The sequence below is a fragment of the Talpa europaea genome (genome assembly GCF_964194135.1).
Source record: "Talpa europaea genome assembly, chromosome: 2".
Taxonomy (NCBI): Eukaryota; Metazoa; Chordata; class Mammalia; order Eulipotyphla; family Talpidae; genus Talpa; species Talpa europaea.
In genome coordinates, this window is record NC_140068.1 from 7,594,076 (window position 1) to 7,738,254 (window position 144,179).

A 144,179-nucleotide genomic window follows, 5' to 3' on the forward strand; every position below is an offset into this window, starting at 1 on the left:
CCCTGTGTCCCTGCTTAATCCCAGCTTCTTCATTGTCCCCAAGCCTCTCACAAAGAGGATGTGTTTGCATTTGCTGAGTGTTAGATGCCTACCAGAGCCACTTCAGCTCCTTTGAGTCCTAATAGGTGAAAGTTTGTGTGGTATGGACAAGGGTTAGGCTTCACATTCCAGGGCTGATATAAGAATTTGCCCTCAGGTGTGGAGAAAAAGGAACTCCCATGTGCTGTTGGGAATGTGGGCTGGCCTGGCCCCTGTAGAAAAGAGAGTGGAGTTTTCTCAAAATATTAAAAAATCAATCTATTATATGATCCCACAATGCCACTCCCAAAGAATAAGGGGAAAAACCCTAATTCTAAGGGCTGGACGCACTCTTGTGTTTATTGCAGCACTATTTACAGTAGCCAACCTGTGGAACAGCCCAAGTGCCCAAGGGCGGATGAGTGGGTTAGGAAGATCTGGTGGACACACAGGATGGAATATTACTCAACGATAAAAAAGATGAGCTCTGGCCATTTGCAACATGGATGGACCTGGAGGGGTTTATGTTAGGCAAATAAGTCAGAAGAAGAAAGACAAATACCAAATGGTTTCACTTACATGTGAAATATAAAGAAACAAAATCAAAGGTCATTCAGAACCAAACCAATGACAAATCCTAGAAACCTGACTGTAGAATTTAGGCTACCAGAGGAGGGGGTGGGTGGAAAGCAGGGTATGGAAGGGACCCAATGGGCTGTGTTGGAAGAACAATGGGTGTGTTGATGATGGGTGTGGTGTGGTGACGTACTGTGGGGGGGTGTCATCCTATACCCTGAATATATACACTGTTGAAAATCAATGCTATTGGGCGGGTGGTAGGGAAAGGGGTGATTAGCGAGGGAAGAGCAGAGAGAAACAAGGCATTTGCCCTCAGGAGCACTATCTTTCCTGTTGCACATCCCCATTCATTTTCTACCGACTGCACATCCTTAGAAAGCCAGCCGTGCCTACCACCGGGGAGGCCTGCCGAATAGGAGAGATAGCTTCGCTGTGATTGCTGCAAGGCTGGTGGGGTAGCAGGAGGGTTCTTGGAGCTACCTGGCAGTCCGGAAGGCTAGGAAAGGAAGTCTGTGCTTTGGTGACTTTTGCCTCTGGTCTCGCGATATTATCTGCATCCTTGCTATAGTCTAAGGGAGGACTACAGCAAATCCTTTTTCTTTTTTCTATTGTTCAAAGAAAAACGTATTTATTCTCCTCGTTAATTAAAACTATCTTTGCATTGTATAGACTTGACTTTACATTGACTAAAGAAAAGGATAAAATGACTGCCTGGTAGTCAAGGGCTCCTGCTAAGCTCTTGAAACTTCTATTCAACTAAAGTTTGTTATATTGTCTATGCTGCGCTCAGATTTAGTTGCTGCCTTCGTATATACGTACTGTGTATTTTTATCACCTGTGCTCTTTCTTCTTTCTGGAGTACTTTCACGCTTCTTTTTTTATTTTAATAAGTCCTACCCTCAGGAAACAACTGTTGTTGTTTTGGGTTTTTTTTTTTTGTTTGTTTGGTTGGTTGTTTCTTGACATCTTTAAATTTGTTTTCCATGTGTGCACATGTTCCCCTCACCCTCCATCAAACCATCGGAGCCCTACCCTCTCTGCCTCCCTCAACAAATCCTATTTCAGGCCACCTTGGTGGTGCAAGGGGTTAAGTCTCAGCACTATGAAGCCACTGCAGCACAAGTTCCATCCCCTGCCGGCCGGGGAGCTACCCATATGGCGCAGCAGACCTCTCCTCTCTCACCCGCTGCCCCCTTCAGCAGTGTATTTCAGTTAATCCGCCTGTTCTGGTCCCCACTCTGTCTCTAGCAAATCCTCTCATTCCCCCATACCTCAGTTCTATGCATAAATAAATAAATCTTAAAAAACACACATAACAAATCCTATTTCAAGTGCCATTACCTTGTAAGAGTTATATTATCTATGATGTTTCGAATAGCTGGTAGTGGTTACCTGAATTTCTGTGTTGAAGAAGAAGTTGGGGGTTCTTTCTAAACTTTTCAGGAATGCAAGTTCAGTTTCTTCTGCCTGCAGGCATGTGATGAGTGACAACTTAAGAGGAATTTAGCCTTGACAGCCAAAGTTCCAACCAACCTCCGCATTTTTCAAATGAATATACTTTGCTTGGTATTTAACTCCTCAAAGATTAACCCTTGCTTACCTTGTTCTACCTTTTGAGCCCACTATTAATAAGGTTGTAGGAATTTAGAAACAAACATCTTCTTGTCTCTTTCTTCATTTGTTTTTTTTTTTTCTGCTGTAGCTGCTGCACTTCTTACAAACCAGTCTCCCCAAAATCAAGGTTCTTCTATGACCTTAGTTCCTAAATCCTAGCAAAATATTATGTGGTGAAGAAATGCTTCATTTTCTGTATTGTGTTTCATCTCAGATCCTATTATGATCATTTTTAATGATGAATTCTGATTCTGAGATAAAACTCATTACTTGGAATATTAGTTATCTATTATTGCTGTGTATCAAATCCTCTAAAATTTAACAATTTTTAAAATCAATGAAAATTTATTTTTGCACCTAGTTGCTGTTCAAAATGTGGCGATGGTCAGTTAGGTGACTAAGGATTTTATATGAGGCTAATATCAAGATATCACGTGACTGGAGCTGACATCTGAAGACTTGGCAGGGAGAGGATCCACTTTCAAATTAGTTCACTCACATGAGTGGCAAGTCAGAGCTGGGAGAAGCAAGAACCCCAATTTCTTGGCCCACGACCCCCTCCACTGGACTGCTTGAGCATCCTCGGATCCCAGTGATGCAAGAGAGAGCCAGGTGGAAGGTACTACATCTTCTATTACCTGCCTCAAAAGTCACATATTGTTTTTTCCACAGTGTCCCTATTAATGTCACCAGACTTCTCTAGCCAATGTGGAAAGAAATTACCCAAAAGAATGACACTTGGTGATGAAGATCATCAGGGAGTATTCCTGTGGGCTGGCTACTTTTTCTGCCTAATACTCTTCCTTCTAATAGATTATAAAGCCAAAGATCCCCAAAGCCTCAAGCTTGATATTTTGTAAACTATTCCAATGTGCTAAGTAAAAAAGCAGAAAACAAACTGTTGTATTTCCTTGGATACTTCACTTTTTTGCAGGAGATCTCATCTCTTTGGAGTTTATTGCCTTACATCCTTTTTGAGATTCCAGAAGTGAATTTCATCTCATCTATTCCTGTCCAAATATATTGTGCAGATCTTGAGAATGTTCAAGTGATTATATAGGCTGATAACCTATAATAATAAACTTGCAATAATACAGAGCTGGATGTAGAGTGATAAAATGAAGGAAGGGAATGACATCTCATGACTGAAGAGTGAGGAACAGGAAGATGATGGAAACACTGGGGTCAGGGCAAAAAGTTGTTATCCAAAGTTTCCTAAATCTTCTCTTGAAAGTTGTTTGCTTTAGTTATTTCCCATAGAATAACAAGCACACGTCACTGAAAAATGTTGCTGCCCTTCTGCTTCTGACAGTAACTGTCTTCATAGAATAATGCAGACCGTATTTTGTTTTGTTTAGCTTGGCTTTCTGGAATGCCTGATAGGATAACCCCACAGAGTGTCTGGAATTCCCTTTCGATCTTCTAAGGAGGTAGAAAGCCGTAGCCTAATTATAAAACAATATTAGCCTGGTCACTGCTAGGTTCACAGCAAAGCAGTAGGTTGATTTATATAAAACCTTGTTGAGTTGCCAAACCTTTGAAGAACTGGTGGGTTTTCCCACAAGGTGGGAACACCATCAAGTCATATTTTCTAAGCCCCCTCCTCTTCCTGAATAATCAAATTCATGAGGCATTTATGAAAGAATCTGGCACCAGAATGTGCCAGGCCTTTGCCCAGACTTTCCAGATACCAAGAAAGCTGAGATTCTGTCTTCCTAGAGCGAGCAGATCTCTGCTCAGTGTGGGAAATTCTTGGCCCAGTGTAGGTTTTCAGGGTGTTTGTGCTCTTTTAATAAGATGGAGAATCCTGTGACACAGGATCCTGCCAGGAGGCCGCCCTTACTCTGCCCTCTACCTCCCCCTCCTGCTTTCCTGTGAACAGCACACCTGGGGAACCTGGGCGTCTGGTTCCTGGAATGGGGTCCCTCCAAATCAGGAGATGCCTTGCACCCTTGTCTCAGGCTTCCCCAAACCTACTCACCACGTGTGTGAGTCTTCTCCTTTCAGATTTAGCCCCTGGGTCCTACCTACTGCCTTTTACAGCATAACAGCCAACAGCAGTGAATCTGAGGCCTACACCCAGGGCTCAGCCACAGCTGGAGAGCTGGGAGTGGCTCTCCTAGGGGTAGCCAGAGAATGACCTCCAGAAAGAGGAGAAGCAACTGTTTTCTTGAATGGACTCTGGGTTTCATGCATCCTAAACTTTCTTCTTTTTCTGAGGAAAAAAAAGTAATCCTACCCCATCCAAACTAAAGACTCACTCAATCACTTTTCCCCTCTTTATATGCACCAGCTGCCCTTCTGCTCCTCTCATCTGCCCCTCAAACCACACAGAAGGCTTTGAAAAGAACGCGGCATGATGCATAGATTCATGAAGGAGAACACTTAGTCTGCTCCTTCTTGAAATACCTAAATTTCTTAAGGACATTTTCTGTGTTTCAGATTAGCCCTCCTAAAAACTTGCCATTTAGAAGCAATTTTAAAGCACTTGTGGATTGCACAGATTCATGTAAAATGATTAGCACTCCGCCTCCGTTGGGCCTCTTCCCAACCTGGAACTTACTTCCACACTGTCCTTCTCCCTGTCTGTCCCTAGGACCAAAACTGACAATTTGAAAAATTTCATTTTTCTTTCTGAACATCCCGAGAAGTCTCAAGGCAAGTTTCTCCTGCGAACCTTCTTTGCTTGATACAGGAATTACCACGACCTAAAAATTTAAAAACAACCCGAAAAAGGCCTCTGAACAAATATGGTAATCGTGAAAACAAACAGACTTCATTCTGTCTGGAAGAGAACTATGAGCAATGTGCTGCCCATTGCTGTGACGGCCCGAGTGCTCAGGTAATGTCCATTTGTCTCTTAAGATCTGCTGTTCGTGAAACTCCTCCTGACCCCGGCCTCAGCTTCAGCCTCAGGAAGCTTCCTTCACAGGCCTCTCCCTCAATGGGACTCCATGGCTTCTGGCTCGGTCCTGCCAATTGGAGGTCGGAGTACTGACGAGAAAGGACAGAACAATCTCCTCCATTTCTTTAGCTTCTCTCTCTCTCTCTCTCTCTCTGTCTCTCTCTCTCTGCATTGACTGTGATCTTTGAAAGGCCATGAATCCCATGGGCCTCAATTTCCCTCACTACTCAGGCATCCTCTCTGGACTCCAGAGACTTCTCCCTTCCCTGGCCGCCATGTCTCTTGCTGGTCCTGGAAGCTTCCCCCTTCCTTGTGGAATCTGAATCTGCCTCTTTTGTAAATAACCTGTTCTTGAGACTTTCCCCCATGGCCCCATTGAAGGTGCCAAGTTTCACTGCAGGGGTCGGGGGGGGGGGGCACATACTACACACAACTGACATTTTTGGCCTTTACATAAATACATTGAGCATTTTACTCTTTTCCAAATGAGAAGAAAATTATAAAAGAAAAGAATCACTAACCATAGGGTGCACAACTTTACATAGCTAACGCAATAATTTAGGCATTGCCACAAAGAAAATTAAAGAAAGATGTTTTATTGTGTACATTATTTAATTGAGACCATCGGAAAGGAATGTTAAGAAAAGCAGGCCTGTTTGTCAAGTTCAGGGTCCAAGATAACCACAGATTGCTGCACTGTTTAGACATGTGACCATTTCACAATGGATGTTGTGCACACGAGTATGTAATAATTTTACTGTTAACGAAACATGAGAAACTGCCAAGCCTTGAAAATTGGAAACACACGTATTCGATTTTTTATTAGGCTTTATTTAAAAAATAATAATTTCTATAGTCAAGTCTAGCCTACATTGTTTTTTTCTATAATCAAATCTATTGTACATTATTTTTTAACATTTGAAATAATGGTTCAGGAATAAAATTAGCCTGAAACATAATATTTGAATTTTTACAGGCGCTCTTGATCATTTTTCTCCCCCCTCAAATAGGTTTTAATTAGATTTTCAAAATAACCAGCTAATTTCCTGGGTATAAGGAAGAGTAAGTGTTCTCAGATTTGAAACGCAGCTGCCATTCTCATTTTACAGAAGAATAAACTCAGGAACACAGAGTTGAATAAACTCTAATCTTTGAATCCTTATACATCATTATCAAGGGCCCACACATCCTTCTACTTTATTTCATTTTAAAAATAACAAAATATTCTGATTAAAAAATAACAGAGATGTAACACTAATACAATGAATACCCAGGTACCCACTACCCTAACCAAGAGCTAGAATATTGATGGTTGGTCACAAATCTCCTGTGCCCCTCCCATCCCCTCAGGACCACCCAGCTCTCAGCCCCTCACCCCTTGCTCCACCTCAGCGCCTGTTCAGGCCTGACCCACTCGCCCAGCTACTCAGTTCCCCACCCAGAGCTGACTGGGGCTAGGTGTCCCCTTGGATGTCAGCTGTGCAACCAGGCCATGCCTCTGCCCAGAATTTCCAACTTCTTTTTTTTTTTTTAGATTTATTTAGACAAGAGCTGGGGTATAGGGCAGAGGTGTGGGAGAGTGAGAGGATTCACCAGAAACAGAGTGGGGAACAGAATAGGCAGACTGACTGAAAGTACTGCTGAGGGGAGCAGCAGGCGAGACAGAAGAGGTCTGCCTCACCATGTGGGTATCTCCCTGGCCCTCCGGGAATTGAACCAGCACAGCAGAGGCTGTCGACAGCCTCACAGTGCTGTTCTCAACCTGCTGCGCCTGTGGGGAGACCCAGATTTCCAACTTCTCCAGCAATTTAGAAAGTCCACCCACGGGTGTGGGCTCCAGCATTCTGGGCAACCTCCAAAGAGGTCTGGGTGACCCAGCATGCAAGCATGTCCACTGAGCAAACTCTGCCTAATGGGAGGCAGGAGCTGGAAGGCACCAGAAGCTAAACTCCCTCTTCATCCTCACTGCCTCCTTCCAGCTTTCCCGAGAAGCCCTACCCAGTGGGACACGACCCCTGGTGAGCCATGTGCATGGCAGCTCATCTCCCTGTGTCACCTGGAGATGCTGACCACCACTTGGCCTGCTGGTCTTTTTGCGCTGCCATGAAAAAGTACCCCAGAGTGGGTGACTTGCTCACTAGAAATTATTTGCCCGCAGCTCTCGAGACCAGAAATCCGAGATCAGCAGGGGGGTTTCTCCTGAGGCCTCTCTCCAGGGCTTGGTGACCCTGTCTTCTCATGGCCCTTTCTCCAAGCACACACATTTGTGTCCCACCTTCCTCTTACAAGGACACCACTTATACTGAATTAGGATTGAATTACTCCACTAAAGATCTTATCTCCAAACATGGTGACATTCTGATACTGGGGATCAAGACTCCAATATATAAATCAGGGTGGAGTGGGGGGCACGGGGAGAAGGCACAATCCAGTCAGTGACTCTATCGCTTCACATCTTTGGCCTCTCTCACATCCTCTCTCACTCTGGTTGCCCTGAGATTTTCCACCAAATAAAGAATCAGCACGTGTATTCCCGACTCCAGCTCTGTTTTTAGAGGATTGGGTTAATGCAACTACCCACTAACTACATCTACCTGTGGGTTCTTTCTTTTCTCATGTTCTTGCTGCCCCACCAGAGGTCACCAACACCTGAGCTTGGTGATATCATTCCCTTTCTTTTCACCTGTTTCAGAATGTCGTGAAGCACGTTATATGTTGAACGCTGGCACTTCACCTTTTCCACTCAACATTTTGTTAACAAAATCCATCTCTTTGATCTGAACAGTTTTAATTCATTCATTTTCACTTACAGTTGAATATTCTGCTGTACAAGTAAAACACGTGAACAGGTTTTTGTGGATGGGCTTTGGGTGGTTTGAGCAAACAAAGGCAGATGGCCAAGCAGCACACTTGCCAGAACTCCTGGAAGTCCCTTGTGGGGAACACTCAGGAAAAGAAGCAGTAGAAGGAGTGCAGATGCCCTGTGGTCAGCCTCTCCAGGACGGTAGACAGAGGCCTCACTGAGTCCAACCTCAGTCTCTAGGAAAGGGTTCCTAAGGGTTCCTAAATTCTTTAAGGCTTGTAAGCCACGTGATTAAGGACAACACATTCCTTCCCCTACCATCATCATGGCTCTGTTTGCATCTGAGTGGAATCTCCAACTCGCAGCAGGATTTGTTTTACTAACTCCATGGTGGAGGATGACCCACCTTTCCCTCAACTGCTAGCACCAGGAAAATGGGGTCTAAGCTTTGCAGTCAATCAGATTCCATTGTCCTAAATAATAGGTGAAGACCCTCTTCCATGGAGTAGTGCAGGAGCCCGACTACTTTTCTGAGACCAGCTTATAAGGGATCAGACTTTGCTACATTAACATTTGCCTCTCAGTGGTTACCATTTTCTCCTCCAGACTGTACGCCAGGAGGACTGCCCCATCACAGGGACTCTGGCATCAGTGCTAATCCACCTGACACTAGCACTGCACAAGCAGCCCCACTCACGCGCCTCGTGCATCCTCCTATTTGAAGTTACTTCGCTTTCGTCATTCAGCTCCATACAGAAGCCTGTGTCCCTGTGGTCTTGTTCTCTTTGATGACTAATAGGGATCTTTGCCTGAGTATGCGGGCCATTTGCTTCCCCTTTTATAAAAGGCTTTTTTGTTCATTTTTGTGATTTGTCTTTTTAACCAACTTGTAAGAAATTTTACATTCTTGATGCTAATCCCTAGGATTTGTTATCTTCTCTCAATTTGTACCATTATTTTTATTTTCTTTTGATGAAAAACAAGTCCTTAATTTTAATGTAGTTGAATTTATCAATTTTTTTTCTTTTAGACCTTTTTATTGTCCTGTAGAATTGTCCTTTATTGTCCTTTCTGATGGCAAGTTCATAAGAATATATAAACCTCGGGCCTCCCCGGTGGCGCAGCAGTTGAGCGCTGGGTTGCAAAGCTGCCTGCAGCCTCTGCAGCGCCGGTTTGATCCCTGGCTATTCCCAGCGGAGGGTCCCACATGGCGCGCAGACCTCTCCTGCCGCCTGCTGCTCCCCTCAGCAGTGTACTTCGGTCCTTCTGCCTGTTCTGCTCCCCGCTCTGGCTCTGGTGAATCCTCTCACCCTCCCGCACTTTTGACTGTACCCAGTGCTTGTATAAATAAATAGATCTTTAAAAAAAAAAAGAATATATAAACCTCAAAATGATGCATGGACCAAAGAATTGAGTGAATTGAGTTGGTTGGAATTGAGTGATAAAGAAAAAACTACATGCCAACACTATGAAGTATGGCAAAACTTGTGTTTCAAGAGACATTAATGGTCTTAAGTGTTAATATTAGAAAAGCTATATATTAATGAGCTAAGCATTCAACTTAAAAAACGTGGCTGAGGCCATGAGTCCCCGCCAATCTCCCTTTCCCAACCTCCCCAGCAGTGAAAGTCATGTCTAGGCCAAGTTGGCCAATGCTGCCATTTCATTTCTCACATCTCACCGCCCCCGTCCCCCACCACCTTTCAGATGGAAAATGCCATGGTAAGCTTGAAGCCCAAGTTGGAGAAACCATAAGACAGGACGGCCTGAGCCCCCGAGCTCTGAGTTGGAGGCGGACCCTCGTGGAGGTCACCCCGTCTGAACACGCACCATGGAGTCTGCCTGAGGGGAACCCGGTCTCTTTGTGTGTTGTCACTGGGCTATTGGGGCTGTGTTTTATTGAATCAGCTTCATACAAGAGTTGTGCTTGTTGTTTTGTTTTGTTTTGTTTTTTTAACCCTAAGGGAAAAGAAGGAAGGAGAAAATAAAAAAGCAGAAATCAATGTAATGGGAAACAAAGAAAGCAGAAAGCTCAACAAAGGGGCAGCTGTTCCTCCCTGAACCTAAGCAAAGTTGCCAGATTCCCGCCCAGCCCTGCCTTTGGTGTCCTAGCCAACTGGGTTTTCAAAGAACACAGAGACCCTACATATATGAAGCTGTGTGGGCTGGATTTACTTGTCGCTTATTCCTCCAACTGCCAAGTAAATTAGCTATATTTTCTCCCATCGCTGGGAGAAAAGTAAAGGATGGGAAATGGACAGCATAGAGAGCAGCCCCTGGGCGTGGCCTGAGCTGCAGCAGGAAAACATGAAGGGAAGGAGCAGAGCAAGAGGAGGGTCAGAAAGAGCAGAGTCTGAGAGTAAATGTGAAAATGGGCTAGAGAAGAAAGGAAAGCAGAGTGGGGGAGCAGGGTTTCCTGGGGGCTCAGGAGAACGCTCCTCCATGCAAGGAGAGGACAAAAGCACCGAGTATTGGGTGCACCAAGTATTTTCCATGACCAGGAACAGAATTCAATCCCATTTCACATGCAATAAGTGTAGTCTACATTTTTAGTTAATTCTATGTGACAAAAGTGCCCAGAGGTAAGGATGCCAGGACTTGCGATCGGCAAGTTGACTTAGTCTATGCAGTCATCAGATGTTCCTTCCTTTCAATTTTCTTCTTTGTTGAGCTGCATGTGCTCAGTTGAACATCTCCTATGACTTGCCATTCTTTTTGGAGTGTAGGGTGTGTGGGGGAGCAGTTTCTGCTTCTTTTCATGTATCAACAAAGCAGAAAACCACACACTCAGGAGCCCAAAGTAGCAGTGAGCAGAAGACAAAATCATTCTAAAATGACTTTCTTGTTTCCTGACAATGTCAGCAGCATTGTTGGTTGTCTCTGAAACTCAGCAACACTGTTCTCAGTGGTTCCATCCTTCTGCCCCTCCAGATGAAGTTTCTTAGTAATATTTCACTCTCTGCTCAACAGTTTTAGTATTTAGACACTGGGTTTTCTCCGGTCCAAAATATTCTCCTTTAACCAAAAGTCATACAACTGGAACGTTCTTCCATCTTGCCTAAATTTATAGGAACATTCTTTCACCCCTACTCCCCACTATTAATTTTTCTATGGCTAATTTGAGACTGCCCGTGTGAGTCGTAAATGGGTCCGCTGTCGTCTTCTGAAAGTGCTTACATTCTCAGCAGTAACTGTAATCCTGTAACCAAAGAAGCTGTTGTTGATGGTCCAGGTTTATTCTTCCTATAAATATGATGGAGTTCTGACACCTGGCACAATGTTTTTCTTTAGACTAAGAGCCAATATAATGAAATTCTATATGCAGTAGTCTGCAAAAAAGAAACTTAATATAAAGTCATTTTTCACCAAAATAAACTTTAATAATTTTTTCTAAGTTTTCCCTTACTTCACAGTCATTAATTTTACCATCTAGTTACTTCAATAATATTTGCTCTACCTACCATGTAAGTTATACAGGCCCTGATTTAGGAAGGCTCATAATCCAAGCTGAAGAACCAGACATCTACTTCACAGGATGAGTCAATGCTTTAGAAAAATAGGAGGCACTGATTGACTCTGCCCATAGTGGGGTTTAGGAGGGCCTCATAGGGATGACCATGGGAGTCACCTTGGTGACTGGACCTAGTAGGATTTAAGAATCCATTACCAAGTGTAAATAAGAGGTTGAAGAACATTAGCTCAAATGAACTGGCTGTTAGATAAAACCAATACACAAGCCAAGTTTACACTGTTGTCCAAAGAGCATAATTCAAGAAACATCTTTGAACACCCTCTCAGGGGTATTAGTGGCATTCCTTCATTGAGGAGAAATCTAAAAAGGCAGTAGCACTTCTTATAAAATATGGTCCTCTAAAGATTAATTTATAATCCATTAAAGATTAACTTTAATGTTCTTCCATTTATTTGTTTTTATTTATTTAATTGCCCTAAGAGCAAAAGGGAAAGAGAATCTTGAAAGATAATTCTTCTCCAAAATCAGGTTTTAGTTTTGTTCATGTCATTGATTGGCTAGTTTTCTTATCCTTTGCTCATCTGGCCTAAATGCTTACCCAACACCTGTCAGTCCTTGGCATTCCAGGAGCACAATTGATATCAAATGTCAATTTAGTCAATCCATCATGATTGTCTTAACTTCCCTCTCCAGGAATTAAAAAGGTTTTCTGATGAGTAAGACCAAATTTGAGGTGTATCACCTGGTTAGAGTAGTGCTGGTGGGAGATTTAGGGAGGGAGACAATTAGTACAAAAATGCAATGGTGTCTCAGGGCACCAAACAGGAATTGGCTCCTGCTGTATCTACTAGTGTGCATCGTATAGGCTGTCGATTGTGTAGGTTTTTATTTTAATGTGGCTAAGTATTTACAAATTCATAAGGCTCCATCTAACAGAGGAGAAAGACAAACACCTTAGCACAAACAGGAAGGGTCTGGGAAATTCACAATATAAGATGTAACCACAGTCCCACCCTGGGCTCATGGCACAGAACAAATCTCAACTCCTGGGCAATCAGAGGTGGACCATGTCAAATACAGCTCTTCCAGAAACAAGTCACAACTGCTGTGTCTGTATTAATATTCACTAAGCATTCACGGGTCTGTTTTTCTCACGGTCTGGCTGGCAACACATCCATGCTGGATCCAGGCACACCTCTCTAAGGAAATGAAAGCCGAGCCTCAGCCCCGTGTTGTAGTGCCCCCTGCCTGTCCATAGGTCCTCTCTCCCTATTTCTCCCTGGATTTCCCAAATCCTTAGTTGGGGAGACACCCAAGGCCAGTTCCGTGCAGCTTCCACAAAGGCAACACAATCTATTAGTTCTATATTTTCATCAATGTTCCTTTCCATGAGAATTTCCAAAACAGTTACCATTTTATATGATTCCCTTTCTTTAAGCCATATGTGAAACACAGGAATAAGCCAGGGTGGGAGGTAAATGCCATTCTAGCCAGCCAGGAAATGGGGAAACACGTTCAGTTTCCTTTGTTTTCATGCATCATTTTATTGAAGAAAGTTGGGGGGCGGTTAAAGAGGGACACTGCACTAATGATAAATCAAGTCAGTGTCGAAATAATGCTCGATTATTGAGTTTATCCAACCAGAGACAGACTTCTCATTGCTTGCATTCTGATGCAGACAAAACTTCTGGTAACAGATCTGCACCAGTAAAAACCTTATTTCCATGCCACGGATCACAAAGCAGCCTCCCGACAGCGTGACAACTGCATTATTTGCTGGTATAGATAAAAGAATGAGCGCTTCCATGTTGACCAGCTCCGCCTTATGTACTAGAGATTAAAATGTCATAAACCTTATCATCAGAGTCCTAAAACATGTAGTGTTGGAACTGAATATTACCTCAATGAACATAATTCTAAAACCCCACTGGCAGTGGAGCATTCCAACAAGAGTCAACACATAGGAAGCGCTGTGTGCTGTGTGTGCTGGGTAATACTAACAAACATTATCTCCATTATTCCCCACTAAGCCTATAGAGTCTATTATTAGCCCCATTTCATAGATAACTGGGGAGCAGAGATAAGTGGCTTGTTTCAAATCACAGAGGCTTTAAGTGATAATGCGGAGAGAACGATTATCTGACTTCAAAAGCAGAGGCTCCAATTGCTTCCAATTTCCAAAAGTCAGATTTCTAAATTAGTACTAATTCCTGAAATCCCCCCCTCTTCTTATCCTAGGACAGCCTCAGTAGAAAGACTGAAAAGATCTATGTGTAAGAGACAGAAACCGACACGTAGAACATTCAAAGGACGGTATCTTACTTACTGCACAAAGTAATTTTATGTTAAACTTCACTTTGGAGGCTCTTTCGCGTTTCTTCACAATCATCAAAATGTTCAGACTAAGATATTTCAAAATGATGAAGGAACCTCTCGTAGGGCAAGGTAAAAAGTATCAGGCTTTTCTGCCCTCCCACCATTGGGCTTGATGGTGGATCCCTGCGGTCCTGAGTGCATGCCTGATGGCGGGCACCTGGAGTAGGGTGTGGGCCTATGTGGCTGGGATTCACCTGGGCTGAGACTGGGCTTTTAAGGGCAGCGTCAAGGGTAGCCAGCGGAATGAAGAGAAGAGAAGAAGCAGAGAAGCAGGAGAGCAGAAAAGCAGAGAGAACACGAGAGAAGGCGGCAGAGTCCAGAGAGAGTGAAGACTTGCTGGGGGCTGGGAGTCCTGCCCGCCTCCTGGCCCCCCAGCACCCCTGCCTGCCGTGTGCCTGGTAAATCCCAATAAAAGCCTGCAAAACCCACCGAGGGCTCCAGGACTCCTTTACCCGGTCTGCTGGATTAGAAAAGCTGCACTGTGTCTTCCTGCCCCTACACTCTCAAGACCAAATCCAGTCTTCACCCCCAACAATATTGTTCAATGGTAACTGCCTTTCCGTGGGTCAGCTCAGAGGAGGAACAAAGAGGGGAAATGTCATCTTTTCCAATGTTTAATCATTTCTGCACCAATGTGAGGACTTAGATGCTCCAGGAGAGAGAAAATGAGACTATCCCTAGCCTACCGTGGTCCTCGGGCTACACACGTGATCACTCCCATCTTCTTTGAAACACCTTGGAGGTTTCTTTCTCAGTGGCCTCCTCAGTTTGCGGTTCACGACTTTTCAGAGAAACAAGCAGTTTGGTGAGGAGAGCTTGGGAGACCCAGCTGTTGAAGGTGAGTGAATGTTTGGGCTGGGAAGGTCTTCCCCAGGGCAGGCTTCCAGGGTTGGGGGGTCCAGGAGAGAATGTAGGACGAAGCCACCTTCTTGGGCTGTGGCGCAGGAATTTCACTCCCAAGTCTGCTACAAAGGGGCAGCCCCTGATCAGACTCAACCCCTGATCAGACTCAACCCCTGATCAGACATCAACCCCTGATCAGACATCAACCCCTGATCAGACATCAACCCCTGATCAGACATCAACCCCTGATCAGACATCAACCCCTGATCAGACATCAACCCCTGATCAGACTCAACCCCTGATCAGACTCAACCCCTGATCAGACTCAACCCTTGATCAGACTCAACCCCTGATCAGACATCAACCCCGAAGACGAGCATCGTAAACTTTGCATAAAGTTGTAGAATCTGCCTCAGGATGATGCGGTGACACCCAGAATTAGTCCCAGGGCACACCATGTGCATTTGTTTCTACGTAGGAGAGGCAGCCTGGCGGCCTCCTGGCCTCAGCGATGGTCTCTTGTGGATTATGAAGAGTATCTCCTCTTTTTTAAGCAGTGGTCATAGGTCTCCATTGCAGGGGACTTTTGCTGTAGCAAAATGTCTACACACATACACACACACAGGACTTTTGCTGTAGCAAAATGCCTACACATACACACACACACACACACACACACACGGTTTGGGACACTCCTCACATGCCTAAAACTAGAAAAAAACACCACCTGCCAGCAAATCTAAAGTTGATGGAATCACTTCACTTGTGCTAAGCCTCACTTTTGTCAAACCTAGTCACACCAACACACAAAAACAAAACCCTAAAGCTTAATTTAGCAGTTGAGAAATTTCCAGAACATTACAACAAAATTAGTATTTTTCTCTACTCCCATGTCCCACCATCCCTCTGGGAGTCCCACCAGTACAGCATGGGAAGCCGTTCATATGGTTGAAGAAACATCAGCAAGGTCAGCTTTTGAGCAATTTTTAGGTCAGGTTTTAATTGATAGATTTTTAAAATACTCACCCTTCAGGTGATCGGCAGGAACATATAAAAAAAAAAAGAGTAACTCCAAAAGTGAATAAAATCAAGCATCATTGGCCAATCAAAAATGGGCATGCAGGGCCTCCCTGATGGTGCAGGGTTGAGCTCAGTGCTGCAAAGATGTCCGCAGCCCCTGCAGCGTGGGTTCGATCCCCTGCCAGCCAGGGAGATACCCACATGGCACAGCAGACCTCTCCTGTCTCGCCCGCTGCTCCCCTCAGCAATGTATTTCAGTCAATCTGGCTGTTCTGTTCCCCACTCTGTCTCTGGTGAATCCTCTCACCCTCTCGTGCCTCTGGCCTGTACCGTAGTTCTTGTATAATCTTAAAAAAAAAAAGGCATGCAGCAGCATGTGCCCACCGGGCGCCCATCTCTATACCGTCCCCCAGGAAGGAGTGCACAGAGGTCTCCTCCTGCAGGGGGTGATGCGCTGTTTGTGTTCCCAAGGGCAGGAGCAAAATATGCACCACTGGCCTATAAAGACAAATCACAGGTCGGAGATGTGGAAACATCCAAACCCCATGGCACCGTCGCGTTTTCGCCTGTGGCAGCCAACAATATTCTAATGTCAAATAGATTTACTTACTCGAGCTCTGGGAATGAAAAGATATGTGTCAAGTAACCCTTAGGGTTTCCTGAGGACCAACACACTGAAACTTGGGGATTTCAGGCAGAAAACAGGCGGCAACAACATCCCTCACAAAACAGAGTCTGAAACTTCAGGTTTGCTGGAGAAAGAACTAAGGCAAGAGAAGCAGCGACAGAAAATGGACAGACACAGAACATGAAGACTGAAATACCCCGTCTGCAGTACCGGATTTCTTTTAAATCACCTGTTCTCCGATGAATGGTATCGCCCCGTAGAGGCAGGTTTGGAAAAGTGCGGGCTCCTGTGATGCCCACGATGGGAAGGCCGGTGACTTGCATTGAACAGGTGGATCTTGATGCTACAATAGCCCTGTGGATAAGGCCCCTCCCGACAAAGACCTGCCCCCATCAGCACAACTTCCAGTCGCCCTGCTACACTTAATTATGCAGACGGAAACCCAGTTTAGAATCATCTGAGGCTATAATCTAATTTCATTTTATGTATAAACACACAGGGAATTTTTAGCCCAGTCTTAACATGGGTTGGATTTTTCAGGAATGCAAGTATTCTTTAAACTGAACATTAAAGTGATTATGAGCAAGAATGTCAGAATCAGACTGCTTTGATTTTAATCCAGCTCTGCTGCGATTGGCTACTTATTCTTGTTTAACTCCCTCGTGAATATGGGAATGGCATCGCCCACCTATTAAAGTAGTTTTGTACCTAGAAAAATGCTAGGCACTCTATGCATGTAGCTATTACAGATTTCTGCTTCGTGTAGAACTTCATCAAGAAATGGCCGCATTTTACAAAATCACATTGCTGACAGCAATCCCGTTGCTGGTGTTGAGTTGCTAACACGGCAAGCCTCTATTGGTCTGCATTAGTAGATGCCACAGCCTGGTGATTTTAAGAGGGACACAGTCTGTGCTTTGTTTCATTATTTCATTATGTCTCATAAAATAGTCATGCTGGAGCACTTACATATTAAAATAATTATGTCATTATAAAATACATTCGTGTTTTCTTATATTTCAATAAGCACATTAAATGGATACCTGTGTAGAAAACTGACATCACTATTATCTTCACTTTGGAATAGTAAACAGGGGTGATGCCTTCATGTGTGAAGACAGCTGTCATCATTCATGGTTTTCAGTTTATTGTCATGTTATAAAATATTTATTGTAAAATGGGTGGGTATTGGGTTGGGTCTGGAATCACCACTTCAAAGTATCCGCTCAAAGTGCGTCATCATTCTGCACTTTCTTTTGATAATACATGCCAAACATTAAACCTGGGTTACTACTGAGGCAAGCAGTTTCCATTTCTAAGAAATTAGCATTAAAATACTGTTTATAGACCTCAACAGTAGAGATACACAAAATTTTTTTTAGCTGCAATCTATTTCTCCAACACAGTACAGGAGGAAATGCCAAAGAAAAATTAAAAGGCAGTTGTTGGGGGCGGCAGGGTGCGGTGGGCAGTCACTGAAGGTGAAGGACCCAGAAGTTTCTCTGGTCTTTCTTGGGGGCTTCAGAGAACAGTCTGAAAAACACCATTCGGTAGGATCAAGGAGGTCAAATCAGCCCATAGTTAATACTGACTTCTGGAAATTCACTTTGATCACAAGTGGCATTTTCTCCACTGAGAAGGGGGTAGCCTCCGGCTGAGGCCTCCAAAGCTATTTAACTCATTACTCAGCTGAGCGACACCACTGATCCCTCGCCTAAATCCAGGAAGGGAGAAGAGATGTTGCCACCCGATTTTCCAGGCCTAAAGCCAGCTCAAGCGAACAGTACATTGGGCAATGGCTGCCCCCGCCTTCCCCAGAGCTCCCTCCAGGTCCAGGGGGCCCTATTACCAGGCCTGCCCAGTCCCACCTTCAGCCTTATGCTGTGTTGTTCAGAACCCAGTGAGTCCCACAGTCCTGCCTCTTGTACCCCAGGTTTGCCAACATCCTTTCTATTTGCTGTGAAACACCATGTCTCGCTGCGTTCCTGTAGAGGCTAAAAACAGCCAGCCATGAGTGATTGCTGGTTCTCTGAACCCCAGCAGGGGCGTTTTAAAGGGACGTATGTTGACTAATTCCAGGGAATCTCCAATTTATTGAATTTCAGGAGGTTTTAGCAAAGTAAACAACTTCAGGGGTGTGGGAGGAAGATATTTTTTGAGTAGGCACAGTTCTGCCTGGGAATTCGCCTCAGGTAATTCCCTGGATGTAATTTTACTTTACACATGGTTCCTCAGTGCCCCATTTCCAATGCCAAAAAAATCCCAAAATGCTCACGAGGATTTATTCTGTTTCTTAACAACAGAGGCCATGTGGTCACCCCGAGAACTTGACAACACCTGGGACACTCTGGTCAGCTTCACGTATGACGCAAAACAGAAACATTTCCATTCCACGTGACTAGGAGTAAGAAAAATATACAACTATATTTAAAACACTTAAATTAACAAGATAGTGCTTTTCCATTCTAACAAAATATCATACATTCAGTTTAAACAAGAGTTAATATCAGACACACTTTCTCAAAATACCTGATGCTAGTTGAAAATGAGTGACCGTGAGCCTCGCCAGAGGTTTCTAACTAGCAACATGTGGACAATTTTGAAGAACTGTCTGTTCTTTTCTAGAAGATAGACATTGAACAGCTCAACATGCAAACTGATGACTCTCCCCTCAGCCTAAGTACTGTGGCTTCACTTCTGGATGAGACTTTGGCTGTCAGCAAACCTTATAGCTTCTTTTTTCCTTAAGGACAACAATACAAAATGCTATGACGCCCCTCAAAATCACCATCAGCTTCCTCGCCTGGAATAAGCACCCCCAAACATGTTCACGGGTTTCCATTTTCAACTGACCTACACAGAGATGGTTATAAAGGGGATAAGAGGTGTAACAGGCCTGGACTTCGACTTCTGCTTTGCAAGTGCATCAGATGACTTGCCTCATGTCTTTGATATTTCAAAGTCAAAGCCGCTACAGTTACAAGTAAGTATAGAACTTGGAAAAAAAAAAATCAGAACAAATACGTTTTCTCCACTGGCTTTTCGGGTGAAGAAGTTGGACCACAAACCAACACAACTTCCGTGTGGCCATGGCCATGGCCACTGATTTCTGTCCCAAGACCTCTGCCGACCCGTTTCACCGGGTGTCTCTGAGTTCCAACTCAGTGTCCAACACTCTCCCTCTCTCTCCGTCCACCTGCACAAGCCAGCACTTAAGATCCTCGGCAGTGGTTCCCATCCCGTATACAACTTCCAAAAACAATGCGCTGCGGTGCACAAGGCGGCTGCATCACACTGTGGCCGAGTCCTGGGGGCGCTCGCGGGGGACACAAGGCACTTGGTGGCGGGGGGCGGGCGGGGCGCAGGGCTCAGTGAGTCAACAGTTTGAGGCGCGTGAGCCAGCTGGCCAGCAGGGAAGGTTCTGTGGAGGAGGACTTGGCCCCTGAGGAGACACATTTCTTTTTGGAGCCTTCCTCCTGGAAGGGGATGGTGGCGCTGCCGTGCAGATCCGCTGTCACGCAGCAGCGGCTCCCACGGATGTAGTCTGCGCCCCGCACCAGGTGCCGCTCTGGCCTGGAGAACCGGCACGGGGGAGAAGTGCTCTCCTCCACGATGGGGGGGATCCTCTCATTGCTGAAGTACCGGCAGAGCGCGTCCTCACCTGGCAGGAGACAAAGCCCACCGGGCATTAGAAGGAGGAGGCACAGGGTCCCGGCCACCTTTGATGTCCCCGGGTGCCTGACCCCGCCAGGCCCTGCCTTCCCGCCCAGTGATGGGCACCAGGCCAGGCCAGCCCTGCGGGTGTTTACATGGCAGACATGGGGGAGATCCATCACCCCTGAGAAGTAGCACAAGAACAGAGCAGAATCAGGGCAACCCCATTTATTTTCACCAGTGCAGTTTTTTCATAAATTCATGTGCAATCAAAAAGCAGAGAAAAAGTCATGGAATTCTAGAGCTCAAGAGCTGCAGCATGGGGCACCCTTAAGGAGTGTTATAAAGTGGGGTGCCTTTGGTTATGACCCTGAATGGAGGGCTGGCTCTATTCACCTTTAATCGAGGGGATTCAATGATTTTCATGCTCTGCAATGCTTGAGACATTTCTGAACAAGGAGAATGACCCCACCCTAAAAACAAGAAAACCCCCTGGCTTGAAGGGAAAGGGTGTTTAAGAAACTGAAAAAAATCTACACAGCAGGGCACGCTGGCAACATGTAGCGGTCTCTGGATCCAGAAATTTCACTCCAAAAAATTGTGTCAGGATCTATGTACAAGGATGCTTACTGAAGCATTCTTTATAACTCGGGAGGAAAACAGAAATAACCTAAATGTCTAACAGGAGCAAAATGAATCAGGAGGACCTACAACCACAAAGTGGATTGCTAATACAGTTATTGCTAATACAGTTACTAAAACACAGGTGGCTTAGTATTACTTAGCATCTACTTCCGCGTGTCACCTTTTTACTGGGTGTATAATATGTCACTCTGGGAGTGATAAGGAGAAACAAAACATTCAGAGTGATTACTTCTAGGCCGGGGAAACAGATTACAGCTGAGTTCTATTTTCTTGTTCCTTCTAGCTGATTTTCATTATAATTGTTTTTGTACATCAAAGGGGAAAATTTACTTTTAAAATATGCCCATTTTCAAAAACCCACATATTCTATGAGTCTGTGTGAGATGTACAGAATGGGCAAATCCATCCAAGAAGTGGATGAGTGGGTGTCAGGGTTGAAGGAAGGGGGATAAAGAATGATTGTTAATGGATCTGGAGTTTGTTTTTAAGTGATAGAATGTTCTAGAATTAGATAACAGTGTTACACACACAACTACATGACTACACCAAAAATCACTGAATTATACATTTTAAAGGGTGAGCTTTATGTTGAGTTATCACTCAATAAAACTGTTACTTTTTTAAGTGCAGAAACCTTTCATTCTAAAATGAACACACATGAAAAATGTGGACTGGACCAAGTGTTTCTTCCATTTACCCATTTCACACACTCTTCCCAGCCCACCCCAACACACACAATGACAATATGTAAAGGAAATAAAAGGCTAAATCAAGGTTTAAATGGCTAAAAGTGGCTATGAAGATGGTGACAGTTCTGAATCTAAACAAAGGACAGCCCTGCCACCTGCTGACTGTTCCACACATTTTCACTTGTCAGCTAAGGGTGTCCTGGAAGGACCTCAGACAAGCGACAAGAGTAAGTAGGTGACAACCTCGACCAAGTCCCAGGAGATGTCAGGGGTTGATCACTGTGGAAGTTGGGCCTCCAGAATTTTGTTCTTCCTTTTACTATGTCAAGCACTGACTGGACTTGAACTTCCCCCCTGCCCTTTGTATCAGCACTACAAAAGCAAAGTTACAATGCCCTGCCAGTGTCGATAATCAAAAGTAATCTCACCCCAAAGTGAGAATATTTAGAAACATCCTCCATAAGCCTACTGCAGAAACCAGTCAGTTTAATCACAGGGTGAATGAAATACAAATTTCTATCCCAAAAGTAATCACTTTGCAACACGAGAAGAATTTGGGAGGGAAAAAAAAATCCATGTATGTTCATCAAAAACCAAGTAGAATAATAATAGTAATCATAAAATTTAGGATGAGATTGTTTAACAAATAATTATTTCTATCGGGCCTCCCCGGTGGCGCAGCAGTTGAGCGCCGGGTTGCAAAGCTGCCCACAGCCTCTGCTGCGCGGGTTCGATCCCCGGCTGCTCCCCGGCCACAGGAGGAGGGTCCCATATGGCGCGCAGACCTCTCCTGCCGCCCGCTGCTCCCCTCAGCAGTGTCCTTCGGTCCTTCTGCCTGCTCTGCTTCCCTCTCTGGCTCTGGTGAATTCTCTCACCCTCCCGCACTTCTGACTGTACCCAGTGCTTGTATAAATAAATAAATAAAAATAAATTTAAAAAATAAATAATAAAATAAAATAAAAATAAATAAAAAATAAAAAATAACAATTATTTCTATCTGTTTAAAAATTAGAACATTAATGTCTATGGCTATTCAAAAGCACATAAGGCTAAATAGGAGATGTACAAACACTAACAGGGTCAGGTAATTCTGCCATTTTCCAAATAAAGAGGATGAGGACATCAGCAGCCCGCCTGATGATGAGCTGGGAATCGGAGGCACTAAATCGTCCCTCTAGTTACCACAGCACACTGAGGGAAAACACTGAAATGAGGGCCTGGATCTCCTGACGCCCCGCTTGGTGCTTGGGGCCCGTGTGAATGAGCTTACCTTTCCTCCCGTGGCCTCGAGGTCTGGCAAAAGGGTCCACAATCCCCATCCAGCTCCCATCAGCAGGCATTGACAAGGGCCGGGGTTTGCCTTCCGAGGGAGGGAAGGAAGATGACAGGTTGATGAGTTTAGGGATTTAGAGAACCCCTTTTTTATTTACAATGTAATCCCTCCCCCATCTTAGCCCTCGCTTAAGCTGAAGCACTAACGTATTTGAAAATAAGGAAAGCGTTTTTAAGCATCGTATTTCCAGAGCCAGCAATTAAGACAGAGGCCGGCTGAACTTGAGTCCGTGGGTCTACACAGCAAAAACATTCCAAGTTAAACCCAGGCCCTGAAAGTTAAAACGGTAACATGATCTCAGCCCCTGGGCTCCGATGCCAAGCCGAGTAATGACTCAACAAGGCTTCACTTGAGAGAGATGAATAAAGGTCTCATACTTAGAATTTCATTGAGGTTTATGTTTTCCTTGGATTACCCTTGATGTCTGCCAAATTCATCCAACAAGTCCATATAAGGAAGGGGGTGGGGGGAGAGAAGAAAAGGAAAAGGCAAGCTGGCCGAACAAAACAAACACTCGGAAACTTACCATAAGATGGTGTTTTTTCTCTCATTTTTGGTGGCAGAATATTGGTTTCCACGGAATACCCAGGCAACTGATCGGAATCAGCGATGGTAAATCTCCGCCTGCGGCTCTCCTGGTCCAAGAAGGAATTTGGAGACTCAGAACCCTTCCGGCCAAGCAATGCTTGTTTACACCGACTGGATCCTCCGTAAGCAGAACTGCCCTTCTCAACGCTGGAAAATAATGGGCCAGAATTAAGTTGCTCACAAAGATTCCCCTGCATTCCATGAGACGCAGACCTCCAACACATAAGAAAATTGAAATCCCCCTTTGCCACAGGAGCAAAAGGCAATACTTTTTCATTGCAGTTCTCGCCCAAATACATACAGATCCTATCACAGAAGAGTAGACATCATGATCCCACTAAAGAAGAATCCATGAAATTTCTTCCTCCTATAGGTCTACATGGTACAAACGTTCCTTTGAAAAACTAACTTTGGTTTCCCTGTTCTGTCCTGAAATGGAATCTTCTATTTACCGCAGGAATCACAAGTTAAGGTACGATCTGCCGAGCCGTTTTTCTCATGCCCAGAGCAGTGTCTCTGCCAAGATCCAGCAAAGAAGACACTTGAGGTGCAACGGAGTTGCTAGATTTGAAAATTATGTCAAAAAGCACAAAGGAGCCTTTATAGTCACCAACAGAGAATGTCTATTTTCTGGACTAAGCACAGAAACTGGCAAAAGTTGGATCAGAGATTCCAACTTAATTTTATCCAAATGTCAGCTTCTAATAAAACATAAAGGCAATTTCAGCTGAGTCCAAGTTACCAGCTGGTTAAAGTTTTACACTTAGTAAATTCCATTAGGTGACCACTGCTAGACAAAATACAGAACCAGCTGAGTCCAAAAATACTCTCAAGATTAGCCTTGCCTGTGAGGTGTCCCAGGTCAGCCCCCGGCCTGCGGGCACTTCCCCGGGAATCCAGCTCCTTCTCCACTTTTAAACTGGTATGTGTAGCTTCCCCGTTCACGGAGTTTTCATGACTCAATACTCATTCTCTGAAACCATTTGCATTTTTCATTCCCTAGTGAATATCCTTCATTAATGGCGTGCATGCGTGTGTGTGTGTGTGTCTGTCTCCCCTAAGTAGATTCGGTACTGGTTCTCTCACTACCTACAGGAGTACCCTTTCCCTTGCTGTTGCTCCTGTGACCCCTCACTGAGGCCAAAAGGAAAATATTCTGGGCTGGAGGGAGAAAGTGTTTTTTTTTTTTTAAAAAAAGATTTATTTATATATGCATACAAGAACTGGGGTACTGGCCAGAGGTGTGGGGGGGTGAGAGGATTCACCAGAGACAGAGTGGGAAGCAGAACAGGCAGACTGACTGAAATACACTGCTGAGGGGAGCAGCGGGCGAGACAGGAGAGGTCTGCTGCACCATGTGGGTAGCTCCCTGGCCAGCCAGGGATTGAACTTGTGCTGCAGAGATTGCAGATAGCTTTACTGTGCTGTGCTTAACCCCTTGCGCCACCAGGGAGGCCCCAGAAGTGGGGTTCTTCCCTACATTTTTACAGAATGATGCACACAGCAGTCAGCAGCGAAACTTGTGTTCTTTATGCACAGAGGCAACAACCATCTGTAGCTTAAAACACATTTTAGATCCCAGGGTCACACACTCCGGCCTGTGGCTGCGGGGAAGAGCCCTGACTACCAACCAGAGAGCCCACGGCCCCAGAGCTGACTGCTCTACATGTACAATAATGTTTTGGGCAAACTGAGACTCAGAAGAAGAGAATGACATTGAGTCTTCTTTGTACCCAGGGAAGAAACTTAAGAAAAGCACAATGCTCAGCTTAAGGCAAAAACTCCAAAATAAAGTAAAACACCAATGTAAGTTCAGCCCGAACTTTGTCCTATGAAATATTATAGCTTAGGCACGTACTTCTCAATTTATCCTTAAACAGTTGACTTAAGACATGCGCAGTTCTCTGGCGTCAAGAACGACATCTGGTTTGGGTCAGATGGAACCCAGGCCTGAGGCTCAGTAAACGCATGTTGAACAAATGAGCCAGGTGCTCTAGTCCTACTAGCACCAGTTGATTGGAGTTATGTACATTTCATACCTAAATGATCCTCTACAGGCCATCTATCAGCATTGTAACATCTAACTTTTAAGACAGTCATTATAAAACAATGATCTTTTGGGCCTCCCTGGTGGTCAAGGGGTTAAGCACCGCACTATGAAGCAATCTGTGGCCTCTGCAGCACGAGTTCGATCCCCGACCAGCCAGGGAGCAACCCACATGGCACAGCAGACCTCTCCTGGCTCACCCGCTGCTCCCCTTAGCAGTGTGCTTCGGTCAATCTGCCTGTTCTGCTCCCCACTCTGTCTCTGGTGAATCCTCTCACCCCCCGCATCTCTGGCCTCTATCCCAGTTCTTATATGCATAAATAAATAAATCTTTAAAAAAATAAATAAAACAATGATCTTTAAAATTTTAAATAAACACCCCCCCACACACAAATCCACATAGCACAAAGATGGAGGGCCCACACCTCCATGCACAGGGCTTCTTTTAAAGTCCTAGGAAGAACACATCACCCCCAGCAAAATAAAGCTGTAATTTTAATCTCACCGAAATATTTATTATCTTCCTCCCTGGACCATATGTTTCCAGAGAGCGCCCCAACCATCCCGAAACTACACAATGTCAAGACCGTGTAACCTGGACCTGACTCTGCACTTTCCCTGGAGTTTTACTGAGACGTAACTGGCACGTGACATGGTGTTCCTAGAAGGTGTATCACAAAATGCCGTGGCCCGTGGAGATCCTGCAAGCCCCACTGTGAGTCAGCAGTCAACACCCACCCCCTCTCGCAGTCACATCTCTCGTGTGATGAGAACCTCTAAGACCCACTCTCTCAGCAAGTTTCAGAGCCACAACACACCAATTGCTAACTACAGTCACCACCTGTACACACATTCCCCGAAAGTATTTATCAAAGGTCCAAAAGTTTGTATCTTTTGACCCCCTTTATTTATTTCCATACCCCCATGTCTAGGATGCCACATTTTTTAAAAAATTATTAAATTTATTTTCTTACATTGCTGTTCATTTTTGGACAGTATTTGATTCTCCCCTCAGGTGCAGTCCCCGTGGGTTCTCCCACCACCACAGCAACCATGACCATCACCACTGTCCCTTGTGCTCGTCCCTCCCATTTTGACCCTTCTTCCGACCCTCCCCTGCACTGTGCCTCGGCTGTGCCTATGGTCAGCTTGCAAGTTTTGTCTTTTTCCTGACCCTTTGTTCGGTTTCTCTATATTCCACATGTAAGTAAGACCACCCGGTATTTATCTTTTTCTTCTGACTTATTTTACTTAGCATCATCCCTTCCAGCTCCATCCACGTTGCTGCAATGGCATGAGTTTATCTTTTTTGATTGCTGAGTAGCATTCCATTCTGTATATAGGCCACATCTTCTGGATCCATTCACAGGATGCCACATTTTAAACCCAGTTCAAGACTCAGCCCTGTCACACTGGAGTTCAGCTGCTTCCCCTCTTGAGATCTGCAGGGTCTTCCCACCACCACTTAGAATCCCCGCCCATGCATGCACACCATGAAAGTGACAGGACTCACCGAGGGGAGTAGGGGACGGCTGGAGGAGGAGGGATATACAGATCTAAGATGGCTGGCTTCTCCTTCTTCAGCGAGGTATCCATAGTGCTCTCAGGGGACTGGGTTGTCGTGGGTGGAGGTGAGGTCTGAGGTGGGAGCAAGTGCAAAGTGGGGAGGTTAATGTGGAGGTTATTCTTATTGCCTAGCTTCTCTCTGTCCCCCCAAAACCAACACCAGCCCCTATGTAAGATGGGCCGAGGTCAGTCATGAGACTCTCCAACTTGCATTCTGTTTTGACACTCTCAGAATTAACTGGGGCTGGGAAAGACCAGCTGCAAAATGAGAAGTAGAGGCTCAGGAGCCAGGTGCCTCTGAGCAAATCCCTTAAACATCCCTGCCTCAGTTTCCCTCCACTTGCTCGGGAAGAGGTGCTTCGCCTACCCTGTCCACTCTCGTCTCTGCCTCCTTCCAGACCCAGCACTTATCTCTGCACCAAGCAGCTGGCAGAGCTGAGGCACAGTGGGCACTCAGGTATCAATGATGAATTCATAAAGCCTCTATGTGATTAAGTAACACATCCTGGGAATGTCAACAAAAATTGAAGCTGCTACACCTTCTCCTGAGCCATGCAAATTGAAGCAGCAGGAGTGTGGCTGATAGGTTCAATCGTTTAAGAAGTGATTTTAATTACGGGCCCCTCCTTGCTCCAGCCTCCAAGTCCTGTCATTTATTTTCAGCATCCCCGTGAGTGCACATGTGGGCACCTTTCCAGAGCCCCGGGCATCTCGAAGTGTCCATCGATGGCTTGAGACTCGCTTTGTTCTTCCCTTTGCATATGTCTGATAGATTCACAGTTACAAATAAATTACAACCTCTGTCTTCGAAAAGGGCATTAAAATGTCATTGCTTTTCATTCCTGTTTTAGGCAATGATGCTTAGGATGGAGGGTACAATTAGGGATTGGCCAGTGAACTCGGTCCACCCAAGTGTAGACAATAAAGGAAGTTTGGTAGAGAATTTACTTAAATACTATTAAATAATAAAATTCACCAAAAGTTGGTCTTCCCATGTCTGGCAATTCTACACAATGTGCACCATATGCAATGACACAGCTTCCCGCGGGGGGCTGGTCCCCAACACCCCCTTGGTAAACAGCTGCTAAGGACTCAACTGCATGTGGTCCCTCTAGGGTCAGTGCTCAAAGTGTGGGAATTTCTAGAAGTGTGCATCTGCAATGAGAGGAGAAGGACTTGAATGGCCCTTCTGCAGTGAGGACTGACCATTGAGGTCACAGCCTCTGCACTGGGGTAAGGCTGAGGAAGCGAGCTTTGAATCCCTTTACTTCCCACAAATCCAGAATGTAGGATTATGGGGTGATTTTTATTATGCATATATAAGCCCCTTATACCAGCCACCTCCAAATGTTCATCCTTGCTATTGAGGACAAAGCAGACCTTGGACACCACCCACAGGCAGCTACAACTGAAGGCTGGCAACAGGTAACACACCTGCACGAGGGGTGGCTTCCACCGGAGGTTCTTCAGGGGGGCAGGAGTGAAGTTGAAAGACCCCGAGGGGCGCTTCTTAAGCAGTAACACAACTCCAGTAGGATTCTCTCTCAATTTTTTCACCAGGTTTTTTAGCTGCCATCCCACCTTCAAGGAAGAAAATGAGGAGAGATTCACTCACAAGGAATGAAAATCAAACCTAGGAATGTACAACAAGGAGTGGGTTGCAAGCAGAGAGAGACGAATATATTCATCTCAGCACTACTTAAAGTGATGAGAAATTGGATAACAATGGCAAATTTTAAAAATGCCAGTAAAATGACCTTGGACGTAGTTAAAAGTTCTTGAGGGGAATGTTCAAGTCTCACAGGGTCTCAACGAACAAACTCACCACAGTTTGCCGATTAACTTGAATGACTTCATCACCAGCGTGGATCTTCTGAGATCTGTCTGCAGGAGACTAGAAACAAAGACATGATCTTAATTCTCTAAACTTTCCACTTCTTTCTACTTCTTCTTTCTTCCTACTTTGGACAATGAGCAATAAAAATAAAAATTTCTCAAGACCATGTACTTGAGCTTCCTGAGGCCAGTCTGCAGAACCTGGCACGTGAACACCCATGTCACCTATCTGAGGATGACAGGTTATAATGGGTCATCTCTCACTCTCACAGCTCCTTCATCTCACCTACCAGAGAGAACAGGACACACAGCTGACTGAGGAGCTGTCGAGAGAGCCCCTGGTTCACTAAAAGATACCTTACTTTTATCCCCATCCAAATCAGTTTGTAACGGTGACCAACTGCTTAACTTGAAAAGCTCATCCATTTCCTTTCAAGTGATCATTAAAAGTAAATCTTATTTTGATTCAACCTTGTTTTATCACAATGCTATGAAAAATGGAAAAGACAGGACAATATACAATCTATTTCTTTAGGGAAAAATGAATTTCACTTTTTTCTTTTTCAGGTAAAATTCAAATGAGTGCAGTTTCATTACCAAAACACAGGTTTGACTTCACTTCCCCAAAATGACACTTGTCCATAAACTTGCAAATGTATGCACATAGACCTATACCGCCACAGGTGTGTGTATAGATAGGTTGGTACAATCTCCTTGTCAGTCATTTTGCCTATAGTATTGTTGTTTTAATCAAACCAGTACTGTTTATGATTAAGATTATCTCTTATGACCAAAGACAAGGAAAGGTTCAAATTATAATCAAGTGTTATCTAGACAGAATATTTTATTTGGTAACTTATGTAACTGGCTGAATCGTCAAGAAAACTTACAACTATCCTTTAAAAATAGCACCTTTAAACACAGGGAGGGCGAGAGCGACCAAACTCAAGACACACATGCTGAATTTCTCACCCAGCTGCTATGCTAGGCTCCTCGAGAAATGAGCCAAGCGCATCCCACTCTAGAAATCCTCCCTTTGACTTGTGCAGGTCCAATTCAGGGCACAGAACTGTGGCCATTAATTTTAAAAACACTCAAAACTGCAGTCATAAGCACTAGGAGTGCCTCTCCTGAGAGATTGGCAAGGTGGGCACCACAGGACGCTGGTCTTCTGAAATCCCTTTCTCTCAAGGCGCTTGACCAAAGAAAGTAGCAATGTCTGTGAGCTCTTTTCTGCCCTGTGTGTCAGACACTCAACCTGTCCTCTCCTGCAAGTGAGCTGCACTTCATGAAAGATGGCCCCGAGGCCAGAAAGACCCTGGTGATGGATGTGCAATCTTATAAAACAAGCCCCAATGTCCTGAGTTGACTCCCGTGCTGAGGCTCCCCGTGCATTCATTTCATTCATTCATTCCTCAGATGTCCCACCAAGGATTACGGCTGTGCTTGGCAGCACACCGGTAAAGGGAGAGCTTGATACCAAGAGTCTCCTGGGTGCGGAAGCTCTTGCCCATCTTCCCCATGAGCCAGACTGTTGAAAAATGATGTTGTTTGGTTTGCTGCAGGTGACCTGGGGAAGAAAGCAGCCATTCTTCAGCAGTGAATCTAATCGTACTTCATCTCTGGGGTGGGGAGTAGGAAAATGGATGGACTCCCATCAAGACTCCTGTCAGGTCTTGAACAACATCAAAAGAGAAATCAGATAGAGAATCGCCAGCTACTATTCGGCTGACCTTGGCAATGTCCTGGCTTCTCACCTAACCTCCAAACAAATGGATTGGAGGCCCGAGGTGGCCTACTGGCACTGCTTCAGTCAAGGGACGGCTCAACAGGAAGACAATTTGCCCGGGACTGCAAAGGCTGGTTTCTATGCACCACCCAGCACAGGGCTTCCATTAAAAGGTTCTGACTCTGATGTCATAGTGACCCTGAGTGGTGGCTGGAAAGCTGCTCTGAGCTGGCATTCTGCATTCTCTGCCCTTAAAGTGTAAAACAGCCAGCATTAAGTACAAAATATCCAGAGTAAGCCCTTGAGAAGTGCACTCTTCACTAACTTCTCACTTCATCTTTAAGACTTAGCAGGAGCTCAGCATGTTCTGGGTATGCAGTGAGCACAAGTTGAATGAATGAAAGGGTAAGTGACATTTTCAAATGGATGAACAGATGGAATCAGATAAGTGTTCCCTTTTTTGATCTTTAACAACATGGAAACCACCTCTCTCTGGGATGTCTTATGAACATCCCTGAGTGGGGACACTAGGATCAAATCTTTTATTCAGTCTATGGGTCTGGTAGGAATTCTGGGAAGTATAGCATTGCATTCGACATTTCACTCAATTCAAAAGCAGCCTTGTTTTAGCCTTTCATTCAATTCATATCCTTAAAACACAAAGCTGGGGGTATGGGGGGGGCATTGCTGAAGAGAGAAATCTGGGTGCCTTCTGGTAGTAATACCATAGTGAGCTACACATTTACCCCAGATGAAACTGCTTCAAGAAGACCAGAGAGACGTCTGATTGCTAAACAATGCAATCACCAAATTGCTAAATGCATAATCTCAACCTTTCCAAAACTAAAACCATCCTTCTGAATCCATCCAATTCCAAAACAAGGGGCTGAGTGGTACACGAGTATGTTCTTAGGACGATTCAGCTAAACTACGCAAAGTCTCTGAGAAGGGCTGTACATTGTGCGGCCTTTTCTTTTGCACCATCCCTGGTCCTAAAAACAAGATGGTCTATGATATCACTCTCTATCGGGTGACATGGTAAACGTTCTTAGTTGTTCTCAACAAAGAAGGCTTAAAAACACTACCATCTTCTACGCATCCATCTGGCAGAAACACACAACATATATATAATTCATTGACGTCTTTAACAATGTCATTGTTTTCTTACAATGTCACTGTTTTTCTTACTACAAAAAGGAAGCTATGTCAAAAACACTCACTAAAGATCAGGCCATTTTAGTTTATCAAAAGACCTATCAACACCCATTTTCCACCAAACAGATTACAAAAGGAGTTACTCAACTTCTTATTTTTTTTTTAATTATTTCTCCCTGTCTCCATTGATTAAATAGTGGGTTTATTCCAAAGACACAGGCTGCTTTTACACAGATCTGGAAAAGCTATTGAAACATTTTGAACTTTACATCGTTGCCATTCAAAACTTGGCCATATAGTAAGTTATAAGAAAAAAATCATTCAATTGCTCTATGTTTTACAAATTCAAAATATCAGAAAAACCTTTCATGTAGCAGAACTTTTGAAAGAAGGGAGAAAACAGTAGAAGGAGCCTTGCTTTTTCCATACAAAGCACTGGGGGAAAAACAAAATTTCAGTACCATGCCAAATATTACAAAACACAACTCTATAAACAGAATCTGTGTCATGCAAATATCCCAAAACTTCTGCTTTGGTGACACATATAAATTCCTTTAAACAAACAAAAAAACATATTTCACACATATGGCCACAGATTCCAGTTCTTCTCAGAGCGATTCTCAGCAAAATTAGGTCATTTTGTTGCATTTATGGGTTGCAACATCCAGGAAGCACAAGGAATGATTAATACAAGCGTGAGGGGTCAAAATTGGGTGAGGTGTGTGAACAAGAGCAATCCAAGACAATTTAAATAATAAATTGACAACAGCTGGTATTCACTAGCAACAGAAGTAAACAAAACAGACAAGCAGGTCGCTCTCACTGCAGATAATAAAACAGCCTGCATACATTTAAATGCAAAGTACAGAACCTCCGCATCAAATCTGTTTAAACACATCACAGTGTTTGCACTGATGGCTACACACTCACGTTTTCCGTGGTCCCGGTGATCACGTGCAATCCATCGTAGGTTGATTTGATGTACATGCCCTAGAGTGAGCCACAGACACAGTAACTCATTACTCCAATATTTAGGAATACAGCCGCGAGTGAGACTTGAACTTACAAAACATTAAAGGCAGACCCTTCAGAACAATACTCATATTTAAACCACCTGAGACCCACAGAAACAAGATCCGAAAGTGGTGAAGGGGACTAGACAACCCGCAATACCAGCCAAAGAAATGAGCGGTGAGATCTCCCTGGTAGTGTAATTCCTGGCGCAGGGGCACCAATGACCCACAACTCTGGGGACTTTGCACCCCTTTCAGACTCGCAGTATGAATGAGGCATTGTGAACAAGGCTGGGTCTCCCCTGCCTACCTCTGTGCCCAATGGCGTCACCAACTATTCAGTTCAACTTGTCGTCAGCAATCATGTCTGAGTGACTTATACGAGCCACGAACAACCCAGACCAGGATTTACGAGTGAGGTGCGTGAGTGTCGGAGTGGGAGGTGTGTCAGAAAGAGGAGCCCCTCCATGTAAGGGAAGCATAAAAATAATTCCATTCCTCTCTAAAAGGCCTGACAGGTGGATGCCAGATCACGAGAAGACACTTGTGAAATTTAACACATCGCATCTAAAAGCAAGCTTAAAAAGCTTAGCAAAAAAAAGCTTTTTAGCTAAGCTTTTTAAGATGGGGAAAGAGTACAAAGCAGACGGGACAAACTAGAGGTGTGCCCCCTGGATTGTATATAGTGATCCCGCAGCTCCTCCTCAGAAACAATTCTGAGCCTGATGTTGCCCTGCTCTGTCACGAGAATCTCCTCAAAGACTAACGCCTTCAAGGCTTTCCCCATTTCTCTCCTTTCTGGTTACTTTCTGGGGCAGAGTCGTCAGCTTCTTCCCACACCCAGCACTCCTCTCCCCGGGGCATCTGCTGGTCTAGCCAGCCTTCTGAAATGCCACCTTCATTTCTGCCCAGTCGGCGTCTTCTTCGCTTCCATGCTTGACAGTAATTCAACGACATCTCCCCGACCTCATCTACTGGAGTCCTTCGCTTACTCTGCACACTGCGGTGTCAGGAAGCACGTGTCTGCTAAGAATGTGGGCTCAGAGACACTCAGTTGATCCGTTTTTCTGTGTGAGCGAGAGGCTGCAGCGAGAGGCTGTCTGCAGCCCACAGTCACTACCCACGAGCTCCTCCTGCTCCCCCCCGGCCCTCCTTTCCTTCCTGCTCATCAACAGCAACAACAACACTTGCAGCCACCAACAATCGCACATGTTCTGTGCGTCCAGCAAGCAGTGCTCGGTATTCATCCTCTAACCTAACAGCTTTCAACCACCCTAGGAGACCGTTATTGTCCACGCCTAACAGCTTGGGAAACGGACAGGTAATGAGGTCCGGTCTCTCGAGAACTGGGATTCAAACCCAGCCTTCTCTGACTCAAAGCCTCCAGGTTCATCAATGGTCTGATGGTTTCTTCACTTCAATTTCAGCAACATAATCCCAGCAGAGGCCTGCTAGGGCCTGGAGAGCTGGGCATCCGGGTACTGACCAGGCAGCCAGGTAGCGACCTGCGTGTATTCTCGGGATCTGCTGTTACACAGCTCTTGCATTAGTGATGAAACTTGTTTTTTTTTCATTTTTTTAATGTATTTTTTACATCATTGTTCATTTTTGCACAATGTATGCATTTTTATCTTGGTTATAGTCCCCATACAATTCCCACCCCCCACCCCCCGTAGTGTGTCTCTGGTTTATAGTTGCTTTTTTACTTTATTTTATTTTTACTTTATTATAATTAGTCTTTTTCCTGGTCCCTTATTTAGGTTTTCTAAATTCCTGCTATAAGTGAGACCATCCGGTATTTTTCTTATTCTTTCTGGCTTATTTCTCTGAGCATGATCCCTTCCAGCTCCATCCATGTTGTTGCAAATGGCATGAGTTTCTCTTTTTTGATTGCTGAGTAATATTCCATTGTGTATATCCTTTTCTTCCCACCAGCTTCTTCTCACATTCCTGCTAAGTGCCAAGAGAGACGTCTAGGACGATGTTGTTTTGAACCCACAGAGCATCTTTCCTTTGTGTAAATGTTGCCTTTCACCCTGCATTCCTCAGCCTCGTTTTATTTTTAAAATGATTAAGGCAATTCCTTCAAGATATGAGTATAGAGTTTTATAACTGTATTTATACTTATATTTTGAAGACAAAACATTATCAAGTGAGTTCAAGATGGCAAATCCCTAAATACATAGTGGAAGACAATTTCACTTAATGCTACCACTAGGACTTGGAGTATTGAAAGCAACCGAAATTTTATTTTGCAGTCTTTCATAAATGCTGATGGGTTATTATTTATAACTAAAACAAGTGTTGCCCACATGCTCACCAGGCCTTCCCCGGGCTTCACGTCTGGCAAGTGTACCTCCTCCAGACACGCACACTGGCTCATCATAGGATCCGCCGCGGATCGGATTGTTTTGTCGCAGATGCCATTCAAAACCTTGACCTGGAGTTGGGGAGACGAACAGTGAGGAAACTTTCAATCATTAACCGAGTTTATTTCAAGCTGAATTTTAAAGAAGTGCACTTCACCTATAATCTTCAGCTCTGGCTGGCAATCGTTTTGATAACTCTGGTCAATGCATGCATGGCATTCGGACTCCAGATATGAAACAGCACCAGGATTTCAGCATTGTTTAAAAAGTGCACCTCATATTCAGTTACGACCACTGAAGAGCACAAGCAGGCAGAAGCCCCTTTCAGCAGTTACAGAGAATCACCTGTTCCCAGTCATCTGTATGGCTGTTCAGTCTTTGCTTTCACATTCTCTGCATACCAAATATTGACAAGGTAAAAAAAAAAAAATTTTGCCTGCACCTGTTTTTTTCCCTTTTGAATTGCTTTAATTTCTTTTTAAAGCAATCTTAGGTTTACAAAAAATTGGAACTGAACGTGCAGAATTCTTGTGATTCCCCTCTCATCTCAACACAGGTAATAACACCACAATATAATTAATATTTTGCATTAGTGACACACTTATTACAACTGATGAGAGATCATTGAGACTGATGGAAAATATCAAGACATTTTTATTAACTTAAGTTTGTAGTTTACATTAGGGTTCACTTTTGTGGCATACAGTTGTATGGGTTTTAACAAATACACAATATCGTAAGATTGCAATACAGTCGTGTCACTACCCTGAAAGTCCTCTGTGCTTTACCTATTCATCTTTCTCCCTCAACTCTAGCAATTACTGATCGCTATGGTTTGCCTTTTCCAGAACATCAAATAGTTAGAATTATACAATATGCAGTCTTTTCAGATTGGTTTCTTTCATTTCATAGTAAGCATTTAAAATTCCTCTATGTCTTTTCTCGGCTTGAGAGCTCACTTCTTTTCAATGCTAACTAATATTCCATTGTCTGGCCATACCAGTTTGTTTACACGGACACCTACTGAAGAACATGTTGGTTGCCCCCAGGCTTTTCACAATTATGAACATAGCTGCCACAATCAAATATTCTGAGCAGGTTTTTGTGGCTGTAAGTTTTCTATTCATGTAGGTAAATTGCCAGAAGCACAAGTGCTGGATCGTAGGGTAAATGCACGTTTAGTCTGATAGCGGCCCCACCAGCTGCTCCTGATGAAAGCTCCTATTCCTCCACATTCTTGCAGCATTTGGAGTTGCCATGCCCTGAATAGCTGTGTGGTGCTATCTCGTTTTAGTTCTTAATTCCCTAACAAAACACAGTGTTGACTCTCTTCTCCTATACTTATTTGCTAGCCGTAGATCCTTTTTGGTGCAGTGTCTGTTCATATTTTGCCCATTTTTTAATAGGGTTGTTTATTTTCTTATTATTGAGTTTAAATGTTTTGTATATTTTGGATACAAGTGCTTAATCTGATACATGTTTTGCAAATAGTTTTCACCAGTCTGTGGCTTGTCTTTTCATTCTCTTCACAGTGCATTTCATGAGTGGAATCTCTGAATTTTAATGATGCCTACCTTAACAATTTTTCTTTTATGGATCATGCTTTTGATGCTGTATCTAAAAACTCACCGCCAAATCCAAGGTCATCTAGATTTTGTCCTGTTATTGAGGACTGTTATAGCTTAGCATTTTAAATTTGGGTCTATGATCTTTTTTACAACTGCCCACATTCTCTAAACACCAAACATAATCAAAGGAAGATTTCGGAGACTATATGACGATTTCTATTAAGTGGTCTCCATGTAGAACTCACAGGGGTTACATGTGGGTACTTCCTCCATCAGCACCATCTGACTTTTCCAAATTAAACACCCAAATAAATCAGGAAGTTCCAAAGGGTGATTTTTTTCCCCTAAGAGGGAGAATCTAAGAAGTGATACTTTTTACATTCCTTCAATTTGTTTAACCTCCCTATTTATGGAAAATATATTTTTAGCAGTTACATCGCTAAATTCCTCAACATCAAGAGGAGGAAGGTCTTATCAAAAGAGCACAGGCTGGCTTATGTCAAAAGGAGGAAGTGATGATGAATCGTTAGAAAATGCTCTAGAAACAGCCACAGTACACATACCCCCCTCCATCAGAAGGTTTGTGCCAATTGTTTTTGATACAAATGGTCCTGATATAAAATCTGCAGATCAGTTTGTCCCTGATTAACAAGCTAACTAGCAATTTAAATATAATTATACTCTGATGAAATGTTTGGAGGGAAAAAAAGCAAAACAGAGGACCCCCCCCCCAATTTAACTAATTTAAGCACAAGAATTTTCTCAGCAGTTGGTCCTGTTGTTGCCTAACTTTCATTCTTCTCTTCTCACCTTAATTAAGATTCCTATCCCAAGCACCAATATTTTAAAGTCTATCTTGAGTAATTAGTCAAAGTTCAATTATATCAATTCATGAGGCCCCTACTGCTGTTGGAAAAGGAATTTGGTGATAACTTTGCAAAGGTACACCTACCACAGCTAAAACTTTATCCTCCATTTCTGCTATCAGGCAATCCTAAAGAAGGGAAGATGAAAAACAAAAATAATGGAAGAGTTAATAACTTTCAAAAACAGTTGGCTTAGCTCGCTAGACATTTCCTGGCATCCAAGAAGCTCCAGGACTCCCCTCACCCCACCACCACCCGAAGTCTGAAGTTCTGGAGGGACAAAGAGGGCAGGGAGGGAACAGAGGGGGCATCACACTCCTCCAGGGCCCTGTTTGCCCCAGACCCAAGAAGTTTATCACCCCCAGGAACCCATTATCCAAAAACCTACAAAAATCATTGAACTGAAATCTACCTACTGTCCAGTCTACGCAGAGAGAAGTAAACCAGAGTCAAGTTCAAGCAAACTAACAAAGACTCCAACGCAACCAGCTCAGCCAGCCTCAAGCCAACAAGCCAGGAGGCTTTAGCTCTGCGCTTGCCTATAAGAATAGCTTTCAAATAAGAGCTTGAGTATACTTAGCCACAAAAGTTTATTTTAAGCACCACTGAGATTAAATCAGATATTTCAGTCCTTGATAGATAAAAAAGTTCAACAAAACATTCATTAACACACTGCCAAGAAAGTGGTCTTGGGGTATGCTATTGATGACATTAAATAAAGGGCTGGAATGCAAAGCATTATTTACTCAGCTCAAGAACAAAAAGGTAGGAACCCCATGCACCCGGGTGACTGATTATAGGACTAGCCATTGTCCTGACTAAAAGCAGCTGCGGTGAAACCACCAACATGAAAATCTCACTGTCGACCTTCTAGAACTGTCCATAGGAGGTTTCGATCTGCACGCAGAGTCCATGCAAGAAAAGGGACACTGGACAGTCCGTAGGTTATTCGGCGCCATTAAACATAATCCCAAATTGGGGCACCCTAAGGAAAACACCAGTTGTTTCGTGACCATGAAAACTCTTGCTCAACTCTGCGGGAAGTGTCAGAGTTTCACTCCAATCAAAAGCCATTTTAGGTCATTTTGATACTACTATTGAGGGTGGGAGTGGAAATGGCTACCAACTTCCACCTCATGAGATTTTAGCACCAGACTTTCAGTGGCTTCTTAAATGTCCTCACAAACGCTCTCCGCTAGGTGAGAATGTCAGAAACAATAATGGTAACTCCACCACGGCCAACATGTATGTGCCTCGCAGCTGAGAGAGAAAACACCCCTAATACAGATTTCAAAAGGCATCTTTATGGACAGGCCTCCGAGAGGAATCCAAGCTCCAGGGACAACAACTGCAACTCTCACTCAGTACACATCAACTGAAGAAAAACGCATTTCATGGGGTCTTATACCAGACATACGACAGACAGTGGGGGGCCTCCCTGGTGGCCTGGGGGTTGAGTCTCAGCACTATCATCACTACGGCCTGAGTTCAATCCCCAGCCAGGGAGCTGACCCACAGTGCGTAGCAGACCTCTCCTGTCTCCCCGCTGCTCCCCTCAGCAGTAGATTTCAGTCAGTCTGCCTGTTCTGCTCCCCACTCTGTCTCTGGTGGGTCCTCTCACCCCCCACACCTCTGGTTTACACCTCAGTTCTTCTACAAAATAAATATTTTTAAAAAAAAAAAGACTGACCATGGGAGCTTGCTGGACGGAGCCCACCGGTGAGCGGAGCTCCTGTCGCGCCACAGGGCTCATGTCAGCGGTGAAAAGGTTCCCGCTCACCTTCCGCACCGAGAGGTGGGCTCCCACACCCTTGCGGCTGGGAGGAAGCAGCTGCAGGCTGACTTTGCCTCCTTTGGCATCGAGGGAATGGAATGGGGAGCCGTGTGGAAACGGCCCGCGGGAGCCAGGCGAGGGGCTGGGCTGTCACGGCCCGCGGTCACCTGGATCAGCAGCCAGGCGGTCACCTGTCCCCTTCGCAGTGGCCAGGGCGGCGCTCAGCGCCTGTGCCCTCTGCCGCTCTTCCTATGTCCCATCACTAGCACAGAGCTTTGCCCCGCGCTCTGCAACCTCTCTGTGCCTCTCGGGACAGCAGGGATGATTTCTAAAGGGACCAGAGGGGTGAGAAGCGAACGTGAGGACACAGGTGCAGCCCGTGGGGACAGGTGCAGGCCTCCCTGGGTACAGGCAGCTCTGGGCGCACATCGGTGGAGGCTCCTCCTCTCTGCGCGCGGGGCGGGCTCTCTTTGCAATCAGTTTCTCGGGCTGACTATTGCTCACGTCCCCCGGGTCTTTCCACACTCAGCAAAGGGCCCCTGCTATGGTCATTTCATCTCTCGTGACTCCAGGAGACATCGAGGTCACAGCCGCCTCTGCTGCCTTCATGGGAAACTAGCAGACACCAGACAGGGTGGCTCCGTGCACTTGGGATGCAACCGTGGCTGCAGCAGGCTGGGAAGGCGCGGAGGCCTCTCCCGGGGAGGAAAGCAGAATCTGGATCCTTCCGGGGGGAGGTGCCCAGGTTATCATTCAAAGGAAGGAAGAAGCAAAGCAGCCAAGGAAAGAAGGCACAGAGTGGGGGGGAGCGAGGCGGGGAGCGAGGCGAGAAGGGACGCGCAGAGGCAGCAGCAGGGAGAATAAGGACTCAGGGAGAACCTGCTCCTGTCACTGGGAAGAAACACACGACCTTGTTCCTTCAACTCCCAGGCAAGAGAGAGGAAAGAGAGGGCCGGTGCCTGCCCAGAGAGTCAGTGGCCACAGCGAGAGCTCCCGGCCCACCCTCAGGGAGGACGGAGCCGGGCAGCAGGGGACGCCAGGAATTGCAAGAGTGTGGAGAGAATCAGGACTGGGGAGAAGCCCCCAGGAGAGGGGCCGCTGCAGGAGAGACCCAGGGGAGAGACCCAGGAGGAGACTGGTGGGGCGCAGAAAGGTGTGCAGGAGAAGCTGCGCTTGCCTCTCGGCCTTCCACTGTGCCAGGGACTCGGGGGACACGGAAGGAGACACTTGAAAGAAACAGAGACGTGGGTGACGGACCCGTGAGGAGGCTGACTGTGGCGGTCCCCGTCTTGATTTTGATTTTGCTCTTTTCCTTCCAGACTTGCCCGGCCCCTTCTGCCGCTTTCCTGTGCCCCCCCCCCCTCCCCAGAAGGTGCCTTAGGCTGTGGCAGCCTTTCCGGCCTCTGCGGCCCTGCTTTGGGCTGACCCTGTCTGGCTGGGCATTTGCCCACAAGGGGAGGGATAATTATGGGTGCTTGATTTGAAAACTATTTTCTTTCTCTTCTCTGTATTGCACACCAATTGTCTCGACTGCACCCCTGTTGTATGAAAGTTCCTTTCTATTGCAGGTCTTACACACTAGAGTATGTTTTATCCTGATGTGGCGGATGGCAGAACCCATTTAGAACTGGCAGGTTTGGGGGTCCTAAGTATCCCTCATTCTGCCTGTTAACAAGTAGATCTTCTACCAAGAAGCTGAGATAAAAACTGCACTTGTCTCCAGTGTGGAGGGGCGTGTGTCCCGCCTGCTCCCCCGTCCTCCCGCTGATCACACCACACGTGGAACACAACTTGTAACTCATCCATCACGCTTGTTATTTCTCTCTGTGTGCACCAGCGTGACCGTGTGCCGAAGCACCTGCGTCCTCCAATCACTCCAGAAAACACGTGTTCATCAGGAGCTCAACATGATTTTTCAATCTAAGTTCATAAAATGATATTCTCGATCCCTAAAAACTGATCAAATTTAAATAAACCAAAATTGACCAGAACATGTGTGTTTGTTTCCTCCTCTTACACATCAAGTTTAGTTTCAGAAGCCAATAAATGGAAAGATTTTTATATTTGCTACTTTAGGGTATTATTTCTATAGTGGGGACTCTGCATACATTATATCACTCTTTGGAGGTAAGATATTTTTTAATAGCTTCTATTAATCTCTATTTCTAATCTTACACAAATGCATAAATGTGGTCCTACACATGCTTTCTACAAATAAAAAATACTTTTTTGACTTGGTTCCAATGTTTTTTCCAAATCGCCCTTTGCATTTATATATTCCTTTGCATAGAGGCTTTGGGGTGTACATGTACTGTAAATATATACATGCGCTTCACATTGTTACCATTTGTCTTTTTCCTTATTTTTATTGCTTAACAATAACCGATAGAAACCCCACCAAATAAGGCAAATAGTAACATTTCCATTTTCCAGATGAGAGAATTGAGATTCCTGTTTAAGTGACTTGCCCGTAGTGCCGGGGTTCTTTCATGGAAGAGATGGGCTTTGGACCTATGGCTGCCTGTCTCTACAGCACATCCTCAGTGAGCACCAAAGGGCAAACAAAAACTGAAAAAAAATTTTTAATTGGTAATTTTGCATGCTTTTTCCTTGTTTTCACTTTTTTTAAAAAAAGATTTATTTATTTATGTATTTATTTATTTATACAAGCACTGGGTACAGTCAGAAGCACGGGAGGGTGAGAGAATTCACCAGAGCCAGAGCGGGGAGCAGAGCAGGCAGAAGGACCGAAGTACACTGCTGAGGGGAGCAGCGGGCGGCAGGAGAGGTCTGTGCGCCATGTGGGACCCTCCTCCCGTGACCGGGGAGCATCCGGGGATCGAACCGGCGCCACAGAGGCCATGGGCAGCTTCGCAACCCAGCGCTCAACCGCTGCGCCACTGGGAGGCCCCCCAAAACTGAAAATTTTAAATACACAAAAACAATTCCCCCAGCTTGGAATACATTTCTCAGGATCAGAGACAAATTCTCATCAGCTTATGTGTCAAAAGCTTTCTCTCATTCGTTTACACATCCACTTAGAAACCCCTGCTAATCACAGAGCAGGCACCGTGGAGGCCCAACAGTAGAAGCAAGTGTGGTGAGGATGCTCAGGGGCATCCTCCTGATGGGGCCAGACAGGAGGGTGCCCCCCGGGGCCTGTTTACCTCCAGCTCGCCACAACAGACTCTGCTGGGACTACAAGGAAACCACCACCTGAGGTGATGCAACAGCCGCTTCCAGCCAGACAAGCACAGTCACACTGGTCAGAGTCCTCAGGTGCCAACTGCCACTGAGGGGCAAGCCAGCCCCGTGTCTGAACTGGAGCCCACTCTCAAAGCCTCCTGTTCTCACCCTCCCTCCCGCTCCTCTCACAGCTTGATATATCAGTATATTTTGCTTCTTTATCTGTTTGTGTTCTTTCCCCAAGAGGCTGTAAGTTCCATGAGGTCAGCGTTTTTTTAATTTTTCTTCATTTGGTAGCCCTGCTACCTACCAGAGCAGCAGACACACAGTAAGTGCTAAATAAATGTTTGCTGAAGGAGGAGATCAAATGTCCAGCAAAACCGCCAACGTCCTGCTAGAGTGCAGCGTAACCATCTTGTCAAAACAACTCTCCTTCTCCACCTTGCATTTCATCACTTTCTCCTCCTCGCCCTGTACCACTGCCGGGACAGAGCCAATGGCTCACACAGCCCAAGACCCTTTACATGAAGCCCAGAGAAGCAAAACATTCCCACTTGCTCATTACATCGTGTAAGTCTTAACACTGTTCATTAAGTGGATTGCAAGAAATTCCTGTTAAAAAATCAAAATAGGCGGCAGAATACTGTGGGGAGAGGGAAGCAGAGAAAAAAAGGAAAATTCACAGTTATTAGAGATATAAATGCCGTCCCCACCAAGGCCAGGACTCGGTGGCTGCAGGCAGTGGATCACGGGCGGCATCAGTATCTTTTTATCAAAATTCCTTTAAGATCCTAAACCAGAGCAGAGACACGGATCCACCTCAGCGGTGCTGGCGTCTTTCTGAGAACACAGTAAGCACATGATGGGGTCACATGCACCTTAAGTTCCAGCTGCATCTCAGCATCAGTAAACTGTTTGACTCCTGGGTTCCAGGAACAAACAGAAAGCACCAGCTTTCCAGAACTGCATTGATTTTATGGCACGGTCAGGGCCAAGGAAAGGATGTTCCTTACGTTTTGCCAAACAGCAGCGGAAACAAAGGTGGAAGAGCAGAATTGGAGAAGCACGTGGAACATGAAGAGAACAAGCACTTCCTTTCATTTTATGGCCATGATTCAGCCCAAAACTATTTCACACATGACTGGGACACACCCGGCAATGTGACCGGAAGTGACCTTAAGAGCTGACAGTGTAAGAAAATGTTTTCAAAAGTTCAGGGCACAGAAGCTGGTTAAGTTACAGATTGAGGGCCTCCCCGGTGGCGCAGCGGTTGAGCGCTGGGTTGCGAAGCTGCCCGTAGCCTCTGCAGCGCCGGTTCGATCCCCGGCTGCTCCCCGGCCACCAGAGGAGGGTCCCGCATGGCGCGCAGACCTCTCCTGCCGCCCGCTGCTCCCCTCAGCAGTGTGCTTCGGTCCTTCTGCCTGCTCTGCTCCCCGCTCTGGCTCTGGTGAATTCTCTCACCCTCCCGCGCTTCTGACTGTACCCAGTGCTTGAATAAACAAAACAAACCAACAAATAAATAAATAAAACATGCCTCTATTAAAAAAAAAAAAAGTTACAGATTGACTGATCTTCATCTTCCTGATCCATGAAAATACTCAGGTCTGGCTAGTGAGCTGGGGAGGAAACTAGCCTGCATCACTCCCAAACCAGAACATTTGTCAGTGTAAGAAGCAACAAGGTCCTTATTTTCTTTGCCTCGTGACAAGTAACATGAGGCACTGGCTGTTCTGTCAGCCAACATCCTGAAGTGTGGAGATTTGGGGCAGCGTCCCCTCCTGAGCCATTGAGAGGTGGATAATGAAGCGATGAACTGCTAGAATTATTTGTCACTGCGTCGTAACCTAGCTCATCCTAACTGCTAACGACAACCACCAGAGGTCAAATGAAAAGAAAATGAAGTAAGCAAGTACTTACTCAGAGTAAGTAAGAATGATCTGGACAGAGATGATAGCAAAATTGAGTTACTCTAGAAATTCTATTTTTAAAAAAATTATGTGTGGTAACCTTTTAAAGAAAGTGCAGAATTATGAACTCAATTATTTTAAGACAAAACAAAGCACAAGCTTTCTTTGATGCAAAGACCAATGGTCATCTTTCACAGAAACTATAAATGCAGTGAATCTTCCTTAAATCTTTTCATCTCTCTCCAATTTTGAGGGGTGGGGGAAGTGGGGGGAGAGACAGAGAGAGACACTGGCACTTCATACGTGGGTGTCAACCCTTTGAAGACCAGGAAGAGAGAAAGAGGAGAAAAAAATCAAGCAGGCAACAGTGATGTACTGACCTTCTGGACTGTCGTGGTCAGGTCCAAGCAAAGCTGAATGATTTTGTTCTTCGTTATTGAGAAGTCAGTGATCCCTGTAAATGGAGCCCTAGCAAACAACAAAATTCTCTTGAAAAAAAAAGCAAGAGGCGGGGGACCCCCTGGATCCCACACTGTATGCTGAGAAGCACAGCTACACAACAGCCTAGTTAAATGAGTGGCTCCATAGCTTTTCCTCTCACATAACACAAAATTGGAATCTAAATAGAGAAAAAAGAATGAGATAAAAAACAGCAAACTTGAGACTCTCCCTTTGGAAGTCAGCTAATAGCCTTCATTCTGCCCAAACACCCCATCATTAATGTTTAACCTCAGAAAACACGTTAGCACAGCTTCACGCTTCGCTCAGCTAAGGTTAATGTGTTCCTGCTCTTCCCCATCGAAGTGCTTTCCAAAAGGAACCACATCTCCCACTACCTAGAGCTCCTGGAGAGTTCCAGTGGGAAGAACCAGAAAGGGCCAAGGGTTCATTTCCCTAAGACAAAGGACAGGATTCTCTGCATCTCAGGTCCATCAGCAGAAGTTAGTAATCACGCCCCCAGCCCCTCCTCATGGGGCAGCACAGGTGCCCCTGACTTACCTGTCCAGCCACGCTAGCAAGGCCTTGGCGGCGCCTATGAGCTCCACCACAGAAGTTAGGAACTCATTGGAGGGCTTGTGGGAGGTGTTCCCGTCATAAGTGGGGCTTTTCCGTCGGCTGCTGATATAATTCTGTAAATTATGGGAAGAGGCTCGCAGTTTCAGTACCAAGTTCTTCATATTATCGGTTTCCAGGCCATAATTCTGTAGAAAACAAAATCAAAAGGAAAAATGTAAAACCATCGACAACATCCAAACTCTTACCATATCTCAAAAGCTTTCTGAGTGGCATGAATAACTCCTACAATAGCCACAAAACCCTGCGCAATTCACCCACAGCTGTGATCTCACCCACTCTGGCTGCGTGGGCTTCTCTCTGCTCTTCCTACAGCCTGCCCCTGCCCCAGGACTTTGTCCATGCTAATTCCTCTACCCAAAATGTGTCTCCTAAAAATCTTGCCACAGGCAAAGGCAGTTCTTTCTTAACACTATTATCCCAAATGTCCCCTCCTCTTCCAGGCTTCCCTCCTTAGTTCCTTGTAGGGTAGGTAAAAGGTAGCAGGCTTTTCTGCCCTCCCGCCATAAGGATAGATGACGCAACCCTGAGGTCCCGAATGCATGCCTGATGGCGACACCTGGAGTAGGGTGTGGGCATGCGTAGATGGGATTCACCTGGGCTGAGAGTGGGCTTTTAAGGGCGGCGTCACGGGGATGCCAGCAGAAGCCAAGAAAGAAGCAGAAAAGAGGAGAAGCAGAAGCAGCAGAGCAGAGACCCAGCGAGAATGCAAGAGAAGGCTGGAGAGCCCAGATAGAGTGAAGACTTGCTGGGGGCTGGGAGGCCTGCCAGCCCCCTGGCCCCCCAGTACCCCTGCCTGCTGTGTACCTGGTAAACCCCAATAAAAGCCTGCAAAAAACCACTGAGGACTCTGACTCCTCCTTCACCTGGTCTGCTGGATCTCAGAAAACCTGCACCATGTCCATTCCTGACCCTACATTCCTCAAGCTAACATTTAAAAGTCCATCATCTGTTTTGACTGGGGGAAGATTCCTATACATTGCAAGATGTTCAGCAGTCTCTTCCCAGTGATATCAGCAACACCCCTTCCATGCTGGGCCAGAACGTGTCTCCAGACATTGCCAAATGCCCTCCAGGTGACGCTCGGTACCTGCCTACCACTCTCGGAACCACCTTGCTCGCTGTTGCTCCCTCCCGTGGACACTGGTCTGAGAGAGCCCGGCTGTCAGAGTGTGACTCGTGACTATGCCCCAGCCCAGTAGACAAAAAACGGTCACTGGAAGGATGGACCCCATCGGGGTCTCCTTACACAGAACCGAGCCCTGTCAGCCCACCTGAAGTTAATTTCACCTGAAATGAGTGAGTCCCACCTGTGCTCTTTCTGGATAATGTTCCACTTGCCTCGGTGCTTTTAAAAATTCAGTTTTGGGCCTCCCTGGTGGCATAGGAGTTAAAGTCTCAGCACTATCAAGCTGTAGGGTAAGGTAAAATGTCAGGCTTTTCTGCCCTCCCGCCATCAGGATAGATGATGGATCCTTGCAGTCCTGAATGCATGCCTGATGGCGGGCACCTGGAATAGGGTGTGGGCCTACGTAGATGGGATTCACCTGGGCTAAGACTGGGCTTTTAAGGGCAGCGTCACGGGGACGACAGCAGAAGCCAAAGAGAAGCCAAGAAGAGCAGAAGAAGCCAAGGGAGAAGCAGAGAACGCTGGAGAGCCCAGATAAGAGTGAAGACTTGCTGGGGGCTGGGAGGCCTGCCAGCCTCCCGGCCCCCCAGCACCCCTGCCTGCCATGTACCTGGTAATCCCAATAGAAGACCTGAAGAAAACCACTGAGGACTCTGATTCCTCCTTTACCCGGTCTGCTGGATCAGAAAACCTGCACTGTGTCCAGTCCTGCCCTTACAATTGGCGTAAGTCGGCAAGATGATCCATGCAGATGGGTATGGAGCCCTCCAAAGACCTGGAGGGACTAAGGAGTAACAGACTGTTTCCCTGTGACGACGCTGGAGGCGTCATGGAGGCACAGGAGATGGACGAGGTCCAAGAGCTGCAGGATGAGACCTCGTGTGGAGGAGACACCCGAGAGGACCAGTCAATGACCCCTGAGGCAGCAAGAATCATCGGCGAAGAGAGGACCACGATTCCGAGCTCGCGGGTGCTGATTCAGGGAGAGGCCAACGAACTTGGCCTAATGGACTTGGACTGATGGACTCGGACTGATGAACTTTGACTGACAATCCCGCCAGAAGGCGGAGGACCTTGGCAGGTTATGCTTTTTTTGAGAATCTGGGAGCGGCCACTGGACCTTGATGGCCAAAAGCAGCCTGTGTATGCCCAGCAGCCAGGCAGAGGAGAAAAGCCAACTGAGAAGGCAAAAGCTGGTACTGATGCTAAGTTTGGGAAGCCTTGAGCGGCTGTCAAGCAGCCTGAGTATGCTGAAGCCCTGTGAGTCTCGTAACATCACCTGTGGGTGATGCCCTGCTCGTTGTCAAGTGAGGGTGAGGAGCTGAGGAACCCGTCCTTGGTGGATGGTGGGGAACGTGGCTTGGGGTGGAGCCCAAGCTGAATGTACAGTTTGGATCCCCGACCCATGTGCTTGTGCAGTGGGTTGGCCTGAGTGCAGGGGTCTGCGAGTCGCATGGGTGGCCATGAAGGCCGAGTGTTGGAGTGACTGCAGACAGAAACCCTGAGGGTTGGCGATTACCCCCAACAGAATAGAATCGCCAATCCCAGAGCTAGTGCATCCTGGGGGTGGATGCTGTGTGCCTTGTAGCCGAGACTACAGCCAGAGAAGGCCAGGAAGCCTGACGGCTCCTGGTGTGTTACAGTAGATGCCGTGAGTGGTTCCCCTCCCTCGAATGAGCAGTGCCTTTGGCAGCAGATTTGGTGGCTCATCTGCTGGTACCAATAATTGCCTTTTGCCACTAGGTTGGGGCCCTGCCTGAACTTATTTATGTTCTGTTGTATTTTGTTGTTATATTGTAATGTATTTGCTTTTGTGGGCCATGGCTGCATTGTTTGTTTGCTTGCTAAGAAAATTGTACATATGAAGACTATTTGGCAGAAAAACCCTGAGGGGGTGGGCTGTAGGGTAAGGTAAAATGTCAGGCTTTTCTGCCTTCCCGCCATCAGGATAGATGATAGATCCTTGCGGTCCTGAATGCATGCCTGATGGCGGACACCTGGAGTAGGGTGTAGGCATAGGTAGATGGGATTCACCTGGTCTAAGACTGGGCTTTTAAGGGTGGCGTCACGGGGACGACAGCAGAAGCCAAAGTGAAGCCGAGAAGAGCAGAAGCAGCTGAGAGAAGCAGAGAACGCCAGAGAGCCCAGATTGAGTGAAGACTTGCTGGGGGCTGGGAGGCCTGCCAGCCTCCCGGCCCCCCAGCACCCCTGCCTGCCATGTACCTGGTAATCCCAATAAAAGACCTGCAAAAAACCACTGAGGACTCTGCCTCCTCCTTTACCTGGTCTGCATGGGATCAGAAAACCTGCTCAGTGTCCATTCCTGTCCTTACACAAGCTATTGCCAGCCACTGTGGCACGAGTTCGATCCCCAGCTGGGGAGCTGACCCACATGGCGCAGCAGACCTCTCCAGTCTCCCCCACTGCTCCCCTCAGCAGTGTATTTCAGTCAGTCTGCCTGTTCTATTCCCCACTCTGTCTCTGGTGAATCCTCTCACCTCTGGCCTACACTCCAGTTCTTATATGCATAAATGAAATAAATTTAAAAAAAAATTTAAATATAAACTCAGTTTTGTGTCGCCATAGTGCACTAGACTTCCTTTCAGATACAGAACAAACCCCAGGAAGCTACATGTAAAACTGGGATGACCTTGGCAGGCAGGGAGGTGATTTCTGTCACCTGTACACAGCCTGAGTGGTGACTGTCATCTTAACAAAAAAATGGAGATATTTCTGGGTTATATTACACTGTGTCCATAGCAACCCAATGGAAGAATATTCTATCACTTAAAAATCGGGAATATTGAGGCCTCCCTGGTGGCGCAGGAGTTAAAGACAGCGCTATCAAGCTATTGGTAGCCACTGTCGCACGAATTCAATTCCCGACCAGCCAGGGAGCTACCCACATGGCGCGGCAGACCTCTCCTGTCTCACCCGGTGCTCCCCTCAGCAGTGCATTTCACTAAATCTGCCTGTTCTGCTCCCCACTCTCTATGGTGAATCCTCTCACCCCCAAACTTCTGACCTGTACCCTAGTTCTTGTGTGCATAAATAAAATCAATCTTTAAAAAAATTAAAATAAAAATCGGGAATACTACAGTGTCTGACATGGCTGAACAGTTACTCTACGCTAAGTGCTTGACAAGCATTATCTCTGTAAACAGTCTGTGAAGGTGGAAATACCAGCCTCTGATTCAGAGGTGAGGACACCTTAACTAAGCTCCAGAATGGCACCGCTAAGCAGTGGTGGGGGGATTTGTGTCTAGACATCTGCATGGGGAGCACCAGCTTGAGATCCTCCCTGCCCCACAGTACCCACCCCAGAAAGGGCAAAGTGCTGGCACAGAAAACGGGTGGGCACGGCGCAAGGGAAGGGACAGTAGCCCTGATCCTGGATCCAGCACAAGCTAACAAGCCGCTTAGCTCCCCAACTTCAACCCCAAGGGCCCTACCCCCCTCGCAGAGGGGACCCTACCTCACAGAGCTGAGACCAGCATCCTCCATGGCCCCTCCTTCCCTCCGGCCTACATCTGGGGTGCCCGGGGGAGGGGCAAGGCAGGCCTCCAAATCAAGAGCTATATAAAGCAGGAGCATACTCGGGGCGGGGGGGGGGGGCGCTTATGAGAACAACTTTTTTTTTTTGGCAGGATGAACAATAGGTAAGTAATGACAAAACAACAAAAGACTTGAACCTGAATGAAAACAATGCTAATACCCACAATAGCCAAGTCATGGAAACAACTTAAAAGACCATCAACAGACAACTGGATGAAGAAAGTGCGGGATACACACTTGGGGACACTACTTAGGCATTTACAAAGATGAGATAATATGGATGAGCCTGGAAGGAATATGTCAGGCAATAAAAGATGATTTCACAAACTGGCAAAAATAACTCAGACTCTGAAAATATGGTGTTCACAGAGGGGGCTGATGGAGGGGCTGGGAGAGTAACTGAGCTGCAGTTTTGGGGGAGGGCGAGGGAAGCGTGTGCACATCTTGAGGTGAAGTTATGCGCCCCAAATTATACAGTTTTGTAAATGAACGCAAATCAAAAAATTTGAGAAGACAATGCTAACTTTACCCAGATTTTCTTTGAAGTTTACATTCCTGTTTTTTCCTCATAAAATAACAAATACTTTTTCAGAGACTAGATGGAGTTAAGTATAAATATAAGGGGGAAAACCTTCCCAGGTCCACTCACTAAGAACTGTCTTTGGTAAGCTTGAAAAAAACCTGTAAATTTCATAATAAAAATGAATTTCTATATTAACAGTCCTGTCCTACATAAACTTTGTATTCATTCTTTTTTCCTCACTATGCTTTTTTCTAGAGACTAAAATATGCCATTGTCCTTCAATAAAGAAGACAAAAATAAAAAGATGGATTTTCATCATGGCTTTTTAAATTCAGAATCAAAGACTCCCAAGTGCATGGAGAAAGGCCACAAGACACAGCTTGTTTGGAAGGACTTGGGACTCTGATTAAAGGGGAAATGTCCCCTCAGTTAACCAATTACTCGGCCTGCCAACTCACATCCAGAGTTTTGATCTAAAAAGCAGGAAAGTCAGCTTTCTACAGCCAATGTCACCATAAATTACGGGAAACTTTTATTACTATACAGAACATTTACCCCTTAAACTCAAAGAAGATTAAATATATTTTAGTGTTGCAATAAGTTTAAAGCCTGAATCTTTTATAAGAAGTCTACCACTTTTTTTACTGATTAAAATAAACAGGGAGTTTAGCTGCTTAACCATTTTTCATACAGACCCAATTAGATTTATTTTACCCCAAAATAGATCACATGACTGGGAGGGTGAATAGATGCTGCTATAATAGAATATGATTTTGGAAAGAAGGCACAGAGTTGGGAAGGAAAATTCCTTTTCCTTCCACCTCATTCCGCAATGAGAAGAGAACAAGAAACTGATTATATTAGCTCAAAAGAAGCTCTACTACAGCAACATAATCAGGAAAGGATTATTGACTGAAGTGCCCACAATGAAAGACAGAAAATGAGTGAGTTCTCAGACAGAACTGAAGAAAAGGAAAGTAGCAGAGGCCTCCACTTGTGGTGCTTTAGATTATATACATTTTACCAGAGTACAAAATGTACACAACTCTCTACCTTCCTCTCCCATTTTACTACTGGCCCATGATCCAACAGACCTGATCAAGGTGTGTCAGAGGGACACAATCAAAGTCACCCCCTGCCTGACTTGGGTCAAATAAGTCACAGCCTAAGAAATATACTTCACACTTTTCCCTCATCAGCAGATCAAGTCAAACACAAATTGCCAGCAGAGTCCTCTTCCTGCATGTTTCCCCCCATAAAAAAAGAGCTATATTTTGAATGATTTTCCATGGATCAGTAATGTCAGGGGTACAGAGTATGCATGAACAGGGGTACAGACACTGAAATTATGTCGCTTAATGCACCTTCAGGGGCCCATTCCGACTGTCTACTTTCTGAGCCTACTTCCACCTTTAATACACAGGGGACTTGAGCCTGGTTGACTTGGCACAGTATCTGGTTACAATTACACTTTGTTGCTCTCATCACGCCCTGGAGACCAATGCTATTCACACAACTTTCTGTTCTCTATCTGCTGGTCCTATGGCCCCAAGCCACAGCGGCTATGGAGCAATTGAAACACAGCTAGCAGAGCTAAGGAAGTGTATTTTATTTCATTTTAATTTTCAATAGTCACATGTGGCTAATAGCTATTCTACTGGACAGAGCAGCTCTGGAGTCTGTCCCAGAGCTGCACCAGAGAAAGCAAAATGGGGCTCACACTCCGAATGCAATCCTGGGGAGATATGCACATCACAGGAGCCCACTCCAGCCCGCCAAGATCAGTGTTCACAAAAGACTCTCCATCCACCACCAGGCACTGGTGGCGCCTACCTGCTCACCAGTTTTGAAATCACAGTCAGTAGCTGTTCTTGTCTTTAGGAAACCTCCTAGTGTTTTTGTCTTGGCCTCCCTCTTCCTTACTTGTGATTCTTTTCATTTCCTGTCCATCATAAAATCAACATCCACTAAACTTAAGTTTACATAAAAACCCGCTTCATAACACCAGAGCCAACCGCAAATACAAATTCACTCCTCAGGGGATGGATTGTTCAAGGCAAAGAATTACTACCCATTTGTAAATACAAAGATCTATTTGGTGTAAATGCACTAAATTCATATAGGCATTACAGGAAGAATATTTTAACAGGAGATTAGATCAAGACGAAAGATACTCTAGTAGAACTCTCTTACACCCTCCTCAACCCAGTACAGTCATGTTCAGTTGTGAACCCTCCTGGGACCCTGTCAAATGCATTCCCCGGCACCTCACTGCACACCGCACATCCAGAATGAGTCTGAGGTCAAAACTTTGGCTACAAAGGAAATTAGAAGGAAATCGTAGGAGATAAAACACAGCCTCGGGTTCTGGCATTTGTCCAGCTTTGTTCTCTTTAGGCTAAGATGTGAAGAGAAGGGGGAAGGGCTGGGAAAGCCAAAAGGCAGCTGCTAAGTGTGGTTTCCCACCTGATGTGCACAAGGTGTTCTAGTCTGCTCTCTGCCCCGGCTCCTTTTGTGACTCTCAAAGTAAATCAAAGACCTAAGGATCGCCACAAAGTGAAAGAGAGAATCCAAATGAGCAGAAGTAACCAAGAAGTGACTTTTCCAGAAAGGCTAATGAAAATAAACTTAAACATAATTTACTGGATGAGACACATACGATGTTAACAACGAACAGCAGGAGTCTCAGGCAGAGCCCAACACTTGCACGTTAACACAGGGCCACCCCCGAGGGGCGCATCACCGTGCAGATGGGGAAAACAGACACGCCACCTCCCTGGGGGTGAGCGCTCGCCGCAAAGCCAGGAGCCGAAAGCAAGAAGCCTGCCTCCCGGGCCAGCGCTCATCCCACTTGGCCACCGAGTCTCCCCGATGGCAGCTCATTTATCAACCACAAATAATTTCCCCATTACTTTCCTAAACAAGAGCAGCACATCCCAGAGCAGAAGACAAGGCTGTGTCCATTTTAAGAAGAAGAACACACACCGCCCGGCAAGTGTTATATAATCAACGGAACGCAGACCAGTAATGGCAAAATAATAGTGAGCACATTCTTTCCCACCACTCTCGGTGATGTAATTGTATATACCCCCGGCTCAGGTTCCCGGCATGACTAAGCCAGGCTGAAACCGCCGAGTCTGTCTGCATCCTGACAGTTAAGGAAACTGCATCCTCAGGATGGCACCGTGTCGCGGAGACGTGGGCCCCAGCCTATGCCAAGCAGTTGGTAATCCCAGCACCCTTGCAGGCGTTCAGCCCTAAAGAGCTCCCCACCCAGCCACAGGTGTCCCCGAGCCTCAGAAGCTGGCAGGATTTAACTCCCATTCAAGCCAAAGCTCAGGCATCTGCAAAATGTACATTCACATTTTTCCCAACTAGCGAACATTCCACGGGTTGATTGTCTCAAGCACGGTTATTGAAGCATCACCTAGAACTGTAAAACTCAAAATGCTTTTTATAGTAATGAAAACAAACTGAAAATAAAAGCATTTCCCTTCGATTTAGAAAATGACATTTTTACTCGTTCCCATATTTTTATTTTTTAGAGGAGATAAGAAAACAGAACTAACACACACTTTTCTATAAGAGACAAACTTTTTTTCTAAAGGGTAAAGTAAATATTTTAGGATGTGGAAGAACACAGGGTCCCTGCCACAACTACTCAGCTCTACCCGCGGTGGTGAGGATAACCACAGACCATATGCAAATGAACGGGCAGGACTGTGTTCCAATAAAACTTTATGTACACAAATAGACACTGGGTGAGCTGTAGCTCCCAGGCCAGAGTCTGCCCACTCATTCTAGAAAATGCCTTGTTCCAGTTCATGCTTCACTTTAATGGGTCATTAAGAAAATGGCAACACGCTAAACAGCAATGAGGACTGAGGAGAGCAGGGTTCCCAGCACAGACGGCCTTTTCCTGAACTAACCAGTGCACAGAGAAGGTCCACAGCCTCCAACACGAGCTCCTGGTGCCCGATCCGGGTGACACCCAGCTCCTCGAGATCCTGGTGGGAAATCTGCAGCAGCTGCTCTCCGTTTATCTTCTCCCGCTCGAACTTGTGGACATACTGCTGCAGGCAATCATCCAGCCCTACCAAAAAAGCAAAAAAAGGCCATTATTGTCATTTCGTTTCCCTGACCCAAAGAACTGCCCAGTGTCAGTCAATCTCAGGAATCACCAAATATGCTCCCGCCTCGGATTAACGTTGTGAACACATTATATCAACATGTCATGAACGCCTTGCGGTTTGTCCTCAATTTCTCTCTTTTTTATCAAATTTATCTGTGATCAAGCTTTTATTTTTTTTATTTTATTTATTTTTTACATCATTTTTCATTTTTGCACAATGTATGCATTTTCATCAATTTCTCATCTCAAACAGATTTTAAATGCACAGCTTAAAATTTTCAGATGTGGGCCTCCCTGGTGGCACAAGGGGTTAAGCACAGCACTGTGAAGCTCTCCTCGGCCTCTGCAGCTCGAGTTCTATCCCCAACCAGCCAGGGAGCTACCCACATGGCGCAGCAGACCTCTCCTGTCTCACCCGCTGCTCCCCTCAGCAGTGTATTTCAGTGGATCTGCCTGTTCTGTTCCCCACTCTGTCTCTAGTGAATCCTCTCACCCCCCGCACCTCTGGCCTGTACCCCAGTTCTCGCATGCATAAATAAATAAATCTTTAAAAAAAAATTCAGATGGATCCAGAACAATTTTAGGATGGCTACCTTCCTGTTCTCTTTCAATTGAAAGAACAAACACTGAATCCCCACTGACTTGACACCCTAGTGATCACACTCAACACGGGTTTGTCCGCTTGTGAAGTGACTCTTCCTTTGGGACACCAGCCCTCTCCCAGTGGGGATGGGGAAAGAAGAGGTTGTGGGGGAAAAAAGGATGTCTCCATAATATCCTATGTGCTCCTAAATCTAACCCCACCTAAAAATACTTTACTTCCACCCCTAGATTTTTTCACTGAAATTGAAAGAAAGTCTTTTCTGAGCTTAAGCTTTCTTATGTTGCATTTCTGCCCCTTGCAAAAAATAAAAGTTCTGATGAATATAGAAACCAACAAAGAAGGTACCAACAGCAGAACCAGAGAAAGGCCATTTAAAATGGGTTAGCTTATGGGAATTTTTCCAGGTCAAACCTTACTGCCAACAGAGTTGTATTCTAAGACTCTTATATAATGATTAAATTAGGTGAGCCAAATAGAACTCTGGACTCTTTATTCCGGCACAGAGATGCTCCGGTCAACTTGTTTTCATGGTTTTACTGTAATAAAATTTTACCCTGAATGAACTGATCTATTCAAGCCTTATAATAAAAGCCACCTTCCTGTTTTAAAGGTTTTTATAAATTCAATCCTAACACAAAGGATGAAAACTCAATTAAATTAGAACAAAGTATATGGCAGGCAGCAGTACACACACACACACACACACACACACACACACACGCTTCGTCTGCCCCTTTACAAAAGCTCTGTTGTGTGGATGGTCTGAGCAGGAAAGTGGCCACAAGGACAGCATTGCTTTTGGCAATAAGTCAAGTCCGGGATCTTAAAATCTGACCTCCTGGACTAAAGGACAGTTCTGTCCCACAAACGTTCACCATTTGCCTCCTGCTAAGATCCAGAAAGGAAGAATTTGCTGATAACCACTGAGGCTACCAACTGACAGGCAGAGGCAGTGTGGAGAACGTGGACTTACAGTAACCAACTGGACCCAGCCCAGACCCAGTCTGAAGACACTCGTGTCTAGCAGAGGGGGGCTCCGTCCCAGAGCAGGCAGGACCCCACGTCAGCCAGCTCTACCCTGAGAGCCCCAAGCCACTCCAACCTCTGCATGTGGGACTTGGCAGGAGGGGAGGCCGGCCGTTCAGCAGGTGCTGAGACCCATGTCCCACCTGGGCCGAAGGGACAGCTCAGCCAGATCACCCAGGTGGTCTGCAGTGGGGCAGCACCCGCCTACAGAGGACAGCAGTGACCGGGCCCAGGGCCAGGAGCCGCTAACCACCCCTTACACTTTGTAGATGGAACCATGGACAGGCTCGGGGTGGGCAAGTGACCTGCCACAGTCCAGAGCTGGCATGATGCCAAGAAGGATTTTTGTAGGCATTATCTTCAAGTTGACACTGAAGGAAGAGTTGGAATGCAAAGCAAGGTCTGTTTGACACAAGCTCTGTTGTACAACACAGCTGCTGAAACAGAACCACAGAAACACAGAGGTTCTTAGAAGGCACCCCAGGCCTCCTGGAGCTCAGAACACTGCAGGGGATGGACAAAGGACTAATTGTGGATTGTACCCGCAGACTTCACCAGGTCTAAGCCAGTTCACAACCAACAGCCTACATTCCTCTTCAGCAGCCCTGTTCCCTTGCCCACCTTGCATCAAAATGGATTTTTGTCTTAATGTGTCATCAAAGTTTAGGTCAACTAAATTGTACATTTCAACCTTGTGATGACTGGATTGCTCTCCCCGAGATTCCTAAGTTGAAGTCATAACCCCAGAAGCTCAGGGCATGACTGTATTTGGAGAGATATCTGTCTTTCAAGAGGTGACTGAGTTCAAATGAGGCCATGGGATGAGTCCTAACCCAGCAGAACTAGCTCCTTTTAAGAGAAGATACACAGAAAGGCCAGGAGAAGATGCAGGGAGAAAGTGGTTATCTACCCATGGGGAGAAACCAACTCCACGCTAAACAAGGACCAGGAGAATTCACATTCACACTGATGTGTCCCACACATCCATCACTCAACGTACAGGCTCAAGGTGGGCGAGTCGTCACAGTTTCCACGTGCAGGATAAATCAGTCCATTCAACTTTCAGGACATCTTGCACAAAGTATTAAACGTCATCCCTGAATAAGAGGTAAAGATGGAGCCAAATTTCCCTTTCATTAACTGTGAAAAGATTCACTGGAGAGACAGGATTTCAGAAGTAACTTCAGAGAAGTAAGGAAATGTTTGGGGCACAGAAAAGGATGAGAGGGAAGGTCCAGTAAGGGTTAGAAAGGATGAAGGTTATAAATAATCCAAGGTTGAGAACCTGAAGAAAACATCTTCCTGGGCCTCCCCGGTGGCTCAGCAGGTTGAGCGCAGCGCTGTGAAGCTGTCTGCAGCCTTTGTAGCGCCGGTTCGATTCCCGGCCAGCCAGGGAGACTCCCACATGATGCGGCAAACCTCTCCTGTCTTGCCCGCTGCTCCCCTCAGCAGTGTATTTCGTCAGTCTGCCTGTTCTGCTCCCTGCTCTGTCTCTGGTGAATCTTCTCACCCTCCCGCACCTCTGGCTTGTACCCCAGCTCTTGTATAAATCAATAAATAATTTTTAAAAAAAGAATGAGTCCAGAATCATCCTAGGCTCCTGATGGAGTATGACTGACTAACCATGAATCATCACAAGAGCCTTGAGAGGTAGGAGAATTATGAATTAAATGATCCCGCTGTTATCGACCTAAAGTGCAGAAACTATAGCACCTTCAAGACCTTCCCCTCAAGGGACACACACTCGAAGACTACATTAGGCTTGAAAGAGTAATGCCCCTTTATTATTCCAAAACATCATGGCCTATTGTTCAGGTAATCTATTGTATAGAATACAATTGAACATTTATAAACAGCTAAATTAAACTATCGTGTGAACCTGCCACCCCCAAAGGAGGGGAAAATCCCTTTTTAAATTCACTGGTTAGATTTTGCAGCAAACCACACACTTTTACCCATTTGTCAAATATATTTATTCGCCAGTTCTTTGCCTCAAGGAACTTAGAAAAAGACTAGCAGCTCTGAGCAAAACAACCCAATACAAGGAGATCAGACACAAATCATTTACACAAATTAGACATATAATTCAACGTGAAAGAATCATGAGGGTAAAAGCAGGAACATGCCCCCAGAACGGAAGCCACAGTTTGAGATAACCCAGACGTTCTCCATTGTCAGGAAAGCTGGCTGTCCACTCTCCTAACCTTCCACAGACATCCCAAGTGCAAAAGAGAAGCAAGAACTCTCGCCCCAGATGGGGAAAGGCATGGGAAGGGCTTAAGGGCCTGAGCTCCAACCCCAGCCCCATGTATGGTTAACACAGTGCCCAGTGCCAGGTGCTCAGTTCCCTCATTTGCAAAACAGGAGTATAATAATAATACCAACTACATAAATCTGTAATGAAAACCCAATGTTAAATAAAGAGCTTAAAATGCCATGAAACACATAGTAAATATTCCAGGTATTTTGTTAAATAAAAAGTTACGATTTATTCAGGTTCTCAAAGCTCCAATTATACAAAGTAAAAACTGTCAGACACACACAAGGACTCTCAAAAGCTTAGGGAGCCCCCTTTATAACAAAGTGAATTGGACATAAAACATACTCTCAATAGCCAACATTATTATCTCCCCCAGAAAATATCCCCAAATTTGGGAGCCAGCATAGTCATCAATTCCACCTAAAACTAGTTGAGAACTGACGTGAGAACAGAAGCACCATGAAAGCAGAGGCTTCCTTTTGTTTACTGTTGATGCCCAGCACCCAGAGCATTGCTGCGACTCAACAGTATTTGTGAAGTAAAGAAATGAATTCCTGAAGACAGACAAGAAACTTCACATAAAGATTAATGTAACACCAATGCACATGTCACCCGATTTTGTTCCAAGCAAGTGAGTGACTCATGATAATGAAGGAACTGATTGTGGTATCGGTTACAAGTATTTGCTGCTACACGTTTCAGTGTTTCAAGATTAAAGGAGGTCATGTGTACATCACAAGAGAGATAGCACAGACAAAACAAAGCTCCAGTCTTTCTACAAGACATTTGCCCTGTGCTAAGAATTCATTTTTAGTAATTAATCTCTGCAAAAGGTGGAAAGAATTGTATATCCCAAGATTAATAATATGGAGTAAATAATACAAAGATCTAGAAATGTTCCCTTTTCTTGATGGGACTGACTAGCTATGTTAGGGCAGGTGAGACCCACTGGAAAGAACTTCACATCGCTGTGTTTTCGGCCTGTGGGTCCAGGTTGGCAAAATTTCTAATTCTGGGGCCTCACTCGTGGCCTAGGGGTTGAGTCTCAGCACTATCATTACTATGGCCTGAGTTCAATCCTCAGTCAGAAAGCTGACCCACATGGCGCAGCAGACCTCTCCTGTCTGCCTGCTGCTCCCCTCAGCAGGATATTTCAGTAGATCCACCTGTTCTGCTCCCCACTCTGTCTCTGGTGAATCCTCTCACCCCCCACACCTCTAGCCTGCACCCAGGTTCTCCTACACACAAAAAAGAAATCTCTAATTCGGCAAATACAGTGAACCCGGAGCAGATCTCACAGCACCTTACCTGGAACACTTCCGATCATTAAGGCGTGTTTTAAACAAAGACTTTTGGTATTCTTAAAGAAATGTTTTAACTCAGAATCAGTTTAGCCAGAGCTTGTCAGTTCACATTTCATTCAGGACTTTTAAGGGCCCTGAGCAACAAGCGACACAAGCAGGATTTGCGTGTTCTGTGTCCCTTGACTAGGAAAACCAAACACAGATCACACAACTTCAATTTAATCCAAATTTATGAAAGTGTTTTATACAATCCAAATTGATGGAGCAATAACCATATGCAAGGGACAGACCTCTCTGTGAAGAAGATGGCCTGGAAGATGGTCAGCGCTTGGTCACCTAAGCCAGAGAAAGGAGGCCAGGCCACGCGGCACTCCTGCGTTACTTCCAATATTCCCAGAACTTCCTACGCTTTCCAAAACATTAAATGACAAAGACCAAAGATCAAAGACCTTCAGCCTTCCCAACCTGCTAATACTTCAGATCCAAGATATTTTAACATCTCCCAAACTTACCAAAAATAAAAAACGAGGTTTCAAGCCAAAGTTCAATATGTTTTGGCTACTACCTGGACACAGCATGATGAACGGGCAAAGCAGACGGGCAGAGAAATGTCAGGAAGTGCAAGGAAGCCACCAACTACCTCCCTGTGGAATGACTTTCTCCTGTCAGCTAGCTTTATTGACATCTGTAGTCCTTAATTTTATTTTATTTTTTTAAAGATTTATTTATTTATGCACACAAGAACCGGGGTACAGGCCAGAAGTGTGGGGGGGTGAGAGGATTCACCAGAGACAGAGTGGGGAACAGAACAGGCAGACTGACCGAAGTACACTGCTGAGGGGAGCAGCGGGCGAGTTAGGAGACGTCTGCTGTACCCTGTGGGTAGCTCCCTGGCCGGGGACCAAACTTGTGCTGTAGTGGCTAGGGATAGCTTCACAGGTTGCGTCTTAACCCCTTGCTCCACCAGGGAGGCCCTGTAATCCTTAATTTTAAAGCTAGTGATAAAACTGGTTTAAGTCCAGCTGTCTCAATTCAGGCAATGACACAATGATCTCACAGGATATTTACTTTTATGATTTAGCTTTGCAGTTTGGAAGGGTTGAGAATTCTTTTTGCCTGGTTGGAAAGGTCCCTGGATGACCTTTCCTAATGAGTCAAAGCTACAACCAATGCCTCTGGGAAACAGGGGGAGAAGGGAGGCCCAAGGGTCAACTGTCAGAGGCTAAAAGGCCAAGACTAAAGGGCCACATCACTCAATGTGTCGAGGCCCCTTTGGAAGCAAGTTATTCCTCGGGAAATGCGAGGACGCCATTTCTCCACAACCTCATTCTTTTTCCTCCCCACCGGAACATCCTGCATCTTCTCTCATGAGAGAAGCTATAGCCACAAGCTCCTTCGTTGGCTCAGAATCTACCCTTTCCTAGTGCAGATCTTAAGAGGACAAGGAATAGCATGAAACACAACGTGAACTCTACACTGATGACAAAACAAGTACAGGGTAACTATCAAAAATAGTAGAGCTAGGCCTCCCCTGGTGGCACAGCGGTTGAGCGCTGGGCTCCGTAGCTGTCTGCGCCCGGCCACCGGGCGAGGGTCCCACATGGCACAGCAGACTTCTCCTGTCTTCCCTGCTGCTCCCCTCAGCAGTGTATTTCATTAGTCTGCCTGTTCTGGTCCCTGCTCTGGCTCTGGTGAATTCTCTCAGCCTCCCGTGCTTCTGACTATACCCAGTGCTTGTATAAATAAATAAATAAATCTTTAAAAAAAAAAATAGTAGAGCTGATGTGTAAATCAATGAGGTTAACTACATGAAAAAGGCATCACAACCTGTAACCTAATGAAGAATCACATGTAAATATGTATTTGTCTTGTGATTTTTTAAAATACTTTTTAATCTTTATCTTAACCTTTGGAAATATCTATTTCTTATGTAGGTTTTATGATATACATTCTAGCTCAGTAGAATGTGTCTATTACTTATAGATAAATGTCTATCTATTGTCAGCGTGTGTGTCCACAAATCATTTACTTACGGAAAAGCATGATCAAAAATCTAGAGCGTCCAGACGTATGTACGATGACATCCATCAGGTTCTGCTCTGTCACCTAAAACTCAACACTGGCCAAACTGAACTCCTCCTTCTCATCAAGCTTGCCTGAGCCCGGCTCCAAGAGTCGCCCAAGCCAAAAGCTGATTGGTCCCCTCCTCCTCTACATTCTTCATCCCCAAGTCTGTCAGGTCTTCTTCCAGGTCTCTACATTTCCTTTTTTTAAAAAAATAGATTTATGTATTTATGCACACAAGAACTGGGGTACAAAAAAAAAATAAAATAAAGAACTGGGGTACAGGCCAGAGGTGTGGGGCATGAGAGGACTCACCTGAGACAGAGTGGGGAGCAGAACAGGCAGACTGACTGAAATACACTGCTGAGGGGAGCAGCGGGCAAGTCAGGATAGGTCTGCTGTGCCATGTGGGTAGCTCCCTGGCCAGCTGGGGATCGAACTCGTGCTGCAGAGACTGTGGATAGCTTCGCAGTGCTGTACTTAACCCCTTGTGCCACCAGGGAGGCCCCACACTGGCCTATTTAGTCCTGGTTCTCAATCCAGTGTGGATGAATCAAGCTGGGGAGGCTCTGATTTCCCCAGTCACCCTTCTATGCTTCTGGCTAAATCCAATTTGAAGAAAGGATGCCACAGCTAAACCCAATGTCAAAACGGGGATGAGAAGACTCTCCTGGCTTTCTCCAGGTCTAAAGTCCGCTTCTACATAATCTGGCTACCACAGGTTACCTGGACTTACAACGGAAAAGGATGAAGAGGGAAATTAACTGCCCAGAAACTTAAATCCCAAACATCCTCAGAGCTAAAATGATCAGTAAGTGAATAAACAGTCTTGAGAAAGAGACTGTCTGGTTTTCCATCCATGTCTGAGTTGAATGTGAAGTCTGTTGCTGACGGGGCTGCTGCCTTCAAGCAGAGACCACATAAAACGCCCGCACAACCGAAGATACAGCAATGAGGACCTGGATGTATGTCCAGTGAAGAACCAGCAAATCTCATGTGCAAGATTTATGGAATGGAGCAACTGGTTCTGAGAAGGGACCACTGCTGGCTGCTTTTAGGCACCAAGCTGAAAGGTCACTGCAATGCTGAAGACAAAAATCAAAGTTTATGCTTTAAACCTTTGGGGAAAATTGTCCACACATCACTTCGGAAGAGCAACCAAAGCAGCAACGACAGAGCGAGCAGAGGGCGTGGGTATTTTCGTTTCTAAAGCAAAGGGAACTTGTTGGTCATCAAGATCTTCTTGGACTGTCACTCCAATTAACCAAGAGATGTATCCAAGAAACAAACACCCTTTGGGTTTGCCTATGTAAGGAGATGATCTATCACTTAAGCAGAACTGGAAAATAGCAAACAAATCAATGAGTGCCAGGAAATTTAAGAAGCAAAAATAGAAGTACCTCGGTTCAGGATTCAAGTTACCCAGAAAACAATCAGATGAACTGCCCCATTTGTGGTTTCTGAACTGGTACACCATGCATCCCGCCGGCAGTGTGAACCAGACAACTGGCTTCCAAGATGGTGGCTTCACCACCTGGCCCCAGCTCCAGCAGGTTATGCGCAATATGGGATGCAGGAAAGGGAGGCCACACCGTCATGCCCCCAGCACCCCCAGATGCTGAACAAAGCCAGGCCACAAGGGGATTTGTGCCCAGAGTGGAAGCTGGGGAAAGGACATAGTATAATCTGAAGATAGTGATAATCCAGAGATCCTAATGTATATCACTCAAATCACTAAAAAAGAACTGACATGCAAATCACAAGCAGCGGACAAGGGAACTGGAATTCTGAAGCCCCTTTTTCGCTCGGCTGGGGATGATCAGAATCATCAGATTCTCAACCAGATGATCAGAATCTGGAAAAAATAACTGCCCTCAATGGTCAGCTTTGCGTCCACTTCCCTGGATCCCAATCTCACCCCAAAAATGTATGGGAACATGAAGCGGGGGCTGCCGGGAAGAACCTCAACCTTAGCTTCTCTGTCTGAGGTTGTGTACAGATACATGACAGCAGAGGTCAAACAAAAAAATGCTGAACAAGTTTCCAGATTCTTAAAACAAAAATAAATTTGTGGACATGAACACAAAGCATTGTGTCGCTCAGAAAAGTGACACATTCCAAGGTTGGTCATTGTAATTCAGTAACCAAACTATTGTATCCAATTCTGTAAGGTCAGGACCCAAGGGGGGGAGGGGAAGAAAGGAGAAAAGAATGGACTTCATCCAGCAACTCGTACTTGGCAAGCCTGATTTTGCCAAAACTACATAAATTCGATTTGGTCTAGAAGTTAAACATTGGCTACAGCAAGTGTTAAAGGCACACTTCACTGGACAAGGGAGCATTAACCAGTTCCTGCACTCCAGGCAAGTTCAAGTGGACAGCACCGTGGAGAATGAGCTCAGCACTGGACTTCAAGGTGACCAGGGCCGTGAGACAGGGAGCTTCGGTTACATTCGCATACTGCCCAGTGGAAATTTCCACATGCCCATCACCTCCGCTCCCTGGGCCCATCAGGATTTCCGTGGAAAAACTGCCACGTGTCCGACCCTTCACCTGCACCACTGCCCTCCTTCCAAAATGCACAGTGTAAACAGCAGCCCGGTATATTACACTGAGCCCCAAGTTAATGGGGCGCCCACTGCGGTTCACAAAGCAGTTTCGAGGAAAGTGATGCTTCCCTAATCCCCACGGTGGCCCCGGGGGGGATGCCAGCCAGGTGGTGGTTATTCCCATTTGACTGGCGAGGCCGCCCAGGCCCGGGGTGCCTGCCCCAGGACATCATGCCTGCGAGAGGCAAAGCTGAGGCAGGACCCAGACCGCCACTGGGCACCCAAATTCTTGGGGGGGTGGAGGGTCCAATGAGGTGATAAAGAAAGGAACAGACGGAAAAGTGGCTTCTTAGTAAGTACACGGACCCTCAGGTGTGGTTCCAGGACCGTGCTGAGCATCGTGGACACGGGACAGATGCAGCTGAGATGCAGGATCAAAGGGCTGTAACCAAAGCCACAAAGGGCCAATAGGCCCATTTCACAGACCAGGAGACAGCAAGGCGGGGGGCGAGGACCATGGACTGTGCAGGCCCCACCCCATGACTTCCGAGCTGTGGGACTTCGGGGAAGTGACTTAGCCTCTTGTGCCTCCATTTTTTTTCATCTACAACATGCAGAGGATAAAAGCACCGAGGCTGTGAGATTTTCTCAATGACTAAACATGTTCAAATTTGAGAGTTTCTTTTTTCTTACATCAGTATTCATGACAGGACACAGTAGGGGCCATGGATGTGTCGGTAAAAATTAAAATAAATAAATGAACCTGGGGCTCAGGGAGTCTGTTTGCTTTATTTTTGTCAAACAGTAATTTATTCTTTTAATCGTGGTAACACCAGAATCCCCCCACCAGGGATGGCCACTGGAGGGTGCTGCCACCAGATCACCCCTAGACCCCACCCTAGTCCACTGCTCTCCCGTCCCTCCCCATGGCGCCCTCTCCCCAGCCGAGCAAAAGGCGCTTCAGACTCCCAGGTCCCTTGTCCGCTGCTGGTCAGCCGTCAAGTTCTTGTTCAACCTGGTCGCTGCACTCACAGGCTGACATTCACCAGCCAGGAGACCCTCCTGGGGGCCGTGACATCGGGACTTTGCACACTTGCATTAACTCACTATCCGCCATCTGCTTCCCGCACCTCTGAAGCACAGAGCTGGAAGCCACGCCTTGTGCACCACCTGCCACAACGCTGGTCGGATGAAAGAGAGAAGAAAAGGCAGGCCCAGCTGAGGCAGAGACCACAGCGGAGGGGTGTGTGTCTATGAGGCTTGACAGCCCCGAACCTGTCACTTCTCGTGAACCTGTCCACGCCCCTGCTCCCCTTTCACGAGCCCCCTGTGCCCAGAGCTGTGGACATTCTCAATGAGGAACTGGAAAGAGACACCCCCGCCCTAGAAGCTTCCTGTGAGACGGGGCAAGAACTTTTAGGTTCTCAAGACAAAATTCCCACAGGTGTGCCATAAACTGGCTTGATGGACTGTCAGTCTCCCGAGGGCTTAACGCTCTCTCCCTGCCCTCCAGAAAAGCCAGTGTGACTCCACCCTGGGGACCAGCAGAAATGCCCCCAAGTCCTGTGCGTCCTGTGCTCCTTGAGTGACTCTGATCACACAGGCCCTGCCCCGGGAAAGCCGCCTTTGCTCTGTGCAGGCAGCGTATGTGGGCCTGAGGCTCTCATTTCTGCCTGACAGGTGAGCTTGGCAGGCGTGCAGAGGCGGAAAGCTGATCCCTGGCTCCTGCACCGCGATTTTTCCAGGATTCTGACATCCGAGGGCGCCGAGGCACCCCTGGCTGTACAGCACACTGCAGAGAGTGTGTGTTTTACAACTTAAAGGTTTGTGGCACCCCCCTCCCCGGTCCAGCAATTTTCCCAACAGCGTGTGCGCCCTTCCACGGCCACGTGGAATGAAGGTGTGCACATGGTTTCCTAGAACGCTGCTGCACATCCCTGACGGCAGGACGGTGTAAACAGAACGTTCACGGGCCCCATGAACCCTTCGCGTGGAAACGCCCGACCTGTCCTCCCAGACACGGCCCACCCACCTCCCCCCAAAAAACACGCTCGTTTTCACTGCCATCACCCCATCTTTCCACTTTCCTGTTTCCTGTTGGGGAACGCACGTTCATGTGACACTCGTTTTATTGCAGAGGTTTGCAACCAAAGCCATAATATCCCCTGGAGCGCCTGGCCCTCTCCTCACCACTGCCAGCCAACCCCCGCTGACAGGAAGGTCAAGAGCGCCCATGTCACAGCCAGGCCCCATGCACAAGGCAGGTCACGCACTGTCTGGACACAGTGACTGACAGGTAAAAAGGCAGTTGCTTTCAAAGTTGATTAATAAAGACAAGATCAGACAGGACCAATGGAGAGATTTCTTCCGGATGTTATTGACTGAGAAAAACCAGATGAGAAAATGTGTATGATGTGATCTTGTTTTGTTTAAAAAAAAATGGAAGAAAGTCACGGATAATGCATATGTGGATATTATTAAATGAGTGTAATAAAAATGGGGGGGAGATTAATCGGGACCGGTAGAATTTAAAAGCATTATTTTACTCCCCGTTTTTGTCTTGTACTTAACAGAATGAGGGGTAAGAACGGAGGGGGCCCCGCATCCTGAAATACGGAGGCAGGTGCTTTCGGGGGGGACAGGGACAGCAGAGCAGATGGCTACTCTGTTTCCACTGAGAGCCCCAAAGAATCTTGATGGTCATTGCCAAGTTCACGCTGAAAAGAAACTTGGCGTGGAAACTCCCAACCTGTCCTCCCAGACACCGCCCTCCCACCCCCACAGAAAAATGCACTGGCTTTCACTGCCATCACCCCATCTTTCCACTTTCCTGTTTCTTGTTGGGGAAAGCATGGCACCTCCAAAACAAAACAAAAGCTTCCTAAAAGAATGACACCACCTTAGACCTATTTTCTTAGCAGCACCTGGACACAGCTCAACAGCACTCGTGGGGGGCGATGGGGCTTGGAAATGCCTCAGGAGTTCTCAGGAAATACCCACTGTGCAGGTGGGCCTGAAGACTAGCCTCCTCCTCTTGTGTCCAGTCACCTAAGCAAAAACCACAGGTCAGAGTCCCAAGACGGACCCTCCCGAGGCTCTCTCCTTCATGGAAAGTCTCACATCTGGGGGGAGAGCTTTCTGCTGCAGTGAGATTTATTATTATATTTGCTATTTATTTGCATATAGTAACTGTAAGTGGGGGGGTATACATAAACACAGGCATATGCATATTACCAAAAGGTGGAACACGACAGGTGTGTGCACCAGAGAGGACCAGAGCAACTCCTGGTCTCGGAGTCTGACCCTCTACGGAGCAGAGAAAACACAGGGGTACACATGACACGAGGTGCTCATTTTCCAAGAACCGTCTTCTGCCACAGCTCTACCTGGGTTTCTCGGGTCGTCTGGTCTCAGCTCCAACATCACCTCCCACAGGGTCGCTCTCTGACCCTCCAGTCCAAAAAAGTCCATCCACATGTCCAGTCCCTCCCATCACAACATCCCTTCCATCACGAAGCCTTTTTATTTTCTTAACACATCATGATTAGGAATAACCTTGACTGTACCGGTCACCATTTCCTGTCAGTCTCTTGCCTCTGAAACGCTGCACCCTAGGAGTTAGGGTCCTGACATACCATAGCACGTGCCTTTGCAAGTGTACAGTTCAGTAGCCTTTAGCAGAGTCACGAGGTTGTGCAGCCACTATCCAATTTGAGAAAATTCCCACCACCCCCAACAGAAACCCCACTCCCACCAGCAGTCACCTCTCCACCCAAGCCCGTAATCACTCATCTATCTCTTTGGTTTTGCCTTCCTGGGCATTTTCTATGAATGGAATCACACAACACGTCACCTTGTGAGTTTGGCTTATTTCACTTCGCAGTGTTTTTGAGGCCTTTCCATGGGGTAGCCTCTGCCAGTGCTTCACTCCTTTTTATAGCTAGCATTACAGTGTACGGATATGCCGAGTGTTTAAGCCATTCCTCATGAGCTGATGAAATTCAGGCGGTTTCTATTTTCTGGCTCTTGTGAACAATGTGCTATGGGCATTTTGGGGCAGGTTTTTAGATGACATAAGTTTTCATTTCTCCTGGATAAGGCCTAGGAGTAAATGGTCGACTGTTCTGAAGAGCTGCCAACCACTTCCCAAAGGGGCTGCATGGACGAGGCTTCCATTTTCTCTAAAGTGTCACCAACACTTGTTATTATCCATCTTTTTGATTATCACCGCCCTAGAGGGTGTGCAGTACTATCTAATTGCGTTATAAGATTTTAACATAGGTCCTCTGAGATTAAAAAAAAAAAAAATGACAGCAGGAAAAACCCCAGTTAACAGCAAGGATGCATTTGCAAACTTCAGTCATTAAAACTCCCTTTACAATTCTGAGAAATTTGAGTGTCATATCTACCATTGTGTACTGACTATTTTAAAGTCAATTCATTAATGTTTTTAAAGTCTTTAAATCACTGCTGTAAATTCATATCACCTGTCATAAACAGAAAGTGTCAAAAAACAAATATAATGAAGACAAAGCCAGGTGAGTTGGAGAGAATGTCTTCCAGGGCCTGCTTCTTCATGCTGAAGGGAAACTGCCAGTAACGGACCTTGAAGAAAAGCAATCAACACACACAGCTTCCCCTGAGCTGCTGATCTGGTCCAGCAGCCAACATCCTCTCCTGCGGCATCACGGACACCAAAACGAGCTCCACAGCGACAATTACACTGGGCTTCAAGGGACAATCCCTGAACAGCGGCCATGTTCCGAGAGCTCATTGCCCCTGGCTGAGGGATGCCCCCTCTCCATGCTCGCAAACTCCTGCTGCAAATTTCCACGAAGCCGGTCCACACTCCAGCCGCAAGCAACTGGCTCTTCAAGTTTCAACAAAAACAACTTTCAGAGCAAATATACATAATACAAATTAAAATAAAGGCACCTGACCTGGGGCAGACAAGCCCAGACAGCACCACCCACAACATGACAAGGTGCGCCATGGGCTCTGCCCGCAGCTCTGGCCAAGCGCCGCCAGGAGCACAAAGCCTGCCTGTGCTCGGAGCCCAGTCAGCCCCCCTCCCCCAGCCCCACACACAGGCTATTTATACACAAGTCAGATGAAGCAGTCAATGACAGCATATTTGGGTACCTCCAGATTTGAAGACTAATTATCATCTGTCATCAGCCAAGCTTCATAAAATACTAAATAGCACATGACATTAAAAGAAAACGAGTATTAAATGTGAAGATATTCCACTGCCTCGCACTTGGACACTCCCTCCTACTCAGGCTTCAGATCTCAGCTCAATCATCCCTTCCAATGGGAACGCTTCCCGGTGCTCACCACTAATCCCCCTTATTATGCACCGCTGAGCCTTTACTTTCCCTTCCCAGCACAACCCTCTATAATTTCATGTGCTTGGCTGCTGCCTCTCCCTCAACACAACAGGAGCCATGAAAATAAGAACCAGGCTGATCTTGTCCATCTCTGGCCACCCGTGCCTCCTCCAGTGACCAGCAGGTGCCCCATAGAAGCGCAGGCGTAGATTCAAGTACTTAACTTCCTAGTTTGGAAGTGACCAGGAAGAAAGGAGGCTTTCAACAGCTAGGGCAGTTGGTGGCACACAGTAGGTCTGCATGAGTGAGTTCCAATGATGTCAAAATTGGGCCTCCCCAGTGGCGCAGCAGGTTGAGTGCAGCAGCACTGTGAGGCTGTCCGCAGCCTCTGCAGCGCAGGTTCGATTACCGGCCGGCCAGGGACATGCCCACATGGCGTGGCAGACCTCTCCTGTCTTGCCCGCTGCTCCCCTCAGCGGTGCTTTCGGTCTGTCTGCCAGTTCTGCTCCCCACTCTGTCTCTGGTGAATCCTCTCACCCTCCCGCACCTCTGGCCTGTACCCCAGCTCTTGTATAAATAAATAAATCTTAAAAAAAAAAAAAAGAAGAAGAAGAAAGGATGTCAAAATTGTGTGATGCCCTGAAAGGCTTGGTCAGAAGCACTTGGAACAGCACTAAGAGTACATTTCAAAAAGGCACGGCAGGGCCTCCCCAGTGGCGCAGCGGTTGAGCACTGGGTTTGCGAAGCTGCCCGCAGCCTCTGCGGTGCCAGTTCGATCCCCGGCTGCTCCCCAGCCACTGGAGGAGGGTCCCACATGGCGCGCAGACCTCTCCTGCCGCCCGCTGCTCCCCTCAGCAGTGTCCTTCGGTCCTTCTGCCTGCTCTGCTCCCCGCTCTGGCTCTGGTGAATTCTCTCATCCTCCTGCGCTTCTGACTGTACCCAGTGCTTGTATAAATAAATAAATAAATCTTAAAAAAAAAAAGAGCTTAATAAATTAAAAAAAAAAAAAAAAAAGCACGGCAGGCGCTGCCCGACGTGCCCAAGTTCCTGCTAATGAACTGCCAGCCGGTCCCTTCCGCACAAAGCCTCCTTTCTTCCTGGTCACTTCCAAACTAGGAAGTTGAGTACTTGAATCTATGCATGAGATTTATGGGGCACCTGCTGGTCACTGGAGGAGGCACGTGTGACCAGAGAGGGCAAGAGGCATGAAAACTTACACTTAGTGAGAGCTTCCAGTGTGTCTCACGTCCCCCACTTCATGGACAAAACCCCCTTTGTTACCACCCTGTTGCCACCGAGACTTGCAAAATTTTGTAACTTGCTCAAAAATCACACAGCTGACCGGGGGTCGTGCAGAAACAAGGATCCTGTTCTCTGGGAGCTGAAGAAGATACGCTGAGGCCATGCAGAGGGAACATGCAAGCTGACACAGGCTTAAAAGAAGAAACATCAGCTGAATGGGGCAGGGGAGGCTTCAGACTACAATGACGAGTGAGAGCTTGTTCCAAGTGACCGTGTTCCGCGTGCTCAAGCGCCAGACACACGCTAAATCGCCTCATCTCCACATCAGCGCCGCAAGCTGGGCGTGGCTGTGTATGCCCATTTTCTAGAGTAATACAGCTTCAAAGAAGCGACCAGCCAAGGTCGGTCGGGTGGCTGGGAAGTGTCTGAGATCTGAACCCCAACCGTGAGAACTCCTACCAGAGCCATGGCCCTTCACCACCTCCTGCCATCATGCAGGGAGAGATGGGTGAAAAGCGAAGCTCGAAGGAGGAAGACGCCATTCGGTGCCGGCATTCTGTATGTTGACTACACTGGTGAGCAGGTGGATGGCAGCCCTGCTGGCTGCAACTTGTCTGGATGGAAGACAATGTGGAAACAGTGGGTCCCCAGGGCGGGGCTGTAGCCAAATCCCCTGGGTGCCAACACTGCTGAGCGCTGCAACCTGGGGCAGCCACTGACCAACCCTGTGTCTCAGCTTCCTCCACGACAAAATGACAATAGTGACAGTTCCCACCTCCCAGGGCTGTTATAAAGAAAAATGGGGCATCCCTGGTGGCACAAGAGTTAAGCCTCAGCACTATGAGTCTATCCACAGCCACTGCAGCACGAGTTCGATCTCCAGCCAGGGAGCTACCCACATGTGCAGCAGACCTCTCCTGTCTCCCCGCTGCTCCCCTCAGCAGTGTATTTCAGTACATCTGCCTGTTCTGCTCCCCACTTCGTGTCTCCGGTGGATCCTCTCACCCACTGCATCTCTGGCCTGCACCCCAGCTCTTGTATGCATAAATAAATAAATCTTTAGAAAAAGAAAAAAGAAAAATGAGCTGGTATAAATGAAGTCCCCACCGTACGTGGCACACAAGAGTAAGTGTTACCTACTAATAAGCTTGGAACTAATGAAAAACAGAACAGGCAGCAGGAGAGCCCACACCAAAGGACACAGAGGGAAGAGCTCGGGGACAGGAGAAGAGTGTGTGACACAGGCGGGGCTCACGCGGCTCTGGCCCCAGGAAAGCCACGGAGCCACCCAGTGTGCAGTGACGGGAGCCCAGCACGTGTGGTGATGACGTCATGAGAAAGTGCACGAGCTGATGACAGACGAGAAACGCCACATGAAAGGTAAAAATTAATCGAAGATGACATCAGGGTGTGAACTAGACTGACTGCAAGAATTCAAGCTCTCACAGACAGAAAATGGGGACGGGTGAGGCTGGACAGATCTGAAAGAAGAGAAGCAGAGGTTGCTGAGCTCGGGCAACTCCTCCTGCACCTGCTGCGTTTGTGGCACCTGCAAGGGAGTCAGCCGGTAGGCACCGCCTGGGGACACTGGGGTGCTTCTGACCAGGGCCCCAGGAATTACTACTGACCACGCATACACTAGGTTTACACCACGCTGGTCAAATGCAAGCTTGATTATTCAGAGGAGCCCACAAGATCAGTCTTGCGATCTCCCTTTCTTTTTATGAGAAAGTGAATGTTACAGGGACTAAGAGGGTTGCTGAAGACGACACAATTAGAAACTGGTAGAACTGGTCTCAAGCAGTTCGAGCTCATTCACCTAGAACCCTCTGTCTGCCACTGGGCGGCCAGGAGAGAAGTGAGAAGCTGAGCAAGCTCTGAGCAGGGCACAGAAGGGAAACAGGCAGCACTGCTCTCCCTCGGCCAGCCCGCCCGCCTCCTCTAGCTCAGCAATCACATTTACTGGTCAAGATCCAGCCATAATGCCCCCCTCGCCATGCAGTTTTCACGCCTCACCCTCCTTCCCCAGCGCAAATGGTAACCTCCCCCCACGCCTGACCTGACTCCCGGCACCCCTGCACCCCACGAGCCTGATGAGTGAACAGATATGCTCGTGGCCACCACGGACACGGACCGCCGTGGACCTCCCAGTGACGGACCAGCTGACTCCATGCCGCGCCCTCCCTCGGGGTCCGCGTGCACTGCCTGGACCTTTGAGCCGAGGGTCCGGCCTCTGGAAGGAGGACTCTTACCCAGCCATGGGAGGACTCAGCCCCCGCCCCAGCCACTGCACCCCTGAGAAGCCCAAGTACTGTTGTTTCACCTCTACTATTCGCCTCTTCCAAACTCAAACTTAAATTCTTAGGAAGAAGGCAAGTCCCCAATGTCCTGTGTCTTCCACATAAATGGTGGATGCCCAATAAATAATGATGCGAGATGAGGAAAAACGACCTTTAGCACAGCAACACCTCCAGGGACCTCCCCTCGCACACCTGGCGACCCAGAGGTCAGCCAAGAGGCTTCTAGGGAAACAGACTTGGATATACCTGGGCACTTCTTTTTAAACTCTGCAAATCCAGCAGTATTGCCAGTAGAAGCGAGATATAATCTTTTTGTTCCAGATATGGGTGGTTTAATGTTAGCAAGATCTAAAAAACAAAAATGAGAACTTCCTCTGGAAACCTGAAGCTATGATGGAGGCTGAGGCACAAAGTGCATTCAGTTGATGGGCACAGGGCAGGGCTTCCAGACAGCCCCCACCCACAGCCCATTCGCGCTCTCCTTAGAAAGCAAAGCAGCTGTTTTGTTTCCCAGCTTCCCAGGAGTCAAGCTGAACAAATTCAAGAAAGCCCCAGCCCCAAGCTGCCAGAAGGATCCACTACCTAAAACCAAGAACAGTATCTTTGAAAACACGCCATTCTGATGTCACCCGAAGAGTCTCAGCGTCACAACACTCTCCAACAATGATGCAAAATTCATTCTTTCCTAAGCGAGCTCTGCTGAATGCACTGGTGATGAGCACAGAAAAGTAAATCTGTCTTAGAAAGATGTCCATCCAAAACAGAGAGACAAACAAAGAAAATATTCAGGTCTTAAAAGGACGAAGTCCATCAGCAGGAAAACTGTGTTTGTGGAACAGTTCATTCCCTCATCAAGCCCAATAAACAGGATGACACATCACATCCTTCTTTCACTTGCGAACAACCCAACTGCAAATCACGAATGGCCGACAGCGATGCTGAAGTTTATTAAAACCTATTCCTCCGTAAGGAACCCTCTCGTAGCAAAGCAGCCAAAGCATTTCAATGAGAGCGATGACTCACGAGGACCTCTCAGATCTTTTCGTCACTGAATTATCAATAAGTGGAGAAAATGATCGTACAATGTTGACACTGCGGCTTCTACTGGGAGGCGGGGGTTGCTCCTGGCAGAGCTGGGGAGGACGCATTCGCAGAGCTTTGCTGCAAGTTTTAGTCGAGTTTCAGAACGTCTCAACTGGACCGAGGCCCGCACAGCTCATGCAAGTTAACCAGGGAGGCGGGGCCCGCCGGGGTGGCCCGCGAGAGAGGGGCCCTCACACGCCTTCCCCTGGCCTCGGAAGCGCCAAGGAGCCGCGTTCCTGAAGTCCTGCGAGTGCCCACACTGCTCCTCTAACGTGTAAATTCACTCACGGGACGGTCGAGCCCCCTCAGATGTTCGCCAGCACACGGGGTGAAGTCCAGAGTCCTGACATCAGGCAGCCGTGGACACTGTGGGCGTCAGTGGGGGCGCAACCACATGGAAAAGTCTCTGCCTCAGGGGACTTCCAGGACAGAGTCAAAGATGACAGAGATAAGAAAGAAGAGACAGGGCCTCCCCTGGTGGCGCAGCGGTTGAGCGCTGGGCTGCGAAGCTGCCTGCAGCCTCTGCAGCGCCGGTTCCATCCCCGGCCACTGGCGAGGGTCCCACATAGCGCGCAGACCTCTCCTGCTGCCCGCTGCTCCCCTCGGCAGTGTACTTCTTCAGTCTGCCTGTTCTGTTCCCGGCTCTGGCTCTGGTGACTTCTCTCTCCCTCCCGCGCTTCTGACTGTACCCAGTGCTTGTATAAATAAATAAATAAAACTTAAAAAAGAAAGAAACAAGAGAGAGAGTCAGAGACAAGAGATAAGAGACAGAGATAAGGCAGAGACAGACAGGACAGAGATAGACGGGCAGTAAATGCACTGACCCGGCACAGGTCAGGTGTAAGCACCTGGGAGAGAAAGCGGGAAGTGGACACATGTCACCAGGCAGAGCAGGTCTCTCAGCTGCAGGAGCATTCCCCGAAGAAATGACATGCAAAAAGCCTCCAAAGTTGAGCCAAGGTTATTGGCCAAGCTCCCCTGACCCCGCGTCCCACACCCCAGCCTCAGGGAAGTGGGATGCCTTCCCCTAACAGACCGAGCTGCCTCCCACACACACACCGTCGTGTCTGCCCTCCCATGCCCAGCTCCCCTCTGACGCGGTAGGCGCCTCCTGACCCTCCAGTCTCACCCGAATCCCCTCCTTTCCGGCCTTCCTCTGGGCACCACCACGCACCGCCACCCACCCCAGCAAGGGGCCTCGCTGCTCCCTGCTGCTACCTACACGGCTGATATTACTGATTTAATTATGTTTGCTGAGGTGCTGCTAGTTTAAACACTGTACATGACTTGGAGGTACAGCTTCTCGCCTTTGCAGATGCACGTCATTACACCACGCCACCCCGAAACACAGTCATCCTCCACTGTGGTCCACTGGCCCCTCTCTGCACCCCATTCCCCCCCTCTGGTAGCCTCAGTTTTACAGTCAAATTTCTAGGGTTTGTTTTGGTCTGGTTTTGCTGTTCCTTTGTTTGTTTCTTATATTCCATATGAGTGGAACCATCCAGTGCTTGTCTTTCCCCTTCTGACTTACTTGCTTAGTATAGTCCCCTCCAGCCCCGCCCATCTTGTCAAAAATGGCAAGAGTTCATCTTTTTAACAGCTGAGTAGTATTCCACTGTGTATGCAGACCGCATCCTCTTTATCTTCTTCTGCCACTCGTTTCCATAACTTAGCCATTGCAAATAGTGTTGCAATGGACAGCAGAGCGCACATATCCCCTCGAATTAATGTTTTTCTCTTCTTGGGACAGATACCTACAAGCGCAACTGCTACATCACGTGGTAGATCTATTCTTAATGTTTTGAGAAACTGACAGTGTTTCCATAGGAGCTAAATTGGTCTCCACTCCCACCAACCGTGTAAGAGGGTTCCTTTTTCCTAGATCTTTTTTTCCATCATGTCCCCTGAGCACCCAGTAAATGGAAACTACATAAGGGTTCCTGTGAGACCCTCCTTCCTGTGTTCATAGAACCTGGTCCTTCAGGAGAGCTGCATCTTTAGGTTCTCAGGGAGTGAATGAAGGAATGAAATGCAGGTCCTCTTTTTACAATGCTGACTTTGAGAAGCTCTGCCAGCAAAGAGAGCATAAATCCATGAATGTTCCCATTATTTAAAACTCCCTTTAAAAAACTGCCCTTCTTCCCCCTGAAAGCTAGATGTTTTCAAGGTCCTTTTGGGTTTTCCCCCCTATAAAATCATCTTGACACCCAGCCATGTTCTGTGGCAGGCGCGGGGAGCAGCTGTAACTCTGCAAGTTACATTATGCCTTGGAGGAAGAGGCCCCTCGGCCAGGACACTAAAAGGACCAAAAATGCAAGAGAAAAGAGCTGGCCGCCGAGAGAGAACTAGTCTTCCCTTTTATGACCTGTGATCATTTCCACAAAACATGTTTTAGGAAGATACGTTATTAAAAGGGAGGAGGGACACATGTTCTTTTTAAGCTTTTCTGTTTCCACAGCTAACTTCTTCACTTTTAGCTCACTCAGCCTACATCTTCTTCCTCTGGGCACCAAGCAGAAGGGCAGGTGAAGAGGGGAAAAGGGCAGAGATAGGAGCCAAGCTTTCAATAAAAAAAAAAAAAAGCAAGGGTAAGAACTTCAGAGTCCATTGTTAATACTTGAAGAATCCGCCCTGCTGTTTTGCAAACGGGCTGGACCAGACTCAGACTACACTCCAATCAACGGAGGATTCTGTTCTCTTACCTCCTCTACCTCCTCACCAGTACTTGTTGCTTCTGGTCTTTGGATGTGAGTCATTCCTAGCAATTCCACTCCTAGGCGTCTAATGGAAGAAGGCAAAAACAAAACTTGAAGGGATATCCGTGCGCCTGTGGTCACTGCTGCCCTATTCACAACAGCCAGGCTACGGAAACAGCCTCAGTGCCCACGGACAGATGAGCGGATTGGGAAGATGTGGTGTGTACGCACCATGGAATACTACTCAGCTGTAAAAAGGGAGGAAATAGATGAACTCTTGCTGTTTGCGACAAGATGGATGGAGCTGGAAGGATTTATGCCAAGCGACGTTAAGTCAGGAGGAGAAGGACAAGTATGGGATGATTTACTCTTATGAGCAACATAGAGAAACGAAACAAAGGAACAATGAAATCAAATCAAAACAAACCTAGAAATCTGACTGAGGATAGAGACACTGGAGGGGGCGGAGATAGGGAACAAAGGAGAGAAGAGACCAAATAAACTCTAGTGGGGGATTGTGTGGACCTGTACCCCTAAATACTAAATGGTGTTGTAAACTAAAAAGGTTGCCTCGATTTAAAAAAAAAAACAACTCGTGAGTCTGCGCAATAGCAACTCTTAGATTTTGATGGCACCTGACGCAGGTGCACACACCTGGGCCAGATAGTATCAAACACCCAAGGCCAAAGAAGGGGTGTAAGGTGCTCTGTGTGCACTTGCCTAAGCCAGGCACCTGGGCAGAGAAGTGGGAGCAGGAGGTGAGACTGTGTCGTCATGTGACATAGGCTTTTAGAGATGTCTGGGTTGACAGGATATTTACTGGAAATCAGGAAAATAAAAATGTTGCATTCATCAGTTACAAACATCTTCAGATTTTTTAAACGCAAAAGCTTCCAGGCAAACGTAAGAAGTAAAGTATAAATGGATTGTGGAGTAAAACTCGGGAAATTAAGTCCTCCTGGCCAATGTAGGGATGCACCAGGGTTTTGCTTTCACGTGTTTATTTCATCTATAAAGCAGCTAAACATATTGCGTAATAGTCACACAATAAATCAACCAATACTTCTTCAAAAAGGAATACTTCCTTCAGTGCAGACTCCGTTACCTTTACTCTACTAGGCATTTTGTTTTCAACGTTGGGCAAATCAAAGTTTTAGGGTGTGCGCCTCCCATTTCGAGAGAAGGAGGCTGGATCCAGAGTCAAGTTTTAGCTGCAGCAAAACTCGGCGGATCTCGCCGCCAGCTGTCCCTCCTCAACCAAACTCCAGCTCTGAAACTGAAGCCCCTTTAAAAATAACAAAAGGAAAACAGCTCAGCTGCTCCATCCAAACTCCAGCACAAAAGAAAGGGGGGGAAATGGTTTCCATATTTCACATAAACACAGATCTTACCGCGGGCGGCAGTGAGGAATGCGTGAGTCAAGCCAGGGCTGACAATGATTAGCGCACAAATCAAGCCCCTGCTGAAAATTAATACAGGATTGTGCCACCCAGCACCATGGGGACGGACAGCCCTATTGTGCAATGTTTGTGTTTACGTGTTTCAAATGGTTTTTTTAAAAATAAAGCGGCCTTTTCCATGGGATTCTAATGTTTTTGTTCAAGAGGAAGCACCTGGAAGAGGCTCTCAAATGCAAAACTTGTGCCAGAGTAACGTGAGGTTTTGCGCTTGCAACTTACTGTAACTGTATACGGCCAGACCCCTTCACACCATAATGAAGATTAGTTCTGCCAGTGAACAGATTCAGGGTGCACTGCACTGGGTGGTGGGGGAGGCTGGGAGGCAGATAAATCACACAATGGCTGCAACGCCCCAAGAGGGACTCTTGGTCAACTGTCAGGGCTCTCCTGGTCAACTGTCAGCAGTGGGAATTATCGTGGTCAGCAGAGCAGAGAATGAAACACCAGCATGTCTGGGGCAGGAAGGATCTCATTTCGGGGCAAAAGAACACAAAATACACAGGCACCATCTCCCGAGCTTCTGCTCCAGAAGCTGAGCCGGTCGCTCCCCCCAGGGCCCCGGGAGCTCTCAGGACAACCATGTGATGGGCGCATGACCGTTACCCCTTTGCAAATTCAAAAGCGAGCTCCGAGGACTGGAGCTCACAGTCATGCTGAAAGCTAATCGTGGAGGAGTGATTCCACGCAGGTTTCCTAGATGCCCCAGGGGTCCTGCCTTCTCCCAGAGCCGGTGACAGCAGAAGAGCTCCCGTCCTGGAAGGACTTCCCCATACAAGGAGGGTTTGGGCTCAGGAGCTTGCCTGAGCGGCACAGGTAGGGGATGCTTTGTCCCTGAGACGTCCTCTTGCACTCCCACTGACCGATGCTTCAGAAATGATGAATGTGGAATCTAAATCTAGTGTCTGCAGAAGCCTCATTAACCAGTGTGCAGGTGTCCTGTGGTTCAGAGCCCAAGAGTGGACAACTGAATGGTGAGAGCAATTTCAAGCCCAACCAAGGAGATGCCCCATTGTCTTATACCCCAGAAACCCAGGTTATCTTGAAAATAGATTAAAATAGCTTATTGTGGCTGTGCCATTAGATCCAGAGATCATGGTTTCTTTAGAAAGCTGGCACTTGACCCCCTATCTTCAAGAGACGTGAAGGTTCTTCTATTGCTATTTGAGACCAGTTAGTTTCTAGAAAATGCTCCGTCACTGACAGGCTCTCTCTGCTCTAGAGTGATGCTCTTTTGGGTGGCAACTGGCAATGGGAAATACACACGATCTGATGCCCTCAAGAGCTGAGAAGGGGCCTCCCTGGTGGCCAGGGGTTAAAGTCTCAGCACTATCAAGCTATCACCGGCCTCTGCAGCACGAGTTCAATCCCTGGCCAGGGAGCTACCCACATGGTGCAGCAGCCCTCTCCTGTCTCGCCTGCTGCTCCCTCAGCAGTGTATCTCAGTAGATCCACCTGTTCTGCGAATCCTCTCACCCCCACACCTCTGGCCTGCACCCCAGTTCTTGTATGCATAAATAAACAAAAAAAAATCTTTTAAAAAGAGAGAGAGCAGAGACAGGAGACCAGGGACAGGCTGCCCCATGATGACATCATCTCTAGATTTTATGATGTTGTCATTTATGAAAGAGAACCGACGGCCAGTGTCTGGTCACTTTGGGAGCCACAGACTGAGGTCATAACGACAGCACTCTGACAGCACCCCTGCTCCCGGGACCATCACTGCTGCACATGGGGGGTGGCCACAGGTGCCAATGGCCGGCTGGGGCTGGGCAAGTTCAGACAGACAATATAAGTTAGCAAGTTGTCCTCCTATGCTTCCCATGGTGGCCACAGCCCCCGCGTGTATCCAAAGAGCTGCACCATGTCTCCTCCCAAGGGGGCCCCCCCTGCTCAATTCTGGGCCCTTCTTCCCAGCATTAGCATCCAAAGGCATCAACCTGTCCTTTGAAACAAAACTTGAGGAAACTGTCTTAACAGGCTTTGCAAAATTATGAAGCCAGTTTTGGAGGAAGATAAAAGTCCCACATTTCCTTATCTTAAAGATGTCAAAGATCACCAGGCCACCTCTCACTTCAACATGGCCCTGCATTAAAAAAAATAAATGTTAGAAATAGAACGGGAGGTACAGTCACAAATTCTCCTAGCAACAGATCAGTGCTCCTTCCCAGGCTGGCCTAAGACATTTTGCCAGGCCAGCCCGCCTGCCCTAAAACACCCTGTGTCCTCTGCTCAGTCCCAAGGTGGGCTGCCACTGCTCCTAAGAGCCACCCAAAGTCACCGATGAATTAGGTTTGGTGGTATAAAAACTACTTCTAAACATTTAAGGTCTATCTGAGTACAGTGAGGTGGAAAGATTAAGACAGTATTAAATGTAAAAAGAAAGTATAATCAGAGTCTAACTACACCTGAATCCACCCAAAGAAAAGAAAATAATTACCTATGAATATGCAACTGTTTAGGAAGATGCTCCTGCCAACTCAAACTGCAGGAGGGCGGGGCGGGGAGGGGGCTGTCTGCTCTAATCCTCTGCAGTTACATGGCTTAGCTATCTTCACAAGCCTTACTGGACAAACAAAAATAAAATCTGCAAACCACAGAAAGACAATGGGGGGAGGGATAACTATATGAAAACACATCACATTCCACAGCTCCCAAATGTTTAATCAGAGAGGACTTTCCATTCATACTCGTGATTTCCAAGCTCTCCATGAGGCTGCATTTCTGCCTGCCCCGTCCCAAGCAGCTGTTTCCGATCACTCCTTATCTGCTTCCTCCAAGGCGGTGAAAACCGAAAGGCAGCTCTGCCTGGTTCCAGAAGCTGGACATGCAAAGCTGCATCCACACCTTCACCCCGACGGCCGTGGAAAAGGACAGAACACGGTGCCTGCACCCTGCATTCCTGGGTCTAAGGCAAAGCATTATTCCTGAAGTGTCTCTGACCTCGCCTAAGCCCGAGCCTCCGGGCAGCAGACTAAGTCCCAGGTGTCATGACCCCACATCAGCACCCCAGTCGTCACTAGCATCCAAAGATGTTTAACAAACGGAGGCTCCCTCAGGAAACGTTTGCAACCTCTCCATGCTGAGCCAGGCTGGGCAAGTGTGAGTGATGACCTCTGGGTCTGCAGCTTGCGGAGATCCCCGTCCTGACCACACCCTCCAACCCCGCCACAGACTAGTGCCAGTTTCTGAAAGCGCTCCACCTGGAAGCCCCACCCCACCCTGGCAAACCCCCCTCATCATTTAAAAGCATCCTGCAGTCAGGTGTACACAGACAGACACACACACACAGACACACACACACACACAATGAAAGGGCACCATCCCTCACCCCCAGAAGCCACAGCAAGCCCACCTCACACAGAGGGTCCATCCAGGCCTATGGACTGGACAGGGGCAGGATGATGACGGCCTCACTCCCCCTGGGGGGTGGACCCACAAGGCTGTACATTTTTAGGATCTGAGGAGATGACGGGCCAGGAACGGTGTAAGCAGAGCCACTCTGGCCTGCGCGACTGGAGAACTAGGCCCCAGTCTGGGTCCTGGCACTGGGTCCTGGCGTTGGGACCTCTGGGCTATGGCTTCGCTACAGAACCAGCCCGAAGAACATGCACTTGGGCTGCATGCCCTAGGGCTCTCAGCAGCCCCACAACTAGAAGAGCAACAGAATCACAGTGCTGGGACGACCAGAAAACGCCCTCCCCTCATATACCGTTTATGGGGAAGTCAAAAAACACCCCCTTCTTCCTAATAAAGGCAGCCTTCTGGCTCAAAAACCTAAACAGAGTTCCCATCTCAGCATTTCCCAACACCTCATATTTCTTCCCTGTGAGGATCCTGGCCTCCCTCATCTCAAATCTACCATGACTTTTCCCCACACCTTCCCCAAAATAAAATAAATTAAAATTTGAAAACAAAAATAAGTTGCTATTCTCTAAATTGAGGCAAAGGCCTCTTGTGCAAAGTGAACCAAACATTTTTTTTCTTTTTCATTCAGGTAACGCTGGTTTACAGGCTGGAGATGATTCAGGGAACAGACGCGCACCCCCCACCCCCAGATGTGAATAACCACCCACACGGCACTGACCACCAGGGCACCCCCAGAGCACAGGCGCCTTCCCCTGTTTTGTTTTTTTTTTTTTTCCATCCCTCCTCCACCCCGCCCCAGTAGCCTCAATTCTTCAGTCACATTTCCAGGCTTTGTTTTGCTCGAACTTCAACAAAGGCAATCTGACAGCGAACCTGCTTCTTTCAGGCTGGACACAAGCTGAATTAGCCCCACTGGCCTGGTGGCTGGGCCTGGCCTGATGGCTTCAGGCCTTTGGAGGAGAATCTTTAGTTTGATTCCTGGCCCCTTGCTTTCCAAGAGAGTAAAACTGCCAGTTCCACCAAAGACAGTGCTGCCAACCAGCTTGGATTTCAACTCTCTTCATGGGATTTTATATTTTAAGTTGATCTTTTCAACTTTTAAATTCAGTGTACATATGCGAACATTGAACGCGTCAAAACATACTGTGCACAAATTAATGATGGATCCCACCTCCCTACACAGAGTCCTAAAACGGGAATGTCAGTGGCTGGGGGTGGGGCCGGGAGTGGCCGAGCAGAGCTACCTTATAACACGTCTTCTAAAGGATTACAGACGCATGAAACAGTAGGCAGAGATAAGAAGTTGGAAATTAATGTGGCAGAAAGTGTGTGTCCGATTCTCAAGGGGCCTTCTTTGGCTAATACAGATGTTTCCAGCTCTAAGACAACTGTATTCCATTAAAAATGGCTGAGATCCTGTTTCTGAAGCACTTTTCTCCTCAGCTCAAATAGGCCTTACAAAATCTTCTCCATCTATAGATGATTAAATCAGGCAAAAAGTTAAGATTTGTTTTTAACCCTCTGCCTTCCCAAAACACCAGGGATGAGTTTATCTGTAGCCCAGCCCTTGTCTAGGCCCTGGCGGCAGCCCCACGCCCAAGGTCATGCCTTCTCCCTGTGCACGTGGGACCCAGCAGTCCCTTGAATTGGTGACTTTGTGGGATTTTGAAATAAGGGAAGCAACTCTGGTGACTAAAGAACAGAAGTAATGCCTCGCTGACAGCTATTCCCACAGTGCTTAGGGGAGCAGCCCTTACGAAATAGATGTTGGCTCCGAGAAAGAAACCAGGCTGGTTTCCCTAATTGGGCTTGGCGAGAACGAAACCTTCCATGTGGGGCTGTTGGGTGAGATGATGACAGTGACGATTACTCAGCGGGACACACACAGCACCCGGACACGCCCGGAGAGGCGTCACACCACCGGTTATCAAATGCCACAGTAAGCAGGAAATGTGGCACATTCAATGTGATAAAACAAGAAACGGGCACTTGAAGCACCTGCCTTGGGTCACAACCTTCCTCCCCTGACTTTTAGTGACTGTTCCCAGGTTGGCATTAGCAGCTGCCGTCCTGGGACCATGTGTCAGTGGACGAACCTGGCGGAGAAATTTAAGAAATCATATCTTGAAGTTTAGGGGTCATAACTGGTTTCTCCCCCTTTCAATGCCATTTTTATATCCCACACCACACCATCCACCCCAAAGGCTACAGGGTCCTGTCTTCTCGTTGATTTGTCATTTTCCATTGGTGAGAGGTAAGGGAATCTTTGACTATTTTTTTTTTAAGATTTATTTATCTATACATACAAGAGCTGAGGCACAGGCCAGATATGCAGGGGGGTGAGAGGACTCACTAGAGACAGAGCAGGGAGCAGAACAGGCAGACTGACTGAAATGCACTGCTGAGGGGAGCAGCGGGCAAGACAGGAGAGGTCTGCTTCCGCCATGTGGGTTGCTCCCTGGCTGGCCAAGGATCGAACTCGTGCTCCAGAGGCTTCGGATTGCTCCATAGTGAGGTGCTTAACCCCTTGCGCCACGAGGCCCCCAACCATGATTTTTTAAAAGGTGATTCAAATTTCTCAGTTCCATAAGAGCTCTTCAGGTGTTACCTTTCTCAGACCAAGAGTTTACTGAAGATCTTTATTGTTAGGCCCTAAATTGAACAGACAGACACCATCCCTGACTATCTCAAGTGCAAACGTTAATACCATCATTGGACTTTGGGATAAAAATAATCATTTTTAAAAGAGAAAAAAAATGTTAACTGCCGGGACAAGAAACAGAACAGCCCTATGTCTTACTTCTCATAACAATAAGTCACTTTCACTGTGACTCTGAATCTGTAAAAAGCAAACAAAACTAACAATTAACAATAAGATCTACAGTCTGCAACCTGCTTCTATAAAAATTTTTACAACAACATAGTTATCTAGTTATTATGGATGATAATTGCCTGCCTTAACCCACAAAATTGTTTTTGAGATCTGATGACAATTAAATCTTTATAAAAATGGACTTTGCCCCATTAATCCGGGAGTCTACCACAATTACATTTGATAAGATAGATTTTTCTTAGATTATTAGATTTCTCCCTGAATTCCTGAGGTTACTTATAGGGATTTATACCTTTTCTCTTTACATTACAGGAACATTACAAAATGTTCCTTTTCTCCTTGACTTATTAGACCATGATTTTAGGATATTGTCTTAAGTTAATTTTAAAATCAGAAAATAGGGGAAAAGCACCAATACACATACCACCTTGAGAAAAAATATTTTTGGCAGTAGCCATTCTAGAGCTTTTTTTGTTTGTTTGTTTTGTTTTGTTTTTTAGGATGGAGAAAAAAAACACCCTCAGGATGTGGGGGGTGGGGGGCGGGTACTAATACAAAAAGAAGTTACAAATCAGAATTTCACATTGCTAAAATATACAGAGAAGAATGATAAATGAGTTGAAGTAACACCTAGAAAAATCTTCCAAGGGACTGCACACTCAGAAACCATGGGGCAGGAGGGTGGAGAACAGAAGCAGAAAAACTGGCTGGTTTTGTAAAATGGCAACTGTTAAAAACTAAAATTTTACTTTGTTAAATGATTTTTAAAACCACATTCCACTGGATTATGATTGTGTACTGCCAACATGGAAGCTTTCCCAGAACTGAGTGTATGTTTAACCCTGGGAACGATGTGGCAAGGTCACCCACCCACAGCAGTCTGGGGAACAATGCAGCAGAGAAGGGCCTCGCCCTGCAGAGGTGGGTTCTGGTGGATTATATATCCTGCATCACCCAGCTGGAGCCTAAGTCTGCCCTGTGCGTTCTTCCAGGGTTCAGGACCTTCGCAATGAACACCATGTGGCTGCTTCTGAATCTGGTATAGTCAGTGTGATTCACTGCAGCCTGTCTGCAAGGCTCGCAGTCCGTATTTTCAAGATTTGGGTGTGAATTACACCGAGTGGAATGCGGGGAAGGAGACAGGATACCTTCCTTGTTCATCATTAGGAGGGAGTGTTCTTCCTAAGCCTGGGATGATTTCTGGCCCCTCCTGGAGAAAAAATCTCTACAATTGGCGGGCTTTGGCCCACCCACTAGGGTGAAGACTCTTACCATATAAAGACTACAGTATATGTTGAGCTAGAAACAACCATTAATCATTAATCAGCCATGGGCAGCAGATCACAGGTGATCTGCAGGTTCTGCTAGCACAGAACACTCACCGCTCAAGGTGTGACCGCCACACTCCCCTCAGCTCATACCTCCTAATGCTCCCAACTCCCTGCACCTGTTCCTGTCCATGCCTCACCTGCTACCCTTCTCTCTCCCTTTGTGGCAGCTCCAGCTCCCAACCCTTTTTTAACTCAAGCCAATGTGTCAGCAATTCCTTCTCTTTTTAATGATGAGTTTTTAATGTTAGGCTAAGAGTCTTATCAATTCACATTTTGCAGAGCAAAAAAATAAATATCCAGGAAGTCAAGTTAATTTTTGTGCCAGGCCTTAAACTGATATTTCTCCTTGACATTCAGGGGTTCCTTCTGGCAGCAGAGTGACCAGTACAGAGCCAATCCCCCTAAAGAGAGTAAAGTGCCTTCCAGGTGGAGCTCTGAATCTAACCATAATGCACAGGAGTCTTTAAACGTAAACACACACTCAGTATTCCAGCGGGATTGTTTCTAGAACCCCTGCAGATACCAAAATCGAAAAATACTGAAGTTCCATATGTTCTAAGATGACGTATCATGGACATATTACCTACATGCAACGTCCTGTCTGCTTTTACGCATCTCTAGATTACTTATGACACCTACCACGATGTGACTGCAATGCAAGCAGCTGTCCTACTGTGTTGTCTAAAGATAATAACGAGAAAAAGAAGTCCATCCATGTGCAACAGACACAGTCCAAAGTGGGAGAGTAAGACACAGTGTGACTTCTCCACCAACAGTTAGCTGAATCTGCTTTCCTGGTGTGGAGCCCGCAGATGGGAAGCGAACCTGACTATGCAGGTGGTGAGTGGCCACGTATGCATATATTTATCATGGATGAGCACCACCTGCTACTCCACAAAGGAAGAACCCCAGGAGTTGGAAGTCCTCCATTGGTCTCCAGCTGCTCAGAGGGAGGCCCTGGCGCTCTGGCCCCCTCCAGCGCATGGTCACCCGCCCCAGGATAGCACCATCAAGTTACCTCCATTGCTCACGAAAGCCAAGCTCTCTCTGGCCTCATAGTTTTCTGCTAGAATATTCTCATCTTCTGCTCTAAGCCTGGCTACCTCCTGCTCCTCCTCTAGGTCTTGATTTGAATGTCACCTCCGCCAAGAAGCCCCTCCTGCTGTACCCACACAAATCTGAGTTACATGCTGCTCTGTGCCTGGATGCCCTGTGGGCCCATCTGTGCTCGCTGGAGGGAGAGGTTGGAGAAACAGGGAACCTGATCTGCTCACTGCGCCTAAAGACATTACCAACGACAGGTGCTCAAGGGGCGATGCGTAAAGCTGAGTTTTATCTCTGTTGGCACAAATCACTTCCATTTATGGGCCATATATGACCTCGTGGCACTCTGCGAGTTCAGAGAAATCTTACACTATGTAAAGGCAAATCATTGGCAATGGAATTCTTCTCCAGTTTTGAATCCATCCCTGACAATCTCTTTTACATAAAAGGGTAAACTTCAGAATAACATAGAACTCAGGTAGAGTCCAACTGGGCCTCATTTCCAGATTTTTATCAAAAACTGGTAAAAAGAAAAATAGAATTTCTGCCAAATAACTCTTCTCTGTGAAAGCCACTGGTGTGGTCACTCACTGTACGCATGGCTTTGTCAGGATCAAAATAAAAGATTGTGTAACCTACAAGGTACTATTACCCGGGTAGTAATATGTCCCAGTGCATCAAACAGCTAATTACCACACTTACCTATTCCAAAAGCTGATTATAGGTACGTACAGTCTGTGCTCAGTGAAGGTGCTTTAAGCTTTTGGTCTCTTTGGGTATCAATTCCTCTTCTTCCACTTGCTCTTTTTTTTCTTTATCCCCAATTGCTCTTGAATTTACTCAGACTCTTGCCCCACCCCAAGCTCCCCAGAACTACCCCGTCGAGTCCACCAACGCTCTGCACACAGCGACTCCATCCATCAATTCGCAGTCCTCGTCTTCCCAACATACGAGCAGTATTTGGCCCATGGACCATGCCTCCTTCCAGCCCCCTTCACCACCCGTTCCTGGTTTTCCTCTACTCCCTGGCAGCAATTTCACAGCAATGTTTGCTGGCTGCTCATTTCCAGACTTTCGAAGGTTGGAGCACCCAGGTTGCCTCTCTTTTGTGGTCTCCCTGAGCTGTCATTTGGTGACATCACCCAATCTCAAGGACATAACACCATGTATTCCCCAATGGTCACATTTTTGTCCCAACCTCCTCCATTAATCCAGACATACAGAGCCAACCACCCGCTGCACTCGCTGCACCCAGGCACTGCAAGTTCAAGAACTGATATCACGATTGCTCCTCTCCATAGATGGCAACTCCATCCTCCCAAGCTCCCAGACCGGAAGCTGCATGCGCATCCTCTCACACCATGTCCAGCCTCTCAGCAAATCCTACTGATCTTTCAGAGCACCCAGAGCACAGTCACCTGGGGTCCTCCGTCACGTCGTAACATGTTCCCTGATGCCTCCCTCGCTCCCTTCAATCTCCCCAAAACAGCCATTGTCTTCTTAGAATTTGAATCTCTTGAGACATTCCATTCCATGGCTCAAGACCCTCCAAAGACGTCCCCAAGACACCTGATGAATGCTGAAATACCTGTGATGATCCCCAAGGCCCTGCAGTAAGTGCCCCTTTGTGATCTTCCCTAACTCACTCAGGCCACAGTGGCCACCTTGTTCCTTCAACACAGCAGGCCCGCTCCTGCTCCAGGCCACTTGCTCTTGCTCTCCCCTGTGCCAAGAACATTCTCCCACGTGTTGGCTGCGGGGCTCCCCGCAATCCTGCCCCGCTCGACCCGTTCCCTCCCTGACCCCACCACAGCCCTTGCCCTCAGCGTGTGTCTGGGAGCTACGTGTCCTCCCCACTGGAACATCAGCTCCGGGAGGCAGAACCACGGTCTGTTTTATTCACTGCTCTCTGTCAGCGCTTGCTGAGTGCATGCAAGGGAGGCAGGTGCAGTGCAAGCAGACGAGGTAGCGGGAGGCCAGCGAAGAGAAGAAGATGTGAAGAGTGAGATCCACGTTTCTGCACGGGCCCAGGTGTTAATGGGCATAATGAGAGGTCCCCTGGGTCCCCCAAACCTGTCTACTCTAGGGGGTTCTACCATCCGCCACGTCAAGAGAAAATATACTCTAGTGTGAAAGACCTTCAGCAGAAAGGAACTCTGATATAACCGGTGTGCAGCAGAGACAAGCAGTGCGCAGTGGAGAGGAGAGAGAGAAAGAACAGAGTTTCCAAATCAACCACCCAAAGTCACCCCTCCCCTGGTGGGGACCTGCACAGCCAAACACGGTCGGCCCAGCCCAAAAGGCCGCCACAGCCTAAGGCACCTTCTGGGGGGCCCACAGGACAGGGGCAGAAGGGGCCGGGCAAGTCTGGAAGGAAAAGAGCAAAATCAAAATCAAGATGGGGGCCACCACTGTCAGCCTCCTCACGGGTCCGTCACCCACGTCTCTGTCTCTTTCAAGTGTCTCCTTCCGTGTCCCCCGAGTCCCTGGCACAGTGGAAGGCCGAGAAGCAAGCGCAGCTTCTCCTGCACACATTTCTGTGCCCCACCAGCCTCCTCCCGTCTTCCTGCCCTGGGTCTCTCCTGCAGCGGCCCCTCTCCGGGGGGCTTCTCCCCAGTCCTGATTCGCTCCACACTCTTGCAATTCCTGGTGTCCCCCGCTGCCCGGCACTGTCCTCCCTGAGGGTGGGCCGGGAGCTCTCGCTGTTCCACAGGGCCATGGCCCTTCATCACAAACTCCATCTCCAGGGCCAGAATTAATGTGGACAACACGTGGCCTCCCTTGCAAGGGCCCAGCAAATGGAGTTAGCGTGGATTTAAACATCGCAGAGAAGAGATTAACAGGTGTTTGCAGACGTGTCCATCATGCGCAGCACTGGGGGAGATGCTATGAGAAAACTCACTGATGACCTCACAGCTGAGCCGATTAAGTCAAGAATCTGTTCACTTTACCTGAGGAAGTCGCCAGAGATCACATGGATTTTTAAAGGCTGGCAAGGCCGATGGTGAGGAAGAAAGAGAGTGAAGTCTTGCCTGTGGAAGGACCTGCCACCCCTTCCCTTCGGTGCCAGGCCCCTTGGAGAACCGCACACACCCTTGGCTCTCTTCCCGTGGGTCCCCCTATTCACCCGCTGGCTTTGGCAACCCACGGGAGCCCGGAACTCAGGGAACCGGCTCAGCCACCCCACAGCCACTGCGGCTGGGCCTGTCAGCCGGAACTGCTTATCTCCCTACGCATTGGACAAGGCTGTGGGGATTACTCCACCATGTATTCTGCATTTATCAGCGCTGATTTTATATCTGTATTTGCATGCTGTTCTGTAGGACTCTAATCATTTCTCCTTTATTTTGTGTGCGATGACTTAGAATGAGCTGTACAGAAATAATGCCGGGTGTCACACTCATGTATATTGCATCATTTCACACTCGAGTTTAAGGAGTTGAATTTCAGCTAACACTACCCCATTTTAACACATTTCCCGCGCCAAGCTGCATGCTATTTACACCTCATTAAAACATGAGACAATTATAGTGCTACAGTAAGAGAGAGCACTGTTTCTTAAGTGTGTAGCTCATGCAAGATGTCAGTGCCATGCAAGCTGGATCGTCTACAAAGCCCCACAGTTCTTGGGGTAGAATCTGTAAGGTGCGCTCTCTTGAACCCACAAAGCAACTCCTCCCAGAATTCAGCACGCTTTTAAAGGCACCCTCTCCATGGAGATTAGTGTGATAATTCACTAAAATTCACTCCTACCTCCAAAGCCTTCCCCGCTTGCTATAGTTTGTCCACCATATGCCTCCTTCCAAACATCTGTATTATTTCCTCATGATCCAGTGAATTCAGAACAAAATCCTAAAAGTCAGTATCTCTCCAACTGGGGTCCCCAGACTTTCTCTGGGCTGCCTGTCAACACGCAACTCCCAGGCCCCACCAGACACTGCCTCTCCCTCTGGGGGCCAAGGCCCCGCTGGGCACTCATGTTACCAATATACGAACTAGAAAAAGTCTCCTGTTTCTCTCGTCCACAGGTAACCAATGTTGGCATTTTGATGTACTTCCTCCTAGTCCTTGAAGTTTCAGATATGCTAAAACTAGAACCTAAACATTGAAACACCATCCAAATCTCATCTAATCCTAATTATATATATATTTTTTTAAGCCCATCTTTTCCCACTTACAAAAGCCCAATCAAATAATAAAATGAGAAAAGAAATAGCATATTCTTCAGGATTTTTTGTGCCCTAAAATTACAGGTTAAACTTAAAATAGATCAATTTGTTACACACTGATGAATGTTTTCTGATTGCCCTCCAAACTTGCTACCAGGCCAAACTTATGTTTGTGCCCCTTAAAGAGCAGCTAGGCAAGAGGCCAATTTCTGGAATCAAACATGTCTTGATTCAAAAACCGCACTGACTAATTATGCAACCCAGAAAGGTCCAGACCAGTTTTCCTTAACACTAAATGAAGATGATAATGTCTGCCAAGCAAGCACTGTGAGACTAGGTGGGTTAATTCACTAAAATTCTAACAATTCAAATACACACACACACACACACACACATACATACATCCATACATACTATACCTGAAGACTTTTCACTTTCAGAGCAAACTAAAAGGTTAAAAATACTTCTGTTGAGAAGCTATGTACGTCACATTTTGGAGTGGGTACTACTCCAATTGAAGTACTAAAGCTCGTTCTTTTCTTGCCTTTCATTTCCCAATTCAGAGCACCATGAAGGCAGAAAAATCTGAATCAATTGAAACCAACTCATTCAAAATGGGCCCCACAAAGCAGCACAGAAATTTGGTGTGTTGGCTCCATCAAGTATTTCTGGCCTGACAAACCAGCATGAAATTACATGCTGCAATTTTAGAAATGATGGAATTAGTTAAAAAGCAAAATTAAAGTATTGGTGGCAAACAGATTTACTATATAGTTGATGAATTACTATGCAGCTAATGGCACGTGCATTAGCACATCTTATAGGTATGTTTCTCACTTAGACAACTCACACCTGACTGTGGTTGTCCAGAGGGAATTTCATACTGGCCCATAGATGTGTTTTATTTGGCCTACATCAAAAAATGGACAGTTTTCTACAAGCTGGGAACTCTGTCATAATTTTCCATATCACCAACTTCATTTCAAAACAGCAAAATAAAAACAAAATCAGAATATCTGGAAACTGTAAAAACAAAAATCAGAAAAATCAGCAGAAGCTGAGCAATAAATGTGTCTTTGAGTTTGCCACAATCTCCACCACTCCCTAGTGTGTCCCATGGCCCCACATTTCAATTTCTGACATTGTCTTCTTGGTCCCTGTAGACATCTGCGTTTATAAGTCCTATTGCAAATCTTGGTGCCATTCTTGGTCTTCAGTATTCACTTCTGTAGCATCTTTTTTATTTGGGACTCTCTCAGCCTTTGTCAGCAATGAGGTCTCAAAGCCCATTGCCTGTCTATGTGCTTCAGTGTCCCTGTACTAAGACCAAAGAGGATTTCGCCTTGAGCTGCAACTTATTTCCCACTCTAAGCATTTCTCTTTCCTGCTTTTCTTTCCCTCACTTCTCTCTGCATTTGTGTGCAATGTTCAAAGCCAAAACCTGAATGCGAAATAAGAGAGAACAACTATCCACTGTCTCGCAAAATGCAGCGAGGGGAGGGTGTTAGATTCTGCTCCTCTATTAGATCAAGGTCTGAAAATCCCACGCAAAACTTAAACAGGTCCCTTCAGACTAGAAAACATTCTCCTCCTTCTGTGTTTTCCTGGGGCTGAGTCCTTGGAGAGCTACACAAAAGGATCCCCAGGGGCTGGGGTGGAGCAGCTGGCTCCGGGCCCATGGGGATAACAGCTTTAGATCTTCCCTGTCCCCTCTGTGGAAGGGACACCTACAGGCCTAGGTGCATTACCTCATCCGCTGAAATATCTATGTAGCAATCATCCCTACTGGAAAGTCCCTCCTACTCAATCAGTGTGTATTAGCTAAAAACCAACTGCAGATAGGAATTACGGGGGATAGCCTGGCTTACCCCATTTAGTTTTGTCTGCTCCACTTTAGTGGTAAAGACAGACCAGTGACCGTCAAACTTTAGCAGACAAGAGAATTGCCCAAGGGACCTAATAACACAGAGTTTATGCGTCCCACCCCAGAAAATCTGATTCTGTGGATTTGGGATAGGACCCCACGACTTCCATGTCTAGGTTTCCAGGTGATGCTAAGGCTGAAAAAGTAAGTTCATGAACAACAGTGACAGGATGTTTGGGAGGCACCCCAGGCATATGGCTGGGCGCTGGGGAGTTCATGAAAACTTCCATTTAAAAAATGTCAGGAGCGGGCCTCCCCGGTGGCGCAGCGGTTGAGCGCTGGGTTGCGAAGCTGCCCGCGGCCTCTGCGGCGCCGGTTCGATCCCCGGCTGCTCCCCGGCCACCAGAGGAGGGTCCCACATGGCGTGCAGACCTCTCCTGCCACCCGCTGCTCCCCTCAGCAGTGTGCTTCGGTCCTTCTGCCTGCTCTGCTCCCCACTCTGGCTCTGGTGAATTCTCTCACCCTCCCGCGCTTCTGACTGTGCCCAGTGCATGTATAAACAAAACAAACAAATAAAATAAATAAAAGCATGCCTCTATAAAAAATAAATAAATAAATAAATAAATAATAAAAATGTCAGGAGCCAGGTACAATCGTCATGCATTTACAGGTGCTCGTGACATGTCCCTAGGAGATGGTGTGTCCATCGCCCAAGAGTCTTTCTTTATAGACAGGCTTTATGGCTTTATGTAAGAGTCTTCCACTTGGCCTCAGGGTGCTTATAACAAAGCCAGCTCCCTCCATGTGTCTCGAGACTGCTTACTAGCAGGGAATGTTTACCTTTTTTAAACACTTATGACTAACAGTTTCAGGGGTGCATGTAGACTGTGTCTCCATCAATGTCACCGGTCGTCACGCCAGCCCCTTGGGATGAGTGTGGATGCTGGGTCTGGTCCTCGTGAAGCCGTGGTGGCAGCTTCCACGGCGCTGCATGAAGACCAGCCCCGGCCACATGCCAAGGGCCTGCCTCCATCTCAAACACCCTGTTCTTGTGGTGTCTTCTCCTGGCCCTTTAAGAGACTGAATGTAAAGTCACACTGAAAACATGAAAGATTGTTCAAGTAAAACAAGTTAAAGTTAAGCTGGAAACACGCTCTCTCCTAAACCAAAGGCACTGAATGTCCCCTCCGCTGCCAATCTCTGAAAATAGGAAATAGAAGGTTTCCTTTCACGGAAAGGTTTTCCTCAGGAAAGCATGATTCAGACGATTACAATCACTGCCTTTTCTGATCGATGACACGTAGGGGTTTTCCTCTGAGGATGAACAGACATTCTCCTTAGGACATGGAGGGTGGAGATGAGGGGGTGGAGAGTGGAATGCGCCGGGAGTAAGCTTCCAGGTTATTCTAATATAAGACTACCTACCTTGTCTCTCCCCTGCTGAGAAATGGTGCATTAAATGTTTTTGAAGAAAGGCATTCACACTCCAACCTGCTGAAAAATCTCTCAAAATACCACCTACGCGACCAAAAGGAAGGTGGCTCTGTTTTCCAAAGCAAAATCAGGAAAGTCTGCCCGTGTTGCAAACTGTTCTCAACCACATCTCTCTACCAGTTCCTTGGACTCAAATAATATTTAAGTCTACCATACAGAGTTTTCCATTTCTCACCATCTGATCCGTGTTGTGAAGAAGTGTTTTGCTCTAATAAATACAACCACATTTGCCCTTCTGACCCCAGGTTAAAAACTGTTCCATCAGCCATCTGATGGCAAAGAAAACAAACTAGGCTAAGTTCACTTCCACAAAACCCCTATTCATAGATGAGTAAACAGCTTCAGAAACTGTAGCTCTCAGAAAAATGTGCCAGTAAAGAACAATGATTTGAATGAAGTATGTGAATGCAAGAAGACAGATCAGGCTCTCATTTCAAATGACAAGAGAGTAACCAGAATGAGGGGAGCTCTCTGGACACTGGCAGGCAAAGAAAGGCGCATGAATACACACCCCCAGGACGCCAAGCGAGCGGTCATCCAACTCTACCTAGAACTTGGCTTCACAACTCCTGGAGCAACCATTGCCTTAGTCCAAGGCACCATCATCTCCAGATACTGCAACGCCTCCCAGCTGGAATCTGAATTTATTTCTGGCCCACAATGACAAATCAGATCACATCGTTCCCATTTTCCATAGTTACTAGAAAAAATATGCAAACAGGGCCTCCCTGGGGGTTAAAGACTGCACCATCAAGCTATCGCCAGCCACTGCAGCATGAGTTAGATTCCCGGCCAGAGAGCTACCCACATGGCGCAGCAGACCTCTCCTGTCTCCCCGCTGCTCCCCTCAGCAGTGTATTTCAGTAGATCTGCCTGTCCTGTTCCCCATTCTCTCTGGTGAATCCTCTCACCCCCACTCCCGCACCTCCGGCCTACACCCCAGTTCTTACATGCATAAATAAATAAATCTTTAAAAAAAAAATTGCAAACAACTGACCAAGTCTTGTAAGATCTTACATGGGGGAGGGGATGTAACTCTGTATCTTTCTCACCCCATCCCCACTCACCACAGTCCTTGTTCTTCATCATGCTACCCCCTTCCCTTGCTCAAACACTCCAAGCTCATTCCCACATCAGGGCCTATACACTAGCTGTTCCCGCGCTACAGTGCTCTCCCTTCTAATTTTCCGATGGCTGGTTTCTTCTGGTTGTTTCCATCCCAAATGTCACCATTTCAGTGAGGCTTCCTTGATGACTCCATCCAAAGGAATCCCTTACCCCATCTCTCTCCGTCATAGCTCTGCCGTGTTTTCTTTCTGGAGCTTATCGTTGTGGATGTTTTCTTGGTCATCTGTTTTGTTGATGCCGTTATCATTGTTGTTGTTTGTCATCCACCGGATGACGGGGTCCTTTCTGGACCTTGGCACCTCAAGCGCAGCCAGATTTCGAATTTCTTGTCAAAGTAAAGCTTCCTCCCAAGCCCTTTCCAAGAAAGCTACTACTCAGCCTTTCTATGACACCACCTTCCTCTAAGAACAACAAGGACCTTGAAGCAGTGAGGGGAAGTACCCAGGAAACAACAGGAAAATGCGGAAGATGGGGGTGCTAGCCCCTACCACGTATCCACCGTGAGAGAGGGGACAGGACTGTCATAAATTATTAGTAAGCATGTGAAAGGTGGCGACAAGCCACAAGAGCATTATAAATATTTGAACAAAAAGAATGCAGTTGTAGCACATGTGAACATAGACTTATTATGAATTAATCATCGGTAATTAGTGTGTGAACTTTTATATGTGTTACAATAGGCAAAGCATTTCCTCTATGTTACCTCTTCAGTGCTACCTCAAATGCTGGGAGTTGGTTATCAGCAGTTCCACGTGACAAATGAGAAAATAAAAACAGGCTTGGAGAAGGTAAGGTACTTATTCAAGCTCTCAAACCAGTTAATGCCAGGCACAGAATTCGAATTCCGTTCTATTTGAGTCTCCAAAAGTCTCTTGCTTATTAAAGCTGCGCCTCCCTGGTGGCGCAAGGGGTTAAGACGCAACCTATGAAGCAATCGCAGCCACTGCAGCACGAGTTCAATTCCCCCGGCCGGCCAGGGAGCAACCCATATGGTGCAGCAGACCTCTCTTTACTTGCCCGCTGCTCCCCTCAGCAGTGTATTCCAGTCAGTCTGCCTGTTCTGCTCCCCACTCTGTCTCTGGTGAATCCTCTCACACACACCCCACCCCGCATCTCTGGCCTGTGCCCCAGCTCTTGCATGCATAAAATAAAATAAATCTTTAAAAAAAAAAAAAAACTGCTTGCACTTCTCTCCCAAAGGAGTTAAAACGAAGAAGCTGTGAGGACTCAAAGGCATGCAGGAAAAAATAAGGCCATAAAAACTGCAGGTGTTGTTTAAGAAGGTTGGGTGTATTTACACATGGAGATATGGATGTGTGTAGATGTGCGTTTACCAAATAGAAATTTTATTGTATCAGGCAACAACCTATGGCACTCAAAATAAAAATAAAATATTAGATTGCGAGTCAAAAAGAGAAATGACTGATTCCACGAATGACTGGCATTCTGAAGCAACATAACACAACCAACTACACTGACATAAGTGACCGGCAGTAAGTCTCTCAAATGCTAACGTTAAGTTCACCTTCAGTGAACCAGAGCACTGCTTAAGCTGTGTGCTTAGAAAAAGGAAAAGAATGTGTCCCGTGTGAGTGAGCCCTGATGGGATCATCAGGAAGCACAGTGGTTCTTTGAAGTTGCCGCTCCCCGCACTTGTCTGTTAGGAAAGAAACTCTACCCACTTGGCCAGAGGAGAGACCAGAGGCTGGAGAGAACAGAACAGAAAGAAGCCTGTGGGACCTGGTCCCAGCTGCTGGCCCTTGGACACTGGAGGACGCACAGAAGATCCCAAAGCCAGGGCTCCCCCCACCAAAGCCGGGATCCCCATCTGGGGAGGCAAGCCTGGCTGTGCAGCCCCTGGCTTGTGAAAAGGGCATCAAATGAGAAGCAATGAGAAAGAGCTCTGCAGCGCTCGTGAAAGTGGAACTTGGTTTGTTCATGAAAAGCCTAGGTTTTGGCAAAGCCAGTGGTGAAAAGTCCAGAAATAGCAGGAAATGAGAACAAAGAGAGAAAGCAAGGGGAGACCATAAATGTTCCGGGGAGACCCCAAACTATATTTCCAAATTTTGAGACCTCCCCTGGTTAATTACTCTTGAAATGCTATTCAGGGTCATGTCCCATCAACCAGGAAATCTCCGCTAAACATCAGCTAAGTGGGGTGAACCCATGTGGCCATGTCAGCCTCCAAGATCCACCCTCAGATCCGGAGAACAAACTGCATCCGCAGTGCCCACTAACACCTCACACCTCCCTTTCCAACACAGGTCTTTAAAAGAAGGTTGTTACGAGAACTCCCAAGGCCCCAGACATATGCAAGAAATCTCAGGTGAGATGTTTCATTTCGTTTACTGGGAACTACCTGATGCTGTTGCTAGGTGGTGCTTCTTATAAATACAAGCACACACCCTAAGATAGCTTTTTTTTTAGCTTTGCTTTAATTCAGAGCCAAGCTAAGCATCCTCAAAGTTAAGTGTCGTCATTCAACAACTTAAATAAAGCAGACTGATCGCATGCCAGATCAGAGAACAGGACCTATGAGCAAAGTGTGAAAACACTGTGTGCTGGGGGGGAGGGGGGCGGGGGCTAGGGAGCGGGGGGTCCCTCCCACCGCTGTCACCCCAGAATCTTGTTAAAATGCAGACTGTGCTTCAGTCGCCCTGAGCTGCTCCATCTCTGACAAGTTCCCACGTGATACTCAGGGTGGCAGAGCCAATGGCAGGAGCCAGTGCTAACACCCATGCTCCCGGGAAGTCCATCTGGCACCCGAAAACCAAGGTCATATTTATTATTGAACGTATTTTTTCCAGAGGGGGATCAGGATATTGGCAAAAGGGAGCTCTCACGGAGTTAACCAAGCACCTCCCTGACCAGCTCCAACTCCAGCCCCAGTTCCGGAGTGGCTGGTAAATGTCGAGGAAATCTCTTTGGAACTGACTGTGCCCCTGAATGACAGGAATCCACAATGACACACACCTGACCACTCAGGGAGACTAACTTATGTCCTGGAGCTATAGGATAAAAGGGAAGGGGAAGCAATAAAAGCGAGTAGCAATTTATTGCGAGTCCACAGTCAGGGGCGGAACAGCAATTCAAATCTGGAGATGGCTTCCAGAGCCCAGACTTGGGCCCCAACTTCACACGGAACGGGGCCTGGGGAGGGGGCGGGTAGAAGTGGTGGGGGAGAGGCAGCGTGTAGGAGAACTGCTACTTCTAAACATGGAGCCCCAGCACACGCCCTCTTTAATAAGGGCTAACAAAGGTGCACCCACCTCCTAGGAGTTTCTAGAACTGAATGAGGGAGTTCTTTTTTTTTAGATTTATTTATTTATGCATACAAGAGCTGGGGTACAGGCCAGTTGTGTGGGGGTGAGAGGATTCACCAGAGACAGAGTGGGGAGCAGGACAGGCAGACTGACTGAAATCCACTGCTGAGGGGAGCAGCGGGAGAGTCAGGAGAGGTCTGGGTTGCTCCCTGGCTGGGGACTGAACGCATGCTACAGTGGCTGTGGACAGATTCATAGGTTATGCCTTAAACCCTTGTACAACCAGGGAGGCCCTGAATGAGGGAGTTTAAATAAAGCTCTCAACAATGCCGGACCCCTTCCATGAATGTTTTTCTATTACTATGATTAAGAAAACTGTATGGCTGGAGGGCCTCCCTGGTGGCGCAAAGGGTTGAGCAAAGCACTGTGAAGCTGTCCGCAGCCACTGCAGCACAAGTTCAATCCCCAGCCAGGGAGAAACCACGCAGCAGACCTCCCCTATCTCCCAGCTGCTCCCCTCAGCTGTGGATTTCATTAGATTTGCCTGTTCTGCTCCCCACTCTGTCTCTGGTGACTCTTCTCACCCCCCGCACCTCTGGCCTACACCCCAGTTCTTCTATGTATAAATAAATCAATCAATCTTTTTGGGGGAAAAAAGAAAGAAAACTCTATGGCTGGAGTCCAGGAGACAGACTAGCCCCGGGAAGGAGTGGCGTGGAGAGAAGCGTTCTGAACTCTGGCCAAATGGTGGCCTCACAGCTGCCCAAAGGAAGGGCTCTCCCTTGCCAGCGACCGCAGCAGTGAAAGGAGAAAGTGCAACCTAACCAGGATCAGGGTTCCCAAAAGAACTGGCCAGGAAGGGGGGCTCCAGAGCAGAGAGGCCCCCCACGGCTGACCTGCCACCGCCAGGTCTCCAAGTGAGCGTGGAACTGCAACCCCGCCGTGCCCCACCGCACGGAGCTTGGAGACAGTGGACACGCCACACGCAAACAACCACGTCAGGGAGGGGCCAGTGCTGGTGGCCACGTGGCTACGGGACAGCCTCATGCCCCGAATGCCATGGCCCAGGCCACGCACCAGAAAGCCCCTTACTCATGGCGGGCAGTGGGGAAATGTTACCCCTGCCAGCAGCACCGGGTGGCCAGGGTGACCGGCCTCTGCCAGGACGGAGCAGGGCTCTCTGGCTGTGCTCCCTCAGGAGCACGTTGATTAGATGCATGCCTGCTCCAGGCTGACCAGTAACCAGGGCAGGATGCCCGCCTGCTCCAGGCTGACCAGTAACCAGGGCAGGATGCCCGCCTGCTCCAGGCTGACCAGTAACCAGGGCAGGATGCCCGCCTGCTCCAGGCTGACCAGTAACCAGGGCAGGATGCCCACCTGCTCCAGGCTGACCAGTAACCAGGGCAGGATGCCCACCTGCTCCGGGCTGACCAGTAACCAGGGCAGGATGCCCACCTGCTCCGGGCTGACCAGTAACCAGGGCAGGATGCCCGCCTGCTCCAGGCTGACCAGTAACCAGGGCAGGATGCCCACCTGCTCCAGGCTGACCAGTAACCAGGGCAGGATGCCCGCCTGCTCCGGGCTGACCAGTAACCAGGGCAGGATGCCCACCTGCTCCGGGCTGACCAGTAACCAGGGCAGGATGCCCGCCTGCTCCAGGCTGACCAGTAACCAGGGCAGGATGCCCGCCTGCTCCGGGCTGACGAGCAGCAGGGCAGGACGCGGCCGCTAGGACAAAGCAGTCTTCCGCATTGAAGACACTCCCCAGTAGCCCGAAAGCACAAACGCGCCTCAGGCGGCCGCATGTCACTAAGCAGCGTCCCATATTTAAGTCAAGCTTAGAGACAAAGGCCTCCTATAAGCTAAGATTTTACCCAAGAATGCGTAACAGGAATGAAGACACTTTCTAAACCAGGGCAGAGCCCAGGGCTGGAATAAGTGGGGAACAGGGACGTGCGCTCTAGTTTGAGAACTGAGCGATCCACCCCGAGCTGTAAGCTACTGTGTCAGAAGCTACCAGCTGCCTGTCAACAGCTACACCCTCCTTCCAAACTCCAATTCTTTCAGAGTCACAAGGTACCCAACTTACAAAAAAAAAAAAAAAAAAAAAAAAAAGGCCGCAGTAACCAGACTCCCTTGCTGGATGAGGGGGTCACCAGAGCACATGTAAGCCAAGTCCCTGTATGCCAAGTCCCATGATGGAGCTTCTAGGAGCACTCGTCCAAGGGGAGCACCTGGCTACCAGCATCTAGTCTGCTGTGGGTCTTCTCTCCCTCACCTCGAGCAAGAACATGATCCTAAATCGGGATCAAGCGTCCTACATTGAGGATTAAATCCCACATTGAGGATTAAATTGGAAATGAAGCCACAAGCTACACCACATGCAAGGAATGGCTGAACACGATGGCAGAGGAGCTGGGACCTGTGGAAACAGCATGGAGACCCCCTAAGATCCTGAATCCCTATCCCCTGACTTCTGTTACAAGAGAAAAGTGAAGCATCTATTTGGCTACATCACTGTTTTCTCTTTTTTTTTTTTTTTTTTAAGATTTATTTATTTATTTATACAAGCACTGGGTACAGTCAGAAGCACGGGAGGGTGAGAGAATTCACCAGAGCCAGAGCAGAGAGAAGAGCAGGCAGACTGATGAAGTACACTGCTGAGGGGAGCAGCGGGTGGCAGGAGAGGTCTGCGTGCCATGTGGGACCCTCACCCAGCGGCCAGGGATCGAACCGGCGCTGCAGAGGCTGCGGGCAGCTGCACAACCCAGCGCTCAACCGCAGCGCCACCAGGGGAGGCCCAATAAGTGTTTTCTCTTATGTTCAGCTCACCCTATTCTTATATGATGCAAGTTGTAGGAGATCATTTGCTTTGCAAAAATCTTTGCTGAATTATTTGAAAGGTAAGGCGCCATGAACTAGGAATTAATTTGATTTGCAAATTGCGTTCCTGATAGATACAGAATATGTAGAAGGCCCCAATACGCTGGACAACTCTCTTCCACCAACACAGGACATTAACAACTCACACCGTGGGAACCACAAATGTCTACCCACCACCTCGGAGAAGATTCTGGCAATGCCCTAGCCAAGGTCCCGGGAAGACGAGGTGGAGTGCAGCCAAACCACCTGGCTCAAACACTGCTCTGCCACTTACCACTCCTGTCACCTCCTGTCACAGTACTCAACCTTTCTGTGCCTCGGTTTCCCCCACTACAAAGTGGAAATAATTGCTCTTATTTCAAAGGGAGTTCTGCATTTTAAATAAGTTAATACTTCTACAATGTGCCTGCCACGTTGCTAACAGGAACTGAGGATCTGCTAATATTACCAAATGAGTGACAGCATTGCCTAGAGATGAATACAAGTGAAAGTTATAAAAATAAAAAATAATAACTTAAAATCAGATGAATTCATTCAGTAGACATCAACCTTCTTCCCAATGCTGCCTCTGCCTAATCGCAGCAACAGGAGTGCAAGGTGGAGGTCGTGGCCAGGATTAGGCAGTTGGAAGCCTGAAGTTTGCAGCAGGACTCATGATCACCATTCCACACTCACGCAATACCAGGAGTGGCACAGTCTACATGAAGAACAGCTTATCAGTAGGATGTATTTATAAAGTAGGGTTTGGGTACAGAGGTTAGCAAAGAGCTAAAAATAGTCCTATAAACAAACCAGCTTGCATAAGTCAATAGCTTATTAAAAAGTCAATACTGTCAAACTACAATGAGAAATATTCAAGTAATGTGCCATGCGATGTGGCAGAATTTCGCCTCTTGCCATCTAAGAACCAGTCACACATTTGCTCCTTTTATCTTTTTTAGATTTTAACAAACAGAAAATATGCAGGTCATTCAGTGAGGCTGTGCTTAGGGTCCCAAAGGGCATGGCATTCTGCATAAAGTTGCCAAGTGCCAGCCGCAGGTATGTAACCCAATCAGTGTCCACAGCTTCAGCTCCAAGATACTGAACCACCTATAATTGCTCTCACAGGGCAGTAGGAAACTTTCCCTGGATGAAAGCAGTCTTGACTGATTCATAATACCCAAAGCAACTGGATACCAAAAACATTTTAATCTGCTCTTTTTTAAAATGCCAAACAAACAAAACAGGATGTGCATTTACACTTCCCCTCTCGCAGCCCCAAGAGGGACCAAAAAGGGAAAAAAAAAAAAAAAAACAGCAAATCTTGAGGGTGTGAAGATCTCACTCCATAATCTTGTGTGCCTGTTACCATTTTTCTGGCTGTACATTATCAAGCAGGCTGGCAGAGCCTCAGAAAAGCCAAAGGCGGATCTGCATAAACTTTCTCTAGGCTGGAGCAGTCCTGCCCAGGGGAAATCCAGCAAGCCACAAATGTGAGCCTTGATGACAATTTTTCATTTTTGGAGCCATATTTAAAAAGGTAAAAAAAAAAAAAATAACAGGTGAAGTTAATTTTCGTAATAAATGTATTAGCCCGATGTAACCGAAAGACTCATTCCAAAATGCATTAAGTATAAAAAATTGGTGCAATTGTTTACATTCTTTTTTTCCCAAGTCATCACATACATGTGTGTTTGGCCACTCACAGCACCTCACAATTCTGAAAAGGCGACTGTGACAGCTTAAGAGCCACATAAGGCCCCTGGCTACCACACCGGGCAGCGCGCACAACCCTCCCTGTCAAAAAACTGCTGAAATCATCAGTTTCTGAAACTGCCTCTGTGATGGACACACAGGTAAAAGGGATTAACCAACTTAGTCTGGGCGAGTTGCCAGATGGAGAACTCATCCCATTTCAAAACAGGGCAGGGCACTTACGCTTTTCAAGTTCACATTTCATGCCAAACACGGAGGACCCAATTTTACTCTACCTGGGCCATCCTCATCACCCCTGGACAAACATTTGCTGTTTTCAACTTCATTTTAAGGACGAAGACATTCTGGTCCTGAGACAAACTCCTTAGGAAAGAGTGTGTCCCTCATCCCACCCCTGCCCTCCAGGAGTGAGAAATGGTCAGCCAGCCCAGCGACCCTCCCAGACAACCCATAATCCACACCCCCCACCCCCCGACACCCCAACCCACGCTCCTCTAACAGGCAAGAGAAATGAGAGGCGCAGATGCTCAGCTTTCACGACGCCCCGGGCACGGGGGACAGACAGCCTGACAGTCGGCCTGGCCTTCCCAGGGTCACCCGCCTCCCGGGCTTGCTGCGATGCAAGGCCAGGAGCAGGGACAGGGTCCCCGGCCAACTGTAAGGCGCTGCCCAACGCTGGTTATTATTGAGAATAATCTGGAAGAGCAAATAGAAGAAAGAAAGAAACAGTAACTTGCAACAGAGAGGGCGGATGGGAGCCCCGTGAGACTTCTGGCTGCTCTGGCAGACCTGACCGCCGCGGAGGGGCAGGAGAGGCCTGAGGAGCCTCCATCGCCTCCTGTCCCTACCCCGAGAGGCGAGCGAAATCCCGAGAGGCGCCTCCTGTCCCTACCCCAGCGAGCCAGCTCAGGGTGCAGGATTCTGCCCCCGAGTCTTCTCCTCATCCCAACACTGTTTAACCCAAAACAGTGGCTCGAAACAGTTAGATTCCTCGGTCCTCGGGGTTCCAGGGCGCCTGCAGCCACAGCGCCCCCGGGAGCCGGCGCCTTCCCGGGGCAGAAGCCGCCGCGTCCCGGGGAGCTGAGCTCCAGGCTCTGGGCCGGCGCTGCGCTCTCGCCTCTCCCGGCGGCTGCGGCGGCCCGGCCCGGCCCGGGGAGCCCGGGGGCGCGTCTACCCGCCCCGCCGTCTCCCAACAAAAGCGCCTGTGCCCCTGCGCCCCGGGACCGTGGCCGCGGCGCGGGCGAGGGACCCGGGCGAGGCACCGCGGGCGCCCCTCGGGCGCCTCGGTTTCTAGGAGGCGCTCCCCCCGGCCCGCGCGCCAGCACCCCCGAAGCTGCACCGGAGCGAGGGCGCACAGGCCACTCCGAGGAAGTTTGCGCCGTCTCCGCGCTCTGCTCCCAACTCAGCTCGCCCGCAAGAGGGGCCGAGCACCCCCCAAAACCCAGCTCCGGTGCACCCCGCCCCGGGGCCCGGGCCCGCTCACCTCTCGTCCAGTCCACCACTTGCTTGGGGCTCCACCTGGTCACGGGCTCCATGGCGAGCGGCCGGGGGTGCGCGGCGCCCGCGGCTCCTGTCCCGGAGGGCGCGCCGGCCGCGCGCGGGTCGGGGCTGCAGGGGCGGCCAGCGGGGCCCGCGCGGCCTCTCCCCGCACGCGGGGCGCCCGCGGCTCCTCCCCCGGCCGCCCCCGGCCACCCCGGCTCCTCCTCCCCGCCGGCGCCGGGCGCAGCGGCCGCTCCGGGGCCACGGCAGGCGCGGCGCGCGGGGCTTGGCGACCCCAGACCCCGGCCCGGGCGGGGCGCGGGACCCCCTGCGGCCCGGCCGCCCCCGCCGCTCCCCCGCGCCCGGCCGGGACCCGCCTCGGCGCTCGGGCCGCGCCCCGCTCCCGGCGCCGCTCCGGGGTCCCCGTCCGCGCGCAGGGCACCCCCCGCGCCTCCGCGCCCCGGGCCGCAGCGCCGCGCGCTCGGGTTACAAAGTTTCAGCGCCTCTCGCCGCGCTCGGAATAAAAGGGGGGGCGGGGCCGAGGGCCCGGGGAGACTCGGGGGCGGGAGCGCGGCCCCGGCGCCCGGGTCCGGTTACTTTCCCTCTCCCGGGCCCGGCTGTCCCTCCTGGGGGCGGCTGCGGGACGCGCGGGGGGGCCGGGCCCTGGGGGAGCAGGACGGCCGGCCTCGGGGTGAGCAACAGACGCCCGCCGAAGAGGCCGGGGGACCCGCCTGTTCTGACCCTCCTGAAAGCCTCGGGTGACCGCAGCTCTGCGGCCGAGCCTCTCCGGGGTTTAAATTTCTTAAAGAAGCAAAATTGCTTTCGAGTTTGCTCGGCGCAGGGGCGACCTCGCTGCTCCCCCGAGACGCGGCCCTGAGCCTTCAGCCCCGCGACGAACAGGCATCGCCACCCCTGGGGAAGTTGGGGTGAGACGTGGCCATATTATGATACTCATATTTGCGACGTGAGCTCATGCCCCTTTGGATTAGTCACGCGTCGTGATGGAAAGTTGTCAACCAAATCAAAGATAAAAAGAAAAGGCGAGTTTGCGGCTCAGGGACAGGGCCCCGACACGCGCATTCGCGTGGGGCTATTCACGGGGACCCTGCACTGGGGGGAAATCCTAAATCCAGTGGCCACCCCCCCTCCTGCAAGCCTCCACCTCGAGTAGCCCCTCTCGGGTTTCCAGGGGGCTGTGCCTCACACTCCTAGCTGGGGATTGTGAGCGCGTAATAAACCCTGCCTTCAATCACCATCTTTAGGGACATCAGCCTCCCGTGCAGACTGTTAACCCCTTGAGGGCAGCACCACCCTGATGGCACACAACTTTCTCTGCTCTCCCTCTTCCTATCACCTCCCTGGTAACACCCAGCACAGAGTAAACAGTGAGGTTGGTGTTAATTCTTTCCATCAGCATCTGTGAAGGCCTCCTATGTGCCTGCCACTGCATTCATTAAATATTTGTGGAATTGGTGTGATAAGTACTATTTTTACAGGTCGGTCTGGATGCACGAGTTGGAAAGATGGCTAGCAGCCGGCCTAATAAGCATCGTTGTAAATTAAGTGATAAGCAGAAACAACTTAGAGGCAGCATGTTTTTTAAAGTGAAAGCATCAGGCTCACCTTCCTTGCAACAGCTCAGAAACAGGCAGTTATGGAATACAAAGATCTGTTTGGTTTTGTTTTTGAGCAACAGTGATTGGCAGACCAGGAAACTTGGCTAAGGCAGTGACATCATTCCAGGTAGAGTAAAGGTTAACCATTTTTATGGCACTGCTGGGGAGAAGGACCTTGACTTTCATTGCTGCAGAATATTCTATTCTCACCTTCAGTTTCAGCAATCATGCTGCTTTGTCACCTTTGTTATGATTGGAGCCACCAAGCATTAATCTGAAAAACCAGGTTATTCCTGAATATGAAAGGGAAGCTATCAATAACTGCCTGGGATACCATGAAGAGATAGGACCATAGGGTCCCTGTAATGATGAAGAAAAGTCAAGTGTTAATGATATCACCATAGAATTTTACTTGATGTTTTCACAATGTTTACAAATTCATTTGCATCCGTCATGTATTGGCAACTAAAAAGCTAAAATTCAAAAACAAATAAAAAATATAAAAAAATAAAAGCTAAAATTCTGGGAGTCAAGCAAGAGTTTGCAAAATTTCATCCCACTGAGTCAACACGCTGTGGCCGGTACCTAAATACATCATCACTGGGGGGCCATGCCAAGATCTCCAACCTGGGAGCCCAATTAACTATCTAAATGAATTAGCGTTCTGTTTACACTTCAAGTCCTGAAAGCTAATTACTATTTAAATAAGGCCTTCTACCTTAATTACAGCTGTTAGCATGTGAAAGTTTAAAGAGGCCTGCCTTCCAGTCTCAAAGGCAAACTCCATGTCCTCCACTGGCCGATCATAAAGGTAGAATCTAAGATAAATAGCTTCGGAAAGTTAAGTATATACACGATGATCACTTTTTATTAGTTCATTTTTCTTCTCTGTGAGCAGTTGATCTGTAACTTTGTCACTAACCTGTGCAGCCATACAGATTGCCAAACAGCAGCCCTCTCAGGTGCTTCAGAAAGCAGAATCCCTCACTGGCACCTTGAGGTTTTCCACAGTTCCTGACACATGACAAGGAACAAGTTGGATCAAATTTGTAAGAATGGGGGCCAGAGACCAAGTTTCCTAGATTTCTCCTTCCAGTTCCTTCATCTTTCTGAATTTGGCTGTTCCTGCACGTTTATGTCAGTTATTCAATCGACAACATATTTATTCAGTATTAAGCAGGACACAGAGAGGATTCAGAAACATGTCCAGTAAATAGCCTCTATAGATCAAAGGCATCATGTGCTTTTCTGCAGGGGGATTTTCTTCTGTCATCTTTAATCAGAGGAAAGTACCCTGGTTGACCTAGACAAGGAAGGGAGTTTTAAGGATACATGTGATATTAACAGCTTGAGGTGGTCCCAATTTTATTCATTTTTTACATTTGAGACCTAGGAATGGAGCATTTTGCATTAGTAGATATATTACTGTAATTTGTATGATAGACAAAAGAGGCGCAGATTAAGAAAACTTTTAAACTAATGGTTAATCTGTAGAGTATTACACATTACTTCAAAATAGTATTTTGCAGAAAGAAAGCAAAATAAAGTAAGCTGCTACAAATAGTGAAATTTATCTCATAGCCTAAGGTCCTTCTCTTAATTATCATTTTATTCCATAATATCATCTTTTCATTATTTTTAGAACATTAAAATTATTTAATGTTACTGAAATTTATGTGATACCACAAAAGACCCTGACTATTCAAAGCAATCCTGAGAAAAGAGAAGAACAGAGTGTTACATTCCCAGACTTCAAGCTACCCTACAAAGCTCTAGAAGCAGAATAGTATATTATTAGAGTGAAAATAAGCACACAGATCAATGGAACAGAACCGAGAGCCCAGAAATAAACCCACACTTCCATGGGCTTCCATGTTACTTACAACAAAGGAACCAGGAAAGTACAGCAGAGAAAGGAGAGTCTCTTCAACAAATGGTGTTAGGAAAACTGGACAATCACATGCAAAAGAATTAAACTAGACCCCTGTCTCACCACAGACAAAAATATGAACTCGAATGGATTAAAGACTAGTATGTAAGACCTGAAATCTTAAAATATAAAAGAAAATATAGGCAAAACACCCAGAGATATTGCCTTCTGAGATGTCTTTGAGGACTCAACTCCATTAGCAAGGGAAACAAAAGCAAAAATGAACAAATGTGACAACATCATACTAAAAGAGTTTCTGCAGCAAAAGAAATGGTAGTTAACACAAGAAGATACCCTACTGAATGGAAGAAAATATTTGCATCAGATGCATCATGCATCTGATAAGAGGCTAATGTACCTAAGATCTGCAAAGAACTCATACAACTCAACAAAGAAATAAATAACCCAATCAAAACTTCAGCAGAAGGGCCTCCCCGGAGGTGCAGGGGTTGAGCACTGGGCTATGAAGCTGCCCGCAGCCTCTGCAGCACCCGTTCGATCCCCGGCCACCAGTCCCACATGGCGCACAGACCTATCCTGCCGGGCCCACTGCTCCCCTCAGCAGTGTACTTCATCAGTCGGCCTCTTCTGCTCCCTGCTCTGTCTCTGGTGAATTCTTTCACCCTCCCTTGCTTCTGACTGTACCCAGTGCTTGTATAAATAAATAAATAAATCTTAAAAAAAAAAGAAAAACTTCAGCAGAAAAGCTAAGAAGACATGTCTCCAAAGAAGATGTACCGGTGCCAATAGGCACATGAAAAAATATTTATTATAGGGGAAATGTGAATCAAAACATGAGATACAACTTCACACCCGTAAGATTTGCCTGTGTCACTAGTACCAGAAATAAGTACTGGTGAGAATGTGGAGAAAATGGAATCTTTCTACACTGTTGGTGAGAATGTAGAATGGTCCAAATCCTTTGGAAAACAGTATGGATTTTTCTCAAAATATTAAAAATAGATCTACCATACAATCCAGCAGCCCCTTTCCTAGATATCTCTGCTAGGGAAAACCTAATTCAAAGGGCTATATGCTCTCCTATGTTCACTGCAGACTATTTATAATAACCAAGTTATGGCCACAGCCTCAGTGCCCAGTGGCAGATGAGTGGATTAAGATGTGGTCCATACATACGCACAATGGAATACGCCTCAGATATAAAAACAAAAGGTGGAAATTTGTCATTTGGGACAGCGTGGAAGGAATTAGAGGGAATGGTGCTAAGTGAAATAAGCCAAGAGGAAGACAAACACGGGGTGACTTCATCCATATGTGGAATATAGAGAAACAAAGCAAAGGGACAGACAAAAACCAAATCAAAACAAACTCTAGAAATCTAATTGTAGGACAGAAGGGGAAGGTATGGTATGACAGAAAATGGGGGAGGGACTAAGGTGGATGTGGTGGTAGGCATGGTGTGGTAACATACATCTGTAGACGTGAGTACCTACACCTCTACGTCATATGCAGTGTTGCAAACCAACATTACCTCAACGAAAATATTAAAATACAAGTAAAAAACGTATTTAATGTTGTCTTCACATGTAATTGTCTCACGCATGCCTCTTTTATCTTGAGAGATCCCAAACAATTCTGGGAAATGTTGCTTGGGAACTACCCCGAAGTTAGAACTAAATCTTATCTATGACATTACCTCACCGCAAAGTCATCGGTTAACTAAATTATCCAAGCTGTTGCTGATCTTGTCTTTCATTCAGCTCCATTTGGTCTGAATGCTTCAGCCCATAGTAATGTAATTATCTCCTAAATACATCAGGTCCCCTATCAGGTAATTCAGGTAGTGAAGTTCTCAAACTTTTTTTTTTTGTTGCTAATCTCCTAAGTGCTGCCTACTGACTTGAATTCTTCTCATCATTCTTTCATATTAAGTCATCCTAGAGCGAGAGAGGTGGGATTGGCTTTCTTCTGGAAAGCCAAGAGATCAATGCCATTGGATAAATATTCCAAAACCTCATGTATTTTCAATCATACTAGCAGAAGTCAATTAAACTTTTCCTTGTTCAGAGAGTCTGTGTCCCACAAAGTTAAACTGTCAGAACAACTGGTGCAAATCACATTAGGAGAAGTCAGTTGAACTTTTCCAACAAAAAAGAAAAACATTGGCATTGTTGAACCCCATTTTTCCGGGCTACCTAGCTGTAGTTTTGAAGAGTTAGAGGAACCAATACCTGCAAAAGAACTGAGCTGCCTTCCTCACAAGTGCTAAAGCAGGACTGTGCTATGCACAGAAGGAACAGTCCTTGTACCCCATGGATTTATGCTACTTGTCATTCCAACTCTCAAGTTACAGAGTCCAAAGAGAACAGAATGCCATTTGCACCAATTGTTCTGAGAGTTTCAGTTTAACTTCATGAGACTCATAATCTCTAAACAAATAGAATATCAAGAATTTCAGATTCAGTGATTTTTGCTTCAAATTTCAATTGCATATTGATAATGACAAACAAAAGCTCAAGGCAAAAAAAAAAAAAAAGATTGAAGTAAGTCATTCCATACCAAAATATAAAACTATAATTCAATTAGGCTAAATAAAGTTTTAACATTAGAAATAACACACCGCTTTGAGTGCCATAAAACACAAAGCTAAAACTTTACAAAATTCTTTAAGATGTTAATAAGAAGAACAAAAAGCTGTTGTTTATTTACTCTTTTGTGTTGCTCTAGTTTGAGTTTGGCAAAGTAGAAATATTTCAAAAAGCCATTTCAAATCAAGTAGAAAAACATCCAATGTTCCAGGCTGTAATTAAGTAGCTTTAACGAACTTTGAATTTCGTCTAAAATATGTTTGGTTTTTTAGTCTTGGCCTACAATTACATAAGTAAGAGGAAATTTTCTTTTATTTTTCATCTATCAAGGATATTTAAATTCTTCAGAGTATCACTCCAGTCATATTTATGCTTCCCATCAGTGATCCTTAGACATTTGAGCTTGTAATTGGATCTTATTCCTTAATTTTCCACAACTGGCCTCCTGTATTTTGAAATACTATAATCATTTGGGATGGAGCAAAGGTGGGGGGAAAAGCGAACATATTCGAAAAGCAGGAAGTGTTTCGGTCTGCTTCAACATCAAAAGGGAAGGGGTGAAAATTAATACCAAGCAGAGCTTTCCTGAAGGGAGTCAGACCATGCACTGGGTTTTAAGTGCACTCCGACTGGTCTAATTAAACAGGACAAGTCACACTTGCTGCCAGAAGTCACCAAAATGGTTATTAAAACCCACAACCAGCTCACAAATGATAGCAACTGTCCTTGTTTCACAGACCACGGTACACTCTGGAAGCAACGCCCAGACCAACTCTTTTATTTTTTTTTTTTTCCATTTAAGCTCCATATAAATTTTGCTTTGTGTTGCAGCAAAAGGCAGTTCTACCCATTCCTTTGCCACATTGTTTCCTTCTCCTGAGCTTAGTCCCAGAGAAACAGCTGTCCAGGGGGGTTGGCAGGAGGAGGGGAGTCCCAGGGGCTGGAGAAATAAGTTCAGGGGTCAACAGAGCCTTCTTGTGGTTAAGCGCCTGAGTCCCAGAAAATCTGTGCTGCTGAGTGGAATGAAATCAAGGAGGCCCGGGCATGACCGCAAGGAGGTCAGCCCACCCCTCACTTCTGTCCTGCTGCAAATGCTGTCTCCTGTGGGTGCCACAGAGTGGCCAGCCAGGTGGAGTGGGACCCCAGTCTCACCTGCGGGGACCCCCAGCAACACAGTCAAGGAAGCCAGTTTCCCTATGTGTCCCCTTTTCCAGGCCACCTCCTCCTCCTCTGTGTCCATGTTGTGTTGTCAGGTAACTCCAGGTTGCTGGAGGGGCTGACCTAAGATGCTCCTTGTCCTGGAAGGATTTGTGTTTTGAAGGAGAACTCTGAGGTCCCAACTACCTTGACTACGCCAGTCTCTTCTCCAGCCTATAAGTGGTCTTAGGACCTGCCCAAATCCCCAATATGTTGGGGATTTAGGTCCAGAGCAATCTCAAGATTCATACTAGTTTCAAAATTCTCCTTCCTAACTGTGAGGTATCTGTGGTGGAGGGCAGATGAGGGGGGACGCAGTTGCGCGTGGGGGACCCACGATTCCTCCCTGTCATCTGAGCCTGCAGGGTTCACCGTGATTGTAAAAACTCACTAGCTGTGTTGGTTTGGGAGACGTTGCCTTTGAAAAGAGGAAATAGAATAGTGATAAAGGCAGGGAACAGATGCAGGATTCTGAATGTTGTTTAGCCATTTTAACATACAATGAAGATAGGCAATTTGTCAGAAGTTACCAATAATAGAATGATAGCAAATCATGCTCGGAGCAGAGCAGAAGGACTTCACTTCTGTGCGCATTAAATTAAAATGAAAATATTAAATACACACAAAAACACTCATTACTATTCTAAGTCATCAGATGCCAACTCCCTCCTCATTGAGAGACTGGATCCCCAAGAAGGAAATGTCACCTGGTGTGAAGCGAGAGCCCTAGTTTCATGCAGGACCAAACTGCTGTCTCACTTCTGGCCCCCTTAACCCTGCCTTCTGCCTCACATCTGAGGTCTTCTTCCTGCCCCCAAAATACCTCATTGGGAGCAAGTATCTATTAATCAGCACTTGATTTTTGTTTTCATGTTGAACTCCCTGTGTAAAATGTCATGTCTTCTTGGGAAAATGAGTTCCCATCCTCCTCAGCCTGTGCCTCTGAAGAGCTAGAAGTGTCTCAGCTGGTCAAGACACCAAACTCCCCACCACCACGATGGGGGAACATCCTTGATCTACACCCTGTTTTCTCTTTTCCATCTGGCCACATACATAGATGAAATCTCCACATATCTGACAAGGTCTGAAATAGGACTGATTCTCTTCTATATGATGTTTTTCTTAATTCTTCTTTTGATAGCCCTTGTCTTTTAGCTATTTATTATAAAATTGGGAAAATTCAAAGAATGGCTTTATCTTCAGTTACTAATCAATCCACTAAAAAACTTAAAAGCATTCTTTGCTGGGGGGCAAAAAAAGGCCTTCTGTGGTTGACAAGAGTCCTTTATCTTTCCCCACAAGCGCAGTCACATTTATGAAGACTCCCCAGAGGCTGCCCAGGGAAGACTGCCCAGAGCGGAGGACCTGTCATGGCAAAGGTTGAGCTTGATGAATTCCAAGTTCACCATTTCAGGCAAACTCTGGAATCATCTCCACAAGCGACCACAAGGGAGCCTCCCATTGTTCCAGTTCACTGTAAATATTGAGATCAAGTAGTCAAGGAGTCTTCCTCACCCTCATTTTTCTATGGTTATTTATAACCTTGGAATGATCATCTGCAATTTCTCATCAAGCTTCTGATAAGAGCAGCAATTTTAAAATTTTATTCTACTGTACAGCCTCCGTGTACAGACAAGTTTCAGTGAGTTCCACACTGGCACGACTTTTGTAGATTTTAGGTGTGCCACCAAAAGTAACATATTTGAGAACCCGAGGGGGTTTTATTTTACTCTTGGGCCATGTAATTCCAGTGTTGCGGTCATTTACACAAATCATGGTCAATATAATTATGCTGTAATAATATATCATCCTAAAGTCATCAACTAATACTAGATTTAAAAAAAACTGCTAATGTTTCCTTAATAGAAGCAGCAAAGCAACAAAATTAGTAAGAAAAGAATAAGACTCTCAAGAAACCTAATTTTTTTTTTTAAGACTTATTTATTTATTTATACAAGCACTGGGTACAGTCAGAAGCGCAGGAGGCTGAGAGAATTCACCAGAACCAGAGCGGGGAGCAGAACAGGCAGACCGACGAAGAAATACACTGCTGAGGGGAGCAGCGGGCGCAGCAGGAGAGGTCTGTTGCGCCATGTGGGACCCTTGCTGGTGACCGTGGATGGAACCGGCACTGCAGAGTCTGCAGGCAGCTTCGCAGCCCAGCGCTCAACCGCTGTGCCACCAGGGGAGGCCCAAGAAACCTAATTTTTCAATGATTCTTTGTTTAAAAATAAACAACTCTCAACTCCTAATAAGACATTAGATAGTGACAGTGATAGGTATAAACCAAGACCTAACTAATTTTGAAACATCCCATTTATTTGTTATTATATGTTGTAGTATAATTATGGTGGTTTTAAAACATTTCTGCAAATACTTTGATATTTCCCTTTCACAAAGTCCAGCCCAGTTCACTTTCCTTGAGCGAGGAGCTCATCGCAACACAAAGGGCAGCAGTGAAGATACATGACTTGGGACTGTGTCTTAAGGGACATGTGGCTTCTGTCTGTCTTCCTCCTGAGTCGCTTTCTATGGGGCAAATCCACCTCCATGTGGAAAGGATCCCCAAGCAGTCCCGAGGAGAGGTTCGCATGCTCAGGAATTGAGATCTACTGCCAATGACCAGCACTAACTTGCCCGCCATGGAGTCAGCTACCCTGGAAGTTTCAATGCCTGTCATGTCGTCAGATAACTGCAGCCTTGACCAATGTCTTGATTGCAGCCTATTGAGCAACCATTAGCTAAGCTGATCCTGCATCCCTGACTTATAGAAAGGGAGTGAGATAATCAACCAGTATTGTTTAATGCTGTTAAGGGGAGTTATGTAGCAATAAATAATATAGAACATTCGAGCCATTTCTATATTAAAATTTCTAACACTTAAATAGACAGTGTCACTATCTCAGACGTTATACATTATCCATTGTCAGTCCCATTCCAGTAGAATGTCAACTGCTTGGAAGCAGAACCTTCTCTGTCCTGTTCTGTGCTGTGCACTTCCAGAGAAAATCAGTGTATGGTGTATACTAGGTGCTCAATAAATATTTTTCAAATGTATGAATCATTTGATAAATTTGTAATAATCTCTGTCAGATAAAGAAGTAGAGGATAGAAAAGACTTTTCAATGGTTATTACATCAGCAGTAAACTAAATATACCAGCAAAGAACTTACTTGGTAATAATATTTATATATTAGGTGGGATAACCCTTATAATGTTTAGATCAAGTTACTATATATATGTAGTATCTATGACATCTATTTGTTGACAAAAGAAAAAGGTTCAATTGGAGATAATATTCTGTAATCACTCCATCTGGTATTAACCAACGAACAGCTATGAAAAGAGAGGGTTCTATAGAACAAACAAACAAAAATAAAAACAAGAATCACACGCACTACCCCAGAATCTAGCGGGGGTGGGGAGTGGGGGTTGTGGATGCAAAGGTCTATATAGAATGCGATTAACTCTATTGATAACTTAAAAATGCTGAGAGGCAGTAACATGAGTGTAGTGGGGTAATTGTTCTAAGAGCCAAAATAAATAATAACAGTGTTCATTTTTAACACTCACAAAACTGTTGCCTTCCTGTGGATACTACAGAGCAAGAGAGGTCAAGCCCATTGGTTTCTCAGTAGCTTTCCTATTTGCATCAAAAGACCCATCGAATCAATCTAATTATCTTTTATCCGTGTCCAACTAAATCACTTTCTACTAAGTTGACTCTTTATCCAAGTTTTACAGTTCCTCTGTGTTTTCCCATGACCATCACTCATATTCATTGGACATTAAAGAAATGCTTAGTAAATGACTGTTAATTTTGGCCATGTAGGTTTAAACCAGTTTGAAAGTCTGTGATTATCTTGTTATCAATTCAACGAGGAATTGAGTCCCTATTAGCCCCTTCTACTGTTCTAGGTGATGTAACAGGAATAATACCTTTTAAATTAGATAGTTTTCTATAAGAAAAATATAATCCATCCCAAGAAATGGTACCCTAGTAAGCAAGATCATCAGTGAAATCATAAATAGGTCAACATTGCATACAAAGAAGTTTAATGCAAGGGCTTATATAGGTTATTTGAGATAAAACCAGATTGGCTTACATGTCCTGAAAAAAACAATCCTAGAAAATAAGAACAGAACAAGAGAATGAAGAGAGAAAAATAAGTGTATAAATAAATCAGTGTACAAAAAATAAAGTGTATAAATAAACATAATAGTGGAACTGAGTGAAAAAATGATGATTGATTCTCTAGGAATTACTCATGCCTAGGGAAAGAGAATAGTTTGGAAGCAGAGTGGAGGTGGAAGGTTGAGGGGTGTGTATGTCACCAGTAATTATGATGATGGAACCATTAGGAAAACAGCCGTGTTTTCCACTTGGTCAGTAATTTTGGAAATTTCAATGCAGATAAACATGATACCGTCAGAAGCGCGGGAGGGTGAGAGAATTCACCAGAGCCAGAGCGGGGAGCAGAGCAGGCAGAAGGACCGAAGCACACTGCTGAGGGGAGCAGCAGGCGGCAGGAGGGGTCTGCGCGCCATGTGGGACCCTCCTCCGGTGGCCGGGGAGCAGCCGGGGATTGAACCGGCGCTGCAGAGGCTGTGGGCAGCTTCGCAACCCAGCGCTCAACCACTGCACCATCGGGGAGGCCCCAGATACAGCTTTCAAACAATCATAATATTGTGGGGCGAGAAAAGGAGGGTCATGATAATCCCAAAATAGGGTGATGAAATTCAGCATCATTAAATAATTTGAACATTGCCTGCTAAGCCCCCCCTCCACACCCTGAGCATTCCTGTCCTCTGCTCTCTTATATCCTATCCCTATCAACATGCTCACGTGCCAGGCTCCGTGTCTCTATGCTGACTTGGGCATTTAGCAGTGAACCAAACAAAACATCCTGTCGTGCATAGTGCAGCTTGCTAGTAATGTGGAGGAGAAAGACAATGAATAAATTACGTAAGGAAAATAAATATTCTATATGACAATTCCCCCTTCATTGTTTTTACATGAAACAAAAAAGTTTTAATGACATTTTTAAATGAAGGGGTAAGCCACTGATACAGACCCACATGCTTGTCACTCCTCAAAAGTATCCCTCCCAAGGGGGTGAGGGTGCTGGGGCATTTATATCCCAACCCTTCTCAGCTGCCGGCTGAGGATGGATTCTGGGGAGAGTTAATTTGCTAGCCACCTCGGCCAGAAAAAGCCTTCAAGCAAAGCACGTAGATGCTGGCAGAAGGTCACAGGCCCAGCTTCTTTTACATGGTAAGGGCTGAGGGGAAGGGTGGGGCATATTGTGCTACAAATTTTAATTACATGTGCTGTCTTATAGAGCGCATGACTAACAGACATACTACTGACCAGGCCCCAGGGGCTGGGACCCTCCCTGCAGAGAAAAGCATCTGTGGAGCTTAAAGGATGTGACCCCATGGAGGCTATGCACCCCCTTCAGGCCATCCCCTAGAACTCCAGAATTTTCTGCCTAGTATGGACAGAATTGGGCACCCCAAATTGAAAAAATGTTGTAATCCTAATCCCCAGTGCCTCAGAATGTGACCTCAGTGGGTCTTTACATAGATAATCAATTAAAATGAAGTCAACAGAGTGTCAGCGGGACTGGTGTTCTGACAAAACGTGGGGAGTTTGGCAACAGAGACAGGCAGAGGTAAGGGGAAGATGATGTGAAGAGACCCAAGGAGAGGCCTCCTGGTCTGCAGAAGGAACCAACTCTGTGGACATCTTAGTTCAGCATGCCAGTCCCCAGGGTTGGGGGACAATACATTCATGTTTTTAAGGCACCCAGTCGATGGTACTTTATTATGGCAGCCCTCAGTGTAGGAAACAAATATACTGCCCAAATGTCCCCAGGTCTGTGATCGGGGCTGGAACAGGGCTGTTCCTTGAGACCAACCCCCCAAGGGTGGCAGGCTGCCAGTGTGCCCTCCCTGATTCCCAGGAGTGGCTACACATAGGGGCTCATATGCTTTTGTCACATACTTTTGTGAAAGTCCTTTTTTTTTTTAATTATTATTTAGAATGTTTTATTATTTTGTGAGAGAGGTTAATTTTCCATTCTTATACATTTCTTTTTTTTAAATAATAAATTTTATTTTTATATTCCCCATACAATTGCAACCCCCCCATTCTGACCCCAATCCCTCCCCTCCCACCCCCCACCCCCCAAAAAGTGTCTCTGGTTCATAGTTTTTTGTTGATTTTGATTTTCACTTTCTTACAGTTATTCATTTTCCTGGTCCCTTATTTAAGTTTTCTAGATTCCTGCTATGAATGAGACCATCCGGTATTTTTCTTTTTCTTTCTGGCTTATTTCGCTGAGCGTGATCCCTTCCAGCGCCATCCATGTAGCTGCAAATGGCAAGTGTTTATCTTTTTTGAATGCTGAGTAATATTCCATGGTGTATATGTACCACATCTTCTTGATCCAGTCATCTATTTTTGGGCATCTGGGTTGTTTCCAAAGCTTAGCTATTGTAAACAGTGCTGCTATAAACATAGGGGTGCAGGTGCTCTTTGGAATTAATGTTTCTGTGTCCTTTGGGTAAATACCTAGGAGTGGAATTGCTGGATCATATGGAAGCTCTATGTTTAGTAGGTTCAGAAATCTCCACACAGCTCTCCATAGTGGTTGGACCAGTTTGCACTCCCACCAACAGTGCAGGAGAGTTCTTTTTTCTCCACACCCTCGCCAACATTTGTTGTTGCTAGTTTTTTTAATATGTGCCATTCTCACTGGTGTAAGATGGTATCTCATGGTAGTTTTGATTTGCATTTCCCTGATTCTTTTGTGAAAGTCCTTTAAGTATGATTTGGAACTAGGGATGAGAGAGAAGTGGGTAAGTCAAGGGCCAAGGTCAAATCTCCAAGACCACACTCTTCCAGAACAGAACTCTGGGGACCCCGGGACTTCTATATCCAAACTTGGTCGCCCAAGGGATAGAATGATACTTCAGTGTCAGAGAGGTGTTAAACGTTTTACAACCTCAGGAAACTACACTAAACAAATAAGCTCAGTGAATGCGTGTTGGACAAACAACTTTGAAAATACCCAGGTGTAGAAATGAAACCGCCAGCTGCCCTGCCCTGCGAATTACATCCTCTCTCCAAAAGGAAGCACTGCCTAGACGTGTACATCAATCACTTCTGTCACTGGATTTATCACCCAATCATTCATTTCTGGATACTCTAGTATGGTCTTGTTCGATTTTTTGGTGTTTTTTTTTTAAACGTGTTTAGTCTCTTAATATACAATCTACAGCGTTTCCCTCTTTCTGTTCCTCTTCCTTCCAACTTATCTCTTCAACATTCCAGATCATTTGATATGGAGTTTCCCACAGTCTGAATGTCAGCGACTGCATTTCCATGGTTCAGTTCAACACATTCCTCTGTCCTCTACATTGCCTGAAAATTGGCAGCTGGACCTAGAAACTTGATTAGATTCAGATTCAAGTAAGACCTTTGTGGAGTGCCTGTAAGTGTTCTTGTGTTTTTCTCATCAGGTGGAATATCTTCTGTTCATTCTTTTTATGCTGGCGATGACTGATGGTCAGCCTCTAAGTCTGTTAATTAATTGAAACTTACAAAATAGAGGTGGTTGAGTTCTACCATTTTTCTCTCATTTATTAAGTGAGTTAATTTTCTAAGATGACGCTTCCTCTCACCGATTTTGCTACCCAGTGTTATAACTCGTATGGTGAAGACAAGATAAATGCTTAATTTTTTCCCCCATAGGCAATTTTCAAAATAATAGATTTTTTTGTTGTCCTTAGAAGATAACTAATTTATTGTTATTGTTTCTTGTTTTTATTATATTCATTTGTAAAATCATGGATTTAAATACATTTGATAGATTTTGATTCATTTCAATTATTATCTTCATTGATACTTAAATTTCCCCATCTTTGACCAGTGAGAGCTTCTTCAAAATGACTCAATGAATCCTTTTAACATCATGTCAGTGTGATTTAATCCTCAAGGTAATTCTATGATGTAGACAATACTCATTACTCCAGTTTTACAGGTGGGTTTAGAACAAATAAATACTTTGCCCAAGGTCATACAGTAAATGATGGGAGTTGGAATTCAATCCACATAATCTGTTTACAAAACTTGCTCTCTTAACCACCATGATCACTCTTGATTGATGAGAATGTGTCTGACTCTGATTTTACCATTTTTAACCATGTCAGATAATTTTTATTCTATTCTGGTTTTTTTTCTATTCTATTCTATTCTCTATATTCCACATATAAGTGGCACCATACAGTATTTATTTTTCTCCTGGCTTATTTTGCTTACTGTAATCCCTTCCAGCTCCATTACATTGCCACAATTGGCATGAGTTTATCTTTTTTGATCGCTGAGTAGTATTCCATTGTGTGTATATACCACACCTTTTTGATCTACTCCTCTGTTTTGTGGCACTTAGATTTTTTTTTTCATAGCTTAGCTATTGTGAATAGAGCTACAATAAACATAGGAGTGCAGGTTTCTTCTGGAATTAGTGTTTTTGTGTTACTTGGATAGATATTTAAGAGGAAGTGCTAGGTTGTATGGCAGATCCTTCACACTCTCCTTAGGGGCTAGGCCAATCTACATTCTCACCAATGGTATAAGAAGGTTCCTTTCTCTCCACACCCTCACCAGCAATTGTTTCTGGTTGTTTTAATGTGGGTCATTCTCACTGGTGTGAGGTAGTATCTAAAAGACTTGGATATAAGACCTGAAACCCTAAAATACGTGGAAGAAAACATAGCCAAACACTCCCTAAGTTTCAGAGCTGCCTTTGCTGATGTGTCTCCAGCAGCAAGTAAAACAAATGAGAATATAAACAATTGGGCCTACATCAATCTAAAACACTTCGGCACAATGAGAGAGACTATAATCAAAAAGAAGAGACACCCTACTGAATGGGAGAAAATATTTGAACACCATACGCCTGACAAGGGACTGATATCAAAAGATCTACAAAGGGCTTAAACAACTGAGCAAAAAGAAAACATAAATAAGTCAATCAAAACGTGGGTGGAAGAGCTAAATAGGCACTTCTCCACAGAGGACATACAGATGGCCAACAGGCACATGAAAAAATGTTCATCATCAAATATTTTATTTTCATGCTCTCCTGGGGTGAATTTTTAAGTGAAGTTGTTGCAGACTAGACTGAAGTCAAGCAATGAGCACAGACTTGCCACTAGCCAATGTCACTATAAGGTGAAGTTTTTTAGTGGCGTGGTTTGGTGTTGGCCAGGGTTAGAGGCAAATCAGTGTAGTATGCTCAGCACCATGATGTCCCCAGAAAATTCCCTGACACTGTTTGGTTTTTTTTTTTTTTTTTTTTCGGTTGTTCCCCTTTCACATACATACATACATATGCGGCATAAATTGTGTTTCATTTTATTGTTATTATTTTGGAAGTGCTGCATCTTTTTCTGCCACCCCTCTCCTACCATCCCTTCTATTCCCTGTTCCTCTCCCTTCCCCCTCCCTCCTAAACTCAGAACCCTCTAGGTGTTCACTGATGTCCACTGGCTTTTGAAAATGGTTTACATTATTGAGTGTCTGCTATGCATATGTCCAGCATTCATTATTATCAATCTCACTTGCTTTATTATTGCATGCAATTTTCTCAAACTTCCTCCATTTTGTTGAAAATGGCTGTTTTGGCTGCATTTCATCCTTTCTTATGGCTATATAGTATACTCCACGGTGTGGCTATACCACAGCTTCTTGATCCAATCATCTGTCAATAGACATTTAGGTGGCTTCCATTTCCCACCTATTGTAAATAATGCTGCTATAAACATTGTGGGACATAAGGGTTTTTGTGTTGATGCTTTCAGATTATTTGAGTATCTGCCCAAGAGTGGGATTGCTGGTTTGTATGGTATTTCCACTTGGAAAGATTTTTTAGGCAAACCCAGATTGCTTTCCATAATAGTTTGTACAAATTTACATTCTCACCAATGTTATAAGTTCCTTTTTCTCCACATCCTTTCCAACACTTGTTGGAGATCTTTTTAATACATGCAATTCTCATGAGTGTGAGATGGTATCTCATTGTGGTTTTAACCTGCATATCTCTTACAATGAACATTTTTCAGATTTCAATATTTTTCAATTTCAATATTTTTTGTTCAATTTCTTTGAAAAATATTGCTGGTGTTTTAATGGGGATTGTGTTAAATTTACTTAGCATTTTGGACAAGATAGACATTTTGATTATATTGATTCTCCCCATCCAGGAACATGAGCTATCCTTCCATCTTTTTATGTCAATATCCAAGTCCTTTCATAACATCCTTTAGTTATCATTATATAGGTCTTTTACCTCCTTAGTTAGGTTTTATGAGATATTAAATTCTTTTTGAAGCAACTATAAATGAAGCAATTTTCTTAATTTCTTCTGTTTCATGTTCATTGAATGTAAAAAGACTGGATTTTCATGTGTTCATTTATAGCCTGCCACTTTACTTTATTCATATTATTTTTAATAAATTTTTATGGAGTCTTTAGGATTTTCTATATGTAATATATAATCTGCAAATAGTTATATTCTCACTTCTTTTCTGACTTGGATTCCCTTTATTTCCTGTTTTTGTCTGATAGCTCTGACTTGCGCTGTTAAATTTGAGCCAATTCTTTTAAGGGGGCCTAAATACCAAACAGAATTTTGAATTATAATTCTCTCTTCAATATTAATTGTATCTATAATACTATGATGAACAAAGCAGAAGTTATGATAGCAACATTCAGACTAAATGGACTCTGTTGAGAGCTGAACTATGTTCCCCCCAAAATTATGTTTAAGTCCTGATCCCTGATACCTGTGAATGTCATCATATTTGGGAATAGGACTTTTACAAATGTAGGCAAGTTAAGATGAGGTCATTAGGGTGATCCCAATCCAATATGAGATGAGAGAGATGCAGAAACAGAGACACAATGGAGATCAAATCAGGGACTGGAGTATTGACCCAGAAGCTAAGGAACTCCAAGGATTGCCAGAAAGCACCAGAAACTACACATGGCAAAGAAGGATTCTCTTCTACATGATTAAGGAAGAGTATGTCTTTGAAGACACTTTAATCTCAGTCTTTCTGCCTGAGAATTAGACTTTTTAATGACCTCTCAATGAGCAGATCATGATTGTAACTGCATTTCCATATCTAGCTAATGAACCTTCAGAATCACCCAATAAAAGGAAAACTAAAGAATGATTATTGACTTTCAAAATAAGACTTAGATTCATAATAGAGTGATAACTATGATTAGTAAGTAAAAGAAGAGGAGGAGGAGAAAGAACAATATATGTTTCTATGGGCCAGTGACAATAATTATTTTACTTTCTTATTTAATAATCTCATTAATCTGAGGTAGGTACTATCAATAACTTCAATTTACATGTTTTAAAAATGGAGATTAAAGAAGTTAAGTAATTAGGTAATTAGACCAATATTACATAGGTTGTCAGTGGCAGACTAAGGTTCTAATCTATATAAATCTTCCTGATTCTAAAGGTTTTGTTTTTTTTTATGATTAACTACATATTTAAATTGAGAAACTAATACATGCACGTGGTTTAAAAAAATAAATCATGCACTCCAAATGGGTGATGTCCATTCTTTTATACTCCAGATCTTCTGTTCCTTATTCCCCACTCCAAAAAAGCACCAATAATGCAAGTTTTTTAAATATATGTTTTTAGAAAGTCTGTAATGCTCTTTACTTTCAACAAAGATGGCTGCACAGAGCACACAATTTCTACACCTCATAATTATTTTCTGTAGTTACTATAAAATATTACTGATTTCTAAATGTTAAACTCCTCTGATGGTATGGCAATTATTGAATTTACCCCTGAAAGATCACATTGAAATACACAGAGGTATAGTCATGAAAAACAGTCTACAAGTATAGCTATAGAAATCCAACATTTTGGAGTAGTGTGATTTTGCAGTTGGCACTCACCTCTCAGTTTTCTTAGGCCTCATCCTAACAATTTAGCGCAATGATTATCAAAGCCTGGTGTGGAGACCTGGTATGTCCCTGGTGCTGCATAAGGTCAAAATTATTTTCATGATACAAGTAGATGTTGCTTGACCTTTTTGCAGCAGAGTTTTCCTCAAGGCTACATAATGTGTGATATTGAGCAGACTGAATGAAGAAACAGATATGATTATTCAGCTGTCTTCTATCAAACTAGACACTGAAGACATTTGCAAAAATACAAAATAAAAATGCCATTCTTCTCCTAAACTTTTTGTTTGGCATAGTTATTTCTTATTGAGAGAATATGCTGTGTGGCTAACTTTCTAATGACTATATTAAAAGAATTATAAATAAATATCCCATAATTTTCTTGGTTTTAATTTCTATTATGAGTTAATATTGGCAGATAGTGCTCACATAAAATTATATAAGGACTCTCTAGGGTTCCATAATTTTTAAGTGTAGAGAGAGATCCTGAGATTTCAAAATTTGAACCCATTCATTGGGTTCTGGTTACTAGATTATAGACACCTGCTCAGTAAATTATAAAAATATAATCCTGGCTTTACTTAGCAAAAAATAATCTAAATTTGAAATTACAAGTCAAGAGTAAGAAGCAAGAGAAAAGTTCATAAGAAAATAACTGTTCCCTAACTGTTAAGAGTGAGCCAAGACTATTTGTGATCTAAAAACTATTGATACATCTTTTTAAAACCCCATTTAAAAATTAAATGAACTCCCTTATTTTATTTTTTTAATTTGTTTTTTTAAGATTTATTTCTGCATACAAAAACTGGGGTACAAGCCAGAGGTGTGGGGGGTGAGAGGATTTACCAGAGGCAGAGTGGGGAGCAGAACAGGCAGACGGACTGACACACACTGCTGAGGGGAGCAGAGGGCAAGACAGGAGAGGTCTGCTGCGCCATGTGGGTGGCTCCCTGGCTGGCGTGGGATCGAATTCATGCTGCAGAGGCTGCGGACAGCTTCATAGTGCTGTGCTTAACCCCTGTGCCACCAAGGAGGCCCCCCCCCCCAATTTTAAAATTAACAAAGAGCAGGATGAGTGAGGAAGCAGTTCAATATATAATAATCTACAGTAGAATATTTTATATGTGACTTTATGATAAAACAACAGACCTCAGCTCTTTCAAGAGCAAGAAGACTCCTAAGATTGTTCATAGAAGCAACATTTGATGCCAAATGTCTGCGCAGGTGAAGGACTGAGGGATTCTTACTGATCTTTTATATTCATTATAAATAGAGGTTGATGATGTGATCACAATGAAAACTGTAAGGAAGGGATGTCCCAACCTAAGACAGGAATTTTTGAGGTTTTTAAATGGCAGCTAAGATTCTGGCTGAGATGACAAAGTAGAACCACAAAGACGGGGGCGCGGGGTGGCCGGGGTGTGTGTGTGGAAACCACCTCGCTGATCATGCAGAGACTAAGACTAAGACACTCTCCAGACCAAGGGCGCGAACACGGTTCGCGAGCCCTGTCCTTTCTCTTCTCCTTCACTTTCTCAGCAGCTCCTTCCTCCCCCACCTTCCTTCCACTTCTACCCCAGCCTCGCCTCATCGTCCAAAGTTCCCTATTTCTTGACCTGAGTCCACACTCACATTATTGGCATCCGCAGCCCTCCTACGTTACCCCCTTGGTTCTGGGGTCCCGGGAGCTGGTGGAGGGGTCTGCAGCTCGGGTACTTGGGAGGGTGGAGGAATCACGATGGGGGTCCGAAGGCAGAAGTTGGCTCGGGGACATAGATGGGCTGCTATAGAAGGCAAGGGGGTTCCCAAGCCCCCCTGAATAAATGCAGACAGGTTGGGGGACAATGCAGACTGAAAGGAAGGGCGGGTTTTAGGGGGAGCATTCTGAACTGATTACAAATACCAAAGCAAGACAGCCGAAATCTGTGTGTTTTATAAAAATATTATAAAAATTAGAGCAACTTATGTCAGTCGCTAGTCATGGATGCTTAATGAGCGGGCACTGCTGGGGCAACTATGTCATTACTCTGTGTGTCTGAATTTGTCTTGACTGCTTCTTTGACAAGCATAGCGCCCGGCTGCATCTGGCGTTCACAGGTCACCACATGGTATACTCATCACTTCCCTGCCCTGAGCCAGGGCCACAAGGCCATAAAAATAGCCCCAGTCAGAAAAGGGACCGCAGCTTCAACAGGAAACCCTTCTTGCTGAGGACTGGCACGGCCAGTTTGCAAAAAGTGGAGCTATCGATGAATGCAACGTGCTGTCAATCGGACGTGCATTTCTGATTCTTCTATCTGTTGTAGCTTTTTTCTCTTCCTTTTCATTCCATCAGGTACATTGCCCTGTAAAATGTGGTAGTGGTACTAGGAATCAAAAATTAAGGAATTAAAAAAAAATACCAGCTAAGTCTGCAGGGCAGTGTTCAAGATGCACCAATAGTTGCTCATCTTTAAACTGCAGGAGGTTAATAGACGAAGACACAGAGGAGGTGCACGCATGCACACACATACACGCAAGCACACACATACACGCACATGCACTAATGAGGGGCTGCTTCTGCGACAGCCCTGCAGAGTGCGCTGGGGGCACAGGATTACGGGTTGGGTGGGATGGGGGCAGAGCAGGGGGGGGGGCAGAGCAATGCAGGCTTAACTTAAGGTCCCTGGGGGAGGGGCTCCTGCAGCTGGTGGTCACATTCTCATGCGTGCACACCTGTGGACAAGATAAAGCAGTGTCAAGCATGAATCATAAAACTAAGAGGCTTAGCCAAAAACACGAACTATTTTAACTTTCTTGTGGGTGTACATTTAATACACATAGAAGTTCTGCCTTCATTAATATTCATAGTTTACTTTGTGGATATGACCTGAGTTCTAAGCAAGACTTTCTTTTTATTATTTAGATCAAAAAAAGCTAGCCTTTTTCTGGTTTGCTCAGTAGCACACAGTTAAACCTGGTGTTCAATACAAAGGTGCTGTTACACAGCCATGCACTGATGCTGGACAGGAATCACTCAAAAAGTAGAAGCAGGGGCCTCTCTGGTGGCGCAAGGGGTTAAGTCAACACGATCAAACTTTCAGCAGCCACCGCAGGATGAGTTTGATCCCCAGCCAGGGAGCTGACCCACATGGTGCAGCAGACCTCTCCTGTCTCCCTGCGGCTCCCCTCAGCAGTGTATTTCAGAAGATGTACCTGTTGAGCTCCCCGCTCTGTCTCTGTTGAATCCACTCACTCCCCCGCCCCTGTAACTCGTGCCTGCACCCCAGTTCTTATATGCATAAATTAAAAAATTAAAAATAAGGGTAGAGGCCGCTGGACTAGTAAAGACAGTCAGACAGCAGAGTGGGGGTGAGGAGGGAATAGATAACCAAAATGAAAATGTATACATTGTGCAAAAATGAAAAATGATGTAAGAATTATATAAAATAAAAGAAAATATTATAAAAATAAAAAAATAAAAATAAAAGCAGTTTAAGTGATTGCCAAAAAAAAAAAAAGAACTGCAATGGCTTTGACCTCTGGTCGTAGTTGCAAGCCAAGAGTCTGTGTAGGTCAGCAATATCTTGAGTGTTGATGTCCTCCTTAGAACTTAAGCCAGGGAAGTAACACCACTCATGTCATCATTGTGTCTGTCCATCGCTTCTTATGATTCTTCTAACGATTGCTTTTAACAGAAAAAGGTCACTTTCAAAGAAAGCCTATATAGAGAACATGTTGGTGATGATCTTTTTCCTACCTGCTAGCAACAGGTATTAATTAGTTCCTCACGTCCAGAAGCCTAAAGTCAAAAACCCATTCCAGATTTCTAATTTCTGTGCAAGAAAGCTTCTTTAGGGAAAAGAGTATTAACAGTTGGACTATTACAAATACAGAGGTTGCAAGCCTCTAATTTAAATTTGAAAGTATGTGAGCAAAAGGAGGGAAAATAACAGTACCTCAGGAAATGTTACACGTGGTTTCATTAAAACAGCTGCAGCAATTTATAGAAAAGAAAAACTGAGCTCAGTATCACAAAAGATTAAGTTAACTTCTTTTGTTAATGACTAGGTGCAAATAGTTGTGCATTTTTATTGTATAAAGAAAATAGGAAACACGATAGAAGTTGAATTCACTTAACAGTTTCATCCAAAGTTAATGGGCATCTAAGAAAACAAAAGCATTTTGGGCCTCCCCTAGTGGCTCAGCGGTTGAGCACTGGGTTGCGGAGCTGCCCGCAGCCTCTGCAGCGCCAGTTCAATCCCCGGCCGCCGGGCAAGGGTCCCACATGGCGCGCAGACCTCTCCTGCCACGCTCGCTGCTCCCCTCAGCAGTGTATTTCATCAGTCTGCCTGTTCTGTTCCCCGCTCTGGCTCTGGTGAATTCTCTCACCCTCCCGTACTTCTGACTGTACCCAGTGCTTGCATAAATAAATAAATCTTTAAAAAATAAAAAATAAACCAGTTTGCACTCAAAAAAAAAAAAAGAAAGAAAGAAAGAAAGGCATTTTAATGATGATATTACATATGTATTAGCTGAGGGGGGGAAGTGCTTAGAAGGAAAATACCTGAAATTTTCAGTAACTTTTTAGGACAAAAATGATTTCTGTTGACCCTGGACTCCATGTAGAGAGACGTCAGTCTTGGATGAACCCATTGGCTTCAGCAAATACTTAAAGGGGGAAAAAATGTCACTGAACCACCAAGTCATCAAGGACCTAAGACGTCACATTCCTGCCTCCCTCAGCTTCCTCAGCGGCGGCGGCTTTCTAAATATTATCCCTCTCCTCCTGCCCCAGAGCCAAGTCTTACCCACAAGCCCGGCCTCTCAGAGAATTCTCTTTCCCAGTTCACCCAGACAGCACCATCTATAGGGAGGGAATCCCTTCAGCTTCCTCTAGCCCAATTTCAAACAAAGTCTTTTCCTCTTTGCATATATACAATCCACTGGCTTCCTACCTGCGCCGGGGGCCAGGCATCCGGCAAGAGCCTTAGCGCACGAGCTGATTTAATCCCAAAGACCATTCTCTGCTTTACAGAAGAAGCTAAGCAAGGTTCAGGAATTTGCCAATTACAGAATATTTCTTCATTTATATGTTCCTCCTCTGTGTCTCAAAAGAGGAAAGGGAATTTGAGGATTTCGCATTCTACTATTACTCTTCTTTGAACTTTACAAATAGAGCAGGTTTGCAAAATGGTTTACCCATTCCAAGCAAGCTGGGTAGGAAAAAATATATATAACTTCTTTAATTTGGTCTTTTTCCTAAGTATGAGTAATAGGAAAACAAATTAAGTGAATGCTCAAGTCTGTTAAAAGCAGAGTCCAGTCCAATAAGTTAATAGACCCTTTAGGGAATGCCAAGCCTTTCTCGGGGAAAAAAAAAAAAAAACACTGTCTCTCAAGGGGCCTCTCCCTCTTGTGCTTCTGTCTTGGAATGTTATCACATAGGAGCAGACGTGTGGGACAGAAGTGCCTGTGAGGTTTGGGGGAGACATGAGGGCTCTCAGATCTGCACCCATGATTCCAGAGTTCCTTGCCACCCTGACTGTTGGCAGATCCTGGGAACGGGTCCTCTCGGCTTGTTCAGGATCAGAAGGGGAGTGAGGCTGACTCCCCCGCCCGTGGCTCTGGCCAGCTCTTCTCCCTGGACTGAGGGCCCTGGCCCCTGCCTGCCCCTGCCAGGGGGGCCTTGCCATGCCTCAGCAGGCCCACAGCAGGCCCCTGAGCCTCCTTCCCACTTGGGAGCAGAGGCTGAGCTTCAGAACCTCCCCACCCGCTGTCTTGTTCTGGGAGTGGCAATGACTCCCTCCTTGCCCTTGGTGTAACCCACTGATTTCATGAACTCCCCCACACCCCACCCCACCCCGCACCCGGCCCTTTAGGTCTACCTGTGGGCTTGTCTCACTCTCCTTTGCACTCTCTCTGGGTCCCTCCTCTCCCCGGCCCCCCGCAGCCAGAAAACAGGTAGATTTTCCTGTTACTACCCTGCAGCCTGCCCCCCTCACTTCTGATTCCATCTGTAATTGGGAGCAGGGGGGCTCTCTCTTATACTGTGGGAGAATTCTAAACGCTCAGTCTCCACGCTAAGTTGGTGGTATGCTACAGAAGGAATTAAAAGAATTTGAGAAATATTTTCTCAAGACAGCCTGGCTTGTCTGACATGGATTAGAGCAGATGAAGTGAATTTTATACATTTGGATTGATCCTGAAGTCAACATGAGGAGCCATCAACTGTGATAAGCATGATGATATATTTTTCTTTCCAAGGTCGCTTTGGCTACGGGGCAGAGAGAGGACTAAACAGTGGTGCTTCCCAGACATGAAAAATAGTAATTAGTTAGTACTCCAAGGCACAGTGAAGAAACAGGAAGAGGTGGCTCCTGGATCTGTCTGCTTGGGTGAGGGCAGAGAGGAGCACACATCTGAAGCCTGTGCCCGTCCGTGGCTTCACGTGGTTGTCTTAGTAAAGTAGCAAGTGCAAGTCTGGAAGGCAGGAAGCTAGTTAGTTAAAAGGCAGTTAGATTCATTCAAGCAAGAGGTGGCCATTGTCTAAACAGTAGTTCTGCATGGCAATGGTTGGGGAGCCACGAATGGATCTGAGAAGGATGTTGTGCCTGGTTGAATAAAGGGGGGGGGGCCAATTTATGGAGACCTGAAGGTGCTTCAAGGCAGTGGGGAAGAGGTTAATGTACTAGGGGGTGCTGATGCGTTACTTACAATTTTCTTAATATTATAAAAGATCTTGGGGATCACATTACCCCATCTACCCATTTTACAGACAGAAATAATTCTGTTTATGGAGTTCCTCCTACCTTTCAAGCAATGACCTAGTTATACTACATATATCATGTCATTCATTCACAGGTAACTGTGGGGGTAGCTCTTGTTATTTCAGAATAAAGAAATGGAATCCCTAAGAGGTAAGTAAACTTGCCTGAGCAACTCATAAATTCAGCTGCAGAGCAAAGAATGGGATTCTGATCTCTTTCTTGTCAAAATCAGTTATTTCCCTGCTGTCCTAGACCTCTTTAAGGAATACAGTTTCTTTCTAAACATTGCAAGTATATATGTCATATTTTACAACTTCAAAAATGCTTGTGTTCATGTGTAAAAAGTCATAGAACCAGTAAAGTCACCATCAGACCCCCAGTTTGGCCTCATCTCCAAGTTTCCTTCATGCCCCAAGACTTTCCTATCCTTTTTTCCTTTTTGCATAGAACAAGCGGGGTGTAGGCCAGAGGTGTGGGGGGGTGAGAGGATTCACCAGAGACAGAGTAGGGAACAGAACAGGCAGATCCACCGAAATATACTGCTGAGGGGAGCAGCAGGGAGACAGGAGAGGTCTGCTGCGCCATGTGGGTAGCTCCCTGGCTGGGGATCAAATTCAGGCCATAGTGGTCATAGCTCTGACATTCAACCCTTAGGTCACCAGGGAGGCCCAAGACTTTCCTATCCTAAGCAAAGTGCATCTGGAAAAACCAAGACTGCAGTTTGTTGATGACCGTGGAGGCTAAACATTTTAATTTCCCAGTCACATGTGTACTTCCAAAACCTCCCCATTAGCATAATATTACCATACTATCTTTTCACAGACTTCGGGGCTCTGGGGTTCTGCACCCTGCTTTATCACAGAACATCTACATTTAGTGGAGTAGATGGAGAGCATTGTCTGCAGGTAAAGAATGGCGAAAGGTGGACAGCTTCAGCTCTTCCCAGAACCTCTTCAGATACAGGCTGCTACTTCCTTGAGTCCTATTCTAGGAGACACAGTTTTAAGACTATGACAATGATTTACTTCTATTTGAGCCCGATGTCTTCCCCTTCTCATAATGAAAGACATAAGATAATTCTCCTCTATTAAGGACGCATACTCCTTATGTGCTCATGTGGTCAAATGCCCAAACAAAATCAGAACAATGCAATTCTGTGTTCACCATCACCATGCCCCGGCCTGGGGGCATGACTCCTGTCACTCATCACAAGTCATAGTTTGGGGGGCACATCTGGGTTGAGATATGCTTAGTGATATGACTTCATTCTGAACCAAGAATACTTTAGATGCATTAGGGTTTCGCTAAGCTAAACCCCTAATGATGTGTTGTTGGTATAAACAAATGGCAGTGTTACCACCAACACTGTCAAATTCCTTAGATGCCACAGCACAATTAAGCGATGTAAGTTGTTGTAAACTAATTACATTGTGCGGATTAATGTGTAATCCTGAAGAGCAATAACAGTCACGGTAAGCCTGAACTCTGCTTGGTTTTTGTGGGGGAGAGAAGTAAGATCAGTCAGGGAGAGAATTCCAAAGCATAGGCTTTCGTTTCTTGCACAGGCTTAGGTGACAAGTTAATGTTTTGGTAACTCAGGGGAGGTAGCACTCCTGAATTCTTCTACAGCTGCTGTGCCCTGGGAAACCCATTCCAGCCTGGCCCTGGCACCCTACCAAAAGTGTTTTCTGAGAAGAAAGGGGGTGGGTCTCCTTATGCGATTTCTTCTGTGGGTAAACTGGTAAGACTGTTCTTGCAGTTGCAGTTATTTATTTGTCCAGGGGAGAAAGGTTTCCTTCTATTTGTCTTTGATCTGAGTGAAAAATACTCCACCTCTATTCTGACCATGGATATAGCTATCAAATCAGAGTAAAAAACAAGTTATGATTATTGTTCTACGGAAATATTTTCTACATTTTACTCCTGCAGGGGGAGGGGGAGAGAGTCCCCCTTAGTTCAGCCACACTTTCTCCATTCTCCTGCCCCGGAGTCCAGCTGCAATGAGGCAAACAGCCATTGTGCAAACAATCCAAGCTAATTGTCAGACAGGGAGAAGAGGCATTTTGAAACACTGAGATATGTTTAAAGCCAGAAGTCATATTCTCTCCACACATTCAGCATAATCCAACTGCTGCCCGATCCTAGGGAAGCATTTCGGAGAAATGGTTTCGTCCTTTGGTGGCTTCCATACGTACTAGCTTCACAGCATTGGCCCTTGTGCTATTTATTCCTTTGAGACCTAGCTACCACTTCCCTTCCCAGCTTTGTCCCTTGCCACCGGCCGTGGGCACACTGAACTTTTGCAGAATGCCAAAAAGGCCCTTTGTGCCATCCCTGCTATTATTGTCAGTAATGCTGCAATGAACATGAGACTGCATATGTCTCTTTGAATTAGTGTTTTTGTATTCTTTGGGTAAATATCCAGAAGTGGGGTAACAGAATTGTATGAAATTTCTATTTTGAATTTTTTGAGGAATCTCTATATTGCTTTCCATAAAGGCTGCATCAATTTACATTCCCACCAACAGTGTACAAGGGTTCTCTTCTCTCCACATCTTCCCCACCACTTGTTTCTTGTCTTCTTTCACAGGAGTAAGGTGATATCTTGTTACTGGTATTTTCATTTGCATTTTCCTAATAATTAGAGATGAACATATTTTCATGAGTCTTTTAGTCATCTGTATATCATCTTTGAAGAAGTGTCTATTTTTAAATCAGGTTGTTTTTCTATTGTTGAATTTTATGAGTTCTTTTATGTATTTTTTGATATTAGTCCCTTGTCAGATGTATGAATTGCATGTATCTTCTCTCATCCAGTAGGATGTCATTTCATTTTGATGCTAGTTTATTCACTGTACAGAAGTTTTTAAATTTGATGTAGTCTTATTTATCTTTGTTTTTGTTTCCTGTGCTAGTGGAGTTGAATTCCCAAGGACCTCTCTAAGGCTGATGTCAAGGAGCATATCGCCTGTTTTCTTCTATTTATTTTATGGTTTCAGAGCTTACATGCACATCTTTAATCTATTTTGAATTTATTTTCATGTGTGGTGTAAGATAGTGCACTAGATTTATTCCCTTGCATGTGGCTGTCCAATTTTCCCAACATCTTTTTTTGAAGGGACTTTCCTTGCTCCTTTGTCATAAAACATTTGTCCATATGTGTGCGGGTTCTTTTCTGTTCTCTCAATTCTGTTCCATTGTCTGTATATCTATCTTTATTCCAATATCAAGCCATTTTGATCACTATCACTTCATAGTGTTCTCTGAAGTCAGATAACATGATATCCATATTTTTGTTCTTTTTTCTCAGGATTGTTCTTATTACTCAGTTCCAAATAAATTTCATGAGTTACTTGTTGTTGCATTTGAACAATACCATGGAGATTTTGATAGGGAGTGCATTGAATCTGTATCTTACTTTAGGTAAAATAGCCATTTGAAAGATGTTAATTCTTCTAATCCATGAACATGGGCTATCTTTTCATCCCTTTGTGTATTCTCTTTTTGTCTACAACCTCTTGCAGCTTCCAGTGTGTGGGTCTTTCACCTCTGTGATCAAATTTATTTCACAGTATTTCATTCAGTCGGATGAGATTGTAAGTGGAATTGCTCTCCTGATTTCCCTTCTCTTGGTTGGTTGGTTGTGTGTAGAGCCACGCCACCTATTTCTAACTGTGTAGCTGTCAATTTCTTTATATTTTTAGTTCCCATTTTAGTTTTAATAAGCACTTCCTAACACATTGCAAGCTATACCATGTACTGCATGCTTTTCTAGTGAGGGTGCATGAGCAGAAGCTATTTTTCATGGCAGGAAAATGCCTCCTGAATCAATTTCCCCCACACCCTTTGACAAGCAGTGACGATTAACTGAAGCCCCTCACCTCTCCATCAAATGCACAGCCATCACTAATGGACAACCATATTCCCTCGCCCCTGTTAGTGAACCTGCAGGACCAGGCAGCTCTTCCGATGACCAAACGCACGCCCAGGACGAAAAGCCCAGGCCCGCCAGAAACACGTGCCCACAGCCCCCCACAGCCCCCCCCAGCCCCCAGCCCCAGCACCCCCCAGTCCCCAGTCTCAGTCCCCCCCCCAGCCCCCATCCCCCATCCCCAGCATCCCCCCAGGCCCCTTGCAGACAGCGGCTTCATATCCTTCCCGGCAGGCTCCGCGGCAACCTGCCGGCGCGCTGGTGTCACGTGCATCACACGCGTCTTAGGGACGCTATCACGTGCATCACACGCGTCTTCTGAGGCGCTATGGTAGCCCGCGGGGCTCAAAAGTGGTGCCCTCGCGCTCGCTCTCTTCCCACCTGCTTGACGTCGGGTCCTCTCCAGCGTCTATTTGCTGCGACTCGCGCCGGAGCGCCGGGCAGTGACGCGCGAAGCCTTCGACACAGGGCGCCGCGGCCGTTGGGGAACTCGGGGCGCAGAATGGCGGAGCGGCCTTCTCCGGGCAAGTCCGCCTACCGGGCCTGCGCCTTCCTCTTCAGAAAGCCGGCGCGCAGAGGGGCGGCGGGCCGGCGCCCGCGGGGCCGCGACCCGGAGCCGGGGGACGGCAGCGGCGACGAGGGCAGCGCCGTGGTGCGCCCGCAGAAGAGGCGGCCGAGCCGCGACCCCATGATCCAGGGGAGCCGGGGGCGGCGGGGAGCGGCGGGCGGCGGGGCGGGCAGCGACGGGGAGCCCGAGGGCCCGGCCGTGGCCTACAGGTCCACGCGCTCGGCCAAGCCGGCGGGCCCGGAGGACATGGGGGCGACCGCCGCGTACCAGGTCGACGCGGAGAAGGGGCGCGACGCGCAGGCCGTCGTGGGGCGCAGCCGGAGGCCCCGGGCGCAGCGCGGGGGCCGGGACGACGACGGGCTCTATCGCGGCGTCAGTGGTTCCCAGGAGTACGAGACGCCCAAGTCCGCGTGGCCGGGCCGGGCCACGGCGGGGAGGGCGAGGAAGGGCCCGCTCCGAGCCCCCGAGCACCTGCGCGCCACCGTGCGCTGGGACTACCAGCCCGACGTCTGCAAGGACTACAAGGAGACCGGCTTCTGCGGCTTCGGGGACAGCTGCAAATTCCTCCACGACCGCTCCGATTACAAGCACGGGTGGCAGATCGAACGTGAGCTCCACGAGGGCCGCTATGGCGCCTGCGACGGGGAGAACTATGAAGTGGGAAGTGACGAGGAGGAGAAGGCGTTCAGGTGTGCCAGCTGTCACCAGGCCGCGCAGCGCCCCGCCGTCGCCAAGGGCAGGCAGAGGTGCTGCCAGAGCTGTGCCAGGCGGCGCTTCCGTGGCACCCCACGCTCCTGTCTGTGACCAGCCACCCATGTTTGTTACTGTTACCAGCTTCTTACTGGAACCTCTGGCCTCTTCTGTGGATATTATAGTGCCATCTGCAAACAGTGATAGTTCTGCTGTTTTCTTTCCAATCTGGGTAACTTTTCTGTCCTTTTTTGTCTAATTGCGCTGGCGAGGCCTTCCAAGACTGTGTTGACAACTGGTGGTGAGAAGAGACATCCTTGTCTTGGTCCTGATCATAGAGGAGAAGTGTCATGTGCAGTTGTCCGTTGTCAAGGGGAGTGTGATTGGCTGCATGTTTGTCATATGTGCCCTGTATTATATTGAGGTATATTCCTTCTATAACCGTTTTCCTGGAGGGGTTTATCAATAAGATGACAAGGGCGTTGAATCTTGGCAAGTGCTTTTCCTGCATGTAATGAGGTGATTCTATGATGTTTTGTGTTCCTTTTGTTGATGTGCTGGGTCACGTTTTTGATCTAAGTATGTTGAACCATTCTTGGGACTTGAAATAACGCCCTCCCCACCTCGGCTCTTGTTCTCACTTCGGTGCAACTATGATCGAATCTCAAAGTTGCTGTTTTTCCTCCTATTTTTGATCCCAATGTTCATTTTTTCCCTAGTTTTTAAGATTTTTCTTGACATCTTTCATACCGTCTATTTTTTTTTTGTTATGTCATTTTTATTTTACTTTCCAGGAGGCACTTTCTTAGTCTCTGAATGCTGTATTTTAAAGTACTCTCGTAAACAATTTCTCTCTTTTCTGCAATAACATTCAATAAGGATACTAGGAGTGAGTACTTGCTTGATTGGTTTTTCTTTTTGATGTTTTCCCCGTTTTCTCCAAACTGCTTTTGTTCGGGCTTTTTGTTTGTCTTTTCATCTTAGAGTCTGGTTCCCACATGCCTTATGTCCCTGATCTCTGTTCACATTTAGGCATAAAACACTAAATGCTGCTTATAAGTTTGTAGCACTGGAGAACCCCAAGATAGGGTGGTATGTCAACTTGACTGGGCCATCCGTACCCAGATATAGAGTCACACATTATTCTGGGTGTGTCTGAGGGTATTTTTTGATGAGGTTACTATTTAATGCATAGTCTGAATAAAACAGGTTGCCCCCCCCCCCCCAATGTGGGTCTTCTGCACAGCTCAAGGCCTGAGTAGAATAAAAGGGCTGGTTCTCCTCCAAATAAGAGGGGATTTCTCCTGCCTGGCAGCTTTGAAACTAGGACATTGACTTTTTACTGTCTTCGAACTCAAACTAAAACATCTCCTCCTTTAAAAGTATTTCAACCAAGTGCCTGATAATCAGAGTTACCCTGCGGCCCCATTCAGTACCTCTGCTTTCAGGTGGTGGATGCTTCAAATTTCTGAGCCTTTCTGGGTTCTGCAATGCAAATTAGCTTGCTGCTGATTGGCTGCCACATGACACCACCACTTCCTGTGGGTATTCAGCTTCCTTCTGTTGTCTCAGTTACAACTTGTCCATTCATAGTTCATTTCCAAGCCACTTAGAATCACTTGCGGTTATCTCCCCTCTTTTTCTTGTCCTTGGGTTTCATGATTTAAAAAAAAGGCCTTAATGCTATTTTAGAGGAAATTTGGAAAGGAGCAGAGATAAACACAAGTATTAATCTATGTTTACGCAGACTTTGTGGTGTCGTAATCATACACAAGAGGCCACCTGTGAACCACTAACAGATGTGGGGCTTCTTTTTGGGGTGATGAGCTTTTTCAAACTTGTTGGTGGTTATGACTGCACAACTCTGAGTAGACTAAAAACCACTAGATTTTATAATTTACCTAGGAGATTTATATGGTATTTAACATATATATGTGTTAAATATATATATAGCTCAATAAAACTACTTTGAAAAATAAAACTATTTTAAAAGAAGACCTTCCATGGAGCTGAAGTTCTTAGAAATACTAAGTAGCAAATAAACCAAATTCAAACATGAACCATGGATGAGTGAGTAGATTTATGAATCTACAAGAGAAGAAATTGTAATTTGAATTTTCTTCCAAAACCCATCTTAATTCCCAAGAAAAGCACAGTTGAGCACTTTAATATACTTAATATGAGGCAAACGTTTAGGTTTGAAAGTGAACACAAGCAATGAATCAGCTCAGGTGAGGGGATTTCATTCACTCCATCAAGTTAAAATTACAAAAGGTAGGGTCCTTCAGCGGCCTATGTCATAAACAGCTGCTATGTCATAAACAACTGTCATATAGCATTTTGTGATGGGTACTTTTAAAATAAACTTTATTCAATGATATTTTCAGATCTTTGTATACATGCCAGCTATTAAGTTTGGGGGGGACACATCTTGCAATTTGAGGACATCAGAACCAGAAGGGATGTTCAGTTCATATTTCTTCATCAGTTGAATTGCTGCTGGGAAGTTGAAGAGCGTCCAGGAAAATCTCAATCAGGTACCAGAAATCTACAGGGATGGCTTTGTGATTCAGTAACAGCTTTGTGGATACAATGAGAGGAAATGGCCACTAGAAGAATAACATCTGGAGATGTCCAAACACATGACTCCAGACCTGGTCGGTTTAAATCTCGTGAGTGTGATGATACCCTCATTTTAAAATGTTTCTGTGTCAGTGCCAAACTAGGTTGGAAACAATATATATTCTGTGTGGCCTGGAACATTGGCTCACTAACATCCTGGAAAGTGATACTTATTTTTTAATTTGTATTTTTATGACTGACTACTACCATATCTTTATTTTGTAAACCAAAACCTCAGTCCCCAAGAAACAAAAGCCTCCAAGCCCAGCAATACACAGGCCGGCTGACTTTGGGTCTATGGACAGTGAATAGTAGATTTTTATGACCTGGTTTCCAGCTGGTGGCACATTTGCTATGTGCATGAACATAACCTGCTCACAATCTCTCTGACCTTGAGTTTCCTTACTTATCACATATCACATGGATAGAATCATACCAGCCTGACTTACAGGGTGACTTAGAGGAGCTGTAGTACAGGTATGTAGATTGCTGCACCTCCCCCTGCAGTGACCTTTAGGGCTAACCGTCCCTAGGTCCGGCTGGGCAACCAGCGCGCAGGGGGAGAACAGCAAAACCCTACATACCTGCTGCACCTCCCCCCCGCAGTGATCTTTAGGAATGGCTTTCGCCAAGGTCCCTAGATCAGGCTGGGCAACCAGCGCGCAGGGGGAGAACAGCCTGAAGCAGAGGAAGTGCAGCGGAAGTTCCCTGAAAAGGCAGATGCTTATCAAAAGATAACGACCACCAAGAACCACTACAAGAATGCTAAAAATCTTATCCTGCCTGTCTTTCTAGAACTACAAACTTTAATCCCTTATTTGTCTTTCTAAACTTCCTTCTTTCTTCTATAATGGTCATTGCTTGTTATGTAGATCACCTCCCTGATGGTGATAGACTGAGCCCATGAGCAAGCTGATTTCATTGATATTCTTTGTCCCTGTGCTTTTGGAAAACATATATATTTTGGTCACAAACTCAAAGAAAATTACACTCAGATTTTCACTCTTGAAGTGTGTCTGTTTGTCATTTCTTTCACCGACGCCCTGACCACCCTGCACGCTTCTCTCAACCCTGAGGTGGCCTCATCGTCTACTGCTGTGCTGGTCTGCGGCAGTAGATAGGATCTACCAAGGACAACATATCAGGTGTGCCAGTTACCATTTAAGTAGATAGGCATATGTAGGAGGGAGAAGGCAAAACAAGTGGGACCTGGATGGAAGAGGAGGTTCTCACTTCTCATTCTGACAATTTTAAGGCAGTTGCTGGCAGGAAACTGCTGAAGCCTGCATTCTCTAGTAAAGCGCTCCCACACTGTTTCAGAAACACACCCCATAGCGGTTCCCCATGCAGGTTGCCTCATAGTCACAAAAAACACTTGCTGGACAACTCCCTGGTGACACAAGGGGTTAAGATGAAGCACTATGGGGGCCTCCCTGGTGGCGCAAGGGTTAAGACGCAACCCATGAAGCTGTCCACAGCCTCTGCAGCACAAGTTCGATTCCCAGCCAGCCAGGGAGCAGCCCACATGGCGCAGCAGACCTCTCCTGTCTCGCCTGCTGCTCCCTTCAGCAGTGTACTTTGGTCAATCTGCCTGTTCTGTGTCCCCACTCTGTCTCTGGTGAATCCTCTGACCCCCTGCATCTCTGGCCTATATCCCAGCTCTTGTATGCATAAGTAAATAAATTTAAAAAAAATAAAAGACAAAGCACTATGAAGCTATCTGCAGCCATGGAGCTGACCCACATGGCGCAGCAGACCTCGCCTGTCTCATCCACTGCTCCCCTCAGCTGTGTATTTCAGTAGATCCGCGTGTTCTGCTCCCCACTCTGTCTCTGGTGAATCCTCTCATCCCCCGCATCTCTGGCCTGTATCCCAGTTCTTGTATGCATAAATAAATAATTTTTTTTTTAAAGGCTCTTGCTGATCTTTAGGCAGAATTCAACCAGGGCCACAATGTAAGTCAACTTACAGGATATGCTGTAGAAAGTATTATTTACCCAGTTCTGCACTGACTGGTACTAACCAAGTAGTGCTTCAGGGACTTGCTGAAAAATGAGGTGGTTTGCATTTGCCCATGAGGAAAGGTTGCTGGAGTCAGCAGTCGGCATGGTGGGTGGGATTTCAAGTAAGGCACTCCCCAGGCCTAGCTGCAAATTAGGTCCTAGAGAACTGATCTGAAATGCTGTAAAGACAGAAAAGATTGACTTTTGATCAAGATTACTTGTTTGATTGTAGTCAATCAAGTAAGAATTATATTTCATTTACATTTCTCTTTTGATAACTAAAACTCTAACAATGGTAGAATTATTTCACTTTAGGAAATTGGAGAAATCGTGGCATCATTACATTCTGTCTCTGCTGCTGAGGTCATGTAGAGTTAGTTTTAACTACAGTTAGTGCCAATTCAGCCTTCAGATCCAGCCCGTCCCGGAGACACGTGAGCCCGCGGTATAAAGACCCCATGTGCCCCTGGGAGAACCGGCTGCTGCAGTCCAAGTCTGGTGTGGGGGGAAGGGCAAAATCAACCAGTAAAAACAGCAGTTGTCTGTCTCTTCTGCTCTCACTTCCAACTCAGTCTCCCTCTTGCCTTCTCCCTGCACCTTCCTCTAGTGTCACTACCTTTGATTTGAACAAGACTTCACTAAGATAAAAATGGCAGAAGTGGAGACAAGATTTCTCAGTGTTATTTTTGGAAGGTTTCTCGACCCTCTTAGCAAGACTATCTGTAGTGCCCGCCCCCTTTGGGTTTTTTTTAATGAAAAATTTTTCATACAAGAACCAGGGTACAGGCCAGAGGCGTAGGAGGGTGAGAGGATTCACCAGAGACAGAGTGGGGAGCAGAACAGGCAGAATGATGAAATACACTGCTGAGGGGAGCAGCGGGCAAGACAAGAGAGGTCTGCCACACCATGTGGGTATCTCCCTGGCTAGCTGGGAATCGAACTCGCGCTGCAGAGGCTGCAGACAGCCCCACAGCGTTGCACTCAACCCGCTGAGCCACGGGGGAGGCCCTATCTGTAGTGGTTTTTAAGAAGACTGAATCCAAATCCTACTTTTTTGTTTCCACATAGATGTATCATCTTAAGCAAGACACTTGCTTTCCTCATCTCTGAACAAGAGTCTGCAAAGGACGGCATCCATCTCAAAGGGGTGGTGTGCGTGTACATTGCAAAACAGTCACTGCACAAGGCAGATGCTCAGCACATGTCAAAAATTATCGTTCCTGCATTTACTAATGGGCTTTGTATTGGAAGGATTATTTCCTCAGGAAAACATCAATTGGTGTTGGAGGACAGCTATGGTTTCTAAACTTCAAGAAAAGTGTTTTAGTAAAAGGGAGGAAATCAACATTAACTTTGTCAAGAGACCTCTGTATCTCCATCAACAACTTCTTGTTCATTGCCAAATTTAAAGTACATGAAACCCTCAAGACCTGATAATAATGAAGAATATTCACCGACTTCTTCCCAAGGCTCCTTTTAATCATGGACTCAACATTTGGGTGTTTGAACTACTGTGTGCTTTTGTGGTTACACATAATCTCTCATTCTCAATCTGGGATAAGTGGGGAAAACATATAAATTAGAACACTGGTTACAACCATTGTCCTTTCATGCTCTGGTTTTAATAGTGAGACTCTATCATTCTTGAGAAACATTTTGTAAACTGAATATTGTTTCAAAATCCAATTTATACTTCTCATGGAACTTTCTGGGGCATGCAGTATTCAGTAGGAAACATCTGTCTTTGGGGTTTTCATCACTGAGAGGCAATTTACTACACGGCATGGCACGCCTGGGTGTCCACAGATAACCCCCAACAGGTGCTGGCTTGTGCTCACGTGTCCGCAGTGACAGCCACTCTGAATGCACGCGCTCACGGGCAGAGGACAAAGGAAAAAGGGTACAACTGGAAGAGTCTGAGGTTCCAAGCAGTGTCTGTTAGTGAGGAGAGGCTTGCCTGTTGCAGGACCAGCCTTCAGTGCTCCTGCCAAGTTGTAACGCTGGGTGCTCTTATGAATAGTGAGCTCGCGTCCTTTGTGGAAAGTCTACTTTGGGGAAATTCTAGTTCATCAGAATGAATTTCCCTCTGGCATCTGTCATCTTCATGGAAGCCCTCTACGAGGAGAGCGATGAGAGTCAACCCTCTAGGGAGTGTTATTTTAGGAAGGGTGGTCAGGTAGGACCTGCGAGAGGAGAGAGACAAGCAGAATCTGAGATGAAGTGAGAGAGGAACATTCAAGTGTGGGGTGGGCGGGTGGGGGGAGAGGAACAGCTTTCCAAGCAGAGGGAACAGTTAGTACAAAGTTCTCAAGTCAGGAGCAGCGCTGGTTTGTTAAAGGACCAGGGACAGGGACTGTGTTAAGCACGTGTCCAGGGGCAAATTGAAAGAGCAAAGCCTTGCCCATGTTCAAGCTCTACACCAACTTAAGAAACAACCACACCAAGGAAAGTAGGTTATACCTTGTGTTAAAAACCCCAGAGCCTCTGTCTCTGTTTTTAAATGACTACTCACATCTGTGTGGGAAAGGTTGGAAGGTTGGTCAACTTGGTGTCTATCCACCCATTGACAGTTTTTCATGTTCTACTTTCTGTCTTTCTATCATCCATCAAGAGGAGTCCAGGTGCTTCGTGTGCCCACAAATGCTTGCTGGTGCGCTTCCTAGAAACGTGGTCTTGTAAAACTTGAAACCACTTGCATCCTATCCTGCATCCCTGCACAGGAAAACTGAAGGAAACTAACCTGAAACTCAGAAAGAGTACTGACTTGCAGCACCATGCCAAAGAGGAACTGAAGATTCTAGAATAGTGGGATTAACGGGTTACATTTAAATCTCCCTAGGTTCTGATTCTAGCTCTAATAATCATTAAAACGGTATCACAGCTTTAAACAAGGTATTATACCCCTCCAAACCTCATCTAGAAAAGAAGGATAATAGCACCTACTCCGAGTCTTATGAGGGTTTAATCAGGGCATGTATACAAAGGGTCTGATTCATAACAGAATGTGGAAAACGGATTTTTATCACATTGATCACATGATGAAAACACTGTGATTTGTGTGTTTTTTGTCTAAGCTACAAAATAGTGGTAAAATAGCACAGACAGAACTAAAGATATGTAAACAAATGAACTAAAAGGAGCTTGTAAAAAGATCTGACAGACCAGTTTGGTCCTGTTAGCCTCAGAGAGGATTTAGCACTGGTGAGAAACCACGGGCGGTAGTGAGAATCTGGTAGAAAGGGAGAGGTTAC

General features: G+C 46.1%; 2 protein-coding genes across 4 annotated transcripts; one reads left to right on the forward strand and one right to left on the reverse strand.

The window, feature by feature from the left end:
* Positions 1 to 19,626: 19,626 nt before the first annotated feature.
* CNKSR3 (CNKSR family member 3) lies at positions 19,627 to 105,122 on the reverse strand (the record flags this gene model as incomplete). 3 transcript variants are annotated; one of them, XM_084259549.1, is made up of 13 exons in its annotated part: positions 19,627 to 19,919; positions 22,517 to 22,606; positions 23,106 to 23,314; positions 26,728 to 26,852; positions 28,215 to 28,361; positions 28,606 to 28,674; positions 32,431 to 32,490; positions 34,834 to 34,953; positions 37,403 to 37,444; positions 44,564 to 44,651; positions 45,183 to 45,385; positions 54,394 to 54,557; positions 105,071 to 105,122. In XM_084259549.1, 13 exons carry the CDS (start codon positions 105,120 to 105,122, stop codon positions 19,627 to 19,629), a joined length of 1,662 nt encoding a protein of 553 aa, XP_084115675.1. The 3 variants fall into 3 exon arrangements, with proteins under 3 accessions (XP_084115675.1, XP_084115673.1, XP_084115674.1); XM_084259547.1 differs by having other exon boundaries at positions 19,627 to 20,012; XM_084259548.1 differs by having other exon boundaries at positions 22,439 to 22,606.
* Positions 105,123 to 135,547: 30,425 nt separating this feature from the next.
* On the forward strand, positions 135,548 to 136,417 carry LOC311186638 (E3 ubiquitin-protein ligase RNF113A-like; the record flags this gene model as incomplete). Its single annotated transcript, XM_084257752.1, has 1 exon — positions 135,548 to 136,417. The coding sequence occupies one exon, from the start codon at positions 135,548 to 135,550 to the stop codon at positions 136,415 to 136,417; it is 870 nt and encodes a 289-aa protein (XP_084113878.1).
* Positions 136,418 to 144,179: the final 7,762 nt, after the last annotated feature.